Below are 114,021 nucleotides of genomic sequence, written 5' to 3' on the forward strand. Positions count from 1 at the left end.
AGGCAGAGATGTAAGGCCGCAGAGCACACTCAGGATCTGTGATTGGCCTGCATTTCCAGCTCTGCGTTCAGACCAGCCTCCAGGCCACTATCTGGTGACCCATTAGCCACATCTGACCTACAGAAGTATTTGTTTGGTCCGTGTAGTGTTTCAAACATCCTGATTTGAATTCCTTTACACTCTCCAGTCTTTTACAGCTCCCACAGCTCTCTGTTATTTTATCTATACTTAATCTGGTTCACTCTTTTACATTACCTATCTAGGAAGAGGTATCTGAATGTGCATGTCCTGCTCCTGCATATGTTTAAAGCCTGGGCAATTATTTGCACATCACTGCCATCATCAAAAAGCAAACCATCAGGTATCTACACTGCATCATCAAAAAGAAGCAGTAGTTAAGCAGGTAATTGTGCAACATGTTACATAAAGAACAATAAATAGATATGACCTGTACCTGCTGTAACCTTACAGACTAAACCACACCAACACAGACAGATGTTCATGGGGCTGATAGAGAGTGGAAAAGACATACAGACCATGAAAATGAGCAGGATGGAGGTCAGCTCTGAGCACCGCAGCACAGCCAAACTTATGACTGTGCTCCTGCGTACACATGCATGCTAACAAAAGGCTCTTTACAAAGGACACTCTTCCCAGAGTATCCCTGTGAAAACTTGAAAGTATTTGCTGATCATATCTCCATAATATGATTTACAAGACTTGTAAAATTCCAACACTCTTCAATAACTCAAACATTTTTTTCTTTCAGAGTTCTCTGATGGCAGAGGTATTCACTGAAATGATCAGCTGTGTGATTAGAAATGCCATTTAGAGCCCAGGCATCCCTAGTTGCTATTGGTGCCCAGAGCATTTCCCATTACCTGTCCGTGCACCCTCTCAGGCTGCTGTGTTGGTTGCCAATGGCTCCTGCCACACCTTTTTCCAGAGAATTGCTCTTGCCTGAAGGGAGCCTCCTTCCCCAGAGATGCCCAAGATATTATGCTCCCCGAGGGAGGCAGGTGGTCTACGCTAATGAATGACTAATACCGGTTATAAAAGTCCTGGACTCCTGCCTAAGCTGAGACAATGCTGCAGTGCCATACACTCCAGGCTCCCTGTGTGGGCAGGCTTAAGTCAGACTTCACTGAACCCTCATCTTTATCTGGCTTTTTCCTTTGCACTATCTTGCTCCCCTTATTCCCTATGGATTTCACTTGAGAGGATGCTCTTAAAAAAAAAAGATTTTTTTTTTTTTTTTTTGAGAGGGGAAGAGAGAGAAAAACATTGATCTGTTGCCTCCCTCATGCACCCCAACCGGGGATCAAACCTGCAACCTGGATATATGCCCTGAATGGGAATCAAACCCGAGACCTTTCAGTGCACGGGACAACTGAGTCACACTGGCCAGGGTGAGGAGATGTTCTTTCAAAAAAAAAAAAAAATCACTTGTATCAGAAACCCCATCTCAGGCTCTGCTGCTAGGAAACCTGCTGTGAGGTACCTGACCCGTCCTACAAAGTTATCCTCATGGGGGAGATTTTTAAATGGTTGTTAAAGCATAATACACATGTCATTAGGTATGTAATGGTTAAAAAGTAACCGCCTGAGCTGTGGAAGCCAAGGTGACCCTATAATAATGTCCTTAAGGCAGTTTTATGGCATTTATGGCTTCTGCTCAATGGAAGAGCAATTTCAATGCATACCCCAATCATAGAATTATTTTCCATCAAATCAGGGTGCTTGTAACTCCTTCCTTTACTGAGCTGTGGCCAGAACCCAGAGAGAGAGAGAGAGAGAGAGAGAGAGAGAGAGAGAGAGAGAGAGAGAGAGAATTATGAAGATAAGTAATAAACCTAGATTTATGTATATAATTTACATGACTCATGAGCTCTGAATCTTACAAAAAAGTACATTCAAAGAAAAAGCATTGCAATTTGATGAAGGACATGTGCTAATGTATTACTCTTGCTTCCACAACACATAGAGACAACTTTATACAACTTTCCCCCTGCCCATGATCTAAAAATGTTTGAAGTATATGTGTGCATTAGTATTCTGTGGCTGCCACAGATTTGGTGGCTTACAACAACAATTTATTCTCTTCATCATTCTGGAGGTCAGAAGTTTGAGATCAAGGTGCTGGCAGGGTCCCACTTCCTCCAGTTCTATGGGGGAGAATCCATTCTTTGCTTCTTCCAGCTTCCAGTGGCTGTTGGCACTCCTTGGCTTGTGGCTGCATCTCTCCCTGCTCTACCTTCACATGGTCCTCTGTGTGTGTGCCTTCTCCTCATCTGTCTGTCTCAAATCTTCCTCTGCCTCTCTTTATAAGGATACTTGCCATTGGCTTTGGCACACCAGGATAACTCAGGATTATCTCATTTTGAAATATTTAATTTAATCGAATTTGCAAAGACCTTCTTCTCAAATTAGATGACATTCACAGGTTCATAGGTGGATATTTGGGGAGCTATTTTTGGGTCTACCACTTGTGTGTGCTTATACAAGCACACTAAGATAAAGGGGGATGTGCACAATTGAAGAATCTGATCAGGGCAGTACTTGTACACTTATACTCACATTGAATACCCAGTCTTGACTCTTTAGAAGGAGGCCAGAAGTTCTTGTCATAATTTTGGTTCATAATTTTGCCAAGCACAAATAGCAACTCATGTGTGATGAGGTTAGTGCACTGAATGGAAATATGCACTTGGTCAACGAGTGGCCTAGCCAACCACCCAATCCCCCTCCCCCATGTCAGTGTGGCTTTGTTCTCTATTCATGTAGATTTTCATTATACTTATGGAATATTATGGGGTGGCATATTGTGTACAGAAATGTCTTTGGTTTCTTAAGAATGCCAAAACTCAATTATCTATGAGAAGGCCGAAACCGGTTTGGCTCAGTGGATAGAGCGTCGGCCTGCGGACTCAAAGGCCCCGGGTTCGATTCCGGTCAAGGGCATGTACCTTGGTTGCGGGCACATCCCCAGTGGGGGGTGTGCAAGAGGCAGCTGATCGATGTATCTCTCTCATCGATGTTTCTAGCTCTCTATCCCTCTCTCTTCCTCTCTGTAAAAAATCAATAAAATAAAAAAATAAAAATAAAAAAAAATTATCTATGAGAAGGTTTCTGATGAACAGTGGCATAAAGCATATATGAGGGATTGAGAATGTTGATGATATTGGGAAACAGACCAGGAATTCCATAGCCAATGCCACTCCTCTTTAAATAATTGATATCTATTTCTAAGTTAAATATTTGTAAGATAAACTAATTGCAGATGAAAGCAGAAAAATACTAAGGAAGTTTTTTTTTTTTAAATATATTTTATTGATTTTTTACAGAGAGAAGGAGAGAGGGATAGAGAGTCAGAAACATCGATGAGAGAGAAACATCGATCAGCTGCCTCCTGCACAGCACCCACTGGGGATGTGCCCGCAACCAAGGCACATGCCCCTGACCGGAATCGAACCCGGGACCCTTTAGTCCGCAGGCTGACGCTCTATCCACCGAGCCAAACCGGTTTCGGCTAAGGAAGTTTTTGAAACAGTTGCTTTTTAAGATATAGATGTTTTGTAATATGACAGTTTGAAAAAGCCTCACATATTGCTAAGCATCTTTTTCCTTGCATATCTTGAAAGGTACATAAGGAAAACAAAAATGTCTAAAATATTAATAACCAAACATAAATCATGTAGCCATGATGAAAGAAATAGTGAATTGTGAAATGAATTGTTTCACTAAATTGTTTTTAAAAATATTTACTTAGATTGCAAATTAGGCCTTGCACCTTCTTTGAGGACCATCATGATTATGTGTATATCTCCATGCTATAAACTAGGTACAAAGAAATGTAAATTGAACAACTAATTCATTTTACTTATAACAATGGGTTTAGACTGGAGAATTACTTTTCCTGGAATATCAGAAAAATAGCCATGGGTTCTTGTCTCTATTGTAGCACTTTTCACAATCTACCTTGAAAAATTGGTTGTGTAAATAATGTTCTTCCCACAAAACTGTATACTCCTTTAGGGCAAGGACCTGAGGTTCCACTTTTATTTTATTTTTTAATGTCTACCTGCTATCTAGCCCTGTATTCCGTTAGGAATGCAGAATCTCAGTCTGTGTATTGCATATAGTAGGTACTCGATAAATCATGCCTAAAATGCAGCCTACATCTCAGGAATAGGGGTTAACCCCCAGTGAGTAGGCAAGTTATATAGCCCACAATGATATCTGGCATTTTGGGGAACTACTTATCATTGTCCTTTAAGGACACGTCTTTTTTGTTTTTCCTCTCCTTTTTTTCCCCTATTTTTATCTTTATCATCCCTTTTCTCATCTCTTCCCTAATGTTGCTAGACTGAAAGTTTGTGTCTTTCTTCCCCCCGCCCCCGCGTCCCCGCCCCTCTGCCCCCGAATTCATATGTAGAAACCTAATTCCCATTGTGATGGTATTAGGAAGTGGGGTTTTGGGGGAGGTGATTAGGTCGTGAGGGTGGAGCCCCCACGAATGGGATTAGTGCCTTGTGAAAGAGACTCCAGAGAGACCCCAGTGAGAAGATGGCCATCTAGGAACCAGGAAGCTGGTTCTCACAGACACTGGATCTGCTGTACCTTGCTTGATTTTGGACTTCCCAGCCTCCAGGTCTGTGAGTAATAACTGTTGTTTATAAACCACCCAGTCTACGGTATTTTGTTACAATGGTCTGAATACAATGAAACAACCAGGACTTTGACTGCCTGAAGGCTATAGAATGCACTGAACCCATGGCCGTTTCCTAGGATAGCAGGTGGCATTGTGTGGAACTCAGGGAATTCTGGGGCATCCTTCACATTCCATGATTCCATTGAGAACCTTCCCATGCCTGCCCTACAACACTGAGGGAGATGGTGCAGAGGAAGTGAGCTTCTGCCATTTGCGCCCTGTTGCTACTCCATTTTGAATGCAACTTTTCATATTGCTGTAAGAAAACAAGAAAGAGGGAACATAAAAATCAATATGAAAAAAACGTGAGTTTTGACAAATGTGTTTCTAATGGACTAGAAAAAGGAAAGGAAAAAGAAAAGAAAAAGGAGAAGGGAAAATAGAGAGGAGAATAAGGAGATTGACAGTAGACTAATTTGTTAAATAATTGTTAGCTCAGATTCTTTAAGCCAATATTGCAATTTTTGTGCAAATTCTTCTAGAGCAGTGGTTCTCAACCCTTTAATACAGTTCCTCATGTTGTGGTGACCCCCAACCATAAAATTATTTTCGTTGCTACTTCATAACTGTAATTTTGCTACTATTAATGAATCGTAATATAAATATCTGTGTTTTCTGATGGTCTTAGGCGACCCTGCTAGCGGTTCTCAACCTGTGGGTCTCACTGTTCTAGAGCATGTTAATAAAATTGTCCTAAAAATGTAATAACTAAAAAATAAAATAAAATAAATGTAATAACTTTTGTTTTTAACATATATTAATGAACACTGAACTGTAACCATTTCATTCACACATGAATATGGAATAATGCACTTGTATTATCCCAGGTGATTCTACAGATTCTTTTCACTTTGAACCCTAAGCCCCTGAACTACTATATCTTGGTTTTGTGGGTATAGCCAGCACCACCTTCCCAGTCTGGCCAAGATAACATGAGAAGTCCTCCCCTCATTAGACTCTTGTCTACCTGGCCTCCAAGCATGTCAAACTCACGGCCGGCCATGCTTGCCTTGCTAGTCAAAGGATGGTCCAGCAGCAGCGGCATCACCAGGAATCCTGTTAGGAATGCAGAATCTCAGGTCCCACTCAGCAAATCCCCATGTTCAGGCTTGAGAAGCCCTGCTTTAATTCGTGTGTACCAAGTTTGCCTCTCCAACTCTACTCTGTTCACTGCAGGAATAGGTTCCATACTGCCTTCTTCATCTTTGTAATCCCTCTTCCCTCTTTTGCCTACTCCATGCCCAGAACTTTAAACAGGATTCAATACATAATAGGTGCTTAATAAATGCTGACAGAGCACTACTTACAATTTGGACTTTATCCTGCTGTAGCTGCTTAGCATTGTTCGGCTGTTTGCCATGCATTTCAATTTACCACACAACAGCTGCCAAAATATCCAGATTCCATTCACATATGGCATAGGTTTGTCTGGGACTCTAGGGTACAGCATGCACTGTTGGTAATAAACTTATCAACTCCTGGAATTTCATTGTCAGTGACTTGGTCTTGTCATTTAGTGTTGAGAATAGTTTATAAGGACTATTGATAAAATGGTCTAGTCTAGGGATTACAAAGTATAGCCTGTGGGCCAAATCTAGCCTGCTGCCTTTTTGTGTGTGTGTGTGTGTGTGTGTGTGTGTGTGATAAATAAAGTTTTATTGGAATACAGCCTTATTCATTGGTTTACGGATCCTCTATGGCTACTTTTCATCTACAATGGCAAAGTTGAGTAGTTGTGACCATATGGCCTATAGAGCCTAAAATACCGACACATTACAGAAAGTTTGCCAGTCCCTGGTCTAGAGCTATATTTGATTTGTGTGTAGCAATGCAGTCTTTCTGGGTTCACCAAAAGTTGCACCGACTCGGTGATAGACAGCTTTCAAAGATGGTCACAAGATCCCTGCCTACTGGTATTTATACCCTTGTATCATCCTCTTCCCTGAATGTGGGCTAGTTTTCCAGCCTTCTGCTCAATTCTGAGAGCCATACATATCTTTCCAACAAGTTCCTGCTGCTTATTGTTGGCTACTGAGAACCTCAGCAGATATATATATATATATATATCGGTATTATAGCAATCCATGGTAAAGATGAAAACACAGGTACAGAGAAGTTCAAGGATAATGCATTTTTATTATTTTTATCTCTATGTACAAGTTTAATATTTTATAATAAAAAAGTTACTTTTAATTATGTATTGCAATTGTCCATTATAAAACAGTTTGGGATTTTCCTTCATGTCTTTTTAGTAACAGTTTTGGCAAAGTATAATTATGGTGTAGCCTTGTTCCATGTAGCACATCCACATCACTTTTCCATGTCTTCAAAACCATTTTTAAAGAGGCCATCTAATACTTATTTCAGCCTGTGTCTGTGCAAGAGGCCTGGCAGGAGTGGATCTGCAATTGAGTCCAGTCTCCACTGACTAAGTCAAGAGGAAGAAGTGTCTTTTTCTAATTTTTGGCCTCATTCTTTTGGCAATTTCCCTGCCCAGAGGGGAGTCATTAAAAAAAAAAAAAAGGACTATATACTAGTATGTGTTCCTGCAGTCCTAATTCCATTGAGAGGGGTATACGATGCTTTCTTCAACTAGTCCCTTCATGCTGAGCATTTCGTCTGCTTTCATATTTCATCCATCAATACTTCCTGTTGAACATGTTTAGGCCTAAATTTCTTCCACATTTTAGATGTTGTTACTTGGTTTTGAGTTTTTGGTAGAAAAAAGTCAATAGGCATGAACACCTTCATATCTCTTTATAAATATTACAAAATAGGTAGCTTTCTAAAATGACATTATCAATGTTCTCTGCCACCTTCAGTATAAGTGCCCATTTCACAGCATCCTCCCCGAAACTGAAATCATTAATTTCTTGAGATTGCTTGTTTGGAGAAAACCAGTCACTCCTATAAAAAGCTTCCAACAAAATGTCAGATACTTTTATTTTCTCAACCATTCCCAGGATATGTAAAGTTCTACCTGGTTTCCAAGTGTGCTTACAGGAAAAAAAGTACACCTTCACAAATAAAACCTTGATGAGAACTTCGAGAACGTTTGAGTGAGGCTTGGAGCCCACTTATTCTACCTTGGCTAGTCAACATTAAACAGAGATTGGCTTACATTTGACTCATTGTCACTGTAATATAAATGAAAGTTTTAGAACAAGTTAAATACAATGGCAACATTTAAAGTGCAATGACTTGAAAAAGTCATCAAACAATAGCTCAAATATTTTTATTAAAGAACAACTGGGGATCTAGTTGTCTGGGTAATTGAGAGAGAAATTAGACTAAGTGGCTATCAGTTCTGGCCAGACATTGAGGGCCTTCAGTTAAATCACCATTTACCTACCCTCATCAAGACAAAATAATTCTCTATCCAGCAAACTGTTCCTTGCTTATTTGGTCAACTACCATGATAATATCTTTGGAAGCAAACAAAATACCAGAATTTATGTCACGTAGCTTATACATGTAAAGTCCAATTTTGTCCACTAAGGAAAGGATAACATAAAGGGAAGTGGTGAAAACAAAATAGTAATTCTAGGATGGGTCAGAGAGCAACACTTGGCAGCTTGTGCCAACTTAGGGGACCGTGCAAAGCACTCGATTGGGAACTGCAAAGTAGGAAGTCCTATTTTTGACTCTGCTGACCTCAGTGAATATTTCCTTGTTTTAAAAATGAGCATAGCCGGGCTGGCATGGCTCAATGGTTGAGCAGCTACCTATGAACCAGGAGGTCGCAGTTCAATTCCTGGTCGGTTGGGGCACATGCTGGGGTTGTGGGCTCCATCCCCAGTGGAGGGCAGCGGATCAGTGATTCTCTCTCATCATTGATGTTTCGCTCTCTTCCTCTCTGAAATCAATAAAAATATATTTTTAAGTGAGCATAATTCTTTGCTACCTAAAGAGGCCTGTTATGGAAATTAATGAGTCTATAAAATGTTTTGATGTCTCTAGAAGCCCTTCCTAACGTACACACTAAGACCTTGTCTTCTAACTGCTCTCTCTGAAGCCGTGCCCGGCTTTTGTACTAGACCTGTTACACCTTCTACCGCTACCCGTTCACGTTAGGGCTTATAAAATTAATTAATACAATGCTCACTATTTTAAGTGGGAGCCTGCCTCCAGAAAAGGTTTCCACTCCCCTAATGGTAACGTTAAGGTGTTAAATACCGTGAAGTAGGTTCGTACCCAGGGAGGCCCACGGGAACCTGTCCTGGGGAACCCGTGCGCACTCTCCTGACTGCTCACCGCGGGGACCTGCTTGGGGGTCCCCGAGCCCGAGCGCTCTGGAGGCCCCAGCGGGGCTCGATTACTTTCGCCTGGGCGAGCCGCAGCCCTGCCGCTCCAGCGGGAACCCCACGGTGGGGAGGTGGGGCGACGACAACAAAAAGAAGTAAAGTAGGAGGAGACACTGCGGGGGGGCGGGGGGGAGGGGGAGAGGGGAGGCGGCGAGCTCGGCGGAGGGGGCGGGGACCTCCCCCCGGGACCCCGCGCCCCGTCCGCGAGCCGCCTGCGGGGCCGGGGAGCGGGCTCCGCCGTTCGGGCCGCGCCCCCATCCCGCCGCCCGGGCCCCGCCGCCGGCGCTTCCCCGCCCCCCGCGCCGCTCGCGCTCGGTGCCGCCCCCTCGCCCAGCGCCGCCCGCGCGCAGCGTCTCGCGCCGGCCCGGCCCGCCCGCCGGGAAACAGCCGCGAGAGCAGCGGCCGCAGCGGCTGCCTCCGCGCCCTCCCGCCCGCGCTCCGGCTCGCCTCGCCTCGCCTCGCCCGGTCCCTCGCCCCGGCCCGCCCGCGCTCCGCCAACGTTCTCTCGGCCTCCCGGGCCCGCCGCCCACCCGGCTCCGACCCCCAACCGTCGCGCTCTCCCCGGGCGCGCGGCCCGCCGCCTGCTTCCGGGGCGGGCGGACAGGGCGCCTGGTGCCGGCGGCCGCAGCGACAGCGCCCCCGGGAAGCGGAGGAGGAAGGAGAGAAGAGGTGGAGGCGGCCGCGGGCTGAGTCGCGGCCGGGATGTCCGGGCAGCCGCCGCCGCCGCCGCCGCAGCAACAGCAGCAGCTGCCGCCGCCACCGCCGGCGGCCGTGGCCCCGGTCTCCGGAGTGGTCCTGCCCGCGCCCCCGGCCGTCAGCGCCGGCTCCTCGCCCGCCGGCTCGCCCGGTGGCGGCGCGGGTGGCGGCGGCGGCTTGGGGGCCGCGGCGGCCGCCCTGCTCCTGCACCCGCCGCCGCCGCCGCCGCCGCCGCCCCCGGCCACCGCGGCCCCGCCGCCCCCGCCGCCCCCGCCGCCCGCCTCGGCCGCCGCCGCCGCCAGCGCGCCGCCGGGTCTCGCTGCGGGCCCGGGCCCGGCCGGAGGCGCCCCAGCCCCGGGCCCGGCCCTGGCGGGCAGCAGCGCCGCGGCGCCCTTCCCGCACGGGGACTCGGCCCTGAACGAGCAGGAGAAGGAGCTGCAGCGGCGGCTGAAGCGCCTCTACCCGGCCGTGGACGAGCAGGAGACGCCGCTGCCGCGGTCCTGGAGCCCCAAGGACAAGTTCAGCTACATCGGCCTGTCGCAGAACAACCTGCGGGTGCACTACAAAGGTAGGCGTGCGCCCTGCGGCGGGGCCGACCGGAGGGTCCCGCCGCCGCCTCTCGGCCCGCCCCCGCCCGCCCGCCTCCCTCCCGGGTCCGGGCGCCCTCGGCGGGGGACTCGCCGCCGCGCTGCTGCTCCGAGGGCGGGATGGGGCCGTGGTGAAAGGTGCGAGGGCCCGGGGCCGGGGCCGGGAAGGTGAGCAACCTGCTCCTCGGCGTCGTGGAGCGGTCATCCGAGGCTCGGCGTGGGACGCCTCGAGGGAAGCCAGCATGACCGGACACAAGTCGCTTTCCGATCCCCCTGGAAGATAAATCTTAGGGCTCGGGTGGAGGAATCCAGGGGCTCGGAGTTGGGTTACATTGTTCTCCAGGTGGCGTGGGTCAGGCGTTCTCTTCTTACCCGGGGGGGAGACGGGCGCGACGCCGAGGTGTAATTTCTAAGGGAGTGCAGGGGTGCAGAGGGGGAGGAGTGATCCGGGAGGATCTTGTCCAAAATTAGGCCAGAGATGAGGGGGGGGCACACGGAAAAGGGGCTCAAGTTTGCCATCGGTGTGTCTTACTGAGGGCAACTGGGGAGGGTGAGAGAGGTGAAATCTCAGGAGTCCGCGTTTTCTTCCGGGAGCAGAAATCCACCACTGCTGATTGGAAATGCCGGATATTTACGTGTTGTCATTAGGTGAAGTCTGGTTGAAAACAAGGGTTTTTAAAAATGTTATTTGGTATTTTAAAGAAAATTGGCTTGGGTTTTACACCTGCAGTTTTTTGTTGTTGTTGTTTTAAAAGCCTTAGGCTTGTGCTTCTCTCCCTCTTCCCTCATCTGGGTCTGCTATATTAAAACAAAGCTTCATGCAGATCACTTTTATATAACGTAAGTTGCCATGGGAATTTTAAAAATGTAGCACAAATTAATAGCATGCATCAAGTTTACTTGTGTGTGTGGTGGGATGGGGTGGGGTGGCGATGAGGAACAATCCAGTATATTTGTCTGGAAACAAATCCAGTATTTTTAGGCCCCAAACCCGAATCTGGAGCTTTTACATTCAAAGCAGCCTCATTTTGATTGGCTACAAAGGGAGGGTTTTAATCAGGTCCTAGTGACATGGATAGAGAGGGAATAAACAATTGTGGTGGCTAAATAAAGTATACAGAACTGAAATTTAAGAAGAACCTTGACAAATAAGTTACTATTTAATCATAAAGGAGAATGGAGACAAATCTACCAAATGATTTGGCTGCATAGAACCACGTACAAAAATGGGCCTTGTTGAATATTTCTTCTTTTTATTCATAGACCCAGAGAAAAGCTTCCCATATGCTTCTTAATTTAAATGGCTGAAAATTTCAGAATATTGGACTTTTGTTTTTTCTTGAGTCTGGACATTTTGTTAATACCCTGTCAAGGCTATTGTTTAATTTTGTGTTTTAATTTGTGTGGACAGTGCTATGTTATGAGGTGTTTACTTCTGATCTGGCCTCTAGAAAGCTTTTTGTTAGACTTGACAAACTTTTAAAATGTATGGTTGATGGTTAATAATTAACTTACAAAAATCAGAAGCAGAAGATATGGAAGATTATTGAACAAAGAGTTCTAGCTTTCCTGAGTTCTGCAATCATTTGTGATTTTAGGCATGTTACAAAACAGGGCATCAGTTTCTTTCTCTGCCTGAGGAGGGAGTTGAGCTGATGGCTGGGAAGGAAATTTCCAGCTCTGAATTTCCATGATATCTAAGATTCATGATTTCAGTTTATTTAGCACTGTAACATGGTTTGATTAGTTTTACTAACTCTTTTTACATAAAATTGATGTTTTAGGTCAGAGAAAAGTACATGCTTGTGTGAAATTGGTTGGCGTTTGGAATATTTATGACACTGCTGTCTCAATTATTTTTCCTGTTGGCCTCTGTATTACTTTCTGTTGTGTAATACTAAGATTCACTTTCTGGAAACTTCACTCTTTTATAATCATAAACCATTATTTCCGGAAGAACAGATTTTGTTGTTTGTCATCCTTTTGCTCTCTTGTCCCTTTCTTCTATCTCCCCTTTGTCTCTCCCTTCCCCCTTGATGCAAACACAGTCTCTTTTTTCCCCCTTCTACTGCCTCTTCCTCTTGTCTTGTTATTTTAATGTGTTGGGTGTTTTTCTTCCTGTTGTTTTTCTGTGTGCCTTCTGAGTGGATCACACCAAAAGTACTAGGCAACTCTGTCCCAGTAATAAGGGAAGGGAGAAAAGGGGAAGTGTAATAAGGTAGTGGGTAAGTAAAACTTTGAAGTCCCCAAATAAGCAGAGTTAATTTTATTTAACCTATTATTATGCTGCATTGTTTTTACCTAAGCATTTTGAGACACAATTAATAACTACTGTTCACAAAATATTTTTGCATATTACAGAATTTTAAAGGATTGATAATTATTTTCCAGAATGAGAATTATCCTTACCTTTTAAAAAATATATATATTTTTATTGATTTCAGAGAAGAAGGGAGAGGGCGAGAGAGATGGAAACATCAATGATGAGAGAGAACCATTAATCATCTGCCCTCCCCCCGCATGCCCTCTACTGGGGATCGTGCCTGCAATTCAGGCATGTGCCCTTGACCGGAATCGATCCTGGGACCCTTTAGTCTGCAGGCTGACGCTCTGTCCACTGAGTGAAAACAGATAGGGCTGTCCTTACCTTTGAAATAGAAATATCTTGGTTTTTTTTGCTCTGACCACGTTCTGTTTTTAAGAGTTTATTCTTCTAAGTTGGAATTACTGTTTTTGGTCGCAGTGTGTGGTTCCTTGAATGATCTGAAGGGATTAATATTAAACAATGCCAGCCAAATAGACAAAGTTGTTTGGATTGCAGAGAAATAGGGTGTGTATTCTGTATGTTAAAAATTAAAAAAAAACACACACAACAAAACCTTTTGCTTAGCAGTCTCACACCAACTGTTGAAATACTCAGGCATGTTTCTTTCCTTTTTACAGTTGTCAGCTTTGAATAAATACAAATATGACAAGTTTAGACTTAAATTATTATGATAACTTTATTCCAACTTAAAGCATTTTCATGAATTTGACAATGGATTTGATTACCAGAAATGTTTTCAGTTACAGATTTCATTTTTATATGTGTGAAGTTATCACTCTTGGGATATTTTATAAAGCATTTTGATAGAAGTAGATTTGGACAAGGTGGTGGAATTCTCATTTTAGATCTGAGAAAGTGGGAGCACTTAGAGGTTAGATTTTGCCAGTCACAGTTAAGCCAGGATTGAAAACTAATTTTCACAGATTCTAAATGTAGCTCTTTCCACTATACCGAATTGCCTATTTCAATTTGTATGAGATTTTTTAAGTATCTCAAGTAGATAAAATTCATTGATCACATTTAGAACTTTTTGAAGAATAGTTGACATTAAAACTATTTCTGGAGAAAAGTGTTTCCTGGATCACACTAATGCCATAGAAAAGTCCAGACACCTTGATTAGGCTAATTTAGGGCAGCTTAGAAGATAAGTGTAAATTGGGAATGGTAGGAAGCAATGAAATAGTGGATTGCATTTTTATTTTAAAGCATTATTAACAGTATCTAACCAAATAGGTTGAGCTTTTGGTATGCCTAATTCCCCTCCCCCTCAATATCAACTGCCATTAGACCTAAGTTTAATTGCTTATCTGATTTCTTTCACTTCTTAAGGTTGAACAAATATCTCAATAAATAGTTGCTTGCCTGCCAATACAAATGTCCTATAAGAATTATGGGGGTGATATAAAATTGCTCCTCAAAAGTCAAGGAATTTAAAAACCAAACTGAGCATTTCCCAGGGGTCCCTTTGCCAGATTTTTGGGAAATATAGCTTTAAAAATACCTGTTGACAATTGAAAGAATCAAGTGAGTTTAATAATAATATTTGCAGTAAAATAGACAATAGTAATGATAATTCATTGAGCAGTTGCTGTTTAGCAGATACCTTGCTAGACAATCTATAATAATTAAAGGGTAATAGGCTAATTAGACTGGATGTCATTCTGGACGTCCTTCCTGATGAAGCTGGGGCCCGGGGGAAGCCAACCCTGGTCCCGGGTGCCTGCGGGCGGTCCGGGTGAAGCCAGCCAGGGTCCCAGGTGTCTGGGTGGCCCAGGGGAAGCCAGCCCGGGTCCCAGGTGCCTGTGGGAGGCGGGAGGAGGGAAGCCTGGGTCCAGGTGCTGGAGGGAAGCTGGTGCCGGCAGCCGGAGGAAGGAAGGCCTACTCTTGCACGAATTTTCGTGCATCAGGCCTTTAGTCCATATATATAAAACCCTACGCAACCGGTTGACTGCTTGACCGGTTGCTATGCCGCGCACTGACCACCAGGGGGCAGAGGCTCAATACAGGAGCTGCCCCCTGGTGGTCAGTGCACTCCCACAGTGGGAGCGCCGCTCAGCTGACCAATGGGTGCCAGATGCTGGGCTCACGGCTGGCAAGTGCAGCTGCGCTGGAGCGAGCCTCTCCTGCCTTCATGGCAGCGCTACCAAGCGGCGGCAGAGGCAGGCTCCGTGGGGCTGGGATAAGCGGGTGCAGCGCCTGACCCCGGCTTGGGCTTCTCCCCGGCCACCTGCCACTTTGCACACTACTACATCCCTTGGGGGATGTTGGATGTTGGACTGCCAGTTTTGGCCTGATCTGTGGGGATCGGGCTCATACCTGCAGTTTGACATCCCCCAAGGGGTTCTGGATTGCGAGAGGGCGCAGGCCAGGCTGAGGGACCCCACTGGTGCACAAATCTATGCACCGGGCCTCTAGTTTGTGTATATGCCTTGATCTCTATTTACTTATTCTTTCATTTATTCAGCAACCTTTTAGTGAATGTTTGTTTACATTGTGCAAGGTTCTGGGCACTCAAAGGTGCATGCAAATCCTGTCTTTTTATTCAAAAAGTTCCAAGTACATGATGTAGTAAAGGAAGTGTTATAAAGAGCACACTTTGGAGGGCAGGAGAAGCTCTACTCAGGCTGACATTGGAAGGGATGAAGTTGGTGTCAGGGACAGCTTTTAGAGGAGATGAGGCTAGTGGTCAGTCTTAAAAGATAAGTAGTCTGTAGGGGAAGAGGAGGGGCTAGGTATTACAACTAAAAAGGCAGAGAGAATTCTTGTATATGTTTGGAACTACAAGCAGTTTTGGGTGATTGAAATTTAAGTGTGCAACAAGGAGCAGCTGGAAAAAGATTGTGAGAGGCCTTATAGAATATTTTATTGAGCTTAGATCTTATTCTGTAGGAGGTGAATCATCAAAGGATTTTAAATAGGAAGTGGCCGGTTCATATTTTCATTTTTGTCAGGTTATACAATAATTGGAAGATAGATTCAACAATATTGGATATAACAAACCCATTTAGGAGACCATTGCAGCAGACCACATAAGAAATAAGTATCTGAACTTGATCAGTGGTAGGGGTGGAGAAGAGCAAACATAGTTGTAATGTTTTAAAGTAACACTGACAGGATATGATGGGATGATGGAGAGAGAAAGTTGATGGCTGGGTTTCTGACTCTTAGGTTCTTGCAAGGAACCATGAATCAAATAATGATTGTAAGAAGTATCTTCTATAATAATAAAAGGGTGGGTGGGGGGGGGCAATGGTAAGATATGTACACATATAATACCTCAATAAAAAAAATGTCAAAAAAAAAAAAAAGCAGAGGGCAGTAAAGAATGGGGGCTGGGGACAGGGGAGAGGAAAGAATGTGGAGCAGTCATGATGAAGAGGTGCTTGAGAATGAGGCTCAGAAGCCTGACAGGGAGGTTTGTTCTGTTTGCCCTGCGGCTGTCCCTTGGAAGGGCAGAGAACGTGGCTGTGAGGGCTCCCTGAGCGCTGAGTCCAGTTCTGTAGCCAACTGGAATTGGCCTCAGTTTCCTGGTCTGTAAAATGGACTAAGCGTGTCCCAGTGCCTTCACTGAGCTTTTTTTTTTTTTATATATTTTATTGATTTTTTACAGAGAGCAAGGGAGAGGGATAGAGAGCCAGAAACATCGATGAGAGAGAAACATCGACCAGCTGCCCCCTGCACATCCCCCACTGGGGATGTGCCCGCAACCAATGCACATGCCCCTGACCGGAATCGAACCCGGGACCCTTCAGTCCGCAGACCGACGCTCTATCCACTGAGCCAAACCGGTTTCGGCCTTCACTGAGCTTTGATGGCCAATTGAAATACTATAAGAAAATGAGGGAAGAAGTGAAAAAGAAAAGGAAGGGCGAGCTGCACAAAAGAAAGATTGGAAGGAACCTGTAAACTTAAATAGGAAATATAGTCAATAGTGTTGTAATGACAGTATGATGCCAGGTGGTTACTGGAAATTTCGGAGAACACTTTGTAAAGTATATGATTGTCTAACCACTATTCTGTAACTAATATAAAACCTGAAACTAATACAAAATAATATTGAATGTAAAGAAATGAAAATAGGAGTGAAATTTTTATAAATTTCAAAACTTAAATAAAGGCTGTAACGAGGAAAAAAAATAATAAAAGGGTAATATGCTAATTAGACCGGACATCATTCCGGACGTCCTTCCTGACAAAGCTGGGGCTGGAGGGAAGCCAGCCGGTTTGGCTCAGTGGATAGAGCATCGGCCTGTGGACTCAAGGGTCCCAGGTTCAATTCTGGTTAAGGCAGTGGTTCTCAACCTTTCTAATGCCGCGACCCTTTAATACAGTTCCTCATGTTGTGGTGACCCCCAACCATAAAATTATTTTCGTTGCTACTTCATAACTAATTTTGCTACTGTTAATGAATCGTAATGTAAATATCTGTGTTTTCCGATGGTCTTAGGCTCTACAGCAGTGGTTCTCAACCTGTCCCACAGGTTGAGAACCGATAGCAGGGTCGCCGACTTCATGGAAACCAGAAAAAGCCAAAGAAGCAAGCCTTGCACAAAGAACAGGTCTTCTGGGGTTAAGGTGGCTCCAGTAACCACAGCAGCTGGAGTTCATGGTTTTTTACTTTATTCTCCTGCTAAGGTGACTGAGCTGCAGTCACTAGTTCTGGTTTTCTTACTTCTCTTTTTTTCTCTTGACTTATTCTTTCCTTCCTATTTCAAATTCCTGAGAGACTTACCAAGTTGGCCTTGCTAATTGTCATCATTCTTAATTGGGCAGAGCTTTTCCTTATATGCAAGTGGTGTGAATTGGTGACTTTCATGTCAGGTGCTGACCTGTGTTGATTCAGCTGTAGGGGTGTGAGGGTAGTAATGATATATAAAACATCCTCCTGGCACAAGGATGGTCTGCACCAGCGGTCCTCAAACTGCGGCCCGCGGGACACATGCGGCCCGCCGAGGACAGTTATCCGGCCCGCCGGGTGTTTTTGCCGCTGCTGCCTGTCCTGCTTAGCAGCCGACTTAGGAGTGTGCATAGGAATTTGTTCATAGTTGTTTTTTTTTAAACTATAGTCCGGCCCTCCAACGGCCTGAGGGACAGTGAACTGGCCCCCTGTTTAAAAAGTGTGAGGACCCCTGGTCTGGACTCTACTTCTTTCAGTAGGGAAGTGTGTGAGGCAGATTGGCAGGGACTATTATTGCCTGGAGCTTGGGAGAGATCTAGGTCATGACTGATTTGGGAGTCACCTCTTGGTAGTTGGAACTCTGGGAGTGTATGAGAGATTAAGTGAAGTGAGAAGAGCAGCAGGCCAAAGATGGAACCCTGAGCAACACGAACATGAAAAGACTGGATGGATCCCAAGAAGGAATAGTTAAGAGAGACCTGGAAAGAGGAGTGTGGTGTCACAGAAGCTGAGCAAAGGAGTATCAGAAATGAAGTGCTCTTTAGTGTCAAATGCAACAGATAGGTTTAGTGAAATAGGCACAGAAAATTTTCCACTGAATTTGGAAATTAGATCATTGTGATCTCAGGGAGAACAGTTTGAATTGAGTGATGGGGGCAAAAATCAGAATAAACAGAAGGGACCAAGCAGAGAGAAAGTGAATATAGATTACTCTTGAGAAATATAGATGAGGAAAGGGGTTAGGGAGTGCCTGAAGGAGGATTGAGGTTAAATCAGGTTTTTGTTTTTGTTTTAATGACTGGCTAATAGTGGAGTTACATTGTACCTGGCAATTAGCTTCTAATGTCAGCATGTAAAATGAAAAACCACATAATCCAAAATTATCCCTAAAATCCCCTTTAGAAAGTACTGTTAGAGACTACTGTATCATTTCTAAGTAAGTTGCGTTTTAGTTTGTCTGTGTAGATAAAACTGAAGTGACATAAGTTAGATAAGAGTAAGATGTCCGTCCAAGGTATGGCATCCCAATAAATGTATACAAAATTTAACACATTTTAACAAATAATTAGTAACTGTACCTGTTTTTATTACATTAAAACTTTTTTTAAAAGTTCATTATGCTCACCACCAACCTTCAGTGCATTATTGACAGTGATTTATACCACAGGAGCATATACAGGGTGGGGCAAAAGTAGGTTTATAGTAGTGAGTATGCAAAACAGAGTTTATTCTTTTTTTAAAAAATATATATTTTTATTGATTTTTTACAGAGAGGGATAGAGAGTTAGAAACATCGATGATAGAGAAACATCAATCAGCTGCCTCTTGCACACCCCCTACTGGGGATGTGCCCGCAACCAAGGTACATGCCCTTGACCGGAATCGAACCTGGGACCTTTCAGTCCGCAGGTCGACGCTCTATCCACTGAGCCAAACCGGTTTCGGTGAGTTTATTCTTGTATTATTATTTATTAGTTAACGTATTAGAAAACTCCTGTAAACCTACTTTTGCCCCACCCTGCATTTTATGAAAAGTGTATACATTTTTTGAGACTGTGTCCTTATAGATTGAGAAGGAAAGTAAAGAGAGAAAGGATAAAAATATAACTTGGAAGGCTGTAGGCAAGAGCCTAGAGGGAGGAAAGTAGTTCAGGAGCACAGGATGGTTAGTCTTGAAGAGGAGTGCATGCTATTCACTCTGATAATAGTGGAAGAGGTGAAGAATGTTATGGATACAGACCAATTTGTAATAGGAAAGTAGAGGATAGAACCCATGACCATATATCATGGTGAAGTCCCTTTTAAGTCCTGTTTTATGATAAAAGTAGGCAAGGTAGTGTGCTCACTGAGTTCGAGTAGAGGGCTTAAAGTGAAAGGTGAAAATGTGGGCTAGACACGGAAGGGAATGGTGAACAAACTAAAGATTTCTGAGTGTATTGTTGATAGCAGTGGGAGAGCCCAGCTGATTTCCTAAGAGTGGGTCTTTGCAAGATTATTGGACTTTATTCAGCAGAGGCCAAATGCTCAGTGCAGGAGTTAGGGAAGGGAGATTATAGTATTGATCTAAGGCTGTGGGTTTTTTTTGCTGGTTGGGTGTGATGGAAGGATAGGCATCTGAGGAAAATCAAGGCTATTTGGGAGCTTTTAAGTGATTACCATGTAAGCCCATCCTGGGGGAGGAAAAATGAAGATAAAAACAAACCAAGAAAGGGTCCAGGGAATTGGAATTCCTTTGATGTTGGAAAGTATAGAAGTGAAGTCTTTAGAAATGGAAGATGATAGGATGGTGTGTCCTAGGGGAAAGTATAGGCATTTCTGCTGTAATGCCAAAAATGTGTTACTGGAGAAAACCCCATGTTTTCCACAAAATTGCACTCTAAAAGTAGCAGGGCTTATGGGAAAAAGAGGGCTGTGCAGATCACTTAAAACCTGTGGAACTTTGTAACCAGAGACTACAAAAATAATAGTCCTAATAAAATACAAGCCCAGTTAAATTTCCACTGGCATTTGTGCCCAATATCACACTGGCTGCTGATCCTTCATATCCTTAAGCCTCAGGGTTTGGGCTTCCTTCTTAGAGATGTGAGCACTTAACAGCTCTAATCAAAAATAAAAATCTGATTCGGAATTTAGTTTTTTTCATCCCTTTTTTTTAAAACAGGAAATACATACCTTTAGCTATTAGAATGGCTAAAATCCAAAGAAGACCTGACAGTGCTAATTGTTGGTGAGGATGCAGAGCAACAGGAACTCTCAGACATTGCTGGTGGGAATGCAAAGTGATATTACCACTTTGGAAGATGGTTTGGCAGTTTCTAACAAAGCTAAACATAGTTTTACCATATGATCCATCAGTTCAGCTCCTTGCTATTTACCCAACTGATTTGAAAACTTATGCCCACACAAACACCTGCACATGAATGTTCATAGAAGGTTTTCTCATAATTGCCCAAAACAAGCAACAAAGATGCTTTTCTGTAGGTGAATGGATAAACTGTGGTATATCCATACAATAAAATATTATCTATACTAATAAAAGGGTAGTATGCAAATTGGTTGGGATGCCCTCACACACGACTGAACAGCAGGCTGCGTGGGGCGACCAGGTTGGTGGTGAGGGGCGGGGGGAGGGTGGGAGTGCGGGGCGACCAAACGACTGAACAGCAGGCTGCGTGGGGCGACCAGGCCGGCAGGGTGGGCAGTGAGGGGTGACCAGGCTGGCAGGGGGGGGCAGTTGGGGGCAACCAGGTAGGCGGTGGGGGGGAGTTGGGGGCGGCCAGGCCGACAGCAGGGGGCAGTTAGAGGGGATCAGGCCAGCAGGCAGAGGCGGTTAGGGGTGATCAAGCTGGCAGGGGGGCAGTTAGGGGTGACTAGGCAGGGAGGCAGAGGCCATTATGGGTGATCAGGCAGGCAGGCAGGTGAACAGTTAGGAGCCAGTGGTCCCGGATTGTGAGAGGGATGTCCGACTGCCGGTTTAGACCCGATCCCCCAGGATCGGGTCTAAACCGGCAGTCGGACATCCCCCGAGGGGTCCTGGATTGGAGAGGTTGCATGCTGGGCTGAGGGGACCCCACCCCCTGTGAACGAATTTTGTGCACTGGGCCTCTAGTTCAGTGATAAAAAGAAATGAGCCACCCATCCATGCAAAGACACATGGATCTTAAGTGCATATTGCTGACTGAAAGAAGCCGGACTGAAAAGATTACATACTGTGTGATTTTAATTATATGACATTCTGGAAAAGACAAAACCATAGACGTAGTAAAAAGATGACTAGTTGATAGGGGCTTTGAAGGAAGAAAGAGAGGGTGGGAATAGCAAAGTACAGGGGATTTTTTAGATCAGTTAAAGTATTCTGTGTGATAGGTAATTGTGGATACCTGACACTGTATTTATTTATCAAACCCATAGAATTTTACAGCATGAAAAATGAACCTTAATGGATGCAAATTAAAAAATCATTTAGAAGAAGGGGGGAAATCCCAGGTTAGAATGCAGAATGTGATCACATAATCTTTTACAAACGTATGAAACAGCCTGGAGAAGGGGAGGGGAAAGGTACTGACCTAAATAACTTTGGAAATCAGTGGAGTCTGTAAAACTAAAGGTAAAAGAAACTAGGTGAGCCCTAGCTGGTTTGGCTCAGTGGATAGAGCATTGGCCTGCGGAATAAAGGGTCCCAGGTTCGATTCCAGGTCAAGGGCACATGCCCGGGTTGTGGGCACGATCTCCAGTAGGGGATGTGCAGAAGGCAGCCGATCAGTGATTCATTTTCATCATTGATGTTTCTCTCTCTCTCCTCCCGCTTCCTCTCTGAAATCAATAAAAATACATTAAAAAAACCCCAAAAAACTAGGTGAGCACTGAACTCTTGATAAAGTCATATTCCTCGGGGATATGAGTTAACAATTCTGTTACTGCTATATACTTATACTAGAATTGAACAAGTAAATCAATGGATGGCAGATGATGGGAGCTAGGTTTCTTACCATTGGAGTTGAATTTTATGGATAAAAAGCAGAGGGGAGAGGAGTGATCCATGTGATGATTAGAGTTGGAGATATCACCATGAACTCATGTTTAGTTTAATATTGACATAAATGATAACATGGAAATACAGATATGTATATATGCAGGGGTTTAGTATACAAACACATATTTTCTTGCTCTTGTCAACAAAGGCACCTGAAAGTAATAATCCCATATAATAAAAGCCTAATATGCTAAGTGACCGACCGTTCGACCAGTCTCTATGATGCGCACTGACCACGAGGGGGCAGATGCTCCGACCAGTAGGTTAGCTTGCTGCTGGGGTCCAGCTGATCGGGACTGGGCAAGATGGGCCTAACATGCCCTGGAGCCCTCCCACACGGTCCCTCCCCAGCCTCTAAAATATTTCTTCTAGTTAATTTCCTTTCTGTGTGCACAAATCAGTCCACCGGGCCTTTAGTACTTCCATAACAACTAGCACACTAATACCTAGAGCTGGGTTCTAATGCCATTTGCCAGGGCTCCTTGGAGAACCCTCTTCTAGGAGTGGGGCAGGAACTATATTAGCATCTTGTGGTGCCAGAGAGTAACAAACAAGTAAGGACACATCATGGAAGTATGTCAGAGTGCCAGAGGAGCCAACTGAAAAACACTCCCAATAGCCTAAGGGGGAACAGTTTGAGCAACAAAATAAAGTAGTATTAAATTATAACCCAAAGCATAAAGTAAATATGCCTGAGATGTTTGAGTCCATACAGATATAACCAAAGAGGAAATATCGTAGCACCTTTTGATCTGCACTGCACTTGGATTTTCCCCAGATGGTTTCATATAGTGGCAAGTGTAAGTAGTTCCTGAAGCCACTAAGCATTGGACATTATAGGAATGCACTTCTGTAGGAATCCTAGTCTTCATTGACCTAGGGCAGTGGTTGGCAAACTCATTAGTCAACAGAGCCAAATCAACAGTACAACGATTGAAATTTCTTTTGAGAGCCGAAAACCGACTTCTGCGCATGGGCCACGAAGTTTCAACCGCACTGTACGTGCGCGCCCGCACATGGTATTTTGTGGAAGAGCCACACTCAAGGGGCCAAAGAGACGCATGTGTCTTGTGAGCCGTGGTTTGTCGACCACTGACCTAGGGCCTTTTGTACATGCTAAACTTTTCTCTTTCATTCATTTATGTACTGGGGAAAGCTGTGTTATGAACTAGATGACTTTTTCTTATGCTGACATCATTCCCACATTTATCAAGTGCATATCAGCTAATTTGTATTCAAGAAACGTGTTTTGTAGCAGAACAGACTTTATGAAAATTTAATATTTCGGAGTTGGAATTATTTGAGGAGATCATTGTGGCTCCAGGAGGGATGATTGAAGTTAGGGTGGATGTCAGTAGGAATTAAAATGCAAAAAATGTTCAGGAATTAAAATTCAAAAATGTAAAATAATTGCATATAACTGTTAAGTATGTTAATGTATGGGAAAGATATGTGTTACTATGAGGGGCATATAAAAAGGAAATTAGAACAAGTCAGAGAGGTTAGAGAAAGAGTAATTGAGGAAGTACAGCTTGAGCTAAGATCTGAAGGAAGAATAGGACCTACCCAGGCTGAGAAGGAAGGGGAGAGCTGTCCAGTTAGAGGGAATTGCTTGTGGCAAAGACTGGCCTGGTGAATGTAGCTGGAGCAGAAAGGAGATAGAAAATGCAGGGGGAAGGGGAGCTCGAACAAGGCTTTCTGGAAGTTTATCTTTTTCCTAGGTTTAACAGGAGGCTTTTAAGAAGGAATTTTAATTGTATTGAGGGATAGTGGTACAAGGAAGGCAAATTTATATTTTCAGAAAGACACTTGGTAGCATGTTGGCGAATGGAGGGGGGTGGGATGGACTTTATTCAGACCCTTTCCATTTCAACGAAACTAGTCAACAGATTTAATAGAAAGAACTAACTTTACTAGCCTTAGAGTTTTGAAGCAGTAAATATATTTTCTGCTTGAACCATATAGAAAATGCTCAGTAGTGAAGACTTTGTGTTTTTAAAAGTTTACACTTTGGCAGTGTAAGGTTGTATTTTGGTCACCACAGAATTTTAGGTAATAAAATTCCTGCTGATGAACATTATTAGAAGTAGGCCCTTCAGTCTGATAATAGTAGTCTCACCTAAGAAATAGTATGGATCCTTTTTTTAAAAATTGAATTTAGCCTTAGCCAGTTTGGCTCAGTGGTTACAGCGTCGGCCTGTGGACTGAAGGGTCACAGGTTTGATTCCAGCCAAGGGCACATGTCCAGGTTGTGGGCTTGATCCCCAGTGTGGGGCATGCAGGAGGCAGCCAATCAATGATTCTCTCTGATCATTGATGTTTCTCTCTCTCTCTCTCTCTCTCTCCCCTTCTCCCTTCCTCTCTGAAATCAATAAAAATATATTTTTTTAAAAATTGAATCTATTGGGGTGACATTGGTTAATAAAATTACATAGGTTCAGGTGTACAATTCTACAATACATCTGTTACTATATTGTGTGTTCAGCATCCCATGTCAAGTCTCCTTCCATCACCATTTATCCTCCTTTTACCCTCTTCTGCCTGCCCCATCCTCTTTCCCTCTGCTGATCACCATGCTATTGTCTATGAGGTGGTGGTTTTTGTTGTTGTTTTTGCCTAATCCCTTCACCTTTTTCACCCAGCCTCCCAACATGAATCCTTTTAATCTTACATCTAAACTTTTCCTAAATATTTACAGAATTTTTCTATAATGTCTTAGTAGAGCATAATTAAGATTTATGATTGTGTAGTTTTTTCCAGTTATTTTTGCATAATGGAAAAAATGTAGGGGATTTTAATTCATACATGGATTTAATATGAGTCTTCTAATTTGGGACAAGGTTATATAATCTCTAAGAATTTTTTCATTTTAAAAAATGAGGTTAAATAATACCTATTTCACAGATGTTGGATGAGAAAAAGCTATAGAGAAGCACATAATGCTTTGAGAGATTGTTTACCCTAAATATTTTCTATCTCTTTTCCCAAAGAAGTAGCAAGGATAGGAGATGGGAATACATGTGAAGTGATCCCAGAATGCCTATTTGTAACTAAATCCTTCCTATGGGTTCAGAGCTGCACTGGATCAGGCTTCTTGAATTTAAATCCCAGCACAAATCCTGGTTTGGAATTCTCACACAGCAGTATAACCTTGAGCACATTTCTTTATTTTCCCTTAGTTTCCTCATCCTATATAATAAAAGGCTAATACACAAATAGACCGAATGGTGGAACGACCGGTCGCTATGACGCGCACTGACCACCAGGGGGCGGATGCTCAATGCAGGAGCTGCCCCCTGGTGGTCAGTGTGCTCCCACAGGGGGAGCGCCACTCAGCCAGAAGCAGGGCTCATGGCTGGCGAGCACAGCGGTGGTGGCGGGAGCCTCTCCTGCCTCCATGGCAGTCGGACATCCCCCAAGAGCTCCTGGACTGCGAGAGGTGTAGGCCGGGCTAAGGGACCCCCTGAGTGCATGAATGTCGTGCACCAGGCCTCTAGTTTTTAAAATAAAAATAAATAGTATCTACTTCATAAGTTTTTTTGAATGCTAAGTAAGTTAATAAATATAATGCTCTTAGAACCAGTGCCTTTCACACAGTATTAAATGTATGTGAACAGGGGCTAATTTGCATGGCAAGTGTAAATAATAAATTACCACTTATTATTATTACTAAGTATGCCTTGAGATTATCTTTTTTTAAAAATATATATATATTTTATTGATTTTTTGACAGAGAGGAAGGGAGAGTTAGAAACATCATTGAGAGAGAAACATCAATCAGCTGCCTCCTGCACACCCCCTACTGGGGATGTGCCCGCAACCAAGGTACAGTACATGCCCTTGATCGGAATCAAACCTGGGACCCTTGAGTCCGCAGGCCGACGCTCTGTCCACTGAGCCAAACCAGTTAGGGCGCCTTGAGATTATCTTATCTCTAAAAGTTTTGATCATTTCCCTTCCAAAAAAAAACAAAAACAAATTTAAAAGCTAGTTGATTTAGGACCCCAAGGTTAATTAGGGTTTTCTTTGGACTTATTTTTAACTAAATTTTTTTTAATGTATTTAATTTACCTGACCTTTTCCCAGGCAAATAAACTATTTTTAACATATTTTTACTGAAAAGATGTTTTGCTAAAACCGTAACTTACTAAATATCTATTTTTAAAAAGTCACTGGTGTCATTGTGCAGATTTGTGCTGTTACTTGTTTTTTCCTGCTTAGCTCAGGGTAAATCTATTACCTACATATGTTTTAGTCTGTATGTTGCTGCTTTATGTTCTTAGCCAAGCTTATCACCTGCCAGTGGTCATCTATTTCTGTTCATAACACAACACCATATATACTTAAGATGTCTATGGACATACGTTTTCATGGTAATAGAAAGGAGCTGTGGAGTTCAACAATTTCTTTCAGGCTATGTCAACATCGGCTAATTTACATTACAACTGTAAACTTAACTGTTTAATGGTAGGATGTACATTGGTAATTTGATGAAATGCATGGTAAGGGAAGATATGAACTCATTGGTTTGTGATGGTTATTATAGGGCTAAGATATAATTTGTGAGTTAAGTTTTTTAGTTTTAAAACAATCGTAAATTTGAGGTGGGGAATTCTGCTCCCCGTGAAGGTATTGTTATAGTATGACTGAAAGGTTAGCCCAGCTGGCGTGGCTCAGTGGTTGAGCCTGGACCTATGAACCAGGAGGTCATGGTTCGATTCCCGGTCAGGGCACATGTCTGGGTTGCAGGCTCATCCCCAGTAGGGGGCGTGCAGGAGGCAGCCGATCAGTGATTCTCTCTCATCATTGATGTTTCTATCTCTCTCTCCCTCCCTCTCCCTTTCTCTCTGAAATCAATGAAAATATATTTAAAAAAGAGATTAATGGCATAAGTTTGTATTGTGTGGAACATATCTAACTAGAACATCTGAATAATGATTTTAGAGTATTGTTTCTCATACAGTCTTTTTGGGGATTGTGGAGACTGGTCTCACTCACTCTCTTCGAGTGCTTTTTGACCAGCTATTTCAGCTTCTGTCTTTATTCATATTCTGTGGTTTTATGGGCTTATTTTGCACAAGCTAGCTTTCAAGGTTAATTGTGTCTTGGGCAAGGGACAAGGGAGGTGATTATGAGTGAAGGACAGACACCTTCTGGGATCAAAATTGAGGGATGTTTAAAGCTATTACCTAACAGATTAACTTAAGATGTTTAAAAGCTATTACCTAACAGATTTTCTAAGATGGCAGCAATGGTATGGGGTTATATTTCTTTTTTTAAAAAAAAAAAAAGAAAGAAAGAAAATACAACTAGAGATTAGATATTTCTCATGCTGTAATTGACCAAAGAAATTTATAGGTCAGCGTTTATATAGAATAAATGATATGTCACAGAACAAAATTGTAAATTCTTTAAGAATGCTCTTTTGCCAATTCAATCTAATTGTAAAATTGCATTTAAAAATATACTCGGTGATACAGATGCTCCTTTTTTTAAATTTTTTTTATTGATATCGGAGAGGAAGGGAGAGGGAGAGAGAGAGAGAAACATCAATGATAAGAGAGAATCATCGATTGGCTGCCTCCTGCATGCCCCCCACTGGGGATCAAGCCCGCAACCCAGGCATGTGCCCTTGACCAGAATCAAACCTGGGACCCTTCAGTCCACAGGCCAATGCTCTATCCACTGAGCCAAACTGACTAGGGCCAGATGCTTCTTTTTTAAAAAGCAGGCCATTTTGCAAAATAGTATTGTTTAGAAATTTTATAAATGATACGCAAATTTAGATTAATAAAATTAAGATTATATTCTCATCATGTTCTTCAAATGCAACCTTTTTTTTTCTTCTCTTAAAAATACAGTCTACCCTAAAATACTTTGTTTCCTAAAGGACTGCTAGGTTCAGTGGTTTAGATTCTGAAATTTTATTGAAACTACTACTGTGTGAAGAGTTCCATGACTAGCTTGGGCTGATTTGCATATTGGATTAATTGTGATGACCATTAAGTCTTTAATTATTTGTACTCATGGACGCAGAAATGTATATATTATTCTATAAACCATATTTGTTCCTGAATTATTTGTTAAGATTTGGATATCTCATTTGATTTTTTTTTTTCCTTTCTGTTTTTTATGCAGGTCATGGCAAAACCCCAAAAGATGCAGCATCAGTTCGTGCCACACATCCAATACCAGCAGCCTGTGGGATTTATTATTTCGAAGTAAAAATTGTCAGCAAGGGAAGAGATGGGTAAGTGTAAATTATGGTGGGAAAAATTGTTTGCTGTTCTTGGGTAATTATTTTTGTTTTAATTCATAATGTTTATATTAATCAAGTTTCTCTGGTAGGTTTGTCATTAAAATGAAGAATTGGAATCCTATCTAATAAAGAGGGAATATGCTAATTGACCCTCATGCCATCACAAAGATGGCAGCACCCACAGCCAATAAGGAGGGAATATGCTAATTGACTGCCCTGCCCTCAAAGATGGTGGTGCCCACAGACAATAAGGAGGGAATATGCTAATTGACTGCCCCGCCCTCAAAGATGGCGGCGTCCAGTCCCCTCAGCCCCACTGGGGCGGCAGGCACGTGGCATACTTCCAGAGTCCCCAGTCCCCTCAGCCCCCCAGCTGCCCAGGACCTGCCCAAGGTGCAGGCAAGCCTCGGATGGCAGCTGCCCAGCCGCCCAGGGCCGCCCCAGGCTCAGGTAACCAGGGCTGACTGAGCTTGTGCTGCCGGCAGTGGCAGCAGCAGAGGTGTGATGGGGCGTCGCCTTCCCCTGATCGCCGGGTCGCGGGTCGCCTCCTGCCCCTGAGGGCTCCTGCACTGTGAGAGAGGGCAGGCCGGGCTGAGGGACCCCCCTCCAGTGCATGAATTTTCATGCACCGGCCCTCTAGTTAAATAATAGAGATAGTGAGTAATTTTTCCAGGCCTTTTCTTACACTGTATCTTTCTGAGTTGAGAGAGCCAAGTTCAAATAGGCACGATTGTAATAATTTCTAACCCTACTGCTGCATATTTAGTAAGCCAGTTCCTTTTGTACTCAAATTATATCCTTAATCCCATAATGCTGGTGTTGTGCAGGATGATTTCCAGGGTTCTCTTTTCCTTTCACACTACATAGTCTACCTTTGCCATGATCTTGACTTTATATTTTCATGATTGCAAATACCCTGATGAATTTCAAATCTAAACTACATCTCAGGCTGTTCCCCTGAGCTCTGGACCAATATCTAACCAGATGTTAGCATTTGAATACTCCACAGGCACTTAAATTTAGCTTGTCTAAAATCTTTTTCTCAATGCTAGCTTAGTTAGTTGTTTCACTAGTGCTAGAAAGTTGAGGAACTTCTTGGTTTTACTATCTTTGTCCATCTCTAAAGCCTCTACCTTAATCAGGTCTTGGTAATTTATCCCCTAAATTCCTGAGGTGGTTGGTTCATTGGTTTCCTAGTTGCTCCCTGTTCTTCTTTTTCTTTTTTTAAAAATACCCAAGGATATTTTTCCATCCATTTTTAGACAGAGAGAAATATCAGTGTGAAAGAAACATATCATTTAGTTGCTTCCTTCAGGTACCCCGATCAGGGCCTGGGCTGAGGAGGAGCCTGCAATCGAGGTATGTGCCCTTGACCAGAATCGAACCCGGGACCTTTTGATCCGCAGGGTCACGCTCTAGCCACTGAGCCAAACCGGCTAGGGCTCTCTGTTTTCTTATTTCATTCTATAATTGTTGTTAGTGTTCTTTTTAATACGGAACTGAATTGTGACTGTCCCCTTCTTGAAATCATTTAGTACACCTGTTGCTTTGAGGATAGAATCTAAAACTTTGTTACCAAGCAAGGGCTCACTCCCTGACACAGGTAGAAGCCAATACTAGGGCACCAGATTTTAAGAAAAGAAAAAAGCTTTATTGAGAGGTGAATTGGTAAGGAGACAGGAGGCAGAGCTAAAATCTGTCTCCCTCATCCAGGCTTGGGGTGAGATTTAAGTGGTTAAAGGGAACAGGCTGGTATGCACAAGTGCTGAAGGCAGGTTTCTGTAGAAAGGCTTTGGGTCATTCATATGAGATATGGTAGGGGCTTCAGGCAACGGATTTTCTGGACAATGGAGACTTTACTTCTGCAAGCCTTCAGGCTTTGCTTTTGGTGGAGGTTGGGTGGACAACCTCTGGGTGTGATTGAAGGTCAAAATTCCTGTACTCGAGAATGACTTGTGGTTTTGTTTTGTTGTCTCTGAAAAAGAACTCAGTATCTTGTTAGAGACAGGATAGGGCCAGTTTGAGCTAGTTCTATTACTACAGCTTCTTAGGGTCTTTCATGAAGATAAACTCCTTTCTAATTTTTCAGGCTTATCTCTTTGTTGTCAGGTTTTTTTCCCCTCTCTTTTTCCCCCCAATTGTAAAATTAGTTATATTTTAAATATAGTAAAATTTATCATTTATCATTTTTAGCGTGTAGTTCTGTGAGTTTTGACAGATATGTATGGTCATTTCACTACCACCACAATCAATATATAGAACAGTTTCATTACCCCCACCCCTCAAATACCCCTCCATTCCCCTTTATAGACAGTTCTGCCCTATCTCCAGCCCCTGGCAATTGCTGATTGGTTTTCTCTTTCTATAGTTTGCCATTTCTGAAATGGTTTAAAAATGGCATCATACAGTTCTTGGGTTATCTTTCTATTATTTCCTTTTGAAAATATAAGTAAATATTGCCACAGAAAACTCTGAACGTGTATCAGATAACTGGTGACACTAGTTGCTTTTCTAGATAGGGGAAGTGGTTAGCTTCTGAACAGAGGAAATTTTTTTTTAGAGGGGTATTCTTTTATTTTTTATTTATCTTACTGATTTTTTACAGAGAGGAAGGAAGAGGGATAGAGAGTTAGAAACATCGATGAGAGAGAAACATCGATCAGCTGCCTCCTGCACACCACCCTACTGGGGATGTGCCCGCAACCAAGGTACATGCACTTGACCGGAATTGAACCTGGGACCCCTCAGTCTGCAGGCCAATGCTCTATCCACTGAGCCAAACCGGTCAGGGCCATAAAGGAAACTTGTTCCAATTATGCCCCAATTAATTAATTATCTGCCTAGATTTAGTGGGACATACGCAGGTGACCAGGGGTCAGCAATAATGGCCTATCCCCTGGTACTTCAATGTCTAGAGAGTTGAGCCGAACCGGAACACATGAACACACAAGACAGAATTAGTATGCAATCACACAAGGTTTATTTACCTATTCCTAGTGGGTCCTAGGCTCCGGCAAAGGCCACCCACCCGGTGATGCACACCGAAAGACGGACGAAGACGGAGACAGACAGGTGGCTACAGTTGGTTCAGGCTCGCACAGCAGAGCAGTCAGTCAGAGGCTCGTCTGATGGAGCGACGCAGAGTTCTCCTGGTATCAGGCAGGAGACGTTGACTGAAGAAGGTCTGGTGCTTATATAGCTGGGAGTAAACACTTGTGTCTTTATCAAGTGTGCCTTATGCTAGGAGCAGGGCGTTTACACTTTAAGGGCTTAGGGCGTTTACTTCAAGATAGTGGGGCGTTCACCATGTTTATAACATTTTGGAAGTTACAGAGTATTGGGGTCTCCACACAGCAAACATTTCACGCAATAATCATTTCCACATTAGAGGGGTTTCCTTATGACCATAACATTATAACAAAATTTTAAACATTTTCGTCACTTTTGAATTTTGTGTGTTTTTTTTTTTTTTTCTTTTTTTTTTTTTTAAATATATTTTATTATTAATTTTTTACAGAGAGGAAGAGAGAGGGATAGAGAGTTAGAAACATCGATGAGAGAGAAACATCGATCAGCTGCCTCTTGCACACCCCCTACTGGAGGTGTGCCCGCAACCAAGGTACATGCCCTTGACCGGAATCGAACCTGGGACCCTTGAGTCCGCAGGCCGACGCTCTATCCACTGAACCAAACCGGTTTTGGCAGTGTGTGTGTTTTTTTATGACGTAGTTTATTTTCTTTGCTATTTTAGAGGTTAGTATATTTTTACGTTTAGAAAGTTACTTTTATACTAATACCTGCAGGCCCCTCCTTTTAAGATATTCTCTTTTTGTGAGCAGTAATGGAATTAGTAATAACCTCTTCACATTCCCTTCCCTCTTCCCTGGTATCTATATTTTTGGCATTTAAAAATTTATTATTGATTTACATGCAGTAAAATTCACTTTTTTGGGATGGCGTGTATAGTTCTGTGAGTTTTGACAAATAAAATACAATCATGTAATAACTACCACAGTCAAGATGTGGAACAGTTCCCTCACCTCCCAAAATCCCCTTTTGTAACGAAATCCTCCTCCCACCCCTAACTCCTGGCAACCACTTATTTGTTTTCTATTTCTATAGTTTTTCCCTTTGGAAACCACAATGTCATATAAATGGAAATGTCACATAAATGTAACCTTTTAAGTATGGTGTTTTTTCACTTAATTTGATGCATTTGAGGTTCATTTTAGGTAGTCCAGTCTATCAATATTTCATTCTTTTTTTGGTAAGGTCTCCCCGTCTCCATTTTGTTAATTGTATTATATCTATCTGTTGTAAAAGAACATCTGTTACCTCATCATTTAATGTTAGTTCTAAATTCAATATGTTCAACATCACCACCAGATCTTGTCCCAAAACTTCTCTTGGTGAATTTTGGTTGTCTGAAGCTCACTCTTTACCAGAGAGCTCAGGAAGAGCTCATGGGAGACAATATTATTTCAGTCATTTTTGGTTCATAACTTGTTTGTGACCATTACACCGTTACATTTGAAGGTTTGATTGGGTATAAAATCCATGCCTTACATTTTCTTGTGAGCTCCATGGACTTGGATATGAAGTATTATTGTCAAAGTCTTACGCTTTCCTCCTACATGAAACTGGGTATTTTGCTTACATGCTGAAAAGATTTTTCCTTTTTTTAAAAAGTACCAATACTTGAGTATGTCTTGTCATTAACCTTCATGTGTGGCCTTAAATAATAGGGCTAAGTCTTTTATTTCAGAAAATTTTTCTTTTATTAGTTTTCAGTATTTGTCCTGTTTCATTACAAAGGTTTCTTTTGGGGCGGGAGTGGGGGTGGGGGTGGTCTCCAATTATGAGTGTGTTAGATCTTCTTTGCCTAACTTCTATATCATTTGCTCACAAAATCTTTTTCTTATTTGTTTATTTTAAAAATTTCCTCCATTCTGTTCTTTCTTGTGGGGTTTGTTCCACTCTTGGGTTGCATTTAATTTGTCTTTATTTTTGATATAACTTTTAGTTCTTACATGATGCAAATAAAAACACTATTTTCCCACTTATTTAAATTAAAAATTGGAAACTTCCTATGAAAAAGGCTTAAAGATCTAATGTATATTTAAGTTATAACACTTGTGAAGAAAAATATTGCTGAAAACCAAACAGTGAAATACATCTCAATCTTCATAGTTTTATAGGTATATGTCACTAAATATGATGGAAAGCACCTGTAAAATTTATAGTTGAAATTTGAAGCAGTTTCTTGCTAACTTATTTGTATGATTTGGAATTGCTGCTATTCATTGTTCATTAATTTTGTAGGGACATGATGAAAAATAAAAGGATTTTAAATACGGATTATTGCAATGTGTAGAATTTTATTAAATAAAAATTTTATTTTATTAGAGTCATAAATAATTTAGTGCCTATGAGGTGAAAAGTAGAATTTGTTTTATATGTGTAATGTGATAAGTTCTTTTTTTTACACTATATTTAACACTATAACAAGCTACTTTGAAAAATCAGGAAACCAAGTTATGTTTATTTGTTGTTACTAACTACAGATGAGATTATTTGACAAAGAGTTTTTAGAGGAACTCTCACACTAGTAGTGTGCTTTTGTTGATCTTAGAGTTTTATTATCTTAATTATTACTTAAAAGGCAAGATAAATGAATAGGTACTTGAAGTCCATTTTAGTATTGTGTATTTATATACTCCTTGAGAGGTAATGGGAGAATTGTGGAACTGACGGTTTGATGCATATTGTTTTGGACTTTCTAGATGCAAGAAGTAGAGCTTGTCAATTTTTGTTTTCTGTGATCCTTCTGCTTTGGGAGGAATGCGGGCAGTATAGGGAGAGATAAGTGGCTGCTTTGCTGTCAGCATAGAATTAGAATTGTAACGAAATTTTGTGTCACAGACAAGAAATCAAAATGTTCTAGGTTCGAATAGTAGTATTGAAAAAAAGAATTTTCATTTTCTGTTACTTCCATTGTAAATTATTTACCTCAATTCTGTTGGCTCAGATAATTATTAGTACTTTGTAATATTTTGGATATGCTTATTCTTTTTTTAAAATTTAATCTTTATTGTTCAGATTATTACAATTGTTCCTCTTTTTCCCCCCATAGCTCCCCTACACCCGGTTCCCACCCCACCCTCTGCCCTTACCTTCCCCCCCCCCCCCCCCCCCCCCCCCCGTCCTCATCCATAGGTATACGGTTTTTGTCCAGTCTCTTCCCGCACCCCCCCACACCCCTTTCCCCCTGAGAATTGTCAGTCCACTCCCTTTCTATGCCCCTGATTCTATTATACTCACCAGTTTATTCTGTTCATCATATTTTTAATTCACTTGATTTTTAGATTCACTTGTTGATAGATATGTATTTGTTGTTCATAATTTTTATCTTTACCTTTTTCTTCTTCTTCCTCTTCTTAAAGAATACCTTTCAGCATTTCATATAATACTGGTTTGGTGGTGATGAACTCCTTTAGCTTTTTCTTATCTGTGAAGCTCTTTATCTGATCTTCAATTCTGAATGATTGCTTTGCTGGATAGTGTAATCTTGGTTGTAGTTTCTTGCTATTCATCACTTTGAATATTTCTTGCCACTCCTGTCTGGCCTGCATAGTTTCTATTGAGAAATCAGCTGACAATCGTATGGGTGCTCCCTTGAAGGTAACTAACTGTTTTTCTCTTGCTGCTTTTAATATTCTCTCTTTGTCTTTTGATCTTGGCATTTTAATTATGATGTGTCTTGTTGTGGTCCTCTTTGGATTCCTTTTGTTTGGGGTTCTCTGCGCTTCCTGGACTTGTAAGTCTATTTCTTTCACCAGGTGGGGGAAGTTTTCTGTCATTATTTCTTCAAATAGGTTTTCAGTATCTTGCTCTCTCTCTTCTTCTGGCACCCCCATAATTCTGATGTTGGTACGCTTGAAGTTGTCCCAGAGGCTCCTTACACTATCTTCAAATTTTTGGATTCTTTTTTCTTTTTGCTTTTCCGGTTGAGTGTATTTTGCTTCTTTGTATTTCAAATCTTTGACTTGATTCTTGCGTTCCTCTAGTCTGCTGTTAGGTCTCTGTATAATATTTTTTATATCAGTCAGTGTATGTTTAATTTCTAGTTGGTCCTTTTTCATATCCTCTTGGGTCTCGCTAAATTTATCGGCCTTTTCTAGGAAATTCTTGAAAAACTTTATAACTGTGGTTTTGAACTCTATATCCAGTAGTTTGCTTTCCTCCATTTCTTTCATTTGTGATCTGTTTCTTTGTCTCCATATTCTCGCTGCCTCCCTGAGTTGGTAGAGTAGCTTTGTGTGCTAGGTGTCCTATAGGGCCCAGTGGCTCAACCTCCCCAGTTACCTCAGGTGGACACTCTTGGTGCACCCCTTTGTGGTCTGTGTGCACAGCCTTGTTGTAGTTAAGTCTTGATTGTTGTTGGTATCACTGGGAGGAATTGACCTCCAGGCCAATTGGCTGTGAGGATCAGCTGTGTCTATGCTGCGAGAACTTCAGTGCTGGAGACACCCTTATGAGATGAGACTTGCAAAAGTGCAAAAGCCTCTGTGCTCAGCTTGGATGGGGTGGAGTCTCAGGACAGAGCAGACAGCCTTGGCTTCCCGTCAGCCCTGCCCTATGAGGCCCCTGGGTCTCAGTGCCCCTCGGTAATCACTGCAAGCACCTCTGAGAGAAAGCCGCCCTCGAGTTTCGCCTACTGCCAGATAGTCCAGTTTCTCCCCAAATGAGTCTGGGTTCCCAGATTCTCGCCCGCAACTGGAGTTAAGCGCAGTCGGGAGCTTCCGTCTCCCTCCCCCTAGAGAAAGCCAGCGGCACACTCAGCAGTCAGTCCTCTATGCGCGCACTTGCGCGCACGCCTCCAGACCTCTGCCTTTCGCAGCTCCCCTGAGTTTCCGTGTGCTTTTCTCTTTTCCTGACAGTCCAGATTCCCCCCGTATGAGTCTGGGTCCCCAGGGTTTCGCCCGGAAATGGGGTTCAGTGCAGTCGGGAGCTTCCGTCTCCCTCCCACTAGAGAAAGGCAGCCAGGCACTCAGCCGCCAGTCCTCTCCGCGCGTGCATCTTCGTACCTCAGCCTTTTGGAGCTTCTATGAGTCTCCGTGTGCTTTTCTCTTTCCTTCTAGTTGTAGAATTTCCACTCAGCCAGCTTTCTTGTGGTTCTGAATGATGTCCATTTTGTCTTTTAGTTGTAGTTTTGAAATTGTTGTGCGAGGCAGCAGTTTAGGTGTTTACCTATGCCACCATCTCGGTTTCTCCTCGGATATGCATATTCTTGAATTTTGTATACTAACAGTGGCTGTTCTATGAATGCACATGTTGGATGTGATAAAAGTTGTTGTGGCCAGGAGGAAATAAGAATGAGACTAGGAAGGAAGTTTATTACACTCACAGGGGTCACGAATGCCACTCAGTGTCACAGGGAAAGCATAAGGCTTTGGACAGGTGGCAGAAGACAGGAATGAGAGGAAGGCCTAGGCCAGAGTGTTTTTGGGGTTCCCAAGGGAAAAGCAAGGCAGGACAGGGTAAACAGTTTAGGTGTGGCATCCTACATAATAAAAGCCTAATATGCTAAGTATCTGACTGTTCAAGCAGTTGCTATCATGCGCACTGACCACCAGGGGACAGACGCTCCAACTGGTAGCTTAGCTTGCTGCTGGGGTCCGGTCAATTGGGACTGGGTGAGATGGGCCGGACATGCCCTGAAGCCCTCCTGTGGTCTGTCCCCGGCCGGCCAACCCCTTGCAGTCCCTCCCCTGCCCTATCAGCCCTGATCAGGACTGGGCGAGATGGGCTGGACAAGCTGTGGAGTCCTCCTGCGGCCCTTCCCCAGCCGGCCAACCTCCCGTGGTCCCTCCCTGGCTGGCCAGCCGGCCCCAATCGGCCCCATTCGGCCCCGATCGTCGGCCAGGCTGAGGGACCCCACTTGTGCATGAATTTGTGTACTGGGCCTCTAGTGTTTTAATAATTCCAGTGGGGTTTGGGCTATAGGAGTGGTCTCTAATTGTATGGTACCTGACCCTGGGCAAGGGAAATACTGGCTTGTGTGCATCAGTCTGTGAGGTAGATATGGAGATGGCTGGGGCTGTTGACTTGGAATTGGTTGGCTTGTATATGAGAGAGATGTTTCTGGCCAAGTCCTTTGCTATTTTTTTTTTAAAGAAAAGGCTAGCCTTGGGATGAGCAGTCTCTCACTGGCCATAAAGCTTTTTAAGATGTCTAAACATCATATAAAATACAGCAAATAAAATACATTACTAGTATAGTGGTCTGGTAAAGTTTTATCTGCTTACTTTGTCGTATTTCTGATGTGTTCATGATCTTTCAGAACCTTAGTTCTCTAGACAATTGCTTTTTTTTGGTTTACTTTGTAAGTTCTTAAAGTTTTTTGGTTAATGATTGCTTTTTTCTTTTAACCCTGAAATATGCATATTTTAAAAACCTGTTTGAAATATTTTTACAGGAGCATCTGCAACTCTGATGAAAAGTTTTTGGTTTAGTTAAATGTGAATCACTGTTTGGTATATATCAGTAGTCCACTTTCAATGTTTGATTGAACAGTTATATATTCCCTCTTCCACATAAAGAAGAAATGGGTGTAAGAATAAAAGAGGGATGTTAAAAAAGACCATCAAATTTGAAAATTAATGTCAGAGTTAAAAAGACTTTATTGCAAAAAATGTAAATATATTGTCTTGGAAATCTTTTGATCATAGTACACTTTTTTTTTGCTTGTTGCTTTGTCTCATTCAACATCACACTTTTTCTTTTTTGCTAAAATTTCTTCTTTCATTGGGAGAGGTGTCAACCAAAGAATTGATAATGCTAATCCAACACATGCATTAGTAGCCACTTCTTTTGTTGTGTGTTTTTTTCTTTATTGATTAAGGTATAGCATGTGTGTCCTCACCCCTCCATTGCCCCCCACCCCCCCACTCATGCCCTCACCCCCCTGGTGTCTGTGTCCATTGGTTAGGCTTATATGCATGCATACAAGTCCTTTGGTTGAACTCTCCCCCTTACCCCCACCCTCCCCTACCTTCCCTCTGAGGTTTGACAGTCTGATCGACGCTTCTTTGTCTCTGGATCTGTTTTTGTTCATCAGTTTATGTTCATTATATTCCACAAATGACTGAGATCATGTGATATTTATCTTTCTCTGACTGGCTTATTTCGCTTAGCATAATGCTCTTCAGTTCCATCTGTGCTATTGCAAATGGTAAGAATTCCTTCTTTTTTACAGCAGCATAGTATTTCATTGTGTAAATGTACCACCGGGTTTTAATCCACTCATCTGCTAGTGGGCACTTAGGCTGTTTCCAAATCTTAGCTATTGTAAATTGTTCCACTATGAACATAGGGGTGCATATATCCTTTCTGATTGGTCTTTCTGATTTCTTGGGATATATTCCTAGAAGTGGGATCACTGGGTCAAATGGGAGTTCCATTTTTAGTTTTTTGAGGAAACTCTATACTGTCTTCCACAGTGGCTGCACCAGTCTGCATTCCCACCAGCAGTGCATGAGGGTTCCTTTTTGTTCATATCCTCACCAGCACTTGTCATTTGTTGATTTGTTGATGATATCCATTCTGACAGGTGTGAGTTGGTACTTCATTGTCATTTTGATTTGCATCTCTCAGATGATTAGTGACTTTGAGCATGTTTTCATATGTCTCTTGGCCTTCTGTATGTCCTATTTTGAAAAGCATCTTTTAAGTTCATTTGCCCATTTTTTGATTGGATTGTTTAGCTTCCTTTTGTTAAGTTGTATGAGTTCCCTATAGATTTTGGAGATTAACACGTTAAGTGCCATGTCAGTCACCGGTGATTGAAATGGAAAGGAAGACAAAACAGGCTTGGCGCTTAACATGTTAAACCCTTGTCAGATATGTTGGGGAAAATTGGACAGATACATGCAAAAAAAATGAAACTAGACCACCAACTTACACCATACACAAAAATAAACTCAAAATGGATAAAGGACTTAAACATAAGACGGGAAACCATAAAAATATTAGAGGAATTCACAGGCAGCAAAATCTCAGACATATGCCGAAGCAATATCTTCACGATACAGCTCCTAGGGCAATGGAAACTAAAGAGAAATAAACAAATCGGACTACATCAAAATAAAAAGCTTCTGTACAGCAAAGGAAACCATCAGCAAAACAACAAGAAAGCCCACTGCATGGGAGAACATATTTGCCAATGTTACCAGTATCACCGATAAGGGTTTAATCTCTAACATTTACGGGGAACTCATACAACTTAACAAAAGGAAGATTAACAGCCCAATCAAAAAATGGGCAATGGACAAAAATAGATACTTTTCGAAAGAGGACATAAGGAAGGCCAAGAGACATATGAAAACATGCTCAAAGTCACTAATAATCTGAGACATGCAAATCAAAACGTCACTTCTTTTATATTTGCCATAGCTTGGTAAACTTTTAGTTTGATAGGTGGGAAGAATGATTTGGTCACCAAAGGATTTACAAATGATTTGCAAATTGATATGTTACCATTTTGTAGTATAGTATGCATTTGGCTTTACATGTAGCTTTGCAGTCTGGCTTTATACTTGGTTGTTACCCACTATTTTATACCACCAGGTCTATTCTTGTCACTGTATAGATCATTATGAGGGCTGAGATTTATATAATATAAAAATGGGAATACTGCGCGAACTTAAGTGGAGATATAAAACCGAACTGATAGCTAGCTTAAATACATTAAGTCTGTCACATGTAAACCAACCTGTCAACCAGGAATTTTATCTTTTATGGAAAAACTGCCTTATGGCCAATTAGTTGTGTGGTGAAGAAGTTTGTGGAGGAAATACTGGACTCAAAGTGATACACACTAATAAAAGAGAAAGATGCAAATTGACCGTCCCTCCGCTACGCCCACCAGCCAATCAGGAGTGAGTATGCAAATTAACCCAACAAAGATGGTGGTGGCCATGGAGCTGGAGAGAGCAGGAGGCTTGGGTTGCCCCTGGTGACAGAGGAAGCCAAGCTTCCCACCCGCCCTGGCCGCCGCTGAAAGAGTGGCTGAAAAAAAAAAAGGAGCTGGGAGCCTGGGTTGCCAGGCGGTTTGGCCAGCCTGAAAATGGCCCTCAGCCCCTTACCCAGGCTGGCCACACCCCCATGGGGTGAGGGTCCCCGCTGGGGTCTTGGCCAGCCTGCAAACAGCCATCAGCCCCTCACCCAGGCTGGCCATGCCCCCCCAGCAGGGACCCTCACCCCATGGAGGCGTGGCCAGCCTGTAAACCACCACAGGCTCCTCACCCAGGCCACCCCACGCCCCAAGGGAACCCCCACCCTAATCCAGGACACCCTTCAGGGCAACCAGCCGGCCCCCACCCATGCACCAGGCCTCTATCTATACTAATAAAAGGGTAATATGCTAATTAAACTGGGAGACCTTCCAGGAGACCTTCCGGATGTTCTTCTGGACAAAGCCATGGTGGCGGGGCCGAGGTAGAGGCGGTTAGAGGCCAAGAGGGGAGGGCAGTTGTGGGTGATCAGGCCAGGATGGGACGGCAGTTGTGGGTGATCAGGCTGGTGGGGGGGGGCAGTTGAGGGTGATCAGGCCGACGCGGGGGGGCAGTTGGGGGTGAGCAGACCATCAGGGGAGCCAGTTGGGGGCAAGCAGGCTGTCAGTGGGGGTCAGTTGGGGGTGATCAGGACAGCGGGGGGGGGGGCAGTTTGGAGTGAGCAGACCAGCAGGGGGGCAGTTGGGGGCGAGCAGACGAGTGGGGAGGGAAGGTGGGAGCGAGCAGGCCAGCGGGGGGGGGCAGTTGGGGGCGAGCGCACTGGCACGGGGGGCAGTTGTGGGCGATCAGGCTGGTGGGGCAGTTGGGGGCGAGCACACTGGCACAGGGGCCAGTTGGGGTTATCAGGCTGGTGGTGGGGCATTTGGGGGCGAGCAGGTCGGCAGCGGGGGCCAGTTGGGGGCGAGCAGGCCGGCAGGCAGAGTGGTTAGGGGCAATCAGGCAGGCAGGCAAGCGGTTAGGAGCCAGAGGTCCCGGATTGCGAGAGGGATGTCTGACTGCCGGTTTAGGCCCGATCCCTATAATCCAGCAGTAGGACATCCTTCGAGGGGTCCCAGATTGGAGAGGGTGCAGGCCAGGCTGAGGGACAACACGCCCCCTTCCGTGCATGAATTTCGTGCACCGGGCCACTAGTGTGTGTGTGTGTGTGTGTGTGTGTGTGTGTGTGTGTGTGTGTGTGTGTGTATAATATATGTGTGGGGAGAGAGAGAGAGAGAGAGAGAGAGATATCAGTGTATCTTATAGCAATAATTATCTCTTGGTACTTTAAAAAATATGTTTTTATTACTTTCAGAGAGAAGAAAGTTGAGAGAGATAGAAACATGAATGATGAGAATCATTGATCAGCTGCCTCCTGCACGCCCCCTACTGGGGATGGAGCCTGCAACCCCACCATGTGCCCTGACTGGGAATCGAGCAGGTGACCTTCTGGTTCCTTGGTCAGTGCTCAACCTCTGACCCACAAAGAGCTGGGCTCTTTTGGTACTCTTAATTTATGTGTCATGTCATTGTATTCATGACGTCATTCCGCAGAAATAAAGGATTATTTAAAAAGATATTAAGTAATTTAAGTCCTGTAAGACAAAAAGATCCCTCTTGTATCTTGAGTTACATAAAGAAATTATTCAGAATTTGAATTTTTAAAATAAAACATCAAGCAAGGAGTTAGATAGATGACCATTATGCCCTTTAGATGAATGCTTACTGAGAAGCTAACATTTAGTATAATTTGAAATTTTCTTTATTTCTAAAATTTATAAATGTGTTAAGTAATCATAGTCATAAAACCGCTTGAGTTTCAAATAAGGGACTGGTTAAATGAATTCTCTTGTAAATTAAAAGCTAACCAATCCTATTTTGTGAGCTAGGATAAAAATGTCTAGCTTACCTGTCTTTTTGAAATTGCTAAAAATTGAATTATTTTATATCTACCTTCCATATTATCCTTTTGGAAAACATCGTCAGTTTATATTTCTAACAAATGCACAAGATATTTTACCACATGCTTTCCTCGTTATAATCTTTTTTTTTTTTTTTTTTTTTTTTTTTAAATTTCTTTATTGATTAAGGTGTCACATATTTGTCCTCATCCCCCCATTCCCATCCCACCCCTCTCCCCACGCATGCCCCAATCCCCTGTTGAACTTAACCGTTGGATAGGCTTATATGCATGCATACAGGTCCTTTGGTTGAACTCTCCCCCTCCCCCCACCCTCCCCCTACCCTCCCCTATCCTCCCTCTGAGGCCCGATAGTCCGATCGATGCCTCCTTGCTTCTGGTTCTGTTCTTGTTCCTCAGTCTATGTTGTTCATCATTTCCCCTAGATGAGCGAGATCATATGTCACTAGATATATACTAATAAGCACTGAATGTGAGACGAGCAATAATAGTTATGCTGACAGGCAAATGAATCAGTCTGTAGCGAGCTTCCCCCTGGACCAACAGTTCTTTTGAGACTCAATTTCAATGTCCAGTAGTTCCTCGTTATAATCTTTTATCTTTACAATTTATTAAATACTATTTTTATAGCAGTACTTATAATTACCATGAAAGTTTGTTTTGTTTTTAAAGCTTTGGGGGTTCTAGCAGGGCCTGGCTAAAGTTTGATGGCTTCTCAGTTGAAGGGCTCTCTCTTCTTGTAGCCCTTCAGTTTGCATAGTGGACTGGGCCTGCGTGGAGACTTCTTAAGATGGGGGCCGAAGTGCCACATAATTTAAATATATGCATGTACAGTGATTTACTATTCCACATATAGGCTAGCCCTGGTTTTTATATAACATAAACAACACTGCATTAAATGTTCTTGTAGATAAGTTTTGCATATATCCATGGTTACTTTCTTTGGGCTATATTAAGTGAAAAATGGTTTGCTAGTTTTTTTAAAAAATGGTTTTATTGATTTAGAGTGAGAGATAGAAACATTGATGAGAGAGAAACATCATCGATTGCCTCTTTCATGCCCCCTACTGGGGATCAAGCCTGCACCCCGGGCATGTGTCCTGACCGGGAATTGAACTGGTGACTTCTTGGTACATGGGTTGATGCTCAATCAGTGAGCCACACCAGCCAGGCTGGTTTGTCATTTTGAGGAGAATTTCTTTGATTACTAGTGAGGTCACATATTTTTCATGTTTACTTTGATGTGTGACATTTTTATTGGAATATTCCTTTTTTTAAATTTATTTTAAATTAACATAAAGTTCACCTTTTTTGTTTGTCTGATTCTATGAGCTTTGACTAATGCATAGAGTCCTGCAACCACCACCACAATCAAGTTACAAAATAATTTCTCACTCCCCAAAGTTTCCTAAAAGGGAATGCCCCTTCATTAATTTTTCCTACACTTGTAACTTCTGACAACCACATTCTTCTTCCCTAAAGCTTTTCTTTTTCAAAACTGACATATGAAAGGATCTATATAGTATATAACCTTTTGAGACTGACTTTTTAAATTTAGCATTATACATTTGAGATTAATACATGTTGATGCCTGTACCAGTAGTTTATTGCTTTTCATTACTGAGTAGTATCCATTGTAAGGATGTACCACAATTTCTTTATCCCCTCACCAGTTGAAGGACTGGGTTGTTTCCAGATTATGTTGATTATGAGTTTAGATTTCTAGAAAAATTAAATAGTACAGAGAGTTCCTGTATATCCCTCTCCCCCAGTTTCCCCTATTTATATCCTGCATTAGTATGGTACATTTTGATAATTGTTGAACCAATATTGATACCAAATTTATTACAAAAGTCCATAGATTACATTATGGTTCACTGTGTGTTGAGTAGTATTGTGGGTTTTGGCATATGCCAAATGTCATGTATCTGCTATTATAGTTTCATACAGAATGGTTTCATTGCCCTAAAAATCCTCTATGGTCCACCTATTCCTCCCTCCCCCCATTTCCCTCTACCCTTCATCTTCAAACTAGTAACCACTGATGTTTTGTACTGCCTCCGTAATTTGATAATTGGAATTATATAGTATGTAACCTTTTTAGACTGGTTTCTTTCACTTGGCAATATGCATTTAAGATTTCTGAGTCCCGTCATGCCTTGATAGATCCTTTTTATCAGAGTAATACTCCATTGTATGGATGTACCACTGTTTTATTCTATTGAGGAACATCTTGGTTATTTCTAGTTTTTGACAGTTATGAGTGAAGCTCCCATAAACATTCATGTGCAGGTTTTTGTGTGAACATGTCTTTAGCTCACTTGAGTAAATACCTAGAAGCATGATTGCTGGGTCATATGGCAAGACTCTGTTTAACTTTATAAGAAACTGCTAACTGTCTTCCAAAGTGGCTTTACCCTTTTGCATTCTCACCAGCAATTAATGAGAGTTTCTGTTGCTCCTCACTAACAATTGGTATGTCAGGTTTTTTATTCTTTTAAAAAACCATTATAATAGGTTTGTAGTGGTATTTTATCATTGTTTTAATTTGCCAATTCCCTAATGACATAGGATACTTAAGCATCTTTTCATGTGCTTATTTGCCATTTTGTAGATCTTCTTTGCTGAAGTGTCTGTTCAGATTTTTTGTCCACTTTTTAGTTATTTTGCAAATATTTTCTCGCAATATATGGCTAGGTTTCATTCTCTCAACTGACTTGAAGAGCAGAAGTTTTTAATTTTAATGAAGTCCAACTTTCCATTCTTTTTTTTTTTTTTCACAGATCTTGCTTTCCGTTTTGTATCTAAAAAGTCATAGCTGAATCTAAGGTTACCGAAAATTTTTTTAAACATTTTATAATTTTGAGTTTTCTATTTAGGTCTCTAGTTCATTTTGAGTTAATTTTTGTGAGAGATGTAATAAGGTCTCTGTCTATACTCACTTTTTCAAGTAGATGTCTTATTTGTTCAATACCATCTATTGAAAATTCTTTTCTCCATTGAATAGGCTTTGCTCCTTTGTCAAAAATCAGTTAACTATATTTTTGTGTGTCTACTTCTGGGCTTTCTGTTCTGTTTCATTGATCTATTTGTCTACTTTTTTTTTCTAAATGTGGTCTTTAAATACTGTAGATTTATAGTGTGTATGCTTGAAGTTGGGTAGTGTCAGTTCTTCAGCTTTATTTTTCTTTAGCATTGTGTTTGCTATTTTGGATCTTTTATTTTTTTCATATAAACTTTAGAATCAGCTTGTTGATATCCATAAAATAGCTTGCTTGGGATTTGATTGGGATTATGTTGTATCAGCAGATCAAACCAACATCTTAACAGTATTGAGTTATCTTGTTCACAGATGTGGAATCTCTCTCCATTATTTAGTTCTTCACTTTTTAAATCAGTTTTATAGTTTCATCATATAAATCTTGTACATATTGTGTTAACAATATACCTTTTTCCTTTTTCATGGTGCTAATGTAAATGACACAATTTTTTAAATTTCAAATTCAGATTGCTCATTACTAATATGTAGTGATTGACTCCCCCCCCCTTCCTGTTGAATTTATTGGGGTGACACTGGTTAACAAAATTATTCAGGTGTAGGGTGCACAATTCCACTAGTGACTGACTTTTGCAGATTAACCTTGTATCCTACAAACTTGCTATATAATCCCTTATTAGTTCCAAGAGCGCTTTGTCAGTTCTTTGGGATTTTATACATAGACATTCTTATCAGCTGCAAAAATCAGACAGTTTTATTTCTTTCTTTGCAATCTGTAATTCTTTTATTTCTTTTTCTTGTCTCCTTGAGTTACTAGGACTTCCATTATGGTGTTGAATACGAGGGGTGAGAGGAGACATCTTTTCTTTGTTCCCAGGAAAAGTATCTAGTTTCTCACCATTAAGTATGATGTTAACTGTAGGTTTTCTGTAGATGTTCTTTGTTAAGATGAGAAAGTTTCCCTCTATTCCTACTTTACTCAGAGTTTTAATCATGAATAAGCGTGTTAGATTTTGTCAAGTGCTTTTCCTGCATCTATTATTATAATCAAGATTTTTCTTCTTTGGCCTGTTGATGAAATAAATTATATTAATTGATTTTTAAATTTGAACCAGCTTTGCATGTGTGAGATAAAATCTCACTTGGTTGTAGTGTGTACTTCTTTTTGTACATTGTTGGATTTGATATGCTTTGTTGTGGATTTTTTACATTTATGTTCAAGAGAGATACTATAGTTGTTTATGTTTTGTTTTGTAATATTCCTTTGGTATTTTCTAGCCATCTTTTTTTGATTTTTGGTTTAATTCAATTGTGGTCTGAGCATATTTTGTATTATTTCAATTTTTAAAATATATTAAGATTTGTCTTATGACCCAGAATGCGGTGGTCCATCTTGGTGAATATTTTTGTGAGCTTGAGAATAATGTGTATTCTGCTGCTGTTGGATGAAGTATTCTATAAATGTCATGAAATCCAGTTAATTGATAATGCTATTGAGTTTGACTGTATTCTTGCTAGTTTTCTTCCTGCTTTGTCTGGGAGATAATGATGCAGGTTTTTTGGTGTCTCCAGTTATAATAGTGGATGTAACTGTTATTCCTTAAAATTCTATCAGTTTTTGCCTCATATCTTTTGACACTTCGTTATAAGGCACATAAATATTAAGGATTGTTATGTTATCTTCGAGATTTGACCTTTTATTATTAAGTAAATCTCTTTATCCCTGATAATTTTCCTTGTTCTGAAGTCTGATTTGTTTGAAATTAGTATAGCTAGTCCAGCTTTCTTTTGATTAGTGTTAGCATGGTGTGCCTTTCTCCATCCCTTTACTTTTAATTTATCTGTATCTTTATATTTAAAATTGACTTCTTGTAGACAACATATATTTGAGGCTTGTTTTTTATCCACTCTTTCAGTTTCATTTAATTGGTGTTTTAGACCTTTTTGATTCAAAGTGGCTGTTGTTTATAGTTGGGTTGATATCAACCCTATTTGAAACTATTCTCTATTCATTGCATTTGTTCCTTGATGCTTTTCCTTTTTTAATCTTGTTTTCTTCCTTCTCTGGTTTTAATTGAGCACTTTATAATTGCATTTTCTCTTCTATCTTAATATATCAGTTATACTTATTTTTAAATTTTATTGGTCATTGCCCTGGAGTTTGCAATAGACCAATTTCAACTAATACAAGTCTATTTTCAAATAATACTTTACCACTTTAGAGGCAATGTAGGTGCTTTATAACAGTCTAGAGGCCCAGTGCATGAAATTCGTGCACTGGTAGGGTCCCTAGCAGCTGCCGGCTGCCAGCTGGGTACTCTTTCCCTTCCCCCTGCCACCGCTGGCCGGGGCCTTCCTCCCTTCCCCCAGCTGCCTGCCAGTGCCAGAGCCTCCTTCCCTTCCCCTGGCCACCTGCTGCCACTGGGCCGGGGCCTCCCTCCCTTTCCCTGGCCAGCCTGCCCCCTCGTCGAACTCCCAGAAGAACTCCGGTTGAGGGGACAATTTGCATACTGTGCTTTTATTATATAGTATTATAACCAATTTCTTCCTTCTGTTCTTTATATTATTGCTCTTATTCATTTCACATATTAATAAACTAACATTGATTGTTACTGTTATTTTTTAAACAATTATCTGAGCTCAATTCAGAATAAGAAAATTAAAAGATTTTATCTTTATTTTATCAGTCATCATGCAGTTATGCCAATGGAACCTCTTCCTTTCTTTATGTAGAACTGAGTTTCTCATATATGTCTTTTTCTTTTCTCGGAAGAACTTTCAATACTTCTTGCAAGGCAGGTCTATTGGCAACAAATTCACTCAGTTTTTGTTTATCTGATAAAGTCTATTTCTTCTTAACTTTTGAAGGAAAATTTTCCTAGATATTGAATTATAGATTGGTAGTTTTTTTATTTCAATACTCAGATAATTCACTCCAGTCTTTTTTTTTTTTTGCTTGCATGGTTTCTAAAGAGAAGTATGACATAATTCTTCCCTTCTATCATATAAGTAAGGTGTGGTTTTTTGTTTGTTTGTTGTATGTGTGTCCTTCAGCTTATTTCAGGATTTTCTGTTTGACTTTTGCAATTTGAATATTATAAGCCAAGGTGTTGATGTTTTCTGTTTAACCTCTTTTGTGTTCTCCGAGTTTTCTGGAATTTTGATTTGGTATCTGTAATTAACTTCAGTTTCTCTCCTCCTTCTAGTATTCCCATTATATGTATGTTACACCCCTTATAGTTGTTCCATAGGTTTTATATATTCTTTCCCCCCTTTATTTGGCATTTCAGTTTGGGACATTTCCATTGACATAGCTGTACGCTGACTTATTGTCTCTCCTCAGTTGTGTTTAGCCCATCGAAAGCATGCTTGATTTGTGTTAGTGGTTTTGATTTCTAGCATTTTGCTTTGATTCTTATAGCCAATAGCATATAAATTAACAGTTATCTTAAATTCTTAGTATTGATAATTCCAAAATATCTGCTGTATCTGATTTTGGTTTTGATGCTTGCTTTGTCTCTTTAGAATATAATTTGTCTTGCTTTTTGTCATGCTATGTAATTTTTTGTTGAATACTATATGATTTATTATATAACTAGAGGCCCGATGCACGAAGATTCGTGCAAGAATGGGCCTTCCTTCCCCTGGCTGCTGGCACCACATTCACTCCGGCCAGAGCCGCCTTTCTGCTCCGGCTCGGAGCTGCCTTTCCACCTTCCCACACTGCCCAGAGGCCCAGAGTGGCTGGGGTGGTGCGAAACGCCTGCATCGTCGCCATGGCGATGACGCAAGCATCCTGCCCCACCCCTGGCCACTTGGTGTCTGCGTATGCAAATTAACCCGCCATCTTTGTTGGGTTAATTTGCATACTCACTCCTGATTGGCTGGTGGGCGGCACAAAGGTATGGTCATTTTGCATCTTACTCTTTTATTAGTGTAGATAGGAACTCAGGTAAATAGTTATCTGGGTTGTATTTATGCCATGTTTAATGTTTGCTAGGTGTGTTTGTATTGTTTGTATGTGTTAGAGGCTTTATTTTCCTCTCGTTTCCTCATCTTCCTGGTTGTTTTAGGGTTTCCCTAGAAACTCCTTATAGTCTGTGTCTTTCAGCTCTCTCACTTGTCATCTGTTTTTATCCTGGAACCTTGTTGATGTGGTGATAAGGTACTGGGGAATGGACATGTGTTCTATAAATCTCAATTGTTGTAGTGGACCAGGTTATGATCTTCAGAGAAGTTTTAGTATTTCCCCCCCTTTTAAATCGGGAAGGCTAGCTGGGACTGGAGTTGTCTAATTGTCCTTATTCTAGGTCAGACAAGGCTCTAATACAGTAGTTTCCCTTGGAGGCAAGTCTTTGTTAAGGAGAACTGATTGCTCTGGGCATATCCACTTTTCCTCTCGCCCAGCCCAAAACTGGAAGGAATTTTTTTTTCTGAAAATAATCTGGTGGAGTTCCCAAGGTAAAACTCATGAATATGTGGAGGCTTCTTTAAGATGGGAAAGATTTTGCCCAGGTGGCGTGGCTCAGTGGTAAGCATCAACCTATGAACTAGGAGGTCATGGTTCGATTCCCAGTCAAGGCACATGCCCAAGTTGCAGGTTTGATCCGAATGTGGAGTGTGCAGAAGGCATCTGATCAGTGATTCTCATCATTGATGTTTCTATCTCTCCCTCTCCCTCTCTGAAATCAATAAAAATATATTTAAAAAAAGCGGGGGGGGGAAGGATTTTAAAGCTCAAGCTAGCTTGCTTACACAAATATCTTTAAAATATTCCTACCAGTTAACGTCTTCAGAGGCTCCTGCTCCTGGCAAGCCCAATCTGATTCTTTTCAATTTTCCTGGAGGCTTTTTGCTTTGTGAACTCAGTTTTCTGATGACTCTAAGAAGAGTTGTTGATTTTCAGTTTGTTCACTTTTTTCCTTGTTTTGAGGATAAGTGACAAAAGTCAAGCTCTTTACATATTGGAGCTGAAATCAGAAGTCCTCTTATGTTTGGACAATGAGTTTCATTGAGACATAATTCACATACCATAAAAATTTACACTTAGAAACATACTTTGGTTAGTTTTTAGTGTATCACAGAGTTGCACAACCCTTACCACTGTTTAATATTAGAACATTTTCATCACCTGAAAAAGAAATCCTATCCCCATTAGCAGTCACTTCTCCCAGTCTTAGGCGACCACTTACCTATTTTGTTTTTATAGAGTTTCCTATACTGGATATTTCATATAAAGGGAATCATGCAATTTGTGACCATTTATTTTTTACTTATTTATCTTTGCATGTTTTCAAGGTTCATTCATGCTATAGCATTTATCAATAATCTTTTCCCCATTGTTGCAAACTAATATCCCATTGTAAGGATATATATAACATTTTGTTTATCCATTCATCAGTAGGTAGAAACACTTTTTTTGCCTATTATGAATAATGTTTTTACAAACATTCGTGTAATAGTTTTGTGTGGATGTATTTTCATTTCTCCTGGGTAGATGTCTAAGAATTGGATTGCTGGTCTTAGGGAAACTCATTTCAAGTTGTGAGTTTTTCTTAGTGGTTGCTCTGGAGGATTACTGAGATAATAACTTAATATAATTTAGATTAATAATACCAACTTGATTTTAATAGCATATTAAACTTTGGTCCATATTATCTCCATTTTCTTCCGTCTCCTTTTTGGTATTGTCATAAAAGTGTAGCTTTATACAGTTCAAGCCCAGAGAGTTATAATTATTGCTTTATATTCATTTTTCATGCCTCTGCCTTCTGCCTTCCATGATTTCTGATGAGAAATCTGTTGGTAATTTAATTAGGTTACTAGTACATAGCATTAACAATATAAAGCAGTAATAGTAACCTAATTCCTATCTATAATAGGAATTAAACTAATCTAGTCCTTTTAGTTCTGTTGTTGGATATTTGGTACAACTATTATCTACTTAACAATGCTAATAAATGTATAATTTGAAATTATGTATTGACATATTGTTCTGAAAAGTATCCACGACCATTTCCCTTTTTAAACACATAGTACCACAATAATAAATTTATTGTGCATGTGCTTAAATCTTGTCACTCCTTCCCTCTTGTTGAATTTGAGTGTGTTTTTATATGTCATGCAACACCTCAAACATCTACCAGCTATCTTGGTTCACTGTGTTATAAGCCACACCCATGCATATCCGGTGTTACAATTTTTCCCTTCTCAGATAACTTTCTTTCCACCACTTTGAAATAATTTACAAGCTGTAATCTTTATGTCACCCACTTCCCCAAGTAAACTTCAGATCTTTTTCAGTGTAATATGCCATGTTTATTGTAGTATTCTTTTTAACAACGTGTGTAAAACTTTTTATTGAATTTTGAGTTTAAATTGGGTTCTTAACTTTTGTGTGTGTTTGTGTTACTGGTGAAGTTTTGGAACACTGTTCTTAACCCTGTTTTTCCCCATAAACACTGTAGATTTATTTATTGCATGATTTTGTTTAGCATGGTGATTTTAAGGAACTTAAATGTTGTGATATAGCAAAACTAATTGCTTTACCTCATATCTATCCATTCATTGGTCCATCTTACTTTTTGATGCATTTCAAAGTAGACTTCACACCAAATCACTGAAGTATGTATATTTTATTTTATTTTTTAATATATTTTTATTGATTTCAGAGAGGAAGGTAGAAGGAGAGAGAGAGAGAAACATCAGCAATGAGAAAGAATCATTGATTGGCTGCTTCCTGCACGCCCTCCACTGGGGATTGAGTCCGCAACCTGGGCATGGGCCCTGACCGGGAATCAAACCATGACCTTCTGGTTCATAGGTTGACACTCAACCACTGAGCCACGCCAGCCGGGCTGCAGTATACATATTAATTAGAATTCTATATTGTTCACTCTTTTAATATTTATGTACAGCGAAATACACAAATTTTAAGTGTACTACTTGGTGACTTTTGCAGATACGTAGACCTGTGTAATCGAAACTCCTGTCAAAATATAGAACAATACTATCATCCTCAGAAATGTTCCCTTGTACTATTTTCCAGTGAGGCCCTGTCTTTAACTTCTCATTTTTTCTGATTTTACAACTTCATATGAAAGGAATCATATGATTCACTATAACATTTTTTAGATCATCCATATTGCATGTATCAGTAATTCACTTTCTTTTTTATTTCTTATTTTAATTGAATTTATTGGGGTGACATCTATACTAATAAAAGGGTAATATGCTAATTAGACCGGACATCTTCCGGACAAAGCCACGTGGTGGGGGCCGAGGCAGAGGCAGTTAGGGGCAATCCGGCAGGCAGGGAGGCGAGTGGTCAGGAGCCAGAGGTCCCGGATTGCGAGAGGGATGTCTGATTGCCGGTTTAGGCCTGATCCCTGTAAACTAGCAGTAGGACATCCTTCGAGGGGTCCCAGATTGGAGAGGGTGCAGGCTGGGCTGAGGGACACCCTCCCCCCCCCACCACCACCCATGCACGAATTTTGTGCACCAGGCCTGTAGTTGTTTATTAAAATTATATAAGTTTCAGGTGTACACTTCTTTAATACATCATCAGTGTATTGTATTGTGTGTTCACCACCACAAGGTAAGTCTCCTTCCATCACCATTTATTCTCCTTTTACCCTCTTCTACCTCCACCCATCCCCCTTTTCCTCTGGTAATCACCATACTCTTGTCTGTGTCTGAGGTTTGTTTTGTTTTTTTCTTAATCCCTTCATCTTTTTCACAACCACCCCCCCTCTTTGACAGCTGACAATCTGTTCTCTGTATCTATGAGTCTATTTCTATTTTGTTTGTTTATTTTGTTCATTAGATTCATCATATGAGCAGAATCATATGGTACTTGCCTTTCTCTGACTGGCTTATTTCCCTTAACATAGGGCTCTCCAGGTTCATCCATGTTATTGCAAAGTGTAAGATTTCCTTCTTTTTTATGGTCAAGTAGTATTCCATTGTGTAAATGTACCACAGCCTTTTTTATCCACTCACCTACTGATGGGCACTTGGGCTGCTTCTAAATCTTGGCTATTGTAAATAATGCTGCAATGAATGTAAGGGTGCATATATTCTTTTGAATTAGTGTTTTGGGTTTCTTTGATCCCAGAAGTGAAATCACTAGGTCATAAGGTTGTTCCATTTTTAACTTTTTGAGGTAACTCCATACTACTTTCCTCAGTGGCTGAAGCAATCTGCATTCCCACCAACAGTGCACGAGGGTTGTCTTTTCTTTGAATCCTTGCCAACACTTGTTGTTTGTTGGATTGTTGATGATAACGATTCTGACAGGTGTGAGCTGATATCACATTGTGGTTTTAATTGGCATTTCTCTGATGGTAAGTGATGTTGAGTATCTTTTCATATGTCTATTAGCCATCTGTATGTGCTCTTTGGGGAGATGTCTATTCAGGTCCTTTGTCTTGGATTGTTTGTTTTTTGTTTTAACTTGTATAAGTTCTTTATAAATTTTGGATATAAACCCCTTACCAGATGCATCATTGGCATATAAGTTCTTCCATTCATTGGGTTGTCTTTTCGTTTTGTTGATGGTTTCCTTTGTTGGGCAAAACCTTTTTAGTTTGATATAGTCCTATTAGTTAATTTTTATTTTTGCTTCCCTTGCCTGAGGAGATGTATCAGAAAAAATATTGCTAAGAGAAATGTCAGACATTTTACTGCCTATGTTTTCTTGTAGGATTTTTATGGTTTTGAGTATGACCTTTAAGTCTTTTATCCAGTTTGAGTTTATTCCTGTGTATGGCGTAAGTTAATGGTCGAGTTTCATTTTTTTGCATGGACCTGTCCAATTTTCCCAATAGTATTTATTGAATAGACAGTCTTTACCCATTGTATGTTCTTGCCTCTTTTGTCAAATATCAATTGACTGTAAAGGTGTAGGTTTATTTCTGGGCTCTTTATTCTGTTCCATTTATATATATGTCTGTTTTTTTATGCCAGTACCATGCTGTTTTGATTAATAATGGCCTTGTAGTACAGTTTGATGTCAGATAGCATGTGCCTCCAAATTGATTCTTATATCTCAAGATAGTTATGGCTTTTTGGGGTCTTTTGTGTGTTCATACAGATTTTTTGAAATATTCTAGTCTGTGAAATATGCCATTGGTATCTTGATAGGAATTGTGCTGCATCTATAGATTGTTTTGGGAAGTATGAACATTTTAATGTTGTTCTTCCTATCCATGAACATGTTATATGCTTCCACTTATTTGCATCTTCTACAGTTTAGTGTTTTAGTGCCTTATACTTTTCTGAGTACAAGTCTTTTATCTCCTTGCTTAAATTTATTCCTAGGTATTTTATTTGTGATGCAATCATAAATGGGATTGTTTTCTTAGTTTCCCTTTCTGATAGTTCATTATTGGTGTATAAAAATGCAACTGATTTCTGGATATTTATTTGTGCCCTGCTACTTTACTGAATTATCAATTCTAAAGTTTTTTTTGTGTGGAATCATTAGAGTTCTCTATATACAGTATGTCATCTGCAAATAATGACAATCCTACTTTATTTCTTTCCAATTTGGATGCCTTTTATTTCTTGTCTTATTGCTGTGGCTAGGCTTTCCAGTACTATGTTGAATAAGAGGGTGAAAGTGACATCCCTATCTTATTACTGATTTTTTAAAATAAGTATTGTTCAGATTATTACAGTTGTTCCTATTTTTCTCCCCATAGCTCCCCTCCATCTGGTTCCCACCCCACCCCATGCCCTTACCATCTCCCATTGTCCTCATCCATAGGTGTTCGATTTTTGTTCAGTCTCTTCCTGCACCTCCCACACCCGCTTCTCCTCGAGAATCGTCAGTCCACTCCCTTTCCATGCCCCTGATTCTATTCCATTCACCAGTTTATTCTGTTCATCAGATTTTTTATTCATTCGATTTTTAGATTCACTTGTTGAAAGATATGTATTTGTTGTCACTTGGTTGTTCATAATTTTTATCTTTACCTTTTTCTTCTTCTTCCGCTTCTTAAAGAATACCCTTCAGCATTTCATATTATACTGGTTTGGCGGTGATGAACTCCTTTAGCTTGTTCTTATCTGTGAAGCTCTTTATCTGACCTTCAGTTCTAAATGATAGCTTTGCTAGGTAGAGTAATCTTGGTTGTAGGTTCTTGCTATTCATCACTTTGAATATTTCTTCCCACTCCCTTCTGGCCTGCATAGTTTCTGTTGAGAAATCAGCTGACAGTCTTATGGGTACCTACTCCTTTGGAGGTAACTGTTTTTCTCTTGCTGCTTTTAATATTCTCTCTTTGTCTTTTGCCCTTGGCATTTTAATTATGATGTGTCTTGGTGTGGTCCTCTTTGGATTCCTCTTGTTCAGGGTTCTCTGCACTTCCTGGACTTGTAAGTCTATTTCTTTCACCAGGTTGGGGAAAGTTTTCTGTCATTATTTCTTCAAATAGGTTTTCAATATCTTGCCCTCTCTCTTCTTCTGGTACCCCTATAATTCGGATGTTGGTATGCTTGAAGTTGTCCCAGAGGCTCCTTACACTATCTTCAAATTTTTGGATTCTTTTTTCTTTTTGCTTTTCTGATTGGGTGTTTTTTGCTTCTTCGTAATTCAAATCTTTGACTTGATTCTTGCGATCCTCTAGTCTGCTGTTGGATGTTTATTTTAGTCAGTGTATGCTTAATTTCTAGTTGGTTCCTTTTCATATTCTCAAGGGTCTCACTAAATTTATCGGCAGTTTCTAGAAAATTCTTGAAAAACCTTATAACCGTGGTTTTTGAACTCTATATCCAGTAGTTTGCTTTCCTCCATTTTTGTCATTTGTGGCCTGTTTCTTTGTCTTCGCATTTTGGCCGCTTCCCTGTGTTGATAGAGTGGCTTTGTGTGCTAGGTGTCCTATAAGGGCCCAGTGGCTCAGCCTCCCCAGTTACCTGAGGTGGACATTCTTGGTGCACCCCTTTGTAGGCTGTGTGCACAGTCTTGTTGTAGTTAAGCCTTGATGGATGTTGATATCACTGGGAGGAATTGACCTCCAGACCAATTGGCTGTGAGGGCCAGCTGTGTCTACAATGGGAGAACTTCTGTGTTGGAGACACCCTTATGGGGCAGGACTTGCTTCAGTAGGGCTTTGGTGCTCACTGAGTCTGCCCCCTGAGTGTGTCTCTTATGGATCTGAAAAGTTGTAATCTGGTGTGGTCTCACTTTGACCACTGGGTGCACTGGTTCTTAGATCTCCAAGGAGGTGCTAAGTCAACCCCTGCCTGAGGCCACCCATCTTGTTTGGGACTCTGTGCTACTTGGACTTGTGTGTCTTTTTCCGTCACCAGGTTAGGTAAGTTTTTAGTCATTTAATGAAATAGGTTCTCGGTCCCTTTCTCTCTCTTTTCTCCTTCTGGTACCCCTATGATGCAGATGTTCTTATGTTACTCCAAAGGTTTCTTAAACTATCTTTATTTTTCCTGCTCTGATAGTGTTTTTCTCTACTGTGTCTTCCAAATTGCTGATTTGATCCTCTACTTCTAACCTTTGGTTTATTTCTTCTAGTGTATTCTTCATTTCAGATGTTGTATTCTTCTTTTCTGACTGATTCAATTTTATGGGTTCGTTGTCTTTTTTCATGCTGTTATAGTTCTCACTAAGTTCCTTGAGTATCTTTATAACCATATTTTTCAATTCTATATCTGATACATTGCTTGCCTCCATTTCATTTAGCTCTTTTTCTATAGATTTCTCCTGTTCTTACATTTTGGTGTATGTTTTCTTGTGTCCCCATTTTGGCTACCTCTTTGTGCTTGTTTCTTTGTATTAGGTAGATCTGCCATGACTCCCAGTCTTGGTAGGAGGGCCTTATGTAGTAGGTGTCCTGTTGGACCCAGTGGCACAGTCTTGCTCACCTGAGGTTGGTGCTCCAGGAATGTCCCTTGTATGGGTTATGTAGGCTCTCCTTTTGTAGTTGAGTCTTGATTGCTATTGTCCCACTTGTGCATGTGGTCAACCCTCAGGCTGTTTGACTGAGGATCAACCCTGACCATAGTGTTACAAGCTGCTGTGATGATGCTGTCCATGTGAAGCAGAATTTGCCTCAGTGGGGTCTGGTGCCTGCCTAGATCTCCCTTTAAATATGTCTTTTGTGAAACTAGTTAGATTCCTGCTCTGGTATTGTCTGAAGCTGGCCACTGGGTGTGTTGGTTCTGGGCCTTCTTGGGAGGGACTCTGGTGCAGGCCAATGTCACATGGTGCCTATAACTGGCCCTGGGCAACCTGTTTAGGGCTGCAAAGCAATCCAAAGTTTTTGGCTTCCTCTGCTCTGGGAAGGACCAAGTTGTGCACCAAGGCCAGTTTTTACCAGTACTGGCCTGAGAGCAGGTCAGCAAAAGTCCCAAGACACTTGCAAATCCACCTCCGCCTGCCTCTGCCTGCTGGCTGCCTGATAGGCTCAGTCAATGAAAGAGTCCCTGGCTTTACTCAAGTTGCATGAGGTAGGCTCTCAGTGAATCACCAGGTAGAGGTGAGTGATATTTACCAGATTGATACAGGTTCATACTCAGTGAGTGACAGTGCTGGTTCTGAGGCCACTAAGCAAAAGCTCCAGGGTACACCAATTCTAGATGCCACCTATGAGGTGCCTCCAGACCATTGTGGTGGAGTGGGGTCTCCCAGAGTTAAGAAGGGTGAGACCAGCAGAGTTTATCAGGCCCAAACAGATCAAGATTTGGCATGTGAAGGGAGGGGGAGAGCTTTTCACTGGTCAGGTGTATGAGGGAAAAATTTCCCCCATCCTAGAGACACACAATTCAGTCTGTCCCACCTTCTGCCAGGAGCCTATTTTCGGCAGGGTGGAACCATTTGGAGTGGGGAAGGTGGGGCTAGAAGATCTGTGAGGGTTGATTTGCCAGTTCGGTTCATGGGAAAATAGGGGGGGATGGCCCCCTCCCCAAAGCTATATACAAGCATGTCAAACTCACAGCCCGCCGGCCACAAGTTTGACATGTTTGCTGTACAACTTAGTCACTGACACCGCCTGAGTCTGCCCAGACCTCTACACCCTGGCCCAGGCACTGACTCCTCAGCTTGGCACGAGTTCTGCAGGGAGGTAGGAGAGGTAGTTCAGAGGATGGGGCTGTTGTTTTTCCCCAGGCTGATGCTTAGCAGTTGAGTGTCCCACATAAGAAAGATGGTGTCTGCGGTTTGTGTGAGGGGGACTCGGTCTCCATTTTATTTCTGAATAGAATGTCCCACAACTTGTGTATCCATTAATTTATTGATAGATACCCAGCTGTTTTAGAATTTTACCTATTGTGAATAAAGCTGCTATGAACATATTTGTACATGTCTTTAAGTTGCATATGTGCTTTCTTTTCTCTTTATGAGTGGAATTGCTGGGTCTTGGGGTATGTATATGTTTGTTTTTATGAAAAACTGCCAGACATTATTATAGAGAAGTGGTACTATTTAAAATTTCCACCAACAATATACGGAAGTTCTTATTGTATCGTATTCTTAGCAATACTGATGTTGTCAATCCTTTAAATTTTAAACATTCTGCTGAGTGTATAGTGGTATCTCAGTGTGTTTTTAATTTGCATTTCCCTCTTGACTAATTGTGTATAGAGCAGTTTTTGGGGTTTTTTTTGTGTGTGTGTGTTTTTTTTTTTTTTAGTTGTCATGTCTTATTTTTTATTTTTTTGTAGTTGTCAAGTCTTTTAAAAAAATATATTTTATTGATTTTTTTTTTACAGAGAGGAAGGGAGAGGGATAGAGAGTTAGAAACATCGATGAGAGAGAAACATCGATCAGCTGCCTCCTGCACACCCCCTACTGGGGATGTGCCCACAACCAAGGTACATGCCCTTGACCGGGATCGAACCTGGGACCCTTCAGTCCGCAGGCCGACGCTCTATCCACTGAGCCAAACCTGTCAGGGCACGTCTTTTTATTTTCCTCTAATCTGGAACAGCAACCTGCCTTTCTTTGCCTTTCATGACACTGAGATTTTGAAGAATACAGACGAGTTATTTTATAGCGTGTTGCTCAGTTAGGGTGTGCCTGATGTCTCCTCATGATTAGATCCAGGGTATGTCTTCTCCACTGGAATATTACCAACCTGTGCTTCTCTGGTGCCACTCCCAGACGCCCCTGACGTCTGTCTGTCTGCCTGGAGAGGGTGCTCTTCATTCTGATCACCTTGGTTCAGAGGTGGTCTGGTCTCTCCACCGTGTAAGTTACCGTTTCCCCCCTTGCCAGTAATACGAGATCCACCTTGGGAGCCCTGCTGGGTGGCTCCAGGGTGGATCCTGCAGCTGGAGGGGCTGGGAGGGTTCCGGGGAAGGACGGGCTCCTTCCAGAGCTTCACCTGCAGATGAGGAGGCGTGTATAGAGCAGTTTTATATGCTGCTTGGTTATTTGCAGTATCTTACTTTGTAGATTGTCTAGTCAGATCTCTTGTCCATTTAAAAATATTGGATTATCTTATGTCTTGAGCAGAAGTTCTTGGTTTTGGTAAAGTCTAATTTATGAGTTTATTATTTTGTAGTTCTTGTTTTCTGTGGCCTAATAAATCTTAGCTTTATCTCCATTTGATTAGGTTATCTTTAGAAGTTTTATCATATTTTTTTTGGTTTGTTTTGTTACTCCTCACCTGAAGGATATTTTCCCCATTGCTTTTCAGAGAGAGTGGGGAAGGGAGGGGAGGAGAGAGAGAGAGAGAGAGAGAGAGAGAGAGAGAGAGAGAGAGAGAGAGAGAGAGAAACATTTATGTGAAAGAGACACATTGGCAGTTGCCTCCCACATGTACCCCAACCAAGAGGGGTAGGGAGTGAACCCGTAACCCAGGAATATGCCCTTGACCAGGAATCAAACCACAACCCTTTGGTTTTGTGAGCTGTTGCTCCAACTACTGGCCAACACTGGCCCAGGTTAGAAGTTTTATCATTTTTAACTTAAATATTCAGGACTATGATCTATCTTCAGTTGCTTGTGTTTTGTGTGAGTTAGCGATAAATATTCTTTTTTTTTTTTCCTATGTGGATATTGATTCTATCACTTTTAGAGGAACAATATCCTTTTTATTTGGCACCTATTATATAACATTAAGTGACTATATAATTATGGGTCTCTTTTTGGGCTCTTAATTCAGTCCATTGATCTATTTGTTGATCCTTATGCCAGTGCTACACTTTGTTGATTACTCTGTTTTATGGTAAATCTTGAGGTCATTCTGTGTTAAGTCCTACAACTATATTATTTTTTAAGGTTTTTTTTAAAAAATATTTTAGATCCTGTACATTTCTATAATAAATATTGGAATCAGCCTATGACTGGCCCTGGTCAAAACCCCCTAGTATGATTATCATTTGGATTGCATTGATTCTAAAGATCAATTTGAAGAGAATTGCAGCCTAAATAATGCTGAGTCCTTCAGTCTCTACACATTATATCTCTCCATTTATTTAAATCTTTTAAAATTCCCCTTAGCAATGTTTGGTAATTTTTAGTAAAGGTATTGCATGTCTTATGTTCAGTTCTGAAGTGTTTTATATTTTCTGGTGTTACTGTACATGTATGTGTTTTTTTAATTTCCTTTTCCAAGTGTTTGCTTTAGTATATACAAGTACAATAGTAACCTTGCATCCTGCAACCTTGTTAAATTCATTTAATTCTGATTAGTTTGTAGGTTCCTTAGGGCTTTTTAAATAAATTTATAAATGAACATTTCTCCTACAGATAAAGTTTGTTTTGTATCTTCCTTTTTATTATTTATGCCTTTTATTTTTCTTTATTGTGTTATTGAAATGGCTAAGATTTGCAGTACAATTTTGAATATAAGTAGTGACAGATGGCATTCTTGTCTTCTTAGGAGAATAATATTCAATATTTTACTGTTAAATATGCTAGCTGCACATTTTTTGTAAATGTAAGTTGAGGAAGTTCCCTTGATTTCTAGTTTGCTAAGAATTTTTATTGTGAATGGGTGTTGAATTCTGTTAAATAATTTTTTCCTGCAACAATTTAAATGATCATATGTGTTTTTGCCTAATTTAGTAAAATACATTGATTCATGTTTGTTAAATCAACCTAGCATTCCTGGGTTAAACACTACCTGATATTTATATATTATTAGAGGCCCAGCGCATGATTTCGTGCGCAAGTAGCTCGCTTCCACTTGCCTCAGCTGGCCACCCCACCCATTGCCACTCATAGCTCACGCCCTGCCCTCTGCTGCTAGTAGCTCACGCCCCGCCCGCTGCGAGAACCGCTGCTCATTTGGTCGTGATGGCATGACAGCCACGGGCCTTTTATTAATATAGACTAGTGGCCCGGTGCACGAAATTCGTGCACAGAGGAGGGGTTCCCTCAGCCCAGCATGCACCCTCTCCAATCGGGGACCCCTTGGGGGATGGGACCGAAACCGGCAGTCAGACATCCTTCTCGCGATCTGGGACCACTGGCTCCTAACTGCTCACCTGCCTGCCTGCCTGCCTGATTGCCCCTAACTGCCTCTGCCTGCCTGATCACCCCTAACCTCTCTGCCTGGCTGCCTGATTGCCCCTAACTGCCCTCCCCTCCCGGCCTGATCTCACCCCCAACTGTTCTCCCCTGCCGGCTTGATCTCGCCCCCAACTGCCTCTGCCTGCCTGATCACCCCTAACTGTCCTCCCCTGCCAGCCTGATCTCGCCCCCAACTGCCCTCCCCTGCTGGCCTGATCTTGCCCCCAACAGCCCTCTCCTGCCGGCCTGATCTTGCCCCCAACTGCCCTCCCCTGCTGGCCTGATCTCGCCCCCAACTGTCCTTCCCTGCCAACCTGATCGCCCCCAACTGCCTCTGCCTGCCTGATCACCCCTAATTGCCCTCCTCTGCCGGCCTGATCTTGCTCCCAGCTGCCCTCCACTGCCGGCCTGATCGCCCCCAACTGCCCTCTCCTGCTGGCCTGATCTCGCCCCAACTGCTCTCCCCTGCCGGCCTGATCGCCCCTAACTGCCCTCCCCTACCAGCCTGATCTCGCCCCCAACTGCCCTCCCCTGCAGGCCTGATCTCGCCCCAATTGCCCTCCTCTGCTGGCCAATATGGTTCTGATTGGTCGGTTTCTATGCCACTCAGTGTCAAAAGCTCCACCTCCTAGGCAGCCAATGACTCCTCACAGTTCACCCAGATTTGGTTCTGATTGGTCAGTTTCTATGCCAGTCAGCATTAAAAGCTCTGCCTCCTAGGCAGTCATTGGCTCCTCACACTTCACCCAGATTTGGTTCTGATTGGTCGGTTTCTATGCCAGTCACATCTCTGGGCCTATCAACAGGGCCTGATCAGAAAGGTGGGGTTGATCAGCAGCCCTGGTGGAGGCCTGGAGAGAAATGGAGGCGCGACTGCTGGCCCGGCCTGGAGAGAGAGAGAGAGGCAAGTGCTGATCAACAGCTGCCACACAGGCTACAGATCAGACCCTGCTTCTCTCTTCAGGCCTCTCTCCAGGCCTGATTCGCAGCACTCTTGGCAGTCAGTGCTGAGTCACCGCACCTGCAGCCACAGAAGTCAGTTTTTATATATTAGGATTATTATTTTGATATAATTCTAGAATTCCATCTTAATTTACCTAGTGGCTTTTTAACTATATCTTTTTGAAGTTTTTTAGTGTTTGCTCTGGATATTGTATTATATATGCCTGTTTTCATAATCTGCTGAGAATGTTGTATCATTTCACATAAAATGTAGAAACTTCCAATTATATAGGTTCATTGGCTCCCTCTTGTTTTTGCTGTAGTTGTCATATGTATTACATCTACATGTCATATAAACTGTATAATACATGTTGTTTTGCTTTGAAGAGTGATATGTTTTAAGAAAATTAAGAGTGAAATTAATCTTTTATTACGTACCCATGTGTGAGTTATTTCCAGTGCTCTTTATTACTTTCTGAAAGTCCAACTATCTGATGTCATTTCATTTCAATTTGGCAGACATACTTTGGCATTTTTCTTAGTGCGGGTGTGCTGGTAACACATTCTATTATTTTTGTTTTATCTGAAAATGTTTTTATTTTATTTTCATTCTTGAAGGTTATTTCTGTGAATATAACACCCTGTATTGGCAAGGATCTCCCACTTCCCTTTCTGTACTTTTATATATTTCATTCCACTATTTTCTGGATTTCATATTTTCTTGTGAGATGTCAGTGAATATTCAGAGTCTAGTAGATATTGTGTACAGAATAACAGCAACTAAAAATGAAGGTAATTTTATATTTTAATATTTTAGAGGTCACTTAGGTTTCTAATTTTATTGAATTATCTGAAAATTCAAAAACAGTGTTTAACCATTGTAAGTGTAGCTCCATGTTTCTGATTTTAATGGAAAGTGTTTCACTGTTGAATATTTTGCTTGCTCTGAATATATTTGGGAAAAAAGTGTGTCATACTTAAGTAGTTTACTTTTATTCTTATTTTATTTGAGTTTTTATTAGGAATCATACCTGAAATTTGTTAAATGCCATTTTAAGTCTTGATACAAGCACAGTCAATTAGCTTTTTAACAAATTGGATTCAGATGCTCTTTTATTTAGGTTTTCTTTTTGCATCAGTAGTGACAAGTGTATTGCTTTAGACTTTTCTCTTTTGAACTATCTTTATCAGGTTTTATTAATATTTTATACCACTTTAAAAATTAATTGCATACCTTAATGATTATCTTCTCTTGTATTTCTTTTGTAGAGATAATTTTCTTCTAGTTTCAAAAACTAATAATTAAGAGTCTTATGTTTAGGTGAGTTTTGTCAATTTGCCAAAACACTTTTCAAAAACCGATATATAGATACTCTACAGATTATACTTTTTAGTGTAATTTTATTAAAGATTTCAGATGTTTTTATATGAAATTGACATTTTTTCCAAGTATGTATCTGTTATTTTGTATTGTTGTATGGTCTGGATTTTTACTGTGTCCTTTCGAAACATTTGTTTCTTTTAAAACAATTTAATTGCTTTTAGAGAGAGGAAAGGAGAGGGGTAGACAGAAACATTGATGAGAGAGAAACATTGATCAGCTGCCTCCTGCACACCCCGTACTGGGGATTGAGCCCGAAACCCTGGCATGTGGTCTGACTAGTAATCGAACCTTGACCTCCTGGTTCATGAACTGACACTCAACCACACCAGCTGGGCCCCATTTGTTTCTTATTTAACATTAGAGGCCCAATGTATGAAATTTGTGCACTGGTAGGGTCTCTAGCGGCTGCCAGCTGCAGGCCAGGGCCTCCCTCCCTTCCCCCAGCCAGACCTGCCCCCCTGGGCAACTCCCAGTCGAGGGGACAGTTTGCATAATACGCTTTTATTATATAGGATTTCTTTTTTTCTTTCACAAGCTCCTCAGTACTTTTTGTTAGAAGTCTAAATCCTAAATATGTGTAGATAAATTGGAAAGATTTTTATTGCATGGATGTCTTTTTTTTTTTTTTTTTTTTTTTGTAGGAGTCCTCTCTGTTTAATAGAGTGCGTAATTATTACCAACTAGAGTCGTGCTCCAACGGTGGGTCCCTTGGCCTGGTCTGCGGGGATCGGGCCGAAACCTGCGTGGTGCACAGATTCATCCAGGGCATGTCTGGCCTGTCTCGCCCAGTCCAGATCAGGGAGGGACCACGGGATGGCTCCAGGGCTTGTTGGCCTGTCTTGCCCAGTCCCGATCAGCAGGACCCAACAGCAAGCTAACCTGGTCAGAGCATCTGCCCCCAGGTGGTCAGTGCACTTCATAGCGACTGGTCGAACAGTCAAACAAACAGTCGGACACTTAGCATATTAGGCTTTTATTGTATAGGATACTTTGGGTGTGTTTATGAATGATTATTGGAATTTGCTGTGATCTGAGTTTTAGTGCTGCTTAATGTTTCCCTTTTTGCTATTTAAAGAATTGCAATAACTTTTTTAGCTACCTTATGAATTTCAACTTTGTATTGGTTATTTATACATAATATGACTATAATAACCTGCTTTTCTTCCTTTCTATTTTTTTTTAACAGTTACATGGGAATTGGTCTGTCTGCTCAAGGTGTGAATATGAATAGACTACCAGGTACAGTTGTAATTGAACTATATAGTATAGTCTCATAGCTCTTTGTGGCTAAAACTTTCCATTAATAACTTGAAATAGTAAAGTATATTGATTTTCTGTATTTTTAATCACCTATACTATGAGTTCAAAGTAGAAACTGAGTTAAAATAAATTGAAATTTCTTTGCTATTTGGCATAATTTAATACATATATACCATGCATTTTTTGGTTGTTGTTTTTTGCCTTTTGTGGGGTTTTTTCTTTTTGTATTTTTAACTTCCAGTACATAGTCATACCAACTTTAAACATTTTAATGTGGTTAGCTCTGTTTGCTACCCACCATATTCTTGGCTTTTAACCCATTTTCAGTTGTTTATATTTCAGTTAATATTCTCATAATGTAGGCCTGATGTTAAAAGTAAATTAAGGAAGGTGTGAATTCAAATGTCAGACTGTTTCTCAAAACCATTATTTAATCAGATGATTATATTTCTGGTGTTCTATTTACTAATGTTTAAAATTAATTTGGGGGTAAACTTTTTGAAACTAGAAAGCAAAGTAGAAAACTCTTCTATTTTATATTAAACTGTGCGTGTGTATATTTGTGCATGTGTGTATAAATCAAATCAAACCAAAATTCCTTTTGGTGTGTTACCAAAGGAAATATGCATGGAAAATGTGTCTTGCTTTTTTCTTTTTTTTGTTTTGTTGGTGTCCTCTCTGTTTAATACATCTTTTTGTATTCTGTGTGCTGAGTTCATTTTCCTTAATGTTATAAATAGTATATATATATATTTTTATATATTTATTTATTTTTATTTTTACTTTTATTTTTTTTTTTTTACTGATTTCAGAGAGGAAGGGAAGGGGAGAGAGAAACATCAATGATGAGAGAGAATTGTTGATCGGCTGCCTCCTGCATGGCCCCCCCACTGGGGATGAAGCCCGCAACCAGGGCTTGTTCCCTGATCAGGAACCGAACCGTGACCTCCTGTTTCATAGGTCATGCTCAACCCATTGAGTCTTGCCCAGCGGGCTATAAACAGTATTTTAATATAGAAATTGTCGTGTAATTTGTTGAGAATTTAAATGTACATTTGGGAATTTTATTTCTGTATTATCTGTTGTGCTCTCCTTGCTTATTTTCCCATAATCTTTGTGAATAAATTGTAGCACAGCGGAACTTTTCATTTCATTGTAAATATACTGGAACTTTCTCTTTAGGCTGGGATAAACATTCATATGGTTATCATGGGGATGATGGACATTCATTTTGTTCTTCTGGAACGGGACAACCTTATGGACCAACTTTTACGACTGGTGATGTCATTGGCTGTTGTGTTAACCTTATCAACAATACCTGCTTCTACACCAAGAATGGACATAGTTTAGGTACTAAGATAATGTATTGCATGTAAAATAACCAAATATTGTTATTATCGTTCTTGCATTATGATAGTCTTCTTTTATAAGTAGATGCCTCTGGAAGCTAGTTCTTTGTTCCTTCCAGGTGAAAGTTGACAAAATGGTGAAAAATTGTATTCTGTGCAGGCACATTGTATCACATGTACAGGAATAACTAAAAATAATTCCTACGCTCAGATATTTATTGTAATAATAGAAGTGTTAAGTGTTTTCTGCTTTGCTTTGAATAAAGCCCTTCACAGTGTGATTCAATTCTCTAGGTTAACAGGTGCTAAGAAAAAGGGCTGTCAGTTTTTAGTCCAGCATGGGGGTAAAATAAAGGAAAAGCTTGATGCTACCAACCAAATGAAGGGCACTGACACATAAAAGGTCATGCCTGCTAACAAAGATTGATAAAGGATGGTGACTATAAGTTCTGCAAAAGGGATCAGAATTAAAACAAGCAGATAACAGCAACACTTCTAAGAATGAAAGAAAGGTAGGTGACTAATTAAGAAATAAATAGATCAATGAAAACATGAAGATACCTATTCATTGTAAGACTAATAGAAAATTAGGGTTTTTAGTTAAATATGAACTCATAATACTTCAAATTTAAAATTATATATGGTTGTTACACTCCCATTTCATAGCAGTTCTTTTAGGGTTTTTTGTGTTTTGTTTTTTTCCTCATTATGGAAAGCATAAAGGGTAGCAAGATTAGTGTTTTAAAAATATAAAGGTTTCACATTACTTTTACTGTTTGAAATAGACCTGATTCATAGCAAATTATTTCTGATGAGATAAAGTGAAAAGAGTCAAAAACTGAGTAACCCCAGAAGGCAGAAATTTCAATTTACTTATAAACAGTATTTAAAAATTAGACTGCAAATAGTATGCTTCCTTAGACATGTAATATATATTCTTTAATACAAAAACTATTCTTTCTGTCATTTCAGAGAAAAATTCTAAATTTCTAAGTGTATTAGTAATAGTTATTTTTTATTAGTGTCTCAACATATTCTTAATATAAAGTTAGTGTCTTCATATTAATATTTGGCTTAAAATATTTCCTTCTGATTATTAATATTGATTCTGAAGTCCTGTGTTATCTGACTTAAAAATTGTCTCAAGTCCACAAAAGATCCTTATACACAGTTCATCATAGAACAGGTTTGAGTCCACTTGTATATGGATTTTTTTTCAGTAAATACAAACAGTACTGTAAATGTATTTTATCTTCCTTATGATTTTCTTAATAACATTTTCTTTTTTCTAGCTTTATTGTAAGAATACAGGATATAATACATATGATGTACAAAATATGTGTTAATCAACTGTTTATTGGTAAGAGTAGTGGTCAACAGTAGGCTATTAGTAGTTAAGCGTTTGGGGGGAGTCAAAAGTTATATGTGGATTTTTAACTGCACAGGGGTCAGTGTCCCAAACCCCTGCTTTGTTCAAAGGTCAAGTATTCTTATCAGTATAAGAATGTTAAAGATGCCATGCAAATTTTTTGTGTATTTATAATTTGATTGTTATGGCTAACTGGTTTCTGTAAGGATACAGCTCCTTCAGTTTATTCGTTGTTACTATTCTGGCTTTGACTTATCAAAGCAGTTAACTGGCATAGTCTTAGGTGTCTTGGCTGCTAAAGATATTTAATATCTTAAACCAGGAGAAATTCTCTTAGGTATGACTTTGGGTTCAGAAATGCAAAAGGCATATTTTAAAATTAAATCAGTCTTTTTACAGTTTTTTAAACTTTATTCCAGAGAACAAATTTTATTTTGAAAGATGGGAAGAGGTGATTTTGTGTTTTTATTTTTCTGTTAGATTTTTACAGGTATTTAAATCTCCTGAATAAGAAAACTGTTTTTAAAACGTGAGATATTTTTTAAAGGGTACATAATGATTGAATTACATTCAACTTTTTAAGTAAATTTGAAACATTTGACATTATTTATAAATTAATAAATATTTATTAAGCACATAGAGAAGCAGTATATAGTGGTTAGTGTGGTTTCTTTAGTTGCCTGGTTTTGTCTCCTGGTTTAGGCCATGTGACCTTATGCAAGTTATTTAACACATTTCTGTGCTTCAGTTTGTAAAATAGGATCACTATGATGCCTACCTTATTAAGGTTGTTAGACTAAACTGAAATGATGCATGTGCAATTCTTAACTGATTGCCTGACACAAAGTGAGTGCTCAGTAAATGTTTATTATCATTGCTTGCCACACTCTGGGCAAGGTGCCAGGGATGCAGTGGTAAAACATTGGTGAGCAAAGTTATTTCTTTAGAACCAAATTTCTTTAGATGTGCCAAATCTGTCTCCTGTCTGTTTTTCTAAAGTTTTATTGGAATGCAGCCACATCCATTTTTATGCACTGTGTATGGCTGCCTTCCTGCCGCGGTGGCAGAATTGAGTAGTTGTAACAGAGACCATATGGCCTAAGGAGAAGAAAATATTTACCCTCTGGCTCTTTATAGGAGAATTGTGCTTACCTCTGGTCCAGAGTCTAACATCTAGAAGATAAAGTATTATTCAGTTACTGTTCCTTGTAGTACTTCCCAAAGTAGATAATTTTTACCCAAAAGCTGATAATATCTTTAATTTCTGTCTCATGAAGGTTTTTAAAATATGTATTTACTATAAAAGGAGAAATGGAAAGGTTTTTATTTGAGAAACAAATTAAAAGGAGAAATATTTCAATATTTAGGTTAATGTAATTTGAAATTTTTTTACTTAGTTTTAATGAGTACATTCATCAATTGAAGGATCACTTTTCAAAAAGCATCTTGACAAATCAGGAAATTAGAAATATAAAAAACTTGCTTTTAGTGTATTTAAGTAATTATACCAACTTATTAAACTGGCATCTTTTTGTGGTCTCACTATTTATAGGCTTAGATAGCTATATTTGGCAGTGGTCAAAAATGTTAATCTATGAAATTAAGTTGGAGTTTTCATGAGAGTGTATAGTAAAGAGTGATTTCAGTAATTAATAGTAAAAAGAAATTTTTTACCAAAAGAATGTAAATTTGGCAGTTTTGTTGTAAATAGACATCTTTGAGGAAAATAATTCATTAGGCTTTTATGAAAATGGCAATTATGTATGGTAGTATTTTATTGAAATATTTATTCTTTATTTTTTTCTGTAAAAGTTTTCTGAAATTTTTAGAATAAATTTTCATAGTTGTTTGGCCCACAATTACTTTGCTTTTCTATGAATGAAGCTAAAAGCAATCAGATTATTTCACCCGAGTGTCAGGGCATTAATTTACTAGTTTTAAAAAGGACTTTAACTACAAAGCGCTGTTTTTACACATTTTTTTAAAACATATATAGTAAAGATTTATGATCAGTTTATCTCTTAACTTTAGTACTTTCATGGATAGGGTCAGTTTTCTGATGGTACAGTACAATTATGTAGTTAAAGAATCTCAAGTGGGAAGATAATTTAACAGAAATGCCCTCACTTTTTCTATGGTGATCAGCACTGTAGGGGTATTGCTGGTATGGTCTTCCAATTTGTTTTAATGTGTGTTTAGACTGGAAGGTTTGATATTAACCCATTCACCAACATCACCCGCTGCCATTATTCTAGAACTCAAGTTTTTTAAACATATGAATAAGGTGCTGTAGGAACATTTGGTTTATTATCTTATTTTCAGCTAAGTAATATATTTTAATATTTTAAGGGAGATTATTAAATAACCACTTTGGGATGTTAGGAGTCTTATTCCAATAATATTATCATTGTTTATGTGTATTTGGAACATAACTTGAAATAACTGTCAGAGGACATTCAAGAGAAATTCTCAACTGTTTACATCTTTATCCTTTGAAAGAGAAATTTTTTTTCAGAGTAATCAAAGGTTATTCAAGAATATTCTTTTATAAGGAATTTTATTTTTTTAAAGGACAAACATACTGTATTTTCCATTGTTTACCTTTTTAGTGCAACATAAAATCTTTCCCTTCCAAAATTACTTAAAAGCTAAATCTAAGTGAGGAAGATTAAATGATAAAGTTGGATAAAGCATCTTGGATATTGGTCAAAATTAAAATGATTATTTTGTAACTGATTTTCTTACATGATGTCTAACATAGCTTTGAAGACATATCTAAAATCATTTTAAAAATCCTGGAGTCAATAGCAGGACCCCCAAAATAAAATTGGTGTGTGATCTTGAAAAAGGGTCAGCATTCAGTCAGACCTGTTAGTGTTATTAAGAAAAAAATCACTCATTATTTTATATTTGGATTTTTAATTTTTTCTTTTCTGCCTTTGCCATTCTTTTTCTTCATTTTAATTAGAAATTTAGCTTGTCATCATAGTCTGCCTTTGCAAAACAGCTTCTAATGCCACCTTTTTTTTTCCCTTCAGGTATTGCTTTCACTGACCTACCGGTAAGACATGTGTGTTGTTGTTTTTTAAAGCAGTTTTGCATTTTTAATTAAACAAAGTATAAAGAAACTAGTACTAAATTGGTTTAGAATGCATTCTTACTGACATTCAATTTATATGCTGTGCATAGTATAGAGATATTTCTCTAGTCACCATTGGTGTGGACCTTCAGAAATTAAGCTCCAAATTTCACTGCACACAGTTGCACAAAGGAACTTTGTTGTAGCTAAAAAATAAATCAGAATTTATTATTAAAATATACTTTTAATGTTACTGTGTTTATTTGAAATATGTTTCTTTGGTATCGTACTTTTTAGCAAGTGCTTGTACAGCAATTCTAGTCTTTTTTTAAAATAAATCTTTATTGTTCAGATTATCACAATTGTTCCTATTTTTTTCCCCCATAGTTCCCCTCCACCTGGTTCCCAACCCACCCTCTGCCTTTACCTCCTCCCGCCACTGTCATTCATAGGTGTACAATTTTTGTCCAGTCTCTTCCCACACCCCTTTCCCCCCGAGAATTGTCGGTCCACTCCCTTTCTATGCCCCTGATTTTATTATATTCACCAGTTTATTCTGTTCATCAGATTTTTTATTCACTTGATTTTTAGATTCATTTGTTGATAGATATGTATTTGTTGTCACTTTGTTGTTCATAATTTTTATCTTTATATTTTTCTTCTTCTTCCTCTTCTCAAAGAATACCCTTCAGCATTTCATACAATACTGGTTTGTTGGTGATGAACTCCTTTAGCTTTTTCTTATCTGTGAAGTTCTTTATCTGACCTTCAATTCTGAATGATAGCTTTGCTGGGTAGAGTAATCTTGGTTGTAGTTTCTTGCTATTTATCACTTTGAATATTTCTTGCCACTCCCATCTGGCCTGCATAGTTTCTGTTGAGAAATCAGCTGACAGTCTTATGGGTACCTACTCCTTTGTAGGTAATTAACTGTTTTTCTCTTGCTGCTTTTAATATTCTCTCTTTGTCTTTTGCTCTTGGCATTTTAATTATGATGTGTCTTGGTGTGGTGCTCTTTGGATTGCTCTTGTTTGGGGTTCTCTGTGCTTCCTGGACTTGTAAGTCTATTTCTTTCACCAGGTGGGGGAAGTTTTCTGTCATTATTTCTTCAAATAGGTTTTTAATATCTTGCTATCTCTCTTCTGGCACCCCAATAATTCGGATGTTGGTATGCTTGAAGTTGTCCCAGAGGCTCCTTACACTATCTTCATATTTTTAAATTATTTTTTCTTTTTGCTTTTCCGGTTGGGTGTTTTTTGCTTCTTTGTATTTCAAATCTTTGACTTTATTCTTGGGATCCTCTAGTCTGCTGTTGAATCTCTGTATATTATTCTTTATTTCAGTCAGTGTATGCTTAATTTCATATCCAGGACCAGTTGGTCCTTTTTTATATCCTTGAGGGTCTCACTAAATTTCTTGGAGGTTTCTAGAAGATTCTTGAGTAACCTTATAACCGTGGTTTTGAACTCTATATCCAGTAGTTTGCTTTCCTCCATTTGTGACCTGTTTCTTTGTCTCCGAATTTTGGCTGCTTCCCTGAGTTGATAGAGTAGCTTTGTGTGCTAGGTGTCCTATAGGGCCCAGTGGCTCAGCCTCCCTAATTACCTCAGGTGGACACTCTTGGTGCACCCCTTTGTGGACTGTGTGTACAGCCTTATTGTAGTTAAGCCTTGATTGCTGTTGGTATCACTGGGAGGAATTGACCTCCAGGCCAATTGGCTGTTAGGATCAGTTGTGTCTACCATGGGAGAAATTACACCCTTATGGGGCAAGACTTGCTTCAGTAGGGCTTTGGTGCTCACTGAGTCTGCCCCCTGTATGTGTCCCTTATGGATCTGAAGAGTTGTAATCTGGAATGTCTCACTCTGACCACTGGGTACACTGACTCTTGGATCTCCAAGGAGGTGCAAAGTCAGCCACTGCCTGAAGCCACCCAGCAGGAGCTACGGAGAGATCTGCAGATTCCTCCTCTTTGTTGGGGTTTGGAGGTGCCCAGATGAGGCCCAGCTATGAAGCAATGCAAGCTGCTGTCCAGCTTTGGGCCTTCTTTTGGAGGCTCTGGGGCTCTGATCCAGCTGCAGTATGTTAGGTTTTAGATTGCAAAAGGCCAGGCTATTCATATGCAAAAGCCTCTGCGCACAGCTTGGGTGGGGTTGTAAATTGGGTGGGGCGGGGTCTCAGGGAATCACTAGGGCGGAGCAAACAGCAATGGCTGACCGTCAGCCCTGCCCCAAAGAGGTCCCCAGGACTCTGTGTCCCACGGCACCGTGCAGGAACAATGATCACTGCAAGCACCTCTGAGAGAAAGCCGCCCTCGTGTTCTGGCCGGATGCCAGTCAGTCCAGTTTCTCCCTGTATGAGTCTATGTCCCCAGAGCCTCGCCCAGAACTGGAGTTCAGAGCAGTCAGGAGCTTGTATCTCCCTCCCGATTGAAAAAGACAAGTGTACTCAGTTGCCAGCCCTTTTCTGCATGCCTCTGTACCTCCGCACTTCATTTCCGCAGCTCCGCACCTCCTCCCAGTCTCAGTGTGCTTTTCTCTTTCCTTCTAGTTGTATAAATTGCACTCAGCCAGCCTTCCCGTGGTTCTGGATGATGTCCGTTTTGTCTTTTAGTTGTAGTTTTGAAGTGGTTGTGCGAGGCAGCAAGTTCAGGTGTTTACCTATGCCGCCATCTTGATTCCTCTCCCTCACATCCTTTTTTTTTTCTAGTCATTTTTAAATTTAGTGTGTATTGCATGCCTACTGTGTGGCAGGTTCTGTGCTTGGATATATCAGTCAAGAAAATAGGTAAGGTCTCTGTCCTCTTAGAATATTCAAGCTGGAGAAGTTAGAGAATAAACAATACATTAAAAATAAGTAAATTATAACATTTTAAAAGGTTTTAAGCACTTTTCAAATAAAGAGAAAAAAGAGAGCATGCGAGTACCAAACACAGAACACAGGATATACTATTTGCTCACCTTTGCTCAAGGTAAAATTTGAGCAGAGGCTTTTGAAGAAGGGAGATAACTAAATGGATATATAGATCAAGAATGTTCCAGGCAAAGGGAACAGTTAGGGGAATGGTACCGAAGCAGGAGCATGTCTGGTATGTTTGAAGAATAGCATGAAGTGAGGTAGAGAGACATGAGAAAGGCAGAGAATAGTAGGAGATGAGTCAGAGATAATGATGGGGGTGGGGATTGGCTAGATCATCTGGATCTTGAGGGGCCATTGTAAGGACTTAAGCATTTACTCTGAGTGAAATACAGAGACATTGCAGAGTTTTTTAGTTATCATGATACAACTTTAGTTTTTAAAGGATCACTGGCTGCTGAATGGAAAAATTAAGATAGGCTGGGGAAAGGAGGGGGGAGAGTAAGGGTAGAGACAAACAAACTTGAGAGGGGCTATTACAGAAATTCAGGTGAGGTGTGAGAAGTGTGATTCTAAATACCTTATTTACCAAATCTAAGGCTCTATCAGTCTATCTATACTAATAAAAGGGTAATATGCTAATTAGACTGGATGTCTTCTGGACATCCTTCTGGTCAAAGCCATGGTGGCGGGGGCAGAGGCAGTTAGGGGCGATCAGGCCAGCAGGAGAGAGCAGTTAGGGGCAATCAGGCAGGCAGGCAGAGGCGGTTAGGGGTGATCAGGCAGGCAGGTGAATGGTTAGGAGCCACTGGTCCCAGATTGTGAGAGGGATGTCTGGCAGTCAGATATCCCCCAAGGGGTCCTGGATTGGAGAAGGTGCAGGCCAGGCTGAGGGACTCCTCTCCCCCAATGCACGAATTTTGTGCATGGGCCTCGTGTGTGTGTGTGTGTGTGTGTGTGTGTGTGTGTGTGTGTGTGTATGTATGCCTAAGTGACCGTTCGACCAGTAGCTATAATGAGCACTGACCACCAGGGGGCAGACGCTCAATGCACAGGCATGGAAACATGGAACAGACTGATGAATCTCAGAGGGAAGCAGGGAGGGTGGGAAGAGATTAACCAAAGATCTTATATGCATACTAGAGGCCCGGTGCACAGAATCTTGCACCAGTGGGGTCCCTCGGCCTGGCCTGCACCCTCTCACAACTGGGACCCTTCAGGGGATGTCGGACTGCTGGTTTCAGCCTGATCCTTGCAGGCCAGGCCGAGGGACCCCACCAGTGCATGAATCTGTGTACCGGGTCTCTAGTTGTAATATATACATCACATATAACACTAGGAGGGGAAAACTAGCAAACTATGATTCAACTAGAGGCCCGGTGCACAAATTCATGCATGGGTGGGGTCCAGCTGGCCCTGCCCCCAATCCGGGTGGGGGGGCCCATCAGGGACGGGGACGGCTAGGGGGAGAGGCCCTGGGCAGTTTGCTGGCCGTCCCCATCCCCGATCGGGGTTGAGGGGGTGGCTGGGGGCAAGGGCCATGGGAGGTTGTGGGGGGCTGATCGGGGCATGGATCGGGTCGGTTGGCCACTGCAGTGCACGTCATAGCTCCCGGTTATTCCACCATTCCCGTCACTAGGCTTTTATGTATATATAGATGCTTTCTTTTTTTTTTTAATATATATATATTTTAATTGATTTTTCACAGAGAGGAAGGGAGAGGGACAGAGAGCCAGAAACATCGATGAGAGAGAGACACTGACCAGCTGCCTCCTGCACACCCCCCACTGGGGGATGTGCCCACAACCAATGTACATGCCCTTGACCGGAATCGAACCTGGGACCTTCCAGTCCGCAGACCGACGCCATATCCACTGAGCCAAACCGGTTTCGGCTATAGATGCTTTCTTATCACTTTGAACTTTTATTTTACATTTACCCTTTGATCTTTGAGGGTATTTAACATATTTTTTTTTAAATATATTTTATTGATTTTTTTACAGAGAGGAAGGGAGAGGGAGAGAAAGTTAGAAACATCGATAAGAGAGAAACATCGATCAGCTGCCTCCTGCACACCCCCTACTGGGGATGTGCCCGCAACCAAGGTACATGCCCTTGACCGGAATCGAACCTGGGACCTTTCAGTCTGCAGGCCGACGCTCTATCCACTGAGCCAAACCGGTTTCGGCTAACATACTTTTAATCAATATTACTTGTATGCCTAAAAATGATGAAATAGCAATATAAATTGACTGAAGTGTTCCCCAAACTTATTATGTTCGGTGTCCAAGTTCTTAGAACACTTTTTTAGAGTTGATGTCTGTGGTTTTCTACATGACGTTGTCTTCTATGCCATCAAGAATATTTCTTAAGAGTTCTCCATTATGTCTGGTATTTTCTTCCAAGCTTCTGCTTGCATTGTACAGGTTTTGTTGCTATCACTTTCTTAATATTGCCTGAAAGTATTAACCATAGGTTTTCTGACAATAGCTAGGACTCTTGTATTTCTTTTTTAGTTGGCTTGTTGACTAAAATGTCTTAGGATTGCAGTTATCTAGATGTTTCATCAGGAAAAATAATCAAGTCCCAGATTTTTTGTGAGCTCATTTTTTAACAAATTCACATCTGTGCAGGCAGTGACAGTTTCATCATAACAGCTGCCTGGCCAGATGTAGGGTGCCATCGATTATAAGACACATTCCAGTTTCAGAGGTGTTTTGAGATGACAGGATACTCAGAGGCAGAGAATAGACATCTAAGGTATAGATTATTAATATTCCTCAAGAAAATCCTACAAAAACAGAAGAAATCAAAGCTATAGAAAAAACATTGCTACCCAAGAAAATCCAGAGTCTACAGATCAAAATTGCCCACCAAGAAGCATTATTTATTTATTTTAAGAAGCATTATTTAATAAGTAGTGATGGAAAAAGTGTTTATTTTAAAATATATATAATCTTAGGGTTTTGTTTTGTATTTATACCACAGTAAGTTCCAGATGGATTCAAGAGTATGCATAAAAGTAAATAAAATATTTTTTAAAAACCCACTGTGAGCCAAGACCATTTTCTGATGAATTAGATGTGAAAATATGAGAAACAGTATCTGACTTCAAGATCTTGGACCTGAGGCCCTGTCTGGGTAGCTCAGTTGGTTGGAGTGTCGTCCCATATACCAAATGGTTGCTGGTTTGATCCCTTTTTCTCCCCCTCTCCCCATCCCTCTCCCTCTCTCTAAGCTTGTCCTCCCTACAAGGATTAAAAAAGAAGAGCATCTGTGGTGAAGTGGGTATGAGGGCAGGGTGGTCGAGGGTAGGTGTGGGTAATGGTAGGTAGGTTGATGTTCAGAACCATTGCAAAGGTTTTGTAAGTTTCATTTGAAATTGGTTAAAAGACTTACTAGATGGATTTTTTTCTCTCTTTTTGTGTGGCACTAAAGTAAAATCAACTTCTCAGAGTGAGCAGATTTTTTTGTTTCTTCTCATTGGTAGATGGTGATCATTTATTTGGAAAAGGCTTAGCTGGTTGTGGACATGTTTTTATGTTACCTTCTAACTATTTTTTGTCCCACTTTAGAATCCTCAGTTATGTTTTGCCTTGTCTATAATTAACCAGTGGTGATACTCAGTTTGTAACAGTGAGTCAAGTGGTGGTTATGGTGATTGTGATTTGGAGAGTTCTTTATTTTTATGACTGAGATCTTCTGGGACTTACACATGCAACACACCATTCTTCTACTTAAAAAAGGGAGGAAAGAGTCTTCTCTTAAAGGGATCACCAAACAAGTATATGTATATGTTTTGTACCTGTGATCTCTCACTCTTTAGTTGTAGCTAGAGAGTATGTATATTTACAGAACAAAAAGTTAACCTAGACTGTATTAGAGTTATCATGGAGCATAGGGTGTTTATACAGCTTGAAAACCTTAGATCTACTTCAGAATAATGTTTCTTCCCCAGTTCACCTCACCAGTTTGAGAAATGTCTATTTATAAACTAATTCAGTATGGGATTAAGTAAAGTTCTTTTGTTATAGAAGCAGGTCTCATTTAAAATAATCCAGTTTACCAGTTCCTTAGGCTGACTTGAAATCTTTTTATAGATACATTGTTTGCTTTTATTTTCATAGAAAAAACATTTTAAATGAAATAAACAAAGCTTATGCTATTGAGAATATGATTTTATTGTGTATATTTAGCTTTTGAATAGTATCTATTTTTTCCTAAGGCAATAGAAATGAGATCTATTTTTCTATTATCTTAGAGACTTAAATTATTCTCACTTTGTCTAATTCTGCATGGGCAGGAGTGATTTTTGTGTTGTTGTTTTTTTGAGAAACAGTTTCCTGGGAAACATTGTTTTAAATAAATCCATAATTCAGATACATGCTACAACCTGGATGGACATTGAAACATTAAGCTAAATGAAAGAAGTCAGTCACAAAAGACACACATTGTATAAATCTGTTTATATAAAATGTCCAGAACAGGCAAATCTGTAGGATCAGAAAGTAGATTGATGGTCATCTGAGATACAGTGATGAGGAATGGGGAGTGACTGTGAATGGGTATGGGTTACTTTTTTGGAGGGATGAAAATGCAAAATTTGATAATGACGATGGCTGTACAATTCTGACTAAACTAAAAACCATTGCATTGTTATATTCTACTTTTAGAAACCTATAATCTTGCAATTTAAAATTTCTATTATACTTTTTAAATTTATAGTTTACCAGTTAAATGCTATGTCCTTAATTCCTTGTCCTCAAAATTGTTTAGTTTTAAGGTCGAGTAAATGGTATTAAAACTTAGTTACTTTTCATTGAGCCCACCTGACTTTAACAAATTTTCAGTGTTTTATCACTTTCTGATTACAAAAGTAATATATGGTTTTAGCATCCAAATAATAGAAATGTTTAGAAATACACAAATGTGCTAGCCTCTTTAAATATGATGACTGTGTTAACTTGGGTATATATCCTTTCAAATCTGTTTCTAAACTTATGGTAACCAGTATGTCCATTGTATAAATGTTTACAGGAAAGATGGGGTTATAGTTTATGCACTCTTCTATAGCTTGCTTTCTTCATTAAGTAATATATATTGGGCATCTTTGTCAGTGTACACATTTTTTTACTTATTTTGCTTAATTTTGTAATTTAACATTTATGAAATGGGGCTGCATCTTAGGATCTGTGGTCTGTCAGAATTTAATGGGCAGTGTTATTTTTTAGACATAAAATAATAGCATATCATAATTATGGAGTCTGGGTTTTGGTGAATGTCCTATAAATGGACATTCTTTTTAATTTTTTATTTGCAATTACAAACAATGTTATAGGACATATATCCTTGCATATGTTTGTTTTTCTGTAGGATTAAATTGTTACAAGTGAAATTGCTTTGTCAATTTTAATAGATTTTGCCAAAATTTCTTCTTAAAAGATCAGTTTACAGTGGAAGAGAGGGCTTATTTTCTCAACTTTCATCAATACTGGGTATTCTCAGTCTTAAATCTTAATCTGCTGTGCAAAAAAATAATCAACTTGTTTTTGTTTGCATTTTTTTAAAATTGAATGAAGTGTCTTTATTGTAATTGCACTAGTAATCTTTGTCTACCTGTATTATGAGAATTTTTTATATTTGAAATAATGATCCTTTCTCACATGTGTGGCAGATGTTTGTTGTGTAAAGTTTATTTTTCTTGATCTTTATGGCAGGTTTTGTCACAGGGAAGTTTGAAACTTTTTTTTTTAATCTAAAATGTTTTTGGTTTTTTCCCCCAATTTTGTTGTAGTTGTTGTTCACACTGAAACCTTTGTATGGCACATTTTTTATCAGAGTATTCATGTGTGCTGATTTTCTTTTGTAGTACTGATCTGAGTTCTTTTCCTGAATTTGTTAAGAAAAATTAAGATTAGCAAACCATTTTAAAAGCATCTCTGTTTGGACGTTGCTGAACATTAGAATTATAAACTCTGCTTAATGAATAGGATTGCTTTTTATTCTATTTATATCCTTATTAAGAGTCTTTTGCTTTTATTCTATTGATATCCTTATTAAGAGCCTTGGCTTTATATACTTTTGTTCTAAAACACATCATAATTTTGTAATGGGTTTTAGTGGGAAGAATACTGTGCTAGAAGTAGAGAGATAAGGGTTTTTCCCCTGTATGTGTGTCATTAATAAGTGGTGTTCTATTGGATAAATTCCTTAAACTCTTTAGGTCTGTTTTCTCATTGGTAGAATGGGAAGGTCGTAGTAAATATTTGACTTGTGTTTGGCTTAAAATTCTAATAACTTGCTAGTTTTGTTGATTATTAAGAGTCAGTGCATTTTTGTGCATTGCATTATCATTTCCTCCCTTAACTCGATGCAACTATATTTCTCAGTATTTTAACACAGTATTCTTGTTTCTGATTTGGTTGCTCAGTTGTTTTTAAGTACATTCTTCTAGCTTTTTACTGTGAAATCTGTTTAAGCATCTTATATTATACACAAATTATGCCCTAATCATCTTTACATAGTTTTGTTCAGAAAATATTTGTGATAATCAAAGCAAAGAAATAAGACATAGAGAGAATGAAGATGAAGTAGGATTTGGAGTTTTAGGAAGAAAAATTGGACTTAGATTTGGTGTCAGATAAACCTATTCCAATCTCATCTCTGCCATAGTGTAGAAAATTTGCCCCTGAGTCTCTCAACCTCTGTAGTTTTGTAATTGTAAACAGTAGTAATTCTTTCACAGGATTATTATAATGATTAATCATAGCCATTTAATATACATTCAGTAACTTATTCTCCCTTTAGATGTAACAACTAGTGATAGAGCCAAAAGAAGGACTTTGATTTTATTTTATCTTTTTTGTATACTTGAAGCTATTAAATTGATTAGCCTCAAAATCTTGGAGTATATCTAAATGCATTTCTTTATGAATTTTAAATTCATCCTTTTCCTCTCTTGAAATATGTGCATTTGAGTTTTTTATTTTTATATAGAGAATCCCCACTCTTAATGGGACTGTGTTTTGCTTATAACCATCCTTTTATAAAGGCATCCCAAATAGACAAATAAGTAAAATTAGTAAACTTAAAATAGCACTTGCCTAGTTAGGATTGTACTTCTGTGGTAACTAGCTTTCACATTCATTTCTAGAAATGCATCACATATATCATATATAAAATGATAAACCTGAGTTATGTGTTTATACTTGAATCTCTGTAACTAGTATATGACTTTCTTTTTTTAAATCCTCACACAAGGACATATTCATTGATTTCTTCTTTCTTTTTTTTCTTTTTTTTTGGGGGGAGGGGGGAGGGGAAGGAGACATCAATGTGAGAGAGAAATAATCAGTTGCCTTCGCATGGGCCTGGACCTGGGTCCGGAATTGAAACCAAGACCTTTCAGTGTATGGGACACCATTCCAACCAACTGAGCCACACTGGCCAGCACCTATATGACATATTCTTAAGAGCAACTTATTATTTATTAAAAGTTTGTTTTCATGTGGTCTCTGAACAAATAAAATAGGTTACTGAGCTTCCCCTCCCTCCCTCTCCCTTTTTTTTTTTTTTTTCTTCTTCCTCCCTGATTAGATTACAAGAAATGAGATTTTTCCATCTGGTATAGATTGTATTTTAGAGTATTTGCTTTTAGTCTCCCTCTACTAGTTTTGGATTAAGAAAATTGGTAGTTCTGTTATTTTAAAGAGACAGCATTTGAAAGAATGTCTTGAACATAAAAGGGAGAGATGCTTAGCGAAATGTGTTGTTTTACAGCCAAATTTATATCCGACTGTTGGGCTCCAGACACCAGGAGAGGTCGTTGATGCCAATTTTGGGCAACATCCTTTTGTGTTTGATATAGAAGACTACATGCGGGAGTGGAGAACCAAAATACAGGCACAGATAGACCGGTTTCCTATTGGAGATCGAGAAGGAGAATGGCAGACCATGATACAAAAGTAAGTGAAGAAATTTGAATGGATATTATTCAAAAGTACTTTTTTATAAACTACTATAGGCCCAGTGCACGGATTCATGCACCGGTGGGGTCCCTCGGTCTGGCCTGTGGGGATCGGGCTGAAACCAGCTCTCGGACATCCCCCAAGGGGTCCCAGATTGCGAGAGGGCGCAGGACAGGCTGAGGAACCCCACCGGTGCACATCAGGACTGGGGAGGGACCGCAGGAGGGCTACAGGGCATGTCCGGCCCATCTTGCCCAGTCCTGATCGCCTGAACCCCAGCAGCAAGCTAACTTACTGGTCGGAGCGTCTGCCTCCTGGTGGTCAGTGCATGTCATAGCGACTGGTTTAATGGTTGGACACTTAGTAGTATATTAGGTTTTTATTATATAGGATGTTATTCTTTTGGTACAAAGTAATATTTTAATCTCTATAAAAATAACTTACTCTATTTGAACAATTAAAAATAATGTTTGATTTGAACATACAGAAAAGTATGTTAGTCTGACTTACTAATTTGATGGAAGAAATAAAGTGACACTAGATCACTTAGGTTGGGGTCATTCATTTTCTATCATTAGTAATAGGATTTAATGATTTCCATAGGTTACATGATTCAACTAATAATAGTGCCAGTGCAAAATATAAATTCAGAAAGATAATTTAGATGCATAATTCAGGATCATTTTTTTAATATGAATTTGACTATGTTGTTCAGTAGTTTAAATATTATGGGGGGAAAAGAATTATTACCCAATAAGAATAAGCATCAAAATAATGATAAAGTTTATATACTGGAATACAGACTTAATATGTATATTTCACTTTTCAGGATTTGGCTACATTTTTCTAGTGAATGGGTTATTCTGTAAGAATAATGTCAGCTATTTTTGTTTACTATTATCCCTGTTTTGCTAAATATTTTTTTATCATGTAGATTTAGGAAGGTTCTAATTGCTCCTATTCTAAATAGAAAAATCTGACCAAAAACTTCTGGCTTAAGAAATTTTTAAAAATCTTATGATTATTTTAATGCCATTTGCTTGTATGTGGTATTATTAGACATTTAAAAGGAGATAAAGGAAATGAAGCCAAGGAACAGTGAAGGTGGAGTTAGGATCCTAAGTTCAGGACAAATACTTATGATCCAGTAATAGCAGCAGGGGAGGGTGGGAAGCAGCAGAGTACACACTGGGTGTCAATAAAAATACTGTAAAATGAATAACCTTTCTCACAACTCATTTTTTACCAAAAAATTGCAGTTTGTTTTATTAGGTTACTTTTTATGAAAAAGTAGAATTTCATTATGGAAATCAGGAAAATATAATTCCTATGACAATCACCTTTTTAGACTGTACCTTTGCTGAAAGGCTCAAGATGACACCAGATATCAGTAGTACTAAATGGTAGCTCATAAAGCTTGAAATAGTATAAACTTAGAAATGAAATAAACACCAGTAAGTTTCAATAGTCATTTTCACTACTATAACCAAAGAAAATGACGAATTCTTTCAGATACCATCAATCTGACACAGTTCATCTTAAACGTCTTTATAATTGCTTTGAACAGGCTGAAATTGAAAAATCTAATAAAGGTTTTTGTGTGTACCTTTTGGAGGAGATAATGATTGGAAGATATGTTGATGATTCTGAAAACATGCTTCTTCACTAGAGCAATTATCATCAGGTATTGCAGAATCTGCACTAGTACTTTTGTCCTGCAGTTGAAAGAATAGTGAACCTTGACCCAGAATCTCATAGTTGCCATGAATTAGAGCTAGGATAAGTTGCTTTCCTGGGGTCACTGCCCTTTAATGCTTTAAAATGGTCACCACTGAGCATCATGGCAGGATAGTAGCAGAGAAAACATCATCTTATCCTACAGCCAGAGTTGTGTGAGGGCCCCCACCCCAACCAACCCCATTCTTCACAAAATAGACACTCACCATGACCTCCTGGAAAGTTTATTTTCAAAGGTTCTGCCTCTTAAAATAATTTGCATTAGATGAAATAAAATGAAAATTCTGTTTTTTTAAATGCCCTCTGGTCAGTCCCGCTTCCCTGAACCACTGCTTCTTCCTACCATTTTCTAGCAGGTCTTTAGTAGTCCAGATGAAGGCAGGTTTCAGGTTGAATATTTGGCTTTATTGACTATCTGGGTTAATACTGTTTAGCCAGCAGTTTTTCTGTTTGTGGTTAAATGTAAATACATGTTTTGGCCACTTGGTGGCTTATTAAAAATAAACCTGTTCTTTGGAAGAGTGTCACATATAAATCACATTTGAATAATTAATCTCCTGGTGCACAGCCATACCAATTGATTTAGATTAGAAGGCTGATTAGTATTATCACCTTTATAGACTTTTTTTCTGGAGGATTATCCAAGTTCACTTAAGTACTTCTTGTGTTCACAACTTGTGATCCATCTACTGTAACTAATGGATAAAGAAAGGGGTTGAAGTCCAGAATACAAGGAGTTAATCTGTTATTTCACGTTTGTTTTATTTTACAAAATGACAACACTTTATTGGGATAAGTTGTAATAAACGTGAAACAGGAATTATGGTGAGTAGGATTGAATATAAGGATGGGAAACAATTGTAAAGGACCTGGAGAAAATGGGGTGTCCTTGATTCTCTGATAATACTTATTTTTAGGGACAGTAGTCTCAACATAGCATTTGCAGTTATCTTTTTGGAAATACTACGTGAAAGAACAAAATTATTTTTTGAACTTTAAACTTGAGGTTATTAAAGCCTTAATTATTTCAAGGGAATAGGTTAGTTTTGTAACACCAGAGTAGACCTTGTTTATGTAAATTGTAGTATGAAGCATGTATTCTCTTGACTAAAAGTTGTGTTCTTTTTTTTTTAAAGAATGGTTTCATCTTATTTAGTTCACCATGGGTACTGTGCCACAGCAGAGGCCTTTGCCAGATCTACAGACCAGACCGTTCTAGAAGAATTAGCGTCCATTAAGAATAGACAAAGTAAGGACTTATGGTGCATGGCTAACACTTGTTTTCAGATTATAGGTTTGGTTATATCGACGTTTATAAATTTGTTAAAATAAATTTTAAAATTGATGCCTCTGAAATTTATTTTTATTGATATTTTTTAAGATTACCTTTTAAAAATTCACATAGGACTTTGCTAGCATTCTGGATGTAGAAAGATATAATTTTGGAGACATATTGTAAGAATGTGTACCATTTAAAAAAAATGTTTTATTGACCTTCCAGGAAATAAACATTTAATAAAATGGTTTTATTTATTAGTAAAATTGCCCCATAATTAGATGTTAGTGGAGGTAATATGTGAAAGATAAATACCTTTGCATTTAATTGCTATCTAAATTTAAGATAGTTTTGATCTTAAGCCTTTATTGCTTAGGTTCTAGTGCTTTTAGCCAGAGCAGTGTGGCCTGTTCTTACAAAGGTAAGTCAGCATGATAACTGTACCATAGTTAGTCATCATAAAATTGGTATATCCATCAGGAACGGTATAACTTGATGAGAGTATAGGCATAAAAACAAAACATGGGCAAAATCATGATGGATGAAAAGAAGAATTTTTTATAGGTCAAACTGCTATAATATCATTGACTACATTGTATTGTAGCTACTGTATGCTTTGTCTCACTATATAATAAGCTCTTGTGAATAGGAAATGATCACATATTCTTTGTATCCTCATCATCTAATATAACAAATACCTGACACAAGGAATGCTCAATGAGTATCTGTTGAATTCAGATCTTACTAAGTCTAGCATTCTTTTAGTACTGGTTCAAAAGGTTATCATAATTACTTTCAACAGTAAAGATATAAAATTAAACGATTATATTTGATAAGACATTTTGAGTATTATTTCTTTGACTTTCCTATGTTCTTTTTAAAAAACACTTTATTGAGGTATGGTTGACATTAAAAGCTGTACATACTTAGTGAATGTAATTTGATAAGTTTGGAGATTAGTATATGTGCATGAACCCATCAACACACCATGTATGCCATAAAAATAGCCATCTTTTTTTAATTGATTTTTTTAGAGAGCGAGGGATGGGGGAGAGGGGAGAGAGAGAGAGAGAAATATCGGTGTGAAAGCAAAACATCAATGGACTGCCTCCTCCATGCCCCCTACCAGAGATTGAGCCAAAACCCTGGTGTGCACCCTTACCGGGAATCAAACCGGCAACCTTTAGTGCATGGGACAACACCCAAACATCTGAGCCACACTGACCAGGGCCGTCTTCTTTACTTTAGTTTTTATTACTTCAGTATTGATTAACAGATACTTTTCCTATATTACTTAAATGATAGTGTTTCTACTCTTAAAAAATTAATCTTTTGTTCTTTTTTTCTAAATAGGAATTCAGAAATTGGTGTTAGCAGGAAGAATGGGAGAAGCCATTGAAACAACACAACAGTTATACCCAAGTTTACTTGAAAGAAATCCTAATCTTCTTTTCACATTGAAGTGAGTTTGTTTAATAAAATATGCTATGTTTATTATATATGTGTGTTATATGTAACCAAAATAATTTCCATGTTTTAATTTTTGTTTAACCTTCTTTCAAATATTGACATAAAATTTTGTAATACAGCACATTTAAGTAACAGGTTACAAAAATACTTGTGTTGAGGAGTATAAACAGATGGCATCTTTTGTTTGGTCTTCTGTCATTCTATCTCTGTGTTTCCAAATGTGAAAATCTTACTTAGAAGATGGGAATCTATCTGCAAAGCACCTCATAGTAAGTCTGTGGCATTTAAAAAAATTGTGATAAATATGCATAACAAAAATTTGCCATTTTTACATTTACAGTTCAGTAGTATTAAGTACATTCACATTGTTTTGTAATCAGTGCCAGCTGTCCATCTCCAGAACCTTTCTAACTAAAACTTGGTACCCATTAAACATTAACTCCCCATTTCTCCTCTCCCTACCTCCTGACAACTAACGTTCTGTTTTCCGAATTTGAATTTGACTACCCTGTGCTCATATAAATGGAATCATGAAGTATTTGTTCTTGGTTAACTGGCTTATTTCCCTTAGCATAATGTCCTCAAAGTTAATCTGTGTTGTAGCATCTGTCAGAATTTCCTTCCTTTTGCAGGCTGAATGATATTCCATTGTATGCATATACCACATTTTGTTTATTCACTCATCCATCTTTACACATTTGAGTTGCTCCTACAGTTGGATATTGTGAATGCTGCTGCTATGAATAGGGGTGATGAAATATCTGTTAGAATTCCGTCGTGTTCTTATATACAGTTTGATTTGCTACCAAGTGCAAATATTATTTTGATTAAATTATTTGGGGGCTAAAAAGGTAGTCCATTTTGATTTTATTATAGCTATAGATAAGCTTTCATTTTCTTAGTAAATTTTGATTAAAGGACATACAGCTTTTGCATATAGTCTATTTTTCTGGAAAATTTAAAAATATTCTAACCAGTATAGTATGTAAAATCATACTTAGTGCTTTTAGCATACTATCTTAAGGCCAAAGTTATTGATAAATACAAGTTATTAAATTATCTCCTTTCAGAAATCTGTTGCTATTAAATAAATGGCTATTTGAAGATTATCTAAGTAAATCTTTTTTCTTTTTTTAGAGTGCGTCAGTTTATAGAAATGGTGAATGGTACAGATAGTGAAGTACGGTGTTTGGGAGGCCGGAGTCCAAAATCTCAAGACAGTTATCCTGTTAGCCCTCGACCTTTTAGTAGTCCAAGTATGAGCCCCAGCCATGGAATGAATATCCACAATTTAGCATCAGGCAAAGGAAGTGCTGCACATTTTTCTGGTGAGATTCAATCTTATGATATTATCTTTATATTTTTGCCCTTCTTTATACTTTTGAACCACAATAAAATTTTAAAAAATCTAGACACTTCTGTAGCAGTTTTGCACATGTGTATACTTGATCTCAAGATACTCTGGAAGAAGAACTATAGGTGGATCAGATGCATGTGTTTTTAGTACCAGGAAGTAACTTGAAGAGCTATTTCTGAGAATAAGTTATTATAGCATATCTTCGTAAACAAACACTAATGTTTGAGTTGTCTCTAGAAATTAAATCATAGATATTTGGTAATGAAAACATAATTACATGTTTTCATGAAGTTTAAATTTAAAGGTAGTGATGTGTCTGTGATGTCTTATGCCACCAATCACCAAATCTAGCTGGGCTGTCTGCTATCTATCTTATTCTTTCTCAACCAAGCCCAGTTCATTTTCTCCTGTTCACCACCGCCTCCACCACTCCCCAACCCCCCCGGTTTTGGTTTTGGTTTTTTGCTCACCAGCCTTATTCTCCAGGGCTTTTGGTATTCTCTTGATTAGAATTCTCTCCTTTCTTAGTTTTTATGATGATTTCTACAAGTTTATTTCTAATCCTCCTTAGTCTTCCTTCTTTGCTTGTCTCTTTCATTCTGTTTTCCCCATGGTGTTATCTTCCTCAGTTCATTTAACTTTATAAAACAGAAGTCAAGTGCTGTTTCCTTTTCTTTCATAGAGTAACAACTTTGCTTTTTTTCAATCAGCATATAGCTCTCTTTTTATATCCCATCCTGTACAGTGCAGATGATTCTCATATTTGTATCCTTAGCTGCTTCCCCTCTTGAATATCGTATACAGTCACTTCAGACTTGGACAAATTCTTAGCCTCAATAAAATGGGGGTGATGATAATAACACTGCCCTCATGGGGGATTGATCCATAATGAAGCCTTCAATAAATGTTAGAAGAGATGATAATTATAGCTCACAATTAAGTGTACATATATCTTTTCAAAGAAGTTAACTGTTTGTTTACTATTTAAATAGTCCATTGATTTAAATAGTCCTATATTTTAAATACAAAAGTCAGAATATGGGTATATTATTTACAACCTAATAATAAACGTTTGTTTCTATTTTCAAGACCTATCTTCTTTTTTTCTAGGTTTTGAAAATTGTAGTAATGGTGTAATATCAAATAAAGCACATCAATCATATTGCCATAGTAAACACCAGTCAACTAATTTGAATGTACCAGAACTGAACAGTATAAACATGTCAAGATCACAGCAAGTTAATAACTTCACCAGGTAAGTGATTTCTCTAGCTTTTACGTTACTATAAGCAGCCTAATTCAGGTTATCATGTTTAATAATTTGGAAAATTTGAGTTATATGGCTAATAATGGAGGTCTAGGAGTTCCCAAACCCCCAGAGAATAAAAGGTTAAGGGAATAAGTTTCCCAAAGCTTTTCAGTCTCTCAGTATGCACATAGGCTCCTTCTTTGTTCCTTCTTATTACTCTCCATTCCTTTGCCCTTATAGTGAGGTTATAAGGACAAATGCAGGGCTCTGCAATCTACTCTTCCTGCCGTCACAGACCTATACAGATGATCACACACATGCTATTTGTTATGTTTCCACGTTAAGTCAAAGTATTGCATTTAACCTCTAGTATTAACATATACACTTTTACAACTATTTTTCCTCTCTGTGTATATTTTTTTGCTGTAAATGTATGTGGAATGTTTACTGACTTTTAATTAACTAATTTTACAAAAAAAACCCTCTTATTTGATAGCCTTTCTTTACGTTGCTTGGTTATAGCAGATGTGGTTAAGTCATTTAGAACAGTGGTCTCCAACCGATGGTCTGCAGACCACTGGTGGTCCGTGAGGTCCAAAACGTTGGCAACTGCTGGTTTAAGGAAGCCTTTGGCGCAGCGGTTGCCAACTGGTGGTCCGTGAGGTCCGAAAGGTTGGCGACCACTGATTTAGAACATAGAGCATGAGGGTAGTATTGAGGACCTATTGGATGTTAGCCATTTTGCTAGGCAGGAAGAGCTTTGAGAGAAAAGAAGACTATCCTATATAATAAAAGGGTAATATGCAAATCAACTGAACGGCAGAACGACTGCTCACTATTATGTGCACTGACCACTAGGGGGCAGAGGCTCAACGCAGGAGCTGCCCCCCCCCCCCCCCTCCCGTGGTTACTGCGCTCCTGGCGGGGAGCAGGCCTAAGCTGCAGTCGGACATCCCCCGAGGGCTCCTAGACTGTGAAAGGGCGTAGGCCGGGCTGAGGTGTGTGTTGTCCCGCTCTTCTTCCTCCAGTGCATGAATGCCGTGCACCGGGCCTCTAGTATCACTAAATTATATCATACTCAGGTTTAATGTTCATGAAATCTTTTAAAATTTCCTGAAATGTAATTACCTGAATTCAATACTAGTGTGTGAAAGCAAAATCTTATGAATTCAGCCTGCCCAAATCATATAGCATTTGAATCTCAATTTGGTTTAGAACTCATAACATTTTAAAAATAATTATAATGACCTTGGCCGGTGTGTCTCAGTTTGTTGAGCGTTGTCCTGTGCACTGAAAGGTTGCTGGTTTGATTCCTGGTCTGGGCACATGTCCAGGTTGTGGGTTCAATCCCCAGTTGGAGTGCATACAGGAGGCAACTGATGGATGTTTCTCTCCCCCTCCCCCCGCCCCCTTTCCCTTCCTCTTGTTCTAAAATCAATTTAAACAATAACAAAAAAATAATGAATAGATTTTACAATTTGATGCTGGTTTGGTCTTATAACATGAATTGATTGGTCACACTGCATTTTGGGGGAATTGTTCATCAGTGCAGATTTTAACAAAGGAGAGGGAACCTAATTTTTAGCAAGGAGTCTTAATGGAAATATGACTCCAGAAAAAGGAATATATGTAAAAATCTGTATTTGCAAATTTGGCAATTTATCAGAATCTCCAGGTTATCCTTCACAAGTGACCAAAATTTACTGAAGTAATGGTGTGTGGTACAGGTTTTAATGGAGGTCCACAGAAGTCATATGAGAACAGTAGAAAAAATAACTACCTTTTGCCGAGGAGGTCTGGGTATTCTTTAACAGTAAAGATGACATACTAAAAACATAAAATTAGAATATTTAGTAGTAAAAATTATGTATGGGAATTTTGAAAGGTAAGATTTTAGTACTTATCATTGATAGAGAGTTCTGCCATTTTTTGCAATCAGGATTGCAATCAGTTGGTGAGTTTTTCTCTTAAATACTATCCTCATGGCAGGAAGTTGCTAAAGGGACCTATTACTACCTGAGTTCAGGGAAGGAAATGTAACATAAGGGGTTGATGACACAGCATTCTCCCTTGTGTTCAGTATAAGAAAGTAAGCTTTTAAATCCCCTTAAACTGTTCAACAGTAACAGTTATTTTATAGTTGATAATGATTTTCCTTGCAACAGTATTGTGTAGTAGGCAAAAATGGTATTAACTATGAAAACCATTTTACAGATGTAGAGCTGAATACCAAAAAAGTAAATGTGTGGGTTTTTTTTTAAGGTCAATAATTAGTAGCTAGTAAGTTGCAGAACTCAGACTACTTCCCAGGATTTGTGACTTCCAGACTTGTGCTTTTTCCATTATACTTCCCTCTATTTGAAAGTCTCCTCTCCATGCTAATGTCTGTTCTAGTTAAAACTCAAGTTCACGTTACTTCTTCCAGGATTTTTGCCTTGATTTATATCCCTACCACATGTTGTGTTACTCCTTGCAATTAACTTTTATCATAGTAATAGTCCTCTGCAATAGAACAACTTTATTAGCTTTTAACAGGTAGTTTGCACCTACAGGGCAGAGACAGTTTCATTATATCCTTAGCACCTAACATGGAACATGGAGAACATGGCTCAGAGGCTCTTGAATGTGTATTGAATGAAAGAATCCCTCTCAGATAGTATATTGAATTGTTTTCTTAAAAAATGGTTTAGTATATTTTTAAGATCACCAAAAGCTATACCCTTAAGGATTTCTACTAAACATTATTTTTAATGTTAATTTTTTTTAACAATTCTCAAAGGTCACCAATATAATACACAGCTTTTCTGACTCATGAAAGAGTCCTAAGGCAATTGCCACCTTCTTTCTAGATCTCTCTGTCTTTTCACCAAATAGGTTATACTGATAGAAGTGTGCATACCACACACATGGTACTTAAACCACACACACAAGTCACGCAAGGTGTTAACCATCTCTGGTGGCATTATGCGTAGAGTGCCTTTTGTTCATCTGCATTCAATGTTGTTGGTTTTTCTAAGAAATGAATATCCCTTGCTTTTTTTTTTAATAGAAAAGGTCATTTTTATTTAAATATTTCCTAAATTTTCATCAAGTGTTGCCTTTTGGGCTGTGTAATCGTTACCTAGATCTTCATAGGCGATTCTTAAAGATTAGGTATTTATTGTTGCTTACTGTGCGGATGAATCTGAAGGTCCTACATTGACTACTATAGTATGTCCAAATGTAGTTATTGGCACATAGTTATTCATTCAGTAAATATAAAATGAGTGAAAATTGAAAACACCCTAAATATCCAAATCAACATTTTTAAAATTAAGATTTGGCAATACTTTTAGTACGTGTATTTTATTTCCCTTATCTCCAGGAGTACAACTTTGTTAAAAGTCAGCTATATATTTGGCTTTGAATATATTCAAGACTTAACTAAATACCTACTTTGAAGTTGAGTAGTAATTTATTTTAAACTAAACTGCAAGTATGCGATTTCTAAAATTAGGTTTGTTTTTTCGTTTTCAGTAATGATGTAGACATGGAAACAGATCACTACTCCAATGGAGTTGGAGAAACTTCATCCAATGGTTTCCTAAATGGTAGCTCTAAACATGACCACGAAATGGAAGATTGTGACACCGAAATGGGTCTGCAGTGATATTTCTTACATTTTTAATAAAAAATGATGACTACAAGGTTATGTTTTTACTCGTACTGATTTACAGCTGATGAGCATAAATCAAATTTAAAGATAGATGTATGTGCCATTGGATTTGACAATACACATTACTTCTCTTAAACTTTCTTGTGAGAGTGGGTTGCTAGACAGAGCAGAGTTACTTTATAGTACTTTCTGAAGTTAAATGCTACAGAGTTTTCTTCGCTGAACTGTCTGTTTGGGCTCAACTTTAGCGCTGTCATTAGTGCAGTGGTACCAACTTAGTGTTAAATATCCTTCAGAGCAGTGGTCGCCAACCAGTGGTCCCTGGATCACTGGCAGTCCGTGCGGTCTGAAAGGTTGGCGACCGCTGCTTTAGAGCATATTTAAGGTTGGAAATATAGAAAGGTTTTATACTTATTTTACTATAGCCAGTAAAGGCCAAATGGGTAGAGATGCTTTTATAAATTCTAATCAAACAGAATTTCTTAAATTTATTTAATGTGAATATATGTGACTAATCATAGTTCAGTGCCTGGCACTTAGTAGGTACTTAAGTGTGACTCCACCTCCTCTTCCCCCTAAATTAAATGTCATGCTTAATTTTACTTTCTTGACCGCTTGTGTAGTAAATTGTATTGTAAAGTTAAATCATCAGCAAACTTTCCCATCAGTTGGAAAGTGAACATTACTAAAGCTTATAAATTCTTCTTTGTCAGAATTCCATGGCCAACATTAGACTTCTCAGTATTTTGAGGTTAAACAGTATTTTTTCAAATTGTTATGGGTATATATAAGAAACTACTTTATAAATGTAGCTATTATTTTATTATTTATACAACTACCTTGTTGTTGGGAATTATGTATTCTGTATAAATCCTTTCTTCAAGCAAGGAGTATGATTAAAAAGGCAGCCTAGTTTTATTTTATCAGATAATCAGCAACCTTAAAATTCGGAGTAATTTGAGCATAGTGATTAAGAGCAGGAGTTATACAGCCAAATTACCTGGATTCAAATTCTGCAACTGCCACTTACTAGCTGTGTAACCTTGGACAAATTACTTAAGAGCTCTGTGCCTCGGTTTCTTCATCTGTAAAATGGGAATTATAATAACTGCCTCATAGATCATAGTGACAATTAAATGAGCTAATCTGTGAAAAGCTAATAGAACAAAGTGCTTATTACATGTTATCATCATAATCATTTGTGATTACATGTATTATTAGTAATTTAAATGGTTACATTATTAATCATTGATTATTGTCAACCAAAATATATACCATAAGATTATTTTCTAAAAGTAGTATTCTTAGCATAACTAACCCTTTTTTATTAGTAAAATATGGTATCTTTGGTGTTTTTATTGGAATTTTTTCGCCTCTCTTAGCATCCAGGAATCATTTAATTTTGTCTCTATTCTATGGCAGTTAAAGTAGCCTGACAGGCAGTTACTAACTTTTTCTTTTTTTCTTAATGTTGCTTATTGTAGTTTTAGAGACTTGTGCTTAACTTTTTATAAAATTTCCCTTGACATATAGGTACATCCTAACACTGAGAAAGGTTGTCACCTGACTTTCAACTGCATGCTAGATATTGGATCCTAGACTCTTGAGACCTAGATAAAACGTACCTTTTAGCTGCAAAGTTTCATATTAAATTAATCTGCATATTTAGAGAAAAACATTAGGTAATAGTTACTAAATTAAACATATAAAATGTTATAAACAATTTATGTTCATTTCTCCATTGCACTTCATTCAGTAAGGTAGTAAAATACTTTTTTGGTTACAGAAGTTGATTCAAGTCAGTTAAGACGCCAGTTGTGTGGAGGAAGTCAAGCCGCCATAGAAAGAATGATTCACTTTGGAAGAGAGCTACAAGCAATGAGTGAACAGCTGAGGAGAGAATGTGGCAAGAACACAGCAAATAAAAAAATGCTGAAGGTACATTTGTTTTCCCCTGTAAAATATAAATGCATCAAAGGAACTAAATTGTAGTTTTGTAACACACTGAACAGAGCTAGAAATTCTTGTTGCACATGAACTCCTCCCTGGCTTCCGATTTGAGTGAAAGTGTTTTATGTTTGGGCAGTTCTGCTCTACTGGAAATAGCACTGGAGTTCAAGTAAAAAGTATGGATTCAATCCCCACTTGTGCAACCTGTCAGCATTGTGTGCACTTTGTCAACTTACTTTTCTTAGTGTTTTTTCAGCTATAAAACTGGCAAAGTAGGAAAAATGTGAGTATGCTGATAAAACTGTAAATTTGAGGTATTTTTATTTTAGTAAACATTGCTCAGAGTTGCAGCAAATTGAAAGTCTAATACATGGTTTTCATTTTGATGATGATTGGTGAAGGATTTGGGTCATCTAGTTAATACATTTTCAGGTCTTTTTTAGATTGACATTTATGATAGCTAGTAATATGGATACAACTTAAACAACTTAGTAAGTTAGGCACAATTTTGTGTATCATTGAAGTTGGGAGTTTTCTCCTACCTTAAGTCAGGATTGTAATTAGCTGTGGAGATGTTATTCCTTTAAAAGCTTTTGCATACTCAAAAAAGTCCTACCAGCTCTGTAAGTCTATGAAATATTAACCTAGCCATTGTATTTTTTTATCCTGCGTTAGGTTTGTTATAGGGTGGAATTTCTCCATTGCTAGTGGGAGTGGCGTTCTCATATCTTGAGAAAAATAATTTTCTAAGACGCACGGGAGAAGGAGATATATTGAAAGGTTTACTTGTGTGTTATTGTATCCTTTGGTTTGCAAAGTCCCATTTCCCTTAAACCAGTCTCGGGAAATGTGCAGCTGGAGGTTCAGCAGAGCTAGAAGCAAAACCAGTGTCCAAAGTTTCTGCTCCATGGTGGAGCTGAGTGCAGCAGTGCATCAGGCTGATTGTAATCCATCAGTCCATTGTGTGGGCCATGTGGGAGAATGCAGGGGAGCATGCCCCCTGCAACAAGAGTCCCAAGAGAGCAGGAGGGCCAACAGAGCCAAACAAAGGCAGGGATTCCTTTGTAGGGAGTTTAATGAATACCAAATCTTCCCACACTTGCAGTGGCCATTCCTATTCTGACCTATGGCTTGTTCCCCGGTGTGATTGACAGACAAGTACCTTCCCACATCACTCAGACCTGGAGAGTGTTAAGCTGCAGCTTCCTGGCAAAGCTGTACAAATGGCATGCCTACATTATCTAGCCTTCTCTTTGCTTCTTTCCAGTTATTAATAACCAGGTTATTACAGTGGTATCAGGTTGGGCTCAGAGGTGGTAAGTTATAAACATTTTCTCCTGAATGTTTTGAAAGTTCAAAAAACAAAGGAGAGATTCGTGTTGTGCTGCTTGGGTGTAATGTACGTAGTAGCAAAGGGCAAGGCTCCTGACTCAAACTGAGAGTGCACCAGTAGCAACACCTAGTAGCACTGAATATAGCATAAAGTCAGCAAAAATCATGCACCTACATATCTGCTTGATCTAGGATGGGTTAAGGAGACACCTATATACATCTCCAGTTAAAGGTATGCACTCTTGTATTTTCGGTATCTGAGGTGTGAAGAGAGGTGTAGTCACTATACTTAGTACTTCATCTACTGGATAGCAAACTGCTATTCTAATAGTGATCATCAGCTCTTAAAAAAAGTTTAAAAGATAATTGGTAGGTTATTTGATTTAAGCTGTTTTTATTTTTAAACATTCTTTTTAAAAGAAATAATTTGTATTGATTTCAGAGAGGAAGGGAGAGAGAAATAGAAACATCAATGATGAGAGAGAATCACTGACTGGCTGCCTCCTTCATGCCCCCCACTGGGGATTGAGCTGCAACCCGAGCAGGTGCCTTGACTAGGAACCAAACCATGACCTCCTAATTCATAGGTCAACTCTCAACCACTGAGCCACATGGGCAGCTATTTTTTGTTTAAAAAGTCAAATCAGACATTCATACACTGTTAGGAAAATAGCTGTCCATATTTGCCCTATAAGTTTATGAGTTCTTTGAGGTCAGGCTAGGTCAGTGGTCGGCAAACCGCGGCTCGCGAGCCGCAGTTTGCCGCTCTGTTGACTAATGAGTTTGCCGACCACTGCGTAAGGCATTACACTTACCCAGAAGTTTAAAGACATTAGTACATTATTAAAATGTTTTTTAAGTGTTTTTCCCTAAGGCAGTGGTCAGCAAACTCATCAGTCAACAGAGCCGCCGTTTGCCGACCACTGGGCTAGGTCTTTCCTTAACTCCTCCCCTTTTAAATATATCTTATGCATATAAAACCTAGGTATTCAATGAATGTTTATTCAATTGAGATTGAATTCATTGAGAAGTATAACTGATTTTTCAAGATTGGGTATTTTCATCACTATCAACTTTGTAGAACCTTTTCTCATATCGAGTGGCAAGAAGAAACTTATTTCTTGGCCTTTAAGTTTAAGATAGCTAAAGTCATCTATTTAGGAAATTATTTTGCTAGATACCGAGGTTCTCAACCTTTCTGGTGTCTAGACACCTTAAGAAACTATTAAAGATTCTCAAAGTTTATTGATTTTACTATACTAGAAATTAGAACTAAAACTAAAAACAATTCATTAGAAATAACAGTAAATCCATTAATTAAATATTTTTGTGGAAAAAAAACATTTCCCCCAAGTGGGGAAAAAATGAGAAGCACGGCATTGCTTTACATTTTCACAAGTCTTTTTAATGTTAGTTTTAATCAAGATGAGCTGGATTCTCATACTTACCTCCACTATGTAGTTTTGAGAGAATGAGAAAAATGAAAGTAGTATGTCAGTGTTACTATGAAAATAGTTTTGACTTCACAAAACCTTCTGAGAGGGCCTTGGACCCACGTGTCCCTGGACTTACTTTAAGAACTGTTGTTTGAGTGGATATTTGGGAATATGAGATAATTCTAAGAATTCATAGACCTTTTTTAGAGCAGGTCACTGTTTTCTTGCTAAAACTTTATGCTAATTGAGCATGATGAAGGAATGTGTGATTTCTGCACACATTCTGCATACAATCTTTGAAAATTTAAGATTTCACTCAGTCAGCTTATTGTCCTTGATTCCAATTTGCATGAAACTCAGAAAATGGCATTACATGGCCTATTCTCAAAAATATTCCTTGATTATATATTATGTGAAAGTGTAATTCATCTTCATCTAAAGAATATAGATGGCTTTGATTTTGCATCTCTTGCCTTCTAAGCAAATGCCAACTGCTTTAAGAGACTTCCTTTACATTCTGAGCTGCTTTCCTCCCATGCCCCTAACTTTTTTTTGACCTAGATAGGAAAGAGTAAGTAACCTTACATTCAAGTACCTAAAGAACAAGGCTGGAGGATTTGAAGCAACTTGAAGAGTAAAGGTTTTTGCTGTAGTTGAAAATATTTAGAATTTGTTCCTTTTTATTCTTCATTTCAGATCACATGTGATGTAGGGGGTTATTTTTTCTGGTTTTGTATAAACTTCTGAATCATATATATATATATATATATGGAAAGAATGGTTTGGGTAAAGTCAAAGGTAAGATTACCTAAAATGCTTTATGATAAGGTGCACGTGTACAGTGTTTGCTTCCCCTCAGTTGTGGAGTAACTGGCACATTGCAGCCCATTCGAGTAGCCCACCTGTGGTGAAATGGCAGGGAGTCCCTGCAGTAGTCCAGTTTCCCTTGACCTTTTTTCTAGTTTTGTCAGTCTTCCTTTCCTCTTTCCCTGTTGTCTTTTTGTTCATACCTGCCTAAGTCTGCCAGAGGCTCCCTGGGAACTGCCTAACTTTGGTCAGCAGCTGTTTATGGAACTTACGCAGTGTGGCCAGGCACTGCTGTAGGCAGTGTGGAGAGTCGAATGTGCATGAGCAGCCCAGCCAGAAGGGCTTTTACTCCAGTAACTGAAGCAGTAGAGCCATTTAGACTCACTCTTTATAAACTGCTATAGATTTTAAGGCAAATATTAGTAGTTTCAGAATCCTACCTAAATGAAGTCACATTTCCCTTAGAAATTATTCTTACTGATGTAATATTTTTAAAATAAAAAGTAACTCATAATGTCTTTGGTTACCATCACCAATTAAGTTTTATAACAGGATTTTAAACTTAGAAGTTGCTTTGTTGATTTCATTCCCTTTGTAAAGGAAGATATGGTGCTAGGTATTTACTATTGGGAACTTGATGCTATTAACCTTTTCATTTTTTAAGGTTTTGTTAGTTTTCTTGGTTACAGCTTCACTCTACTTCTAAACTGTGTTTCATAGTGTTGCTGTGTGATTCTTCTATAATCAAGTCTAATCTATACCACTCCTGTATTTAAAACTCCATTGCCTTCTTGGCCAAAAAAGTCAAGCTTTTTAGTGTTTTTAGAGGCATTTTAGGATTTAACCCTTTACCCATGGTTCCAACCATGCCTTTTTCTCCTTTCGCTCAGCCTGTGTCCATGTAGCTTGAGCCTATTTCTGTGATTGCATCATGTGACACAATACACTGTACGTTAATAAGTAATATGCTATGTTATTTATTTATGTGTTTTTTCCACAAAACTATGTGAATCCTTGAAACAGTGACAAGGTCCTGGTGATCCGTGTGTCCTCAGTTGTCTGGCTGCTGTGTCCAATAAATATTTGTTTTAATTGTACTGAAAACAATAGGGCAGAATTTTGGACATTTTTCCTCTTAAAATTTATATTGAAAATTAAAAGGGACTTCTCTTACTAAAAGAAGTACAGTACTAGCTGTGTGATCTTAACTTCTTACTGCCTCAATTTGCATCCCTGTATGATGGACATTATAGTATCCACCTCATAAGGTTTTTGTGAGGATTAAATAAGATGATCCAAATTAGTGCTTAAAACATTGCCTCATACAAAGTTCGTGCATAAGTTACTACCATCATTATCATTGTGTTTTTGTTTTAAATACTAGAAAGTGAAAACAGAAAAATGGTCCTGATTTGAGATTTGGAACATTTTACCTTTTTTGGTAGCATGTCCACATATATAGACCCAAGAGGATAGTTTTGTGCTTAAAATTTTTATGTACGAATTACTTCTTGGACAGTTCTTTAGTATATCTTTTAAAATTTATCCGTACTTTGGGGATGGTACCTCATTAGATAGTTGTGGGGTAAATTAAGGCTTGAGCAAAGCTCAGTCTTTAGAAGTAAAGTGATTGATTAGCGTTAGCTTTATAGGATATAGAATATTAATAGTCTTTCCATCAATAAATTAGGATTGGGGCATTCAGGAAATACAACCTAAGTAGCTTTGTGGGATGCATAAAATACCTTAAAACTTTAAAAAGCAGGTCTTGTGATCACCAGGTGTGTGAAGCTTCTTCCCTATATCAGTAACTGCAGGGGATTCAAAATAGTGTAATAATTTTTTTAATCTTCAGAGAACTTTCATAATAATCGGGGTGAGAAGTCTGATGTGAAATACTTAGCAATAACGACAGTGGGGACCCACGTTTGTTTAGAGACACATGTATTCCCTGTCTGGTGGCCGCAGACGGATGGCACAGCTTTGCTTTATGGACAGTTCTCCCCTCATTTCCACAATATGTAGGCCAGTTTGGATAAGAGGGTAAGAAGACAGTTGTCCGGGAAGCCTTTCCCTACCTCTGCCTCCCAGAACACTAATGAGATACTGAGAGGAATGCTGGAGCTGGAGCTGGCTGTACCTCGGAGATAATCATCTTTAGGAATCAGTCATCCACACTTCCAGAGTCAGCATTTTGAAAGTTGTTACTGAATTCACTGATTTACAGTTTCCTCAGCACCTCTCCATGTATGTGTTCTGAATTGGGAAGGTGCCCTGTATCTAACTATATCTGTACCTCTATTATAATATTACTCCAGATTAGTGTATTCCCTTTGGCAAAATAATAATACATAATTTATTGAAAGATTAGAATGAACCAACATTGCTAATTTCATTTAGCTCCTTGTGAAGTATGACCTCTTATGATCTCCATTACACAAATGATGAAACACACTTAGGTCGTTAATTGCTAAAGGCTACACTAATGATGCAGGCTGGTGATTGATGCCAATGTCTGAAACCACTGTGTATGTGCCTCCCATTAAAAAACGTCATTTGAAAAGACTATGATGTGTCAGCTACTTTAGGAGGAGGGGTGACTTGTGGATGGTTGGATATAAGTGGACCCTATCCTTTTTATGTCAAATTCATATCAGTGGTAATAAATTGTAAAGTATCTGAATGCTTTGTCTTCCTCTTTAACTTAACCAGTGTTAGCCCATTTCACAGGAATCCGTTCTTTCAATTTGTAGTATTTGTTCCTGCTCTGTATGTATTGTAGAGATAGGGGGAAAATAATGAGAATGTGTTTACAAAAAGAATGAAAAATCAGGCTTTGCTTCATAATCTAGTAAATGGGTTTAAATGTCACAGTAGTATAGTGCCTGAAAGCTGTATTTTACCAGTGTCTCAATTTGTAACCGTGGTGAGCATAGTAGTTGAACTATTTGAACTAAAAACCAAATTGCTGTTTTTAACAGGATGCATTCAGTTTACTAGCTTATTCAGATCCTTGGAACAGCCCTGTTGGAAATCAGCTTGACCCAATTCAGAGAGAACCTGTATGCTCGGCTCTTAACAGTGCAATATTAGGTAAGTGAAGCTAAAAAGCACAACTCCAACTAGATACTTTGAATATTTGAGGTGGTATTTGTGTTGGCATTTTATATTTTAGTAAAATCATAAGGGAAAGGTTCTCTACATTTTAAAATTAAGATTACCTTAGAATATAGTAACCCTTCCTCCATTATTTTAGTTCCAGATTAAATGGATTCAAATGGAATAAAAACAGTACATTGGGGTGCATCCTTTTTATGTCAAATTCATATCAATGGTAATTGGGAAGTTTGGAAATTAAAAATTTTTGTGTACGTAAATATTTCTGGCCTGAGCCACCCATTTTACAGCTCCCACCATGCTTCAGATACAGGCACAAAGGGGCTTCCAGGTGACTTGGAAATGCCCTGTCACTACTAACCCTGTGTCAAATTATAGTTGCATTGAAGTTAAGCATATTCAACTACATGCCCTTCCCAAATAAAAAGCGTGTGAGGAAGAGAACAGCAATTTAAGCTTAGCCAGGGGTGAGCATGAAGTGAAAAATTGGAATTTGCTGTTTCCCTGGTTGATTGCCATTCCTGTGAGCCAGCTCACCACAGATTATGATTATAGTGTTCATATGTTGAACACATACTCTTTTTCTATGAATTATGTAACTGTACATTTTGTGCATTTACATTTAAATTCTATAGAGTTAATTATGTAAAGTATGTTTTAATTTCTGGGCAATTCTTTTCAAAGGTAGTTCAGATAAGAGTGATTTTTCACCTGACTCTCTAATTCCCCTCATATGGCCAGAATATAAAGCAAGCAAATAAAAGTATTCATATTTGAGCCTTAATCTGTTCTTTTTTTTTTCCTTATAAAATTCATTCTTAACTCATTGTGTTAAGGTCTCATACTAAAGTTTTAGAATAAGAGTAATATCTTTGTGTTGTAGTTTTTCTTAAATTTAGAATTTGTATATAATAAATGATGTGAGTTTTCTTTGCATTGTTAAATTGTGTTGTAATTTCTTTGGTCATGAAATTCATGTAGCTCTGCTAGTAAAAAAAAAAATAGCTTAGTAGCAGTGCTGGGATTGTAGGGCAAATTATGGTTTGCTATACTATGGTTTGCTATACTTGTATTTTTTTAAGTTACATTATCAGTAATCATGAAGCCCTATCATTGCTTTGCATTTAGGTACCACTCAAACCTGGAAAAATTTGAAAAGTAACCAGTTTTCTTAAAAGTTTTCTATATCTTGTGTTCTTCAAGGGGATTAAATTTTAAAATAGTAAATTACTTGGGACCATTATCCAATATATTATGTATTCTTAATATTGTACTACATATTATGTAGGTTTGCCCACAAATAGTGCTTAAATTTAATAAGATTATTAAACTGCAGAGGAGGTGTCTGCATATCTATAAATACTAAATTATGTAATCTATAACTAGTGCTTGAAGTTATATTAAATTTGTATGTAATTCTTGCAAATTTTGTATCCAAAAAAAATTTTTTTTAATGTTTTTGTTGATTTAAGAGAAAGGGGAGAGGGAGATAGAGAGAGAAACATTAATGATGAAAGAGAATCATCTATTGGCTGCCTCCTGCACGCCCCTCACTGGGGACTGCAACCTGGGCATGTGTCTTGACCAGGAATCAAACCATGACTTCCTGGTTCATAGGTAAATGATCAGCTATGAGCCATACTGGTGGCCGGACTAAAAAATTTTTTTGAATGCTTATAACCAGGTGCCTCACTTGGCCAAATAAAATTGTAATAAAGTACCTCTAGATATTTACCTTTCAACGAGGTTATTTCCCTGAAAACCTTCAGGAGATATTTTTGAAAGGAATTAATTCAAAATAAGGCAGAATTATTTAAAATTATAAAGTCAACCCTGTGTACAGTTGGCAAAAAAAAAAAAGTTTATCACTATCAAAATTTAGCGAAATAGCCTCTTGCCACAGGATAGCCAGTATTTTAGTAATCTTAACCCAAAGACCACTTTTCAAACTACACCTTCTCACCAATCTGTGTATCTTTCTTGGCATAGTCTTATTCTTATATTCTTAATCATACCTTCTTTCCTCTTGTACTTTAAATCCTGAACTTGCTTCATTATTTTTGCTTCACTCCTTCTAGAACTTTTCTTTCTCTGAAATTACAACCTTTAAATTAAGTCTTACGGAGCCTTAGCAGTCACTTATCACTGTTTTTGCCCTTTGTTAATGGATCATTAATTTTATTAATTGGGAATCTATACAAATTTAAAATTCATCTACTCACAAGGAAAAAGTACCAGCTTCTATAAGTTTGGCCACTTTCATCATTCGTTCACTTTTTTTCATTTCTGGCATAGAACAAATGTTATTATTTGTACTATAACTGTCTGACAAATTTCTGGTTTGTAGGACCCTGAATATTTTATTGATAGTTAAAATGTTTGAACTATGAATTGTAAATTACCCCTCCAAAATTATAAGTAATTTTGCTCTATCGTCTCTCATGGTGACCATCACCCCTTGCTCCTTACCAACCCAAATATCATTTACTGATATGCTCTGGCCACAGTTAGGCAGCCTCAGTTGTGTTCTATCCCCAGAAAAAGAACCCATCAATGAAACTTACTGAAACCCTGGTGCCTTTTGCTAACTTAGATAGAAGAGAAATACTAAATATTCCTTATGCCCCCATTAAAATTGCAGTCAAATAATATTTTCCCCATCATAGTTAATATGGAAGTAAAAGATTTAGAGTAGTTAAGGCTTTAAAAGTCTAATTCTGCAAGAATTTTCCTTATAGTTTAATACTTAGTACCATATGACCTCGTCAGAGTAGTATTTCTAAGGTATTAATCATTTGCTTAGAAACTACCTTTGATAGTTAAGTGATATATGCATTGATAATTTTGTAAATAATGCAATATTTTCCTTAAAAATGCGTTTTTAAAAATGTCTTGCTAATTGCTATTTTCATTTTTAATCATTTTTCCTCAGAAACCCACAATCTGCCAAAGCAACCTCCACTCGCCCTAGCAATGGGACAGGCCACACAATGTTTAGGACTGATGGCTCGGTCAGGAATTGGATCCTGTGCATTTGCCACAGTGGAAGACTACCTACATTAGCTATGCATTCAAGGAGTTCACACTTATATTGTGGCATATAGTCAACATGGAAGTAGACCAGGTCTGCTGATTTGAAATTTAGATTTTTTTAATTATGTACTGGGGACAGGTTTTTGTCGCTTTACATTGCTTCCTAGTTTACAGCATGATGCAAATGATTTTCTAACTTAGTGTTAGGAGAAATTATTTTCCATCTTTAATCTCTTAGTTGTCTAAGAGTTAAATATTACTGAATCTCAGACGTTCAAATTTATCATCACAAATCCTTTAAAACAATTACCTAAAAGAAACCAAAAAATCCTGCCTTCTTTGTTGGGGGGCGAGGGGGGGAAGGAAATGGAACAAGTTGTGTTGTGTTAGCATGTGGGTGATGTAAATTTCAAATTGGGAGATGTTCCGACCCCCACTCCCATATAAGCATTCAATCAGTGTAACTTGCAAAATGCATAAACATCTGACAGTTTGAATTTATAGTGTTGATGGAAGAAATCATTTTTAATGTGTACTGTAAAACTTGAAATACTCAGGAGCTGAGTGAATATGTTTGTTGCTACTTACAATCCCGACCTGTTAGTCCCAGTAGTTTTGTTTTAACATGGTCTTTTCAACTTTGTTTCCTGTTTAACTACCAACGAATTCTGTTGTAGACTCACAAGTTTAACTTGTATTATAACAGTATTATATGTCAACGGTGTGGTTATGACCTTTATTTATATAAAAACCAAATATTTAGTCAATTTACTGTGTCTTAATTTAATCTTTGTACACCTTCCATTTTTAAGTGCTTAAATGAGTACTATATTGCAATAAAAATGTAGTGATATAATTAACCAGCCATTAAAAATTTACTTCTACAGATATTATTGTCAACTGAGTTTATATATTAGGTACTTACATATTTCTTATGATTAATATAAAACTAGAGCTTAATGAAGAATTTTTACTGTAAGTCTGAATTCTATAACCTAAAACTGTTCAGTTTACATTATCAGGTTTGACCCTGTAATAGGGTCAAACCTGATAATGTGGGTGACACAGAAAGGGGGAAATTAATGTCCTTATTTTCATAATCACAATAAAGACAACGTTACTCGACAGTAAAGCAAACCCCCAAACCAGTTAAAAGTAAAATTTAAACAGCTGTTCAAGAGGATGACCATACACTTCGGTTGACTATTATTTTGTACACTGAGGTTTGAATCTTTAAGAAAAGTAGGTATTCATCTACTCTTAAGATATTGTATTTTCATAGCTACTACTTCTCTTTCTCATTGTATATTTTGTGAATCAAATTCTCATCAGTAGCACCAAAACATCTGAGACTCTAAGGCATCTGAGAGCTGCAGTTAGAAAGACTTCCTGGATACCCATTTCTCCTCCTCCTCCCTGCCATTCCTGCCACAACACACCCACACTGTGGACTGGGAAGAGGGGCAGAAGAGGTGCCATTAGCAGCATCATTTGTATTCAATTAAATGAATAAATATTTATAAAAAGAAAGACAATTCCTTTTAAATTGCTATTTCTTCCAGGACCCTCAAAGACTAAAGGCACAATTGTATTCCAGGATGAAATGTGATGGAATATTTCCCCAAATAGATTTATGACTTTTGTAAATCCTTTAAAATGATTTATTAGATTTTTATTACATTTATTAATTTTAAATTAATCTTCTAAACTAAATAACTATAAGTTCCATACATACAAAGTTCTCACTCTTCATTTAGCTTTGATTTACTTCTTAGAAGTTTTCATCTTTCTGACCATCCACCGTCTTTTAAACCTCTTGGCATTTTGTTTTTTCTGGGTTCCTAGAATAGAAAGTTTGTGCAATAAGAATACTATAGATATAAAATTCCCAAGAAAGAATTAAAATTTTTTCAAGATCCTCTATAATATAGACCAGGCGCCTCAAACTACGGCCCGTGGGCCACATGCGGGTGTTTTTGCCGTTTTGTTAACTTCAAAATAAGGTATGTGCAGTGTGCATAGGAATTTGTTCATAGTTTTTTTTTAAACTATAGTCCGGCCCTCCAATGGTCTGAGGGACAGTGAACTGGCCCCCTGTTTAAAAAGTTTGAGGACCCCTGATATAGACCTATATGAATATAAATACTAAAATTAGGTCTATTAAATTAGATTTTATGTCAGATATACATACATACTATACTGACCTATTTTCCAGAAGCAACTTAAAAATACTAATATAGAAGCCATTATAAGAAAAAAAAGTAATTCATACTTGAGTATTTACTATTTCCTTAAAAAGAATATTATTCAATATATAAAACTGAAGAAAATAAAGCTGGACCTTACCCCAACCATTATTCAAAAACTGGGCTGCGGCCTTTTTCACTGGTAACCTCTTATTGTTAAGAGACAGGAACTTATTTACTAGAAAAGAGAATTTTTATCATTTCTTTGTTTACTTGCAATATAAAGAGAGAAAAATAGCCCGTAAGGAAATTACCGGTAGTTCTGTTGGTTCCTGGACCATACAGAGAATTTTGTATGAAGGCTTTGGCTGCTTGTTGCCTTGAATCTCTCAGATCTTGATCTTTTAGCCTTAGAGCCAAGTAGCTTTTATTCTGGCTGGAAGTCAAAACAAAAAGTCAAAATTAATGAGGTTGATAACATGCTTAAAGTATTTTTCTTAGTTGTCTCAAAAAGTGAAAACAAAATGCATAGAATAAAAAATAAATTCCAAGGCTATTTTATAAGAAATAGGCTAATACCTACATTTTAGTAAGCAAATATTTTGTTTTTATTCACACTTTAGTAAGAGCAAATATTTTGTTTTTATATAAGTATTAACAATTGGTTTTCCCAGAGGATTCAATCTGAAACTGCTACTAATTAAAGTATTTCCCACATAAACCAACACTTTTCTCAAAAAGTTACCTTTATATCCTACATGAAAAAAAGACTCTTCTTACCCAATAGACTGTACTTTTTCTTTAGCTTTCTTGGACTCATTTCCTTTTTCACATTCTTCATTTTTCTTCTGCAAATTATCTAAAAAATATAAAAACTGAGTTTTATTTCTAGTTAGCACTTATGTAAAAATAAATCAAGAACATTTCCTGGAGTTCACTGTTAAATATCTACTCACACCAATTTGTAAGAAATAAGGCAACAGGCCCAAACTAAACTTGGCCAGCCATTCCTATTCCCAATAACATTGGACTACAAATACTCTTGACACTTACATGAGAAGTTATTTAAATTAGAACAGTTCATACCTTCTTTTAACTTTCCTGGTGATTTCTTTATGCTAAGGGAGAACACAGAAACACTGATTGGAATGGCAGACAGCAAAGATTACTCAACTCATTACACAGTTAAATCTGATTTTACAAATAAGATACCCCCTTTCATTACCACCACCCTCAGTTTTGACTCAGGATCTTTAATCAGTTTTGGAAAGCAAGTCACGCCCTAAATTCATGACCACCAGCTCCCAATCAACAAACTAGTATATATTGGATGGGAGTATCTTCTCAGAATTTAAAATTTGAAAGCATATCAACAGGCTTCAAAGAAGCAGATTGGAGGTAAAGTGAAAGTTGAAATACAAAGTGGAAAGTGGTAGGCCTGCCTCTCTATTTGTAGAAGTCACAAAGGATCAATTCAGTTCAAGCACAAGAGACAAGCAGGGAGACAGGCTATAGGCTCAAGGAATCTGGTCTGAAAAATGACAAAACAATATGAGATGCCTGAACCATACACAGTTCAAAAGCTACAAGGAGGAAGTAATGGGGAGGGTGGAGTGAGAGAATGAGAGGTGACACTGGAGTTTGGTTTTAAAGGATAAAAGGGGAATCTGCCACCAAATACATTTGTTTTTATGTTTAATGTATTCAAGATCTGAGTAACTGGGAAAGTTCTACAGGACATTTGAAAACCAGGTCAAAGACATGGGTCTAACTAAGCATTAAGGGAGATGAGAGAAAAACAAATATTTAAAAGTTAAAACTGAGTAAGGTTTGATTGATTTCATGGGATAGATGAGGAAGAGGATGACTATAACATTTGCTTAAAACATTCAGTGGATGGCAAAGCTGCTAAATGAAATGGAGAACAAGGAGGAAGGACGGGTTGGTGGCAGGTAAGGCAAGTATGGGACAAGCTGAGTTTTAGGAGCCTGCAGGTAAATGTCTGCTACTCCACTAAATGATAAATTTCAAGGCGCTTGTTTTATTCACCATCCACCCTGCCCCGTACAATGACAGATACACAACAACTGTTTAATAAATACTCGGGGATTAGGAACTCAGAAGCTCGAGTAGGCAGTGGGAATGAACAAAAAGAAATGGTGAAAGACTGAAAAGAGGTAAAATACTTAAATCTTTCCCACCAAGTTAAAAAATCTGTGTAAATTTAAGCTTTACTGTTTAATTATTATTTCTTTAATTTTGTGGATTCAAATAAATGCTCCAATATGTCTGTCAAAGATGGGTGTATGTAAGCAAGTAATATAACAAGATCCATTACTTACTTTGTCTGTGAAGCTGTAGTTAACTTCTCTAGAACAGTGTCTGGAAGGAGTTTCCTTTTCTTAAAGACATTTTAAAAGAATAGAGTGAGGTACATGACAGTATACCTGGGTTGCTTCTGAAGTTACAGGCTTAGGGACTGCCTTAGATCCTGACCTAGGCCAATAACGGATTTAGGCTGACCCCTGCCTCCACTATCTCTAAGCTGTGGGAAAACTGCGGTCACAAAGCTCAGAACCCATTCGACATTCTTTGGAAGACCTGGTGAAGACTGGAAAGGGCGCCCAAATCACTGTATACCCCGAAAGCAGTTAGTCATGTCCTCTGGAGTCAGTTCTCTGTGGCCAAACACCCGACAGCAGAGCAGTCGCCGTCTGTACAGCCCTGAGTTTCCAAAGCACCTCCTTTAAGGCCAACAGCAACCCAGTGACTGACCACCTCCGGTGAGAAGTGACATGTCACGGCGAGCTGAATGTCAGGGGGGGTTTTAACCGTATGATTTCCAATTCACAACTCTCCCCCCTCCCATTTTTAAGAGGTGGGCAGCAAAGAGTTCGAGCATCTTTGCTTTCACCGATGTCTGAAGAAACATTGGGACTTTTCCTCCGCCTCCATATCCTACCAGTTTTGCAACAAACACGGAAACTCTACCCCAAGCCGGGTTCTTTTTAAAAAGGAGATGCCTCCCTGCAACCCTAACCTTTTGTTCAATGAACAGCTCCTCGCGTCGCTTCCTCTTCTCCTTCAGGAGTGTTTTGTCCCTGAGAGAAAGGGAGACAGGTCAGCGCGAGGAGAGACAGTGGGACGGGAGGGACGGTTCTCCCCGGACCCGCCGGGCGCTCCCAACCTGCGCGCCGTCTCCCGAACTCGCCGCTCCTCTTCCCTCGCTTCCGCCTGGGCGCTGGCGAAAGTCAGTTCCTCTGGGGCCTCGTCGTCCAGCTCGTCATCCCCGTCCCCGTCTTCCTCCAACGGCTCGGCGGCCGCGCCGCTGCTGGGCTGCCCGAGCAACAGGCCGTGCTCCGCCTCCTCCGAGGCGGGCTGGCCCTCGTCCACCATCGCCGACGCCGACACCGGAGCGCGGGACGCGCGCGGTCGGAGCTGCACCATGGCCTAAGTCGCGCCGGACCGTCCGACCTCTGACCCGGAAGTAGCAGCCCGCAAAGCCGAGCGTGACGCGAAGAACAAGCGACACAGGTTTAGTCGCTCCCGGCACGTTCTGAAGCCCCACAGCGAGTGGAGGCGCATGCGCAGGGCGGGGAAGGGCGTGACCTCAGGAAAGCTGGGGGCGTTTCCTTCCGCTCGGCCCTGAGGCTGAGCGCTCGAGGCTGCAGGATTCCCTCCTCACTCGCTGCTGCCGGGCACCCGAGGGAGCGGGCAGACGTCGTGCTGCCTTCCTGGCCGGGTGCTGAGAGCAGGTTTGGCTGAGTCCCCGCCTCCTCGAGGCGGGCTGGCGCGGGTCACGCCACCCCGTGCCCAGGAACTCGGTGACCGCAAGCCCCAGTGGTCCCATCACCGCTCTTTTAGCACCAGGATTCTTTTGGGCGATCCAGTTAATCAGTGTTTGTAGATTTGACTCTCTTCACTCCGCACTCGCCGAAGAAGTGGCGTTTCAAAGGGAAGAAATGCGCTATAGCGGCAGGCCCTGCTGTCACCGAGGAGTTGACAGACACCGGATTAAGTCAATGCCCGGCACCAAATGTGTGCTAGGCGGCTTTGGCCGCCGTTTATCAGGCTGCCCCGACCACCAGCTCCTCCACCAGCCTGTCCATGCCTCTGTCCTGTGTTCATCACTGACAACTTCCCCGTTTATTACCGGACGCTGCCTTCACCCCCCATTTAAATGTAAGCTCTGTGAGCGAGTAGGGAGCCCACCTGACTCCCTGGTGCAACCCCAGGACCTTGAACAATGGCCATCCCATCCCAAATCCTGAATCCAGTGAAAGAATGCCACCCTGCACTTAGTGAATGCAACCCTAGTACTATTTCTTTGTCCCTCTAAGTATATTCCATTTTTTGGAATATGCATGGCCCTTTTGACCAGTGTTTATCTTCTCCCACCCATTATACAATACTAAGTGAGTCATCTATCATTCTCCGATCAAAGTTTCACACTTGCCATCCATTTGTACATGCTGTTCCCTTTATGATACACACTCCCCCACGTGGAACTATTTATACTTGAAACACAGGCCAGGGCTGACTTCCTTTAAAAGTCAAAATCTTAACATCTACCAATCCCCACTCTGCCCATCTTTAACTACATTTTCCTCTGAATCTTGAACAAATTTCTATTACTGCAGTTTCGACATTGAATAATAGTGCACATGACAGTTGTCCCAACATTCTGGCAAGTCCTTGAGGGCAAGGCCCACGTCTTACTAATTATATTTCTAATGCCTATCATGTGGTAGACATTCAATAATACTAAATTGAATAATTTCTACCTCACATTTTTATTTTCAGTTCTCCTTTCATTTTCTCTAATAAAACCAAAACATGAACAGAAATGATAAAACACACACACAAAGATGCTGGTACCAAAGCCCAATTTGAGAGGAGTTGCAAAGAAGAGTACTGAAATATCTGGGCCTTGGGCAGATAGAAATTAAAAATATAATCAGACTCTCTGAGACAGCATACTGACTTCCATCACTGCTAACACTAGGAAAATGTTTAAAGTAACAGAGAAACCCAACAACAAACTTATTAAAAGAGAGCAATTGTGTTTTATGTGCAAAAACTACATTATAAGGATTACAAGTCCCTTCAGTATATATGCCTTGAGCCACTCATGTCAAGTGTGAAGTGAACCCTAAAGGCTGGCCCTTCAGATGTCTTGTAGGTTATGAACATTCCTCTTATGCTAAGAGCCTGGGATTTATTAAAAGGTATTAGGGGCCCAGTGCATTAATTCGTGCACCTTGAACTGTGAGCCACGAGGCTGCGGTGAGCACAGGGGCGGGTCTCGGCCCATCCTCTGCGCCCCTGCCTGGCCCCTCCCACCGCAGCCCCCGGATCCCCTCTGCCGGCAGCCCCGCTCCTGCCACCACCGCTCCCATGTGCTGATGGCACCGGCCCCGCTCGCACCCGCTGATGTCGTGGAGTGATTGGGGCTGGCGCCAGCAGCAGGTGCAAGCAGGGCCAGCGCCATCAATGGGTGTGAGCGGCAGCTGCTGTCCTAATCTCCCCTCAGGAGCGAGGGGAGGTGGAGAAGCCCTGAGGAGTGATCGGGGCCAGCAGCCACTGCTCGCACCCGCTGACGGTGCCAAGCAGAGTGGGGATGGGCTGACGGTGACGGTGCAAGTGGCGGCTCCGGCAGCAGGTGCGAGTGCCAGGACGGGACCATGGCACACAGGAGCAAATAATTTTCAGTAACCACCAGAGGCTCACCCCAATGACAGCGACCGGCGCCCTGCCTTGGTCTGGCGCCCCCGCTCACCTGATTCACCATCCTGCCGCGGCCGACGCCCGCCATGTTCCGCATTCTGCCACCTGCTGCCGATGGCCACCATGTTCTGCGTGCACCCCCTGGTGGTCAGCGCATGTCATAGCTACCAGTTGTTCTGTTGTTCCGCTGTTTGGTCTATTTGCATATTAGGGTTTTATATATATAAACTAGAGGCCCGGTGCATGAAATTCATGCACGGGGTGTGTGTGTGGGGGGGGGTGTCCCTCAGCCCAGCCTGCACACTCTCCAATCTGGGATTCCTCTCACAATCCAGGACTGCTGGCTCCCAACTGCTCACCTGCCTGCCTGCCTTCCTGATTGCCCCTAACTGCTCCTGCCTGCCAGCCTGATCACCCCCTAACCACTCCCCTGCCAGCATGATTGATGCCTAACTGCTCCCCTGCCAGGCTGTTTGCCCCAAGCTGCCCTTCCCTGCAGGCCTGGTTGCCCCCAACTTCCCTCCTCTGCCGGCCTAGTCACCCCTAACTGCCCTCCCCTGCAGGCTTGATCGCCCCCAACTGCCCTTCCTTGCAGGCCTGGTCCTTCCCAAATGTCCTCCCCTGCTGGCCTGATCTCCCCCAACTGCCCTCCCTTGCAGGCTTGGTCCCTCCCAACTGCCCTACCCTGCTGGCCATCTTGTGGTGGCCATCTTGTGTCCACATGGGGGCAGGATCTTTGACCACATGGGGGCAGCCATCTTGTGTGTTGGAGTGATGGCCAATTTGCATATTGCTCTTTTATTAGATAGGATAGAGGCCTGGTGCATGGGTGGGGGCCAGCTGGTTTGCCCTGAAGGGTGTCACAGATAAGGGTGGGGGTTCCCTTGGGGCGTGGGGCAGCCTGGGCAAGAGGCCTGTGGTGGTTTGCAGGCCGGCCACACCCCCTGGCGACCCAAGCGGAGGCCCTGGTATCTGGGATTTTTGTATCTTCTACAATTGAAACTTTGTAGCCTTGAGCGGAGCCAAGCCTTCTGCTCGCTCCGTGGTGGCAGCCATTTCTGTTGGGATTTATTTATCTTCTATAATTGAAGATAAATAAATTTGTAGCCTGGAGTGGAGGCCTAGGCCAGTCAGGGCTGCAGAAACTTGGCTTCCTCCATCGCCGGGGGCAACCCTAGCCTCCTGCTCTCTCCAGCTCCGTGGCTGCCACCATTTTTGTTGGGATTTATTTATCTTCTATCATTGAAACTTTGTAGCATTGAGTGGAGGCCTAGGCCGGCAAGAGCAGGTGGAAGCTTGGCTTCCTCCATTGCCGGGGAAACCCAAGCTTCCCTCCTGCTCTCTGTGGCCGCAGCCATCTTGGTTGGGTTTATTTGCATATCTGCTCCTGATTGGCTTTGTGGGCATGGCTTGTGGGTGTAGCGGAGGTACGGTCAATTTGCATATTACTCTTTTATTAGATAGGATGGCGTGCAAATGCAGTACAAAGTTTTGTGTGATAGTGTCTTGTCATCTATTTCCACAAAAGTTAAGGATATAACATTAAATCAATTCTTGTAAGGGGCTGAGGTGATGAGACTGTGTAATCACCAAGGGGGCCAGCTGATCCAAGGGCCATTGTTATGTATGACCTTCCTACACTGCTTACTAAAGGCCACTGCTCCCAGTCAGGCCTCTGATGCTTGCCTGAGAGCAAGCAGGCATTCCATGGGCTCTGGGTACTATA

General features: G+C 39.7%; 2 protein-coding genes across 3 annotated transcripts; one reads left to right on the forward strand and one right to left on the reverse strand.

The window, feature by feature from the left end:
* The first annotated feature begins 9,646 nt into the window (after positions 1 to 9,646).
* Positions 9,647 to 105,270, forward strand: RANBP9 (RAN binding protein 9). The gene is made up of 14 exons (XM_054721455.1): positions 9,647 to 10,279; positions 28,194 to 28,305; positions 65,270 to 65,322; positions 66,526 to 66,693; positions 71,100 to 71,122; positions 81,776 to 81,960; positions 84,837 to 84,949; positions 86,330 to 86,438; positions 87,584 to 87,774; positions 88,914 to 89,058; positions 92,569 to 92,690; positions 94,494 to 94,645; positions 101,214 to 101,325; positions 104,282 to 105,270. The coding sequence occupies exons 1-14, from the start codon at positions 9,718 to 9,720 to the stop codon at positions 104,410 to 104,412; spliced, it is 2,178 nt and encodes a 725-aa protein (XP_054577430.1). The 5' UTR covers positions 9,647 to 9,717; the 3' UTR covers positions 104,413 to 105,270.
* Positions 105,271 to 106,029: 759 nt separating this feature from the next.
* On the reverse strand, positions 106,030 to 110,090 carry NOL7 (nucleolar protein 7). 2 transcript variants are annotated; one of them, XM_008146139.3, is made up of 8 exons: positions 109,756 to 110,077; positions 109,609 to 109,669; positions 108,911 to 108,969; positions 107,655 to 107,686; positions 107,349 to 107,427; positions 106,883 to 107,004; positions 106,729 to 106,806; positions 106,030 to 106,223 (listed from the first exon to the last, which is right to left on the reverse strand). In XM_008146139.3, exons 1-8 carry the CDS (start codon positions 110,013 to 110,015, stop codon positions 106,147 to 106,149), a joined length of 768 nt encoding a protein of 255 aa, XP_008144361.2. In that variant the 5' UTR covers positions 110,016 to 110,077; the 3' UTR covers positions 106,030 to 106,146. The 2 variants fall into 2 exon arrangements, with proteins under 2 accessions (XP_008144361.2, XP_028008199.2); XM_028152398.2 differs by lacking the exon at positions 106,729 to 106,806 and having other exon boundaries at positions 109,756 to 110,090.
* Positions 110,091 to 114,021: the final 3,931 nt, after the last annotated feature.

This window comes from Eptesicus fuscus, chromosome 9 (genome assembly GCF_027574615.1).
Source record: "Eptesicus fuscus isolate TK198812 chromosome 9, DD_ASM_mEF_20220401, whole genome shotgun sequence".
NCBI lineage: Eukaryota > Metazoa > Chordata > Mammalia > Chiroptera > Vespertilionidae > Eptesicus > Eptesicus fuscus.

Coding starts and splice junctions, on each gene's coding strand:
- RANBP9 (XM_054721455.1), top strand. CDS start 9,718: ATGTCCGGGCAGCCGCCGCCGCCGCCGCCGCAGCAACAGCAGCAGCTG. Junction 84,950..86,329: donor GTCCATTAAGAATAGACAAA/GTAAGGACTTAT, acceptor TTTTCTAAATAG/GAATTCAGAAATTGGTGTTA. Junction 92,691..94,493: donor AGATTGTGACACCGAAATGG/GTCTGCAGTGAT, acceptor TTTTGGTTACAG/AAGTTGATTCAAGTCAGTTA.
- NOL7 (XM_008146139.3), bottom strand. CDS start 110,015: ATGGTGCAGCTCCGACCGCGCGCGTCCCGCGCTCCGGTGTCGGCGTCG. Junction 106,807..106,882: donor AGGAACCAACAGAACTACCG/GTAATTTCCTTA, acceptor TCTCTTTTCTAG/TAAATAAGTTCCTGTCTCTT. Junction 106,224..106,728: donor GTTTTTGAATAATGGTTGGG/GTAAGGTCCAGC, acceptor TTTCTATTCTAG/GAACCCAGAAAAAACAAAAT.